Source organism: Brachyhypopomus gauderio, chromosome 8 (genome assembly GCF_052324685.1).
Source record: "Brachyhypopomus gauderio isolate BG-103 chromosome 8, BGAUD_0.2, whole genome shotgun sequence".
NCBI lineage: Eukaryota > Metazoa > Chordata > Actinopteri > Gymnotiformes > Hypopomidae > Brachyhypopomus > Brachyhypopomus gauderio.
In genome coordinates this window covers 14,817,694-14,940,074 of record NC_135218.1, presented here as the reverse complement: position 1 = coordinate 14,940,074, position 122,381 = coordinate 14,817,694, and the positions used below count along the sequence as shown (strand labels likewise).

The 122,381-nt window shown below is 41.6% G+C and overlaps 4 protein-coding genes across 4 annotated transcripts; 1 reads left to right on the top strand and 3 right to left on the bottom strand.

Annotated features, from left to right (window-relative positions):
• Positions 1–4,674: 4,674 nt before the first annotated feature.
• c6h1orf226 (chromosome 6 C1orf226 homolog) lies at positions 4,675–14,461 on the bottom strand. Its single transcript, XM_077016045.1, has 3 exons — positions 14,336–14,461; positions 8,776–9,161; positions 4,675–7,501 (listed from the first exon to the last, which is right to left on the bottom strand). The coding sequence occupies exons 1-3, from the start codon at positions 14,459–14,461 to the stop codon at positions 6,880–6,882; spliced, it is 1,134 nt and encodes a 377-aa protein (XP_076872160.1). The 3' UTR covers positions 4,675–6,879.
• nos1apa (nitric oxide synthase 1 (neuronal) adaptor protein a) lies at positions 9,027–86,260 on the bottom strand. Its single transcript, XM_077014782.1, has 10 exons — positions 85,638–86,260; positions 85,252–85,323; positions 65,338–65,430; positions 63,806–63,864; positions 47,496–47,604; positions 41,506–41,647; positions 40,644–40,801; positions 23,673–23,834; positions 18,177–18,342; positions 9,027–16,678 (listed from the first exon to the last, which is right to left on the bottom strand). The coding sequence occupies exons 1-10, from the start codon at positions 85,740–85,742 to the stop codon at positions 16,227–16,229; spliced, it is 1,518 nt and encodes a 505-aa protein (XP_076870897.1). The 5' UTR covers positions 85,743–86,260; the 3' UTR covers positions 9,027–16,226.
• Positions 86,261–95,570: 9,310 nt separating this feature from the next.
• rgs4 (regulator of G protein signaling 4) lies at positions 95,571–98,505 on the top strand. The gene is given in 6 exon segments (XM_077014781.1): positions 95,571–95,691; positions 96,044–96,089; positions 96,092–96,150; positions 96,445–96,506; positions 97,218–97,381; positions 97,478–98,505. Coding segments are annotated over 6 exon segments (621 nt in total). The 5' UTR covers positions 95,571–95,647; the 3' UTR covers positions 97,724–98,505.
• A 13,407-nt stretch (positions 98,506–111,912) lies between these two features.
• On the bottom strand, positions 111,913–119,587 carry rgs5a (regulator of G protein signaling 5a). The gene is made up of 5 exons (XM_077014779.1): positions 119,456–119,587; positions 117,979–118,092; positions 116,955–117,016; positions 114,558–114,724; positions 111,913–114,018 (listed from the first exon to the last, which is right to left on the bottom strand). The coding sequence occupies exons 1-5, from the start codon at positions 119,497–119,499 to the stop codon at positions 113,857–113,859; spliced, it is 549 nt and encodes a 182-aa protein (XP_076870894.1). The 5' UTR covers positions 119,500–119,587; the 3' UTR covers positions 111,913–113,856.
• Between the last annotated feature and the right edge of the window lie 2,794 nt (positions 119,588–122,381).

The following is a 122,381-nucleotide window of genomic DNA, read 5'->3' as shown; positions in this document are numbered from 1 at the left end:
GTTGGCGGTGACTGCTCATTAAACTGTCCTTCAGTGGCATTTTATCTGCCTTCTTATCTGTTGAAGCATGGTCTTTTCTTTGGTCAGCATTCTGACTGCATCTGATATAATCTCTTGTGTATCGGTTTTTATCACTCTGTGCCTGCCCTTTCCAGCACATTCAATGATCTTTTCCTCTGGTTTCTGGTGAGTAAGCATCTTAAATAACACACGAGACCAATGTGATACATGACAAACAAGACTTACATCTCAAGGAGTATCATTCATTTCCTTCTCTCTTTCGAAGGTCAATTCAAGCACTCAAATGTCTGCTATTTATGTTTAGCTACAGATAACATGTCTGTCTATTTTTACATGTTGCATGTTCTACCCCTGGGTCTTATTCCGGATCCTACATGTAATCTCCAGCTCTATTGAGACCACAGGGCATTCATAACATCTCCATGGGTCTGTTCAGTGTGTCTGATAGATGCTTTCATATTTTAACCTCCAGACGTTTTCTACAGAGAAGAGCTGGAAAGTAAATATGTGAGCTATCTGAATATTTACCAAGTCTGTAGTGTCTGGCACTCTGCTTTGTAATGCTACTCCACATTGCTTCATTCCACTACAGTGTGATCCTAGATTACCAATGAAGAGAAGATGTGGTAGAGCACAACCCCATCTGAAAAAAGACCCAATATGACCCAATATGACCGTGCATTAACATTCTGCTGCAGTTGACAAAACTGAAGGAGAGGGAAAACTTCTAAATTTTAGAAGCTCTAGATTTCTAGAAATTCTAGATAGTTCTAGATTTTATAGATTGATTGTATAGGCATATGTTCAGCCTCTATGTCGTTACTGCTCATCACACATCCACTGGTGTCTAAAGGTCAGCTGGAGAGTTGTTTACCAGGTACTACCAATCATAGCTTCACTCAAAACTGCCGGTTGGTGCTGGAACAGTGTTAGGGATGTCTCTCTACTACTGAATGGACCTGGGGGTATGTGTTAATTCAAATCAAATCAAATATATTTGTATAGCGCTTTTCACAACACACGTTGTCACAAAGCGCTTTACAGGATTTACAAGGTTAACGATACTAATCCCTAATGAGCAAGCCAATGGCGACAGTGGCAAGGAAAAACTCCCTAGATGGTGGGGAATAGGAAGAAACCTTGGGAGGACCAAGTCTCAAAAGGGAACCCATCCTCCATTGGGCGGCCCGTTAACACACAAATTACACAAAAACAAATTATACAGACGAATACACAAGTTACAAACAAATCACACAATCAGGCTAAGTATAAGGTAACTAGAATGAAAGTTCTGGGTGTTGATATTGTCAATGTAAATGTCTTGTGATGAACGCCAGGTTTTCATTCTGTGTCGGAGCGATGACACTGGTATTGTAGGCTCCAACTGCAGTGTTACTCCCCAGGTGACCCTCGGAGAAGAAAGATATGTGATGTATTCACATATAAGATATGCAATTGTCCAACACGTCTCCTTTCTCCTCAAGCAGAGGCAAAAAATGCTCTTCTCAGCCTATGAGCCAGAACTTTCGGCATATTTTACTGATTTGCTCCAGTTAACCCAATGTCCCTCAGGAGTCAAACAGCTGGTGTACCAACAAAGCCATGGCATCCAAACTCCTTGCATTCAGTGAGAAGATCTGAGTACTTCAGCCACTTCTTCTCTATGCAGATTCTGCTACCTCCTCTCCTGGGACAGTTTTGGTGCCACTGGGCAACATCACTGTCAGGGTGGAGACCTGGGTGGAGAGAACTACCCTTGGTCAGACTCCACTTGGTAGTGTCTTCTTTAGAAGATCAATGTCTTGCAGCCTGACATGACATGCTGGATATGCATTTGGGCTGCAGAGGGGGCAGGACTGTTCCTGGACAAACCATTGGTCAGAGTTCAGCAGGCAGGTGATTGTGTTGTATGTTGCTCTAAAGAAAGCTGAGGGATCGTCCACAGGTCCGCCATGCTAATGTTACTGCCAGTCCCGTTCATATGTGGGATCTTATTGTGCTTGTCCTCACTGCGTGAGACACCACCAGCTCCTTCCTCCTTCTTATTGGCCTTGGACCAGAACCAGAACCAGTGACCTAGTGCTGCAGTCTCTTAATTGTCTGCTCAACGTCTTCATGGGCTTTTGACTGGTCACTGGTGTGGAGCTGTATGTTTGTATTCCTTACTGCTTGGTCAGTGAAATACCTCAACTTGCAGCTGCCAGCTCAAATGGCAGCGTTTTGTGCTTTTATTTGAAAGAAATTCAGGGATTTGATTCAGAAATGAATTAGAGGACTGTATAAGCAGATGCTGATACCGTCAAAGGTTTTTAAATGACAGAATTATATATGAAATTACTCTAATTGGTTTTGAAAGAGAACTTACATTCTTAGGCAGTAGAAAATGAAATGGCACGGCTGCTTCTGAGTCTCAAATCTTCATTATTAAAGAGATGAAAATGATATTTATGACACAATTTCTATGTTTCATACGGAAAACAATGATTAGATATGACTAAACATTCAAGACAACTCCTGAAATGTGAGCCTGATGGACCTGCTTTTCACATTTACAAAAACTTCATACTCAGAACAGGTTATTAAAGTGGTGAAGGCCATAGCCCCTTTAAAGGCATTTCTTTCCTGAAGAGTTTCTGTATAATGAAGTGTAGAGTGCTTTCACTTACACCACATTTCCCAGGAGTACTGCGAATCCATCACAAGTTATGTGGATAATACCCAAGAGTCAGGGTTTGTAAAGTTTCACTAGTTTCCCTACAGAACTAATATGGAAACATAATGTCATATATGTTACGCTCAAGCCTACAACGTGTACCCATAAACTGCTATGAACAAGACTTTAAAAGCAGCAGATTCACTCTTGCAGAGGAGTTCTTGAGGTTGATTAATACTTGAGATGGATAAAGTGAACTATGAACAGTAGCAACTCACTTTAGGCTAGAAGTTTCTTTTAAGTTCTTTTTAATCTCAGACAGAAGCGTCACATCCTTCTCCACATGTTGCATAGAGCACATGCCTCCATACAGGCTTAGTAAAAAATACTCAAATGCTCACTTAAGTTTCATATAAATTATGATCCTTGCACTGTTGTGCAAAATGTGATTTTGAGTATAGAATTGTTTACTCAGTATGAATGATAACTGGCAGTGATAGAAGAATGAACGCATTGTTAACAGGAAGGATAACAGTAAAGTACATGAAAAGTTTTTAATAGGAACATCATAGATATTTCATGCAGGCCTTGGAGAGATATACAAGGGCACAGCTGAATTCCGACAATGTAATCCTCATCCTGGGCAAAGGACCTCAGCTCTAGGTATCTCCCATCTCCACTGATCTCATATATTCAGACACAGAGATGACAGAAAAGTCCTCTTTTTGTACAACTAGTTGCTATATCCAATACCTTGGATATATTTTAGAGCAAACATTAATCAGAAACAGTATCAAAATATATGCGGGGCATACCAGTGATACAGACTTAGCCAATATATATTTTCAAGTGGAATATAAACAAGTATATTATACCTGTAGAACAATATTAAGAAATGCAATAAAAGGTCAGAAACAAGAAAAGGAAGCCCATTTTCAAACTAGGATATGCCATGTATCTGTACAGAGTCAGTACTTTCAATACCAATAAAACCAAACCAAATCGGAATCTTCATCGCATACACCAGAGGGCATTTCTTGCAGTGTTTCTTCTTTTGATTACTACAGGCCACAATACCAGATTGATGGAGATAATCCCCACCTCTCTCAGCTTGAATATGCAGGAGGAAAGACTCCCTCATAAATCTACTCAGACTAAACAGGAAGTCTAGCTGGCACTGACTAATGGGATGCAGGCTGGCAGGGCTGCGCGTGAGGGAAAGACAGTAGAATACAGGATGCACCTAAAATAGGCAGGCAGACTGCCACTTACTGGAGAAAACAGAGCATGAAGACAATTTCCCTAGTTTCATTAACCAAGTGTGTGTTTATTTATTCTCCAAAACAAGATTTAATGCTGTTGTTAGATGCACAGGTAAAATTTGAGCTGTTTTCTTTTTTTTTTAAAGGCTGTTATCTGAAACTATCAATAATGACCTTTTCTACATGCTTTAGAAGCCACTCACTATTGATTACTGTTGATTTCCTTTATTTTGTGCTTTTGTTATTCAGACTAAAGTTTCATTAAACTACATGAAAATGTTTCATTTTAAGCCTCTCTCCTGTGAAAGATCTAGCATACATGCAATTGTTCTACCCCTGCATTACACAAGTACATAAACATGGCTTCACCTGCCACTCAATTCTGTGTCCATGCATTTCTTCTTGGCATTTTATTTGTAGGCTGAGTCATACTGTGACTATGTGGCATTTTCACATCAAGCCCAAATCAAATCAACTTGGATACCTCTACAAGGTAATTTAGCAATTGCTTTAAAGAAAAAACTTGTTTTTAAAAAAGGCTTTATGTTATATGACAGCACTGAAGAGAGATGTAGTACACCCAGATATAGTAAACACTGCCAGTCTTTTTAGATAGTGAAATCAAGCGCTGTCTGCTGTGGACATCATTATTCCACCAATGTCAGTTTCAGATCACACAGAGGTATCTAAACCATTTCAGTTTCTGAAGCAGATGTAAGAAAATTACACCATGAATACACAGAAGCTTAATTTAGAGGGGGAATAAACCTTTAATATAAAAACAACCACTTGTGTGCATAAAATATTCTAGTGCACTTAATAATCCTTCATTACTATAAATCTTTTCTTCCTTCATTTCCCGAACATTGTTGAAGTGATCAGACCACAGAGAACCGGCATGTTTACAAGCGGCCAATTTTGCTAAATAAAAATAAATGACAAAAATTCATTTTTACAAACATCTTCAAGAATTAATCACAACTCACTAAAACGTCATCTTTAAAACAGTATAATAAAGTTAACAGAGCACAAGACAAGTCTTGGTTTTCCTTTGGGGTGATTTTCCCAAATACATATATACATAGCACTTTTAAAGGGATCATAAAATACTCCATAAAATAAAACATTTTTACTTCACATTTCATGACCCAGTACAATTTGTATTGAGTGGTCAGCATTAATACAACTGGCTACACAATGACCGTTGTGCTTCTCTACACTGTATCTGTTCTTTTACTGTTAACACATTCTCATGGACAGAACTCTGCGACAAGTACGTTTATACTGTAGCTGTAATTTCTACATCAGTAAAACAATGAAATGTAAGGCATGTGATGAGATGTTATATTACAATAAGATAAATAGCACTCATTATTTTGATGTACTATCTGAACTGAAGAATACATCATTTACCTTGAACAATGAACTTAACTGACACTTCTGTGCATCCACTTTATACTTGTTGCAATTGCACAAGTCCTCTTTATTGTAAAATTACCCATGTAAACATTTTTTGTGTAGTGTATATTACACAATGCATGCACACTACATATAGTAGTGTGTATACATGCATACATGTAGAAGAGTGTGAAAATCGCCATGTAGTCCACAATGTAAAAAAAAAAACAAACAAAAAAATGGTCCGTTCTGCTGGATCTCGAAACACATTCTTATCTTTCCACTGACAGAAGCCTCATTATTCCCATTCTGCAAACGTGCCATCTCTTTGACGATTATCGCCATGACAAATTCAGAGCTACTAAGCATTCCTATAAGCTTTTGGATGCAAATCCTGTTGAGTTGCCAGACCTGGTCTGAGGTTTTCGGTTTGGAGTGCAGCCCGCCTCTGTGCGTCCTTCGGTCCTACTTTACATGTCCTCTCTGGTGACCAGGCCCGCTGCAGCCTAGGCCATGCTTCAGTAACACTCTAATACCTGCTATTTGACTCGCGAATAAGAAAAGTGGAAGATCAGATGGGCCAAATGACCCTTCCACACGGCCGCAGGCATGCCCAACGTACGCGGTGCCGCCACGAGGAGTCATCGGTATGCTGATCAGGCTCCACGTGTCTTTTAGAGGAGTGAATACCTTAACAGAGGCTCTTCTATTCTTCAGGAATCCAGCTCCTATAGTCCCTGCCTGTGCTCTCAGTCACTGAGCATGTTGCGAGTGAACCGCTCGTGCACATCTCCCTGTCAGACGTGTGTCCCGCACGACTACAATCACCGTCGAAAAGCAAAACACAAAGCACCGCCATCATGCTTTTAACCCATTCTAATGTTTGACCATGTCCAGCTGTCTTGCGCTTACAAAGGGAATCGGGACTTTCACAGAAGGCTGAGTTAGTAGCTTTGGTGGCTACTAGTTGAAAGAATTTAGAGTGGAGCAAGACGGTAATTATATAAAAAGCCATCTGCAGCATATCAAATGCACTCACTTTGGTTTCTACTCATGAGCATCTGGTTTAAAACTAAGTACAAAATACATAAAAATACTCTCTGAAAAGGCTAAAAGTATTGACAAATTATATACTGACAGTAAATTATATCAAATCTAAATTAGTTATTTTTCTTAAAAAACATTAGAGCTATAAAATTGTCAGAATATATCTGTGGTGATAATTAGCACAATGTAATCCATAAACTCTGGTTCAGTGAAAGACTGTGAAGACAAATCCAGTTTGTGTATGGCATACAGATTTTTTGTTTTTCTTTTGTTTTTTTTTTTTTGTTTTTTTTTTTTTTTTTTTTTTAACAGCGTTTGTAGAAGAGCTTACAGAAGCTTCAGCCCCAGTCATATAATTTCATGGAGTGGAGAAGAAGAACTCTCCAGAAGAACCCCTTCACTATTACACCTGGAATGGGAACTAGGTTGTTTGGGAATGATTTACTGAAACTGTCCTCAGACATGTCCTGACACTGTCTTCAAGCATGTTAAGAGGAGCTACTCAAACGATAGCAAGTCTGGATGGGGTTCCTCATTCTCCACGCTGGACATTCTCGTGGAGGTCTTGAAGTCCACAGAGCCGTTCTCAAGAAGATCACCTTCACTCACGCTGATGCGACAGCTCCCTTTCCCCGGACACGGCGTAGAAGCCATCCTGGCCTCACAGTCTGCCAGTTTCTGCTTCAGGTCCAGGTTATCCTTGTGGATGAGGTCTGGAACTGAGAGTTGCAGCTGTGACTGGTCTTCACCCACAGCTTCAGATTCTTCCAGTCCATCTGTGGTCTGCACAGGATCCATGTTAGTTGGCTGATGTTTTACTGTCCATCTGTTCTCCTTCCTTAGCTGGGTTTCTAGAGTACTGTCCGTTCCTGATGCTGTCACTGACTCCAGATTAGGCTCTTCAGGGCAGGCTTTGGGGTGCTCCTGGACCTTTCCTGTCGATACGAGATGGATCTTATCTGGGGAGGAGAGCAACGAGGAGTCAGACATCTCGGGGGAGGCCACCACTGGGTCAGAGGAGATCATCATATCCTGAGTGGTCTTCAGAGCCCGAGGAAGACGTTTCTTGTTGGTGGGAGGGGGTGGGTCCAGGCGAGGGAAGGGGTCCAAGGAAGTATGACTGAGAAAGAGAAGAAAATATGCTTGAGACATAGCGAAAATGAGTAGTGAATTGAGGATAGAAGAGGAAATGCTGAAGACAGAAGGTAAAACACTGAGGTCCACCCAGCCTTATACAGCGGGGCTGCATAACCATCATGCATAAATAACCTGTCCATCTGACCGAACTTTTACTACACTTGTGATTCTGTACAATCTGAAGAGGCACCACTCCAAAAAGCTTGTCTTTCTTATATGAGGCCAGATGAATCCTGAAATGGATCAGATTTGATTAAATCAGGAATGCAATATCACACTGCATTTCATTTCCGCCTTTTTGCAGTGTGAGGAGGCCGGTGCGGTGAGCTGTAAATGAGAATGCCCTGCTTCTGGGGGGGGGGTCTATATTCCTGGTTAAAGGGGAAAAGGTTTGCCTCAACCTGTGCATAAACCAATATGCTTAGTAATGAGGGATAAGACGCTGAAATTACAGGCAGGACTAGAATATCAAAGTAAAATTAGCACTTATGGTGATGAATATAATAATGGCCTTGTCAGAAACACTTAGATTAATGTAAATGCAGCACATTATACATGTGGGGGTTGCAGTCATAGCCTGTGGACATGCATTCTGCTTATGGTGATAAAGCAGACTGCTGTTTGCATGGTCAATTGATCATATGTAATGGGGATGGAGAGACACATGCAGCAACAAACTGGAAATCTATGGTCATACAGGATCTCATCATTTGTTGAGAAAGGGTTTATTTCAAGTAATTAAAATGTCCAGGCACTATATAACTCTCCATGCAAACTAAGAGCACATAAAAGTGAGTAATGTGCTCATTAGACTGCACACATAAATGGTTGTTTGGCAACTAGTTAAGTTAGTATTATGAAAGTTTGCAAGTCAGACAAAGCACCCCCACATGATCCCTTGAGGAGTGTTTATAATGTTGGCAGAGAGCTTCTCTGGGATATTATGCATGGCTGCCTGAAGCTTTCTGTGGGTGATGCTACCCCCCCATCTCCAAAGCAGAGCTCCAAGCACCAACACGAGGGCATCCTGACACAGCAGCGGTGTCCAACACTAACACGAGGAGACCCAAGTCAAGCAGTTACACTCGAGCATACATGCTGAGCTTTCTGCTAACGGCTTTCTACCAACTTTTATTTGGCGGAAGCATTTCAGGCTGCGGTTATAATGAAACGGCTAGAACGATCCTCAATGTCAGTGTTCAGATCACACATGTACACCGCGTGGTCCGCGCGTGTCCCGCGCGCGTCCCGCCGTACCTGCTGCCAGCCGTGCTGCATCCCATGTCCGCCAGGCTGGACCACATCAGGTCCACGTTCTTGTTGACCTCGGTGACCCCGATGTCTCCCAGGCTGCTGGGGTCCCTGCGACGCAGCAGGTCCGTCACCTTGGCTCCGACAGCTTTGCCCAGGTTCTTGAGGTGCTGGCTGCTGCCGCCACTCTTCTGGCCTGCGGGGCTGGGGGAGTCCGGGCCTCCGGACGGGCCGCCCCCACCGGCACGGCGGGCCGAGCCAGAACCCCTCCTGGAGCCCTGCCGCAGCTGCTCAGCAGCACTGGAGTTCTCAAACAGGCTTTGGTCGACTGCAGACAGGAGAAGCAGAGCACAGATAAATTCTTTGAGCACGCTTTTGTGAGCGGTGCTATTCTACAAACACAATGGATTTGTAAGACCTAGCACGCTGTTAAAGGTTCCCAATATTTTTAAACGTTTGGGAGGTGAGAAGACATTTATAGAGGATTTCAAGGGTCATTACTTAGAAGGCCCATGACAACGATAGCAAACACTGCAGCAGAGGAATTTACACTATGATATTCATACAAATGCAATATGAGAGTGAACCACACTACAATGGCAAGACAGCATAAAAGCACACACACATGCATTAATGTTCACAACAAAGTCCACCCACAAAGTCATGGCAACAATAATAAACACGTATGAGCAGGATGCGTCTTACCTCAGAACATTATTTCTCGGAAAGCATTTGGTGAGACATACAGGACATGTCTTAATAATCACACAAATGCACACACTTTAAAACACATCAACATTTTTACCTGCACAGGTACAACACCCACGCAGACACTTTACCCGTATACAGCTCTGTTGTTCAAAATGTGAAACGGTTACGATTCAAAGGCCTGCCTCTAGTGCGCCTCACACAGCCACAGAACGGAGGCTCAATGCAGAAGAAAAAATGTGTCATAGCAAAAGGACTGTGAGATTCTGACAAAAAGACCCGCCATTCCAGCTCCACTACACTTCTCCATGTTAGAAGTCGGCCAGGAACCAGACAGCGTGTATTCATGCGGCTCTAATGCACAGAGGTTGTCCGACGCAGCTGTAATTCTCAGGTTCTTATCCTGAGCTACTTTAACTGTTTGCTGCATGATGTGGGCCAGGATAGAGAAAGCATTCTGATTAGTTTACCCAGTTCCTCATTGAGAACAAGTTCCTGCAAACATGTGTGATGCTATTTTGTTAAGGATACTCTAGACTGCAGGAGGCTCTGTACCAAACCATGTCAGGCTATGCAAATATTTGTCAGAAGACTCACAGAAATGCTATAAAAATATTTGAATGGGCAGACCAGGCAAATATAAAAGAGAAACATTTGCATGATGAAGAGCTCCGCACAGCCCTTTCGTACAAACTCCTGCGCTTTTTATGCAAACAGAAAAGAAATAAAATTACTTTGCTATTTACCAAAAACCAAAAGAACATCCACAAAACAAAAACATTTAAGATGAACAGACAACCGTCTTACATAAAAACAATCAAGGCAGCTTGGGATTGGTGTGAGCTTTCTTTTTTTTTCTTCATTTTTTTAATTACATTTTAGCCATCACTTACAAATTATAAGGTAAAGCAAACATAAGAACATCCCAAAACCCGAATTAAACCCTGAAAGTGCTGTACTTCTGTTTACACAGTATTGCTACTAACCAGTTTCTTGTCTTCTGAAGTTGATTCCTCAGGCTCTGCCAAAGCTGCATCTCATATGCACTCATGTTCAGAGCCCATGCAAAGCTGGGTTACTGCCTCGCTCCCTTCTGCAGAGTGTTTCAAGTGTAAACACTTTCCCTTGCTCAGAGTCGTGACCTCAGGAAGCATGCCTCTGATGGCCGAACCACACTGCTGGTTGGCTTTGTAAACTGGTTCAGATGGAGCCTGGCACTTTTCATCTATTGTTTGCGCGGTTCTGTGGGATTTAACGAAGTTAAAGAGCTGTCGTTCTTCTAACCTTTTAATACTTACAAAGAATAGAGGGAGAGGGCTGTGTGAAGACCCGTGGATGGGCTGGGGGAGAGACGGAGAGATGGAGAGAGAGGAAGAGAGGAGCAGTAGGTGTGTGGGGGAGAGCTCTTTTTTGGAAGGATTAAGCACCTTAGGATTGAGAGAGTGAGTACGTGTGACAGAGACAAAGGTAGTGAAGGACAGCAGAGAACCGCCTTGTCTGGCCGGCAGGAACTCCTCTCCCCCAGAGCCTGGTGGGCAGCAGTCTGATCCTGCCACTCTTGGCGGTGTTTCTACTGCAGGCTCCGGCCCAGTAGTCAGGGCCACCGGCTGGCAAGACTTCCTCTGGGCTTATTTACAAGCCCCCGGCTTCTCCTGATCTCTCCTCGTGGGGTGCGACCTCTGGAACAAACTGCAGCTGGACAGTGTAAGCAGGAGTCCCACGGGGGCCACTGCTTATGACAGATGATTGGCTGGTCAAGGGACGGAGCAATACAGGATGATTAGAAAGTAAATCTCAAAGCATATGGGCAGCATCTGGGCAGGAATGCCGCTTCAGCCAATAGGTGACGGCCCTGTCATGATGGTCTCACGGTGCCATTTGCTTGATATTGTTAAGGCTATGTATTTATTAATAATTGCAGTCTGTATTGTTGCATTTTGAAAGTTTGATTTTAAGATTATTGCCAAGCTTTACAAGGTCACAAAGAAACAGAGAATCAAAAGCAGAAAAGTGTAGCAAGAAAATAAGGTTTTATTGAGCCAAAGTAAAATCAGTGACCAGTTAGACACGAGTGCGTTTTCCACCCCTATAGACATTGGCTACAATGGCTGCAGTATAACTAAGCACAATGGAAAAGTTAGGACATGAAACACACTCCCCCAGGACACCTGGGTTGCCACAGTGACCCACAGCTGGGGGGTAAGCACTGCAGGACGCCCCGTTAGCATTCGTCCCTGGTCAGGTCACACTCAGACAACCTGGCCAGTCATCCCCATTACACCAAGCCATCAGTCTGCAGCTCTGCTCTCACACAGCCTCCGAGTTCAATAGTGACCTAATGTTTTTAGATCCTCTTTGGCCAACCCATATTAGACAATGTATGCAAACAAGATGGCCAGGGTTATTACACTGACTAATCTCTGAAAGCTTTCAATGTGAATTTACAGTGACCCTCTTAACCTGTAGGTAAAGAGCACTTCGATTTCCAATAAGGAAAAAAAAAAAAAAAAAAAAAAAAAAAAAAAAAAAAAAAGAAGAAGATATATCTAGAACCAATTAGGCTTAAATGAATAACAAACCCAAACAGTATTATTAATTTTTGTCACTATTAGGTTGTAAAGTGATGCTTATTTTATGCAAGGGCCTTGATCAATATACCACAGTGGTTGTGGGAATTCACACACACACACACACACACACACACACACACACACACACACACACACACACACACACACACACACACACACACACACACACACACACACACACAGACACCACTCCCAGGGGGAAAACAACAGGAATGCTTCTCACCACGGTGACTGGCCTAATGGATACCCAGGCTGGGCAGAGCTGGGTCAAACATCAATATTTCACTAGGAGTCTCGTCGTGCATATGAATCTTTAACTTGCATGTCCTCTGGGTGGGGGGTGGGGTGGGCGGGGCACTAAAATTGTGTTATGACATTTAGCGAAATACAGCTAGGTCTAGGCCAGATGGGGTCACAAGGTCATCGTGGGTACTCCATCATGAGCTTATAATGAGATTATGAAGACAGTGACTCTGCCCCATCAGGCCTTTGGCCCACCTCTGCCCCTCCCCACCCCTGAAGAGCTATCTGGAAAATAAACTCCTTCTGCTCAGACGTCTTTGTGATTATAGACATCTGTAACGTCACCCAACAGGACCACGAACTCACACCACTGAAGAGATGTACTTTGGTTGAACACGGATACAGCAGGATGCAGGACACGACGGATGAGGAAGTGCACCAGGACAAAGACATGCCTGGTTGAGAGAGGTCAGAACCCCCAGAGGAGTGGGAGAACTCCCAGAGGACACCGCCTCGCTAGACGTGCCTGAACACCTCCGCTTTCTTCTAACATCAAATCAATAATTCATTACATGATTCGCCCCATTGATGTCAGTGAATTCTGGCTTATGCAACATGACATTGTGCACATTTCCTTCAGGTGGACTGAGACTGAGATTCTGTTTGCAATTGACTGTCTGGTACATTCTAGAAAAGAAAAATGGAGCAGAAACCAATAAAGTAACTGTTTTGTTAGAAAGGCTTTCGTCTCATTTGAGAAAATATATGTAGATCATGCAGCATGACAGCTTGTGTAACAACTTGAAACATCTTTACATTACTCAAAACAAACACTTTAAACTTTAAAGCAGACACAAGCTTCTAGGTAGACACAGCCTTTTCAAGTGCCTGACCCTGAAGTGGCTTCATTCTTTAGACCTGGGAGGGAGGTGTGTGGTTACCAGTCTCTATGCAGAGGCAGCAACCTCTTGCCCCAGAGAAAAGGAAACTGGGCTTAAACAAGCCCAGCAGCTTGCCTCAGTGAAAAAGTGTGTGGGTGAAACAGTGATTCTTCAATGTGACTGCGAAGCTAAAAGTGAAAACCCTCTGGACGTTCTGACGATGCTTTTCTGCAGACACATCTCTAACGTGCCATTTTGGTCTGGAGCACAAAATTACCAAGATAGAAACTAATGAGACAAGGCCCATAAAAAAATCCACCTCCCTTTAATAATTTTCTAACCTATTTACTGTATCTTTGAAAAGGCCCTTTGTAACCCAGGCAACATAAATGTCTTACAGTTCTTGCCCCGGCAACTTTCCAAACCATGTCTTACACAGTAATGCCATCAAAAAACCTGGAAACGACAAGAAATGAAGACATGATAGACCGTCCTCTCACTGCTGTGTCAGGCTGACTCTGCCATGTCTCCTGCTTTCTCTGTTTGATTAGCTATCAAGCAGTGGAGCCCATTATCCAACAACAACGGCACACTTCTCATTTTCCTCTATTGGAGCAAGAAGGTAACTAATTTAGGGCTTCACAATTTATTGTAAATTACCTGAAATCATAATTGTTGGCACAAAAGGACATAATTAATGTGTGCCATTTGCTTGTATGCATGCTGCATCACAATGAAGGATTCTTATTCACAGAGAACAAGACATATCAGGAGACCAAATGAATCACAGGAATGCTGACTGGATGCACAGACTAACCACAGTCGCTCGGCATAATGATGTGTGCAGGTCATATCTGCATTTCTGCAGTGTGCACAGTGCTGTACTGTAATGTCACAATCACAGTTAATAATCACCAGTACTATATCACTCAAAAGTAATGATCGCCTTTCAGTTACTATATGCACAAAGCCCTGCTAGTGTTCTAAAACTATGTGTAAATAACTGGGAAGATGTACCATATGAGGTCGGGCTGTAGCAAAAAACAGGCAAAAAGTACCTCCAAAAAGTAACAGATGGCAGAGGCATCCTTGACAATTAACTCGAAGTCCAATGAAGATGCACAGCTGACCACCTCTGCTCACCTTGACCACTGGCAGGTTCATGACCACATTAATACACACCACTTCATCCCCGGCACCAGAAACAGAAGCCAAGCTCGAACGCTCATCTCCATGGGAAACACCAGAGATATCCAGCTCATCCAGCATTTAATGCAGCATCAATCTGAGTGAGATTATCGATTATACAGGCTTGCACTTCGCACAAGTCTTATTTACAGAGCTTATCGAGCGCACGCAGAATGCCAGCCATGTCCAGACAAGGTATATAAACTTTCTTTGTTAACTTCAGAGTAAAACGAACTTCAGAGCATGAACTGGAACCAGTTCATCATTCTCTTACCCACAAAAAGCACATCTTTAATTGGCTTCATCTGATTCTCAGTGATTTTTATTGTATCAAAAGACATAAATAAATAACCAAAACTTCAACCCAAAGTGTTTCTCCTGCAATCAAGAGTGATGATACTTTTCATCACTGCCAGCAAGCCCTGATGTGCTGGGTCAGAGCTGCAGCTGCCTTGGTGGGGTCCCGTACTGTGCAGTCTGGCAGGACATCAGCGCTTGGTCCCGCACCCTAACACACACCCGGTCACCATGACGATGAGGGCACAGCAAAGCTCACAGGTATTAGGCTTTTTACTCATCATAAATTATTAACTACATTACTTATTAACTATGCGAGTTTATTGAAACGTTGGACACCTGACTGGACAAAAGCAATGAATTTTCACTTTCTAGCCAAACACATAGATTGTTGGAAACTCTAAATGCATTTCTCCACTGCATTTTTCACTCCAGCAGGAATGTTTTTTTTTTGTTGTGATCAGCCATAATATAATCCTATAAAATAGTTTTGTGTGACCTCGAACAGCGAGGAGGAATCCACTCTGTGCTGGCCCAAAGTGAGGTATTAAATGAGGAAGAAGGCATCATTCTTATGGACTCTGAACATCAGGAGTGCTGTTTCTAGTGCTGCACCCTTGACACAGTGTGAATCGAGGCTGATTTGCCATTCATTATTCCTCTGTTCATCAGCCGGCCTGGGCTTGCACACACCATCTCTGTGTGAGCACACAGGAAAAAGGACGCCACGTATCTCAGACGTTACTCAGATCATCAGAGAGGCCGACATCCCACACTTATGCTGTTTTCAGTAAAAGGTCTGGTTGGAAAAAAAAGTGGGGATAAATACACCAAATGCTGTGAAATGTCAAAAATATATATTTTTGCTCAGGACCTCTGAAAGTTATCATAATAACATAACAGGACAAATAGCAATGGAGCCTGACATTTCTCAGATGGCCGGCTAATTGGATTCCTTTATCCAAAGAGTTTAGATGCCTTGCTACTCTCAAGGCTTAATTAGCTGAACATGTTTCTGTTCTCCAGCAAAGACCTTCTCACCCTTGATTTTCCACGTGGTTGCATTCCAGATGTTATATTGACCCAAATTCCACAGGAGGTGGAGAGAACTACATTATCAATGCATTATTCTGTGCAGTACCAAAACCACAGCATTTGCAAAACTAACATCACAGCCTTTAGATAAGCATATATAAAATGTCTTGTACAATTTCTTGTACAATGTTTTGGTCCATGTACAATTATCTCTGCAAAAATAACTATACCTAATAACTACTTCTTACAGACTGCAAGGATCAGACAGTAGCAAGCAGATTCTAAATTAATGCACTTTTACCTCGTTCAGAAACTCACCACGTTTAATGTTCACTGTAAAGTCAGCACTACCGGTGAACTGTGTGGTGAAATGACACTTGGTTGTGCACCAAGACCCCACGAAAGGATTAAAACACCTGCCTCAGAGAACCAGCAGTACAGGCAGGGCGTTAAAGTGTTTTCAGTCTTACAACACGGACGAATGTCTGGCGCAGCTAGCTTCACTGGCGGGCTGCTACACGGCGATCTCGTCCTCCAGGCAGTCGGAGGGAGCGTGGCGGTTGAGGACGTTGAGGAGACGCAGCGTGCTGTCCTCCTGCAGCCCCCAGCTGTCACGCTCCTCGCTCTCATCCGTGGTGGACTCGTACTCAGACGCGATGCCCGACTCGTGGAACCTAAGCAGCTCCAGGCTGCCGAGGAGCTCGTCCCGCGACAAGGGAGACTCCCCCTGTGAGGAGGGCTCAGGGCTCCTCTCCTGCTGGGGGGGGCCCGGGAGAAAGCGGAAACACTCAAACTTGGCCAAGGCTCGGCCCCTACCTAAAGGGCTGCCCAGGGGCGGGGAGAGCGGCGCGATGTTGGCCAGCGGGGGAAGGGCGGCGTCTTCGGGCCGTGGCGTGCTGGGGTCGCAGACGATGGGGGGCACGTTGGCACGGAAAGTGATCTCCAGCAGACTGTCCTGGGATCCCACTGCAGAGATGGAGGAGGAACCTTTATGAGCATGAGCAGCACACACGCACACATGCACACACACACGCACGCATGCATGCACACACACACACACACACAGCACCCGTAGAATGCAGAGCAGACCAGTCCTGCTGTACAAACCCAACACCCAACAATCATAAATCTTCAGTACTTTTAAAACAAACGACTAGCACTTTGTATAGTGATTTATCATGAGGTTTGATGGATATGCAGAAGAGAAACTGAAGGATGTTAAAAAGCAAAAGACCTAAAAGGAAAGATCAGTTTTAGAAAGCAGGCCAAATGCCTCGGAACACTTAATTTTCCTTTAATTCATTTCAAAGGTTTCTGATTAGAATATTATATATATATATATATATATATATATATATATATATATATATATATATATATATATATATATATATATATATATATATATATATATATATATATATATATATATATATCACCCACAAACACAAACGGTCTAATTTGAGTGAAATGTCCTTAGCTAGACTGGGCACTGCCGAAAACTGGGTCAACGACTGTAAGACACCTTCTCTTCTCCTCCATTTTACTGCCTAAAGCTACAATAAATTCTTCCATGAACAGAGTGGACGATTATGGAGGTGCTTCAGTGCCTTCCATTAACGCACACTTTAATGGACTAATGTGTGTCTGCATTAGGGCAGCAGGACCAGCACACTGGAAGTCCCAGATTGCCCACGTGTCATCACGCGTTGGCTGGGGTGAAGGATGTGACCTCACAGCGGGTGGAGGCTAGCCTACGCCAAGTCTTTGCTGTGCCATACTGATATGGAGCCTGATGGATTGCAATGGAGGGAAAACGTGGAGAGGAGTCAGATCTAAGAGACATAACAGGTTTGCTATAGAGAAAAGCTTATTTTTTGTGGAGAAGGGGCAGGAGGTTTAGAGATAAGGGGGATAGCATACAAAGCTATGGTATTAGGATGGACAGAAGAGATGAAGACTGAAGCCGAAAGAGATATATGAATGAAAAGGCGTTCCTCACAGGTTCCTAAAGAAGTTAAGGATTATTTACCACTGTCACAGACTACCCCTTTAATCTCCGACACCATATTAGAGAATCTTAAAGTTATGACTGACTGAAAAGCTCCTCTGATTTGACTGAAAACCAGTTCATTCGGTATAATGACGCATTCCCTTTCAAGACACTTCAAGAGATCAGAGGACTGACACCACCAGGCATATTGAGGCATGACGCATATTAGTGCAAGTGTAGATGTTATAATTAAAGTGATTAAAAATATTATTTGTTTATTCATTTACTTCATCATGTCAACTCCCCATTTATTTGAGAATGTTTATGTTTATCCCTCTCATGTTATGCACTGTACTCTGTTATGCATGTTCACTAGATTATATTCCTCCTGCCGTACAGCCAGGCAGAGGAGGACACGGTGCAGATATGGAGCTGCAGTGGTGAGGGCGGAGGGCAGAGGAACACACTCACTGGAGCCGTGGCCAGCCAGCTTCACCTCCAGCTCCTGGACCTGCTTGACCAGGACGGAGATGTGCTGTAGGAGGTCCCTGTTCTGCAGGAGCAGCTGGTGCACGCGGGCCTGCGCCTCGATCCTGGCGGCGGCCTCTGCTGACAGCTGGTCCTTCAACAGGTGAACCTGCGGGAACACAGAGAGAGGGCTTGGACTGAAACGCTCCCGTGTTGTGGAGCGAGACTGGGGAGAGAGCGGTGTCTCTATATCTGCAGGACATGCGATGCACAACTTCCTACAATTCGCTGAACAAGCACCATCTTACTGCTGGTGCTTATTCGTTCCAAAAAAAAAAAAAAAAAAAAAAGCTTGGGTTAAGCAAGGCTGCCTAAAGCATTAATATCTTTTAATATTTCATACGGCATCTTCTTGATGCCGTATGAAATGCAGAGTAACGCTGCATCATGAAAGCAATTATATGTCACATTTCACAATTCAGAAAATTAACATTCAGTATCATGAGTGATTGAAGTCTCACACACGAGGTCACACACAGACAAATGCACATATAAACATTTAAGGAACTCAAGACTCTTGATGCAAAATGTCTGAAGAACTAGGGCATAAACTCATGTTATGCTCATTTAAAGAATATCCTATAACAGTTCTCCCACTAAGGAAAGAAGTATAAGAATGCCAAAGCATGCAGCAGTGTCTACCTGTACATCTTAAGCATCAGACTGCAACGACACTGACATGGTCAGGAGGAGTGGACTGTTTATTCCAATAGTGGGAGGTACCACACTTCCTTATATAAAAAAGGGACTTCACTTGTTTATTGATGTCATTCTTCAATCTGAAAAGGTTCTAATCTGCTCACTCCCACGTCGTGAGAAGGTAGCTAGTTCTCCCCCCACTCACACCGGTGATGTCATGGCACTGTTGTGTTAACAAACGAGGCAGAAGCACTAGTACTGGATGAAGGACAAATGGTGTGGGATATCAGGACAAAATGGCAGAAGCACACTTGGTAAAAAGCACAGTGGTAAAATGTTTCCACTATATAAACACCTCAGTATGCCCCTGTGATTTAGTCATGTAGTCATGAGTAGTAAACGTCTGTATATAGGGGTGATATGCACAATGTGAATAAGATAGTAAGGTCAGGCACCTCTACGATGAAAGCATGTTGTTGTATTAATGCAAACCAGCCTACAACGTTCAGGTTGTGTTTGGACACTTAAAAGTTCCTGGTTTGCTTATACATAAGCTCACAAATCCACTGGATATGAGAGACTTGTTTCTCCTGTTCACCAAACAAACATATAAGGTGCTGTTTGTTTATGAACTGAAGTGTAATACAGATTTATCATTTATCACCATGGCAGCTAAAACAAGCGTCTTGGCGATGCAGCATAGTTGTGGATTCATTTCATGTAACAAGCTCTGGTGCAATGCTACCTCTGGCACTGCCAACAGGCCCACCCACCCAAACATCAATCCTGTTGGGTTAGACAGTGACAATATCACACACACTGGCGTGGACATGCATCGCCTTTATCAGTCAAATCATAAGACAGCAAGCATGAAGAATGAAAGACTATCTGGCATCAACGCGTCGCTGGGTGAAACGTACTCCTGGTTTCCTGAAAGTCCACAATGGCGAGCACTTAGCTCGCTGTCCTGACTTGATTATGCAGCTGTGTCCTTCAGGCAACCTAAGATGCGAGATGCTGATAGCCAGGAGAATCCATTTCCTGTTATGATTTTCCCCAAGCACCATGAGACTGTCAGAGGGCTCTTAAAGGGGCATGTCCAGCTTATCCTATGCCATGTGGACCCCAAGTGATAGGTGACCCAGCACAGAGAGTATGCAAGAACTGCACCATGCAGTTTTAAGAACTTCACAGTCCTCCTCATCCAATGTCAGCTGCCAAGGACAGAGCAGGAAGACATGAACAGGAACAGAGCCAAACAGGAAAGGAAAAAAAAAACCCCAAAACAAAACAACTAACAACAAACATTACCAGACTATAAACACAGTCAGCCTAGTACAGGTTCAGCAGCTGAAGAGGTGTGTGTGTGTGCATGTGAATGTGTGCGTGTGTTTGTGAGCAACAGCAAGAGCCAGAGAGTCTACACAGCCCAATGATGGATGCTTTTCTGTAAAGGCGACATGAAAATCTACACGCGACACATATTTCATTTTATTTCCTTCAAATCTCCCACTTGGAAAAGCGCGTACAAAATTATAACTCCGCTACTGCCCATTTCAAAACTCCCCTCAGATTTAATGTCAACCGAATTTGTCTTAAAAGTAAGAGCAATTCTTAAACACCTCACTGACACACTGACTAATCATAATTACACAGTGTCGGTGCAAAGTACAAAGATGAAAGTCTTTAGAGCAAGCTAATGTTCTTTTCATTCCAAACCCCCATGTACTCAGGGACGGTAATTAAAAGTGACAAGTAATTAGACCCGCTTTCATAAATTCACTTTCTTTGTCACAAAGGTAATAATTTAGCCCAGTTTTTTCCCAGTTAGCAATAGCAATAATTCAACCGAACTGTGGCCTCAGAGTTAAGAGACCTGCATGTTTTCAGGCTGTGTCTGAGCTGAGTCAGGATCTCAGATTGCCTGGAGGATGGTGATAACTGCTCACTTCAGCCTATATGACCCAGCAGATGCCCTCGATTCCCTAGAGCGTCAGGCAGGTAGTGATCAGGGAGAGGAACTCCCGGCCCTCCTCCACCTGCTGAACCCCGGCAATTGTATCCTCGATCAGACGCAGCTCTCTGACACTAGCAGCCCTGCTTGCTTCCACCTTTATCTACCCAAGTTCATTTCCGTTCTTCACGCAGCGCTAATATGGATAATGAAAGCAAGTCTGGGAACATGCAGCGCATCAGATTCATTAGAGGCAGATGGACAGCAGACTGTGAGCTATTCTCTGAAGACAGAGAATGCCCTGTGCTCTACACAAAAGACTGATCATTTAGCTACTAATATTTTACATTTTACAGCTTCAAAAATTCTTCTTCTCAGTATTTTTACCAAGATGCATGAATCTTTTACTATTTCCAAAGAATTTGTTGCAAAACAAACTGCATATCAACTGAGGCTTTACTTGATTATGTATGATGGCTTAATTTTTAATGATGACATGGCATCTTAATTGACATCTTCATTTTCCAGTTATTTGGGTTATCCTGTGAACTGCAGGCTCCGTTTAAGAAGCTGCAAATGTGATCTTCGTTGAAGAAATATTCACTCCTTCCCTGCAACGGGGACGTCATCAAACAGGTGCTCCCGCTCGGCCAGCGACTTTAATAGAGAGCTCTCCACGCTCCCCCTTCCCAGTCGGCCGTGCGGTATGCAGCGGTCGGGGTTCGGTCTGGGTGGAAGCAGTGGGCCAATGGCCCTGATCGGGTCTCCTCTAACTGTGTGCTCACAGGCTCTGAGCAGCAGGACCAGAAGATGTGCACAACGCACCAACATGGCCAGAAACGAGTCTGGTTTCGCTACTTAACGGAATCAACTCAAAAGATACAAACTCTCTGTTGTAAACTAGTGCAAACAAGAGTACTCTGATGTGGTCAAGGGTTAACCCAGTGCTGAAACACACGCCCTTATAAACAGCAGTGATTCCAATATATGATGTTGTTTTAATGAAGGACAATATTTAGCTAAGTAGTTTGTTTAACCTTTAGAAGGTCTAATTACAAACCGCTCTTATGTGCTCAGGGCAGAGGCCCAAAGCCCCTGTGCTGATAAAACATAAATAAATGAACGGAGCTCATGCAGGAACGTGATTAACACGATGCCGGCCCGAGTCGTCCAAACGAGTAGGACTGAGTGGGAGAGTGATTCAAGCGTCCGAGTCTCTGTCGGTGTTCAACAGGGGTCCTCTCACTGTTCTCCACCAGGCGTAAGGGTCACAGCTAAACAAAATTTGTGAAATTAATTCATAATCTGTGACTGATGCCTTCATGCTGCCTGGCAACACAATTCAAGGTTGCTGGCGTTCTTTGGCAACATGGTTGGCATACAGCCAGGCTTGTTTTCAACATCTTTGGGGATCTCCATGCTGACAGAGGGTTGTGGCAAATGAGCTGTGTTTGAACATCCAGAAACACTGGGGCTTGCTTGTATCAATACAAGGGGAAAAAAAACCCTGCACTCTTTGGCAGACCAAGTCCTTGTTAAGAGCTCCCCTGCCCTGAGTGCCTGCCTTCTCCTGAACGGACATTAGCATCCTGCTTCACCTTCCTGAGTGCTTGAGTCATGTCAGACTGAGCTCTCCACAGGCCCCGAGAGGCCAGACCGTTGTGCCAGCCGGCTGTCTGTGGAGCTTAAACGCCGGGGGCCGTATGTGTTGTGAGGTTTTCCAGCTGTTCACGCCCCCGTGCAGCGTGGGATCGGTTCTTCTAACTCGGTTGCAATGGAGGAAGTGCAGTATGAGGTCAAGGCAACTGATGGAGAGAGTGAGTCAGGGGGAGTGGGGGGAGAGAGAGAGAGAGAGAGAGAGAGAGAGAGAGAGAGAGAGAGAGAGAGAGAGAGAGAGAGAGAGAGAGAGAGAGAGAGAGAGAGAGAGAGAGAGAGAGAGCGCAAGCGTGTGTCTGTGTTTGTCTGTGACCTTGAGGGTCAGTGGCTGGAGGAACAAAGAGCAGTGCTGTGAGCAGTGCTGGCTTTGCTGAGAATGTCTGCAGATAAGGGTGCAAGTCCAAAATCTGTGAAACTGAAACTTAAAAACATTCCCCATACTTTTAAACTCAATCCTTTAAAACATATACCCCCATCTTTAAAGCAAGTAATGTGGACTTCAGTGAAACACCTCACTGAAGAAGTACACTCCAGTCAGCTTTATACATGGAGGACAAATCTGAATTGAGATGGCTGTGACATTAAGTAATGGCAGACAGTGTAAACTGAAACTAAACATCTGCCGACTCAGGATTAGCACCTCGTTCACCCCCCCCCCCCCCCCCCCTTTCATAATGTCTGTTCTTCTCCCCCCCTTCATAATGTCTGTTCATTGGTGTTAATGCTCACTGAGCATTTCGTTGACCCAGAACACTAACAATTTACATAATGCAGAATGTGCAAGAGTTAAAAACAACTGACTGGAGTTTTTTGCTCTATTCTTTGCCTGAGATGAGCTGCAGTGATGAGCCGTGCAGATATGATGGTCACGCCTGCTCCTGCCTCAGCAATGCAAACCCCACGCAAAGCACATTCACAGCACTCAATCACTTCTTGTTTGTCAAATTAACAGAAGTAATATTGATCGATATCATTGTTCAATATCATTCTTCTTTAAAAGTATCCTATTGTCTGCACTGCATAATGTAAATCACAGTGCTGGATTAGAGCATACCTCCTGGATTACTTAAGACACGTGCCACCTTGCCAGTCCAGAGACCAGGTTTCGTGAGCTGCTTTAACAAATCTTATGGTGGGCAGGCCCCACCCCCTGTCACCTGGGCCAGAGGTCAGGCCCCGCCCCCTCTCACCTGGGCGACGGCCACTTGGGTCTGCTGCTGCTGTTGGGTGAGCTGCTGTTGGAGGAGCTGGAGCTGATGGTGCACGGAGAGGGGCGCGCCGGCCGGGAGCTCGCCCCCTGATGGGAGCAGCATCTTCGGGGAGGCAAGCAGGATGGAGGCATCCTCAGGGACCTGTAGAGGAAAGGTGGTGGTGGTGGAGGAAGGGGCAGAGCACAGAGAGAGAGAGGGAGAGGGAGAGAGAGAGAGAGAGGTGAGCTTGGTTCACACTGTTTATTGTAGACTCCTGTGACAAGTGAGAACTATTAGGCATGAGGGGATAGTTGTCTGGAAGAAATCTGAGGATGGATGAGGGAAATCTGTCTTCTTCACAACAAGGTTTGCTGGGTAGTGTACCAAAACAAATAGCTATGACCAGCAGGGTAGGGCCTGCTCTCTGACGGAGAGGCAATTCCACATGGCGCCATTGTTGGTAACCTGGTTGTGAAGACTGATGCCTCTCTGACCTTTATGACATAAATTAATACAACGCGCAAGACTGTCTAAATCACTTGAAAAATATCTCCAAGACATCAGTCAGTAATGGTAATGATGAAAAATTAAACCGTGCCTTCAGCATTGCCAATACAGCCTGTATTTTGGCTCATGGGCATATAAGAGTGATTGCACTGTGAGGCCTTGTGTGATGGTGCTGGTGTGTCCTGCCTGAGAGACCATTTTGTGCACCTTTCTGCTCACTCACAACAGGCCTTTCAAGTCACCTTTATGAACCAAGGACAAATCTGCACACTTTTGAGCTTTTCTTCTTTTGCCTCTTGCTTGTGAAAAACTCAGTCGTGCTTACTGAAACCTTGAAACCCACTGCATCCTTGAAGACCGTGAAGACGTATTTTCAACACTTGACAAACTTTTATGCTTCTCCCTCTCTTTCATTGACTTTATAATAACTTTATAATGCAAAGTGCTATATATTGACATAAATAAGATGTATAATATCCCATTGGACGTCAACATACACACCGACAAAATGGTAATAGCTAACCAACCGGACATAGTAGTGATGTACAGCAGAGGAGGGCTATGGTGATATAGCAATCCCAAATGATAGCAACATCAGGAACAATATACACAAAAACTAGAAATACCAAGGGCTGATGGAAGAGCTAGAAAAGATGTGGAAGGTGAAGGCAACAGTGGCTCAAGTAAGATCCCAGAAATTACGTTGGATATCTCCACCCAGAAGAGTGCAGGCATGGGAACAGACAAGATACTGTGCAGGACCCTCAAGCTCCTAGGCCTCTGGTAGAGGAACCCAGCGTGAAGGAAAAAGAGAGACAGCCCAGAGAAGGGCAAGTGTGGAATTCTTTATATATATATAAAACAGAAACCAAGATCTTCAGCCAAAGGTTTCTCATAGAAAATGCAGGGTTTTGATGCCAGTGTCTGCTAATCGCAGGGGGCCTGCGTACAGCGGCGAGGCGATCATCTGCCCAGCCAACAGGCTGCTCATTTCTGCGGGCGACCTATCCTGCTGTGCGGCGGTCATTAGTGGCCTCAGCGGCTGCCTCCGGTTCGGCCCGCGCCCTCCGGGGTCCAATCAGGACCTCAGAAAGCTCTCGTTCAAAATGACGTCTTTTCTGTCAAACGCTGCGTCCTCATCAATGCTCCTAAATGTACAACACTGTTAGCAACCGAATGCTAGGCCGGTTGGAGCTGGCGCTTTAATTAGAGCAGGGCCTCCAGTTTTCCGAGGCCTGCTGTGGTAGTGCTGGCGGCTGATGCTGGGGCTGGATCAGAGACTCCTGCTCTCCAACATGCCTTACTTGTTTATTTTCTCCCAAAGGGCTGAGATGCAGACATAGGAACGGCAGCAGTCAGATCCTGAACTCCCGCGCGTTGGAAGTGAGCATGTGTGCATGAGAGACGGCACAAACTGTACCAGGCAGCATCCAGACTGCTCCATTTTGAAAACACAGAAAACACCCCTATTGGAAAAATCCAGACAACACCAAAGGCATCAAGGTGAAGATTTACTAACAAGTGATTTTATTCAGTTCAAAATTTATGTTTTTTTTTTTTTTTTTTTTGAGTTTTTCATGAAACAGATTTTTTCCTTCAGAGAGCTTTGGTAATTCCACTTTTACAACCCGCGCTAGAGAATTACAACAGACTTGGTGCAGACACTCAGAAGGCTCCTAGATTCTGAACACCATCATGCTCTGCTAAACCACTTATGCAGTGAATTCAATTAGAGAGAAGTGCCTGCTACACGCGACAGATTGCCCTGCGTTTCAAGGTGTGAAGGCTCGCACGTGCAAATATGCTACAAATATGTTGCATATACACGTGCACGCACGCGCACACCCCTGCTCTAACGATCTCCCACCAGAATGTCGCTAAAAGTCTGGGTTCTGCAGGCTCAGACACCAATGCTCGTCTTGCCGTCAGGATTAGCACCCGTGAGACAGCAGCGGAAGATGCCCACGCCGCTGGACGAGCATGCTGATGACACTGCGTCTGTGTTGGGGTGCGGTACGCGACAGCTGTTTATTTGGGCAGAATGCTGCATTGTAAACACCACCTGCTCCCTGCGATGTCTGAGCCAGAGGTTGTGTCATTGCTGCATACCCATGGTCAGAGCCTCTGCAAATAGGGTCAGAAACAGCAAACTATGAAAACGACCTGCAATGAAACACTGCCTGGTCAGAAGCAGCTCACCTGCGAGATACAGGCCGCACGGGCACGCTACGTCACCTTGAACAGGCTTCATTCATAAATTTAAATCCATCTGAACTTTTCAGGCTAATGGCTTTACGGCCCGAGTAGTCCCAGTCTCCACGCCTCATCTCAAGCCTAATGAAAAACATCCATTACTGCATTAGGTGTTTGGCAACCCGATGCACGGATTTGTCGACTTCACATGTGGTTATTTTTCATCTTAATAAATTGACCTCTTGTTTTTCGTGATACTTTGCTTGATGGCTTGATAGAGGCGCAGGGCGAAGGCTATAAGCACGGCTGTCTACCCTCCTGAGGGGGAGACGGCACTCGCATGTCCGTCCGTGTGCTGCTACCACGAATCATTTGTTACGTTGTAGCTACTGGTATGAGGACTCGGGCTATTCAGTAGCCTGCAGAGAGAGAGAGAGAGAGTGATAGATGACCAGGCAGAAGCAGAGTGATAGGGAGAGGAAAAGAAAGCAGGAATCAGAGAGGAGAGAGAGTGAGTGAGAGAGAGATCACCAAAACATCTGTGCAGAGGCATAAAGCAGACAGAAGAGAGGATCGTCACCCAGACTGGAAGACAACAAGATGCATGTCCAAGACTGAGTGATTCCAAGAGACTGAGAGGGCTCCTCTCAGAGGACACGAGAGTAGCTGTACACACGGCCCGCAGAAGCCTCAAGCTGTGCCAAACTGAGCTTCGCAGAATACATACTTGAGTTGGTCGACCGTTTTCACTACACATGCTCTGTCGTCCAACGGGTCAGAGCACAAGTTTACTGGCAGGAGGATGCCCTGTGTGGCCGTGTGTGGTTCATCACAGGTTGTACTGAGCCAACTGGTGAATTCATTTAGTACCAATAGTTCAGACCTCCAGCATTCATCTCCAGTGTCACTCTAATGTTGATGTGGCTCAATGGCCAGTGGCACGCATGTAGTCCAGCACTATCAGGAGTGCTCAAGGGATAATGAGACACAGCCTGCCCACACTTGACTTCCTTTTTGTGGGAGCCGCATCTTTCGCTAAGTCATGCATTAAACAGAAGCTTCCACTCAGACTTCCACTTTCACCGCCTACCTTCCTTCAGGACAAGAGCTCTTATGCAGCCGTAATGTCTGTAAGCCATTTCTGATTTCTGGTAGAAAATTGGAAACAGTTGAAGAAAAAAAAGACAAATACAAAGAATCACAGCTGGATAAAAAATTTTTTGAAGGGAGGAGTAATAAAACACCACTGGAAACAATGTAAAAAAAATAAAATAAATAAATAAATAAATTGCCCTCAACACTTTCAAGCATAAGTGCTTTTAGATTAGGTTTCTGGAGGGACCACAGTTTATACTTTGCACTGCATTTAGCTATTTAAGTGGACCGAATAACCAAATGAGCAAGATAGAAAGAGTGCAAATATTTAAAAGCAAATGCCAAGGCCCAGTCTGCTCAACAGGTGCAGGCATTATGGTTTCATTTTACAAAAACTGCTTTCATTCTGACAGTTTACTTAGCATGTCCCTGCGGCAGAGAGAAGGGGTCAGGGGGTTAGATCTCTCACACTCCTCTAAAAACCTTCTCTCTTTGTTCAGACACCATGCTCGACCTCAGGCTGGTATGATTAGTTCTCATCCCTCAGGCTTGTACGAACCTTTAATTTCTTTTTGTCATTTGGTTTATATCCATTACATATTAGCCAAGGCCACAGTGTTAATGCAAATGTCTGGGTGACAGCAGGATGTATGATGTTTGTCTTGTGTGGTTGTAACGGTCTGTAGAAGGACAAAGCATCACATGACTTCTGTCTATGGACAGAAAGGACCCGGCCCTTATTGTCTGTTTGAATGGCAATATTGGTGCTTCCACTGAAGTGACTTAACGCTCTGACATTCTGTCCACTTGTGCCGACTTTATTCTTATGTTTCCCACATCATTACATTTATGAAAGCTAATTCAAGCAGTATTACAATGTTTAGAGGTTTTGGAAACTTTTTACTCTGGTTTGGCTCTGTAATACAAACAGGGAAGATCAATTTTTGGGAAGTGCACATTCATGCTCGGGTAACAAATAGCCGCACATGTCAATACTAATTAAGGACAACTGTATTTTTAATTTGATGTGAGTGGAATATTCAAAGCATAATACTGCGTTAGGACAGAGAAAAATAGAACTGCACCAGAAAGATCATCGTATAAGAAAATCTTTTTACCTTAAATTTCTCATACCTTCCCCCTACTTCATTCATCATAATTATTAGGGTTCACACACACATAGTGTGGGAACCCTATTGTAATTGTTAGCGTTTTTCTTATTATTATTATTATTATTATTCTTTTTCCCATTTTGCTGTCTATAAATCATTCTGCAGCCTAAACCGTAAGGCCTAGACACACCAAACTTGCCAAACTTGTTCTCTAGGTCAAAAGGACCACACTTACTTATAGGGACCCACATCGGCCTGATGGTGGCGCTATAGCACACTATGTGACTTTTTGGCCCATATCTCCCATACCATAAGTCATAGAAGCAAAATTCCACTTCCTATGCATTCCTTGGCTCAATTCAATAGGACATTTCATATACAACTATGAAGCTCCGCCTACTTAGATTTTTTGCTAATTTGCATAATATGCAAAACCTACTTTTGCCTACTACTCCTTGGTTTTTCGTCTGATCACCACAGTCTTGGTATCAAACTACTCAGAAGAATCTCATTATCAAAACCCATCGCCAACATTGTGACATTGCCATACAGCCTGGCTGTCACATGTCAATCAATAGCTCTGAGGCGTGGCCAAATTTACTTCAGCAGCTATATCTCAACAATGCTTTGACCAATCTTCATGAAAATTTATCAGTTGTTAGGACACATGACACAGAGGTCACAGGTCAAAGCTGGCCACGATTGTCCAATAGGGGGCGCTATAACATGGGAAAAACTGTTTCTCAGAAACGATTAGTCACATCAAGCCAAAACTTTACAGGCATCATCATTAGGTCAAGTGGTATCAAGACACACAATGATGACCTCATCACTCAAAAAACATGGCCGCCATAAGCCAATTAATTTTAATTTTAATAATTGGCCATTTGACAGACTTACCATAGGTATATACACATGAAACTGACATGGTATGTTCATGTACACACCCTCTAAGACATACTCATGTTAGAAGGGAATTGCACCACTAGGTGGCGCTATACTAGAAAATCCAGAATTTCTCCTACATATTTTCACTTATCAAGTAATGCTTGCACTCATATGATTGTATGCAGAATTCCTAGCAACTTTGTAATTACATGTGCTTTGCAAAAATGTACCACTTTTTCACTATTATCAAATATATATAACTTGCCATTTTCATACTAGTCCTAGCATTTTAACTCCATCACCTTAAATCACACCTTGTAATACTCAGCAGACTCTGAAATGCTAAGATTAGCGAAAAAATCCTAAGTTTTTGACAAATTAATATTTTTCATATGCATCACAATGCTACCATCATAACACATCAAATTCCCAGTTCAATAACTACGCCATAGTATGTCTGATTGTTATGGAAATTGAAATCCACATTCACATGACCATTGTGGTGCGATGTGCCAATTTTGAGCCAAATCCGTCCACAAACAGCTCTACAGTGAATATTTTCATTTTCCATACAAAGCAGTGGAGGGAGGCATACACAGCTGCTAAGCCACACACGCACGTGCCTTTCTCACACACTCTGCCCCCCCCTCCTCCACTCCCCTCACACTCCCCCATGCTTCCAACACTTTACAACCCATGGGCTCTACCTCCCCCCCTCTCTTTCACATGCACTTACAAAAACACAGGCCTCTGTAGCTTTCACACTGCCCTTGCCATACCTACCCATTTCTCTATGAGTAACCCAGATACAAACACACAAACTGACGTTTAGCTTCTGCTTTTGAAAACACACTCTCTCTCTCTCTCTCACACACACACACACACACACACACACACACACACACACACACACACACACACACACACACACCTACTTATAGGTTTAACATACACACTGCCCTAGCCATGTATACCTATTACTCTTTGACTAAAACACACACACACACACACACACACACACACACACACACTTCTACCTAAATGTATGTATAGTTTGTATGCATATTTATAGTATATGTATAGTATATGTCATTCATGCCAGCAATGTCAGTCGTATCAGTCATATCAGTCATGTCAGTCATATAAGTCAAATAATCAAATCATTACAGTCATGCCAGTTATGTCAGTCATATCAGTCATGTTAGTCCACATTCATACTTTGAATACACGGACAGTCATGTTAGGCATGCAAGGTGTGCAAGGAGTGAATTAACAAAGCATAGTCTCTGGCTCCCTCAATCTCTCTCTGTCGGTAATATACAGGCCCAATTATGTATAGACACATGCAGGCCTTCCTATATTGTTCACATAGATGCAGCCCTAGCCAGATGTGCTATTTCTGTGTCTCCTTTTCTGACACAAGCAGATGTCAGTCATGTCAGTCCAGTCATGTCAGACATAAGTCGTGTCAGTCATATCAGTCATGTCATGCCAGTCATGTCACTCATATCAGTCATGTAATTACAGTCATGCTAGTCATGTCACTCATTCCAGTCATGCCAGTTGTCAGTCATATCAGTCATGTTATTTTTGTTCATCATGCCAGTGAAGTCATTCCAGTCATATCAGTTATGTCAGTCATGCCAGTCATGTCAGTCATGTTATGGCAGGCTTTGCAGACTACGTTCATACTTTGAATACACGGACAGTCATGTTAGGCGTGCAAGGTGTGCAAGGAGTGAATTAACAAAGCATAGTCTCTGGCTCCCTGAATCTCTCTCTGTCGGTAATATACAGGCCCAATCATGTATAGACACATGCAGGCCTTCCTATATTGTTCACATAAATGCAGCCCTAGCCAGATGTGCTATTTCTGTGTCTCCCTTTCTGACACATGCAGATGTCATCACAAACTATCTGTAGAGTACACACTGGCCAAACCCAAACAGCTTCTTTTCACTTTTATTTTCCAATATCTTTCACACTGTAGGGCCTAGAAACAAAATACTACTTCTATTGTATTCCTTGGCTCAAGCCAAGATGTACTGCTTAAATCAAAAAACACACAAACACACATACACACAAAGCTACTCACAGCATGTGATTTACTTCTGATCTGAATCATTTTGCCAATTTTTTGGGCTTTTTTGCCTTTTTCGTGTGTGAACCCGCAATTGCCGCTTGCGGCTATATTTTCAAATTTGAATCTTATATTCAAACTCAAATATATTATAGCTAATGAGAACAGCTAAAATAGAGACAATCCAGTAGTGCAAACAGTACATTGTTCTTTGAGGACTGGCTGTACTGTACTACTGTTATATAGATCTGGACCCTAAGTTTGTGCCTAAGAAAGAAAAATACAGTAAAACTATTAAATACAGCAAATCCACTGAAACAGGCTGTATGAGCAATTTAACAACACATTTGTTCCTACATGTGGATCTTGCAGTAGGCTCACTGTTCAGTATACTTATTAATTAAAAGCAACAACACAGCCAAAGCCATTCTTAAACACTGAGCCATCAAACATTATTTAAATGGTTTAATTACTGATCCACATCCATTTTGGATGAACATTTTCATTATAAACAATAAACTCACATGACTACAAAAGTAACTCCAAACAGAAGTATATTTCATTTAGACTCAAAAACAAAAGGTTCCCGTACCCGTTCGGTACCACTGCAATTTATAGCACCATTAAGACAGCCAGAGAGGGTGATATAAACCCAGAGAGGGAGCCCTGGGAAATGGAGTACTATAGCTTGCTGTTATAAAAGACCCAATTAAACTTTCTTTTCACCAAGTCAACACAGTACATATATTATTCTCTACAGCCGATCTGCTTCGTGGATTCCTGAGAAGAGTCTTGTGTCCTTGAAGGGACCATACGGCAGACACTCACGGTCCCCTTCCACAGCTGTGCCATGAGACGCACTCACAGAGACACGCGGGCCTCACCAGACTCACCTAGGCATGCTCTCGCACTGGTTCTCACACCTGAGAAGAGCCGGCTGCCTTCTCCAACACCCTGGTGATTTAGATCGCTTTCTAGACATCCTTGGCCCTGTCAATCTGGACCATCCGTCTTTCTGCAAAGACTGCTGAGGTGGATGGGGGTGGTTGAAGGGCACGGTGAGAGATGGGTCACTCTGATGGACACTGCGGTGTCCTGTTGTGATTAAGGCACTATATGACCTGTCAGTTAACATCTACCGGGTCTTGCCACGCCCTGCGAATGAGGCGGGAGCCCAGTACATAGACACAGGCAGCTTCTTCCTCCCTGTCTGTCTGTTCAGCCGTGACTAGAGAGTAAAGGTAGAAAGGCAGCTGAGGAACTGAGGTGTGGTGTGTAGTTAAAGAGTGTGGTGGCTTTTAGACCAGCTCCCAGCAGCACTACAACAGGATAATGGCAATCTCCCTTTGCCAATAAGTCATATACAACAGGAGGTGAACACACAGGGCACTGTGAGCTGGGTTAGCATTTGAACAATACATACGGCAAGACAATGCATGTACAAAGCATTAGACACGCGTGTCGGAGTGAAAAAGATGGTCTCTTTGGGTTCATGTAAGGCAGCGTGGTTGTCCAACCCTGAAACTGATACCCTTCCAAGAAAGGATAAATGAAATTAAATATCTCAGTAATACAAAGGCACTTTTTTAGTTTTGTGTTGGAGGGCTACAAAAACCCCTTATTTGTTTTTAAAGAAGCAGTTGGTTTATGCTCACTTTTTGGTCCACTATATTTCTTTCCCAGAACACAGATCTATTATCTGACTGCATGGATGAAGGGCATTACACACTTTCTCTGGAAACCTTGTTTAGAAAGACTTTTATTCTGCCCCTGGCCCTCATTTGTTCTTCTACTGACCTCTTCTTTCTGCCATGCTGATGTTTAGTTGTATTTTGCATGTACGTTCTCTCTAATTCCAGGTGGCTTCGGTTTTAGATATGCATCACAGCAGTAGCCACAGTGTATTAAATCAGTCATCATGACTGAAAATGACATAGTACAAGTTGAAAGGCCACAGATTTGAAATCATAGCCAAATGATTTGTGATTAGTGTCTGCACCAGCATAAAACATATCAGTAAGATAATTACACAGAGTAAAGCCAATTTAAGTAATTGATTAGCCTACAGCTCACCTATATTTAAATTCCAATTATGTCAATGTTTTCAGTGAAAAACATTTTTTTTTAACAAGTGTTTATCCAAGTCACGTCTGCAGATTCATTAATCATCTCCATAAATATGCAGAATCTTTCTCCCCTCCTTTTCAGTGTCTTGATATGGAGAACTAACTTGTGCAAAACCAAAGCAGGGAAGGATCCACTGGATTTGGATAAACCTAAGTACTGCCCATGCCTCTCGAAAGCTTTGATATTAAGCAGCTTAACCAACCCTCAAAAGATTAGAGGAGACCTGAAAAACCAGACTACAGCCTTCACTGAATTCACATTAAAGTTAAATGTCATTGAAGCACATTAGCATGGAGAAGGGTCTGTATCGGGCTATCATGCTCGGAATAATTGCCCATCCATTTGAAGGCGATTCATATCTGTGCTTTGGCGAAGGTGAAAACAAAAGGACTTTTTAAATTTTCTAAAAGATCCCTCGAACTTAAATGTCAAATGCCTTGTCAGACCCAGGGCTATTCACAGGGGCGAGAATGCCATAGTTATTGTAGCCAGAGTTGTACATCTTTTGGTGAGGTCCTATATTTAGATATCTAGACTCAGTGGACAAAGATGATTCAGTCTCTCTTGCAATGGAGACCTTATTGCAAAAAGATGAAAGACAGGACCATGCCCAAGAGTGGACGATGGAGGCGGTGTTCTTTTGCACCCACTGTCTGTCTCACTCCGAATGCTACAACGTCACAGCTTAAAGTGCAGTTCACACTGGTTCACAAACTTGCAATACATGGATGGACACCGGGGGGACTGTTAACTTTCCTGGACACTGTGACACTTCTCCCAAGTTCCACACTACTCATTTAGCCTCCCCATCAATATTGTGTCATGCAAAAAAACAAATATACTGACAAATATAAAAATAAACACACAACAAACCAAACAACAAGAAAACATCACCACAACTCTGGAACTGTGGACTCATTTGAGAGCTGATTCACGAGGATTTAAAAATAGACACAAGTGTGTTACTATTTTGATTAAGCCAATCTGACAGAGTAATGACAGACAAGAGTCATGGTAAAAAAATTCAGGGAGTAATGAAGAAGCAACACAACATGATTACTTAAACCAACAAAAGATTTAGGATATTCCTCAGATGCTTTGATAATCACAATTACACATGCACTCACCCACAGTCTTTAAAACCCGTCACTTCTGAGACCACTGCTGTGTTCTCTACAGGGATGATTTCGCTATTACCAAAAATAGTGCCTAAAACATGGCTGCACTTGAGCTGAATTGGGCCAAAATGCCACTGTGTGTTTGAATCATGGGCTGATTTTGTTTTGCACCACCACACACTGAATCTAGAGAGTCCAGACAGAACACATGCATCACCAAGCAAGCATTGCGCTCAGTACTGGGAACCACATCTAATGTACAGCTCATCAGAGGTCCGGCTGATGGTTAATAGAGGAGTCAAAGGAACTTCTTGACCTCAGGGGTCGGCATCCCGACAGGAACTTGGCAGCTGACTATGCAGATGTGGTCTGGAGAGGCCAGGACAGGACACAGACCCTGTATGCCCGGAGCTGGGGTAACCCCTCACTGGCGTGCTGGTCCTGGGCACCCTGTGTGGGGCGTGTGATGGTGCTGGCGTGTGAGGAAAGCTCTGCACTCTTGGTGCGTAGGCCCGAGCCAAACTCATACGTAATTCAGGACTTTCAGTGTGATTATCTCTGGCACTATTGCAGCCTTTCTTTGAATGCAGCAAATCAAATCATATTCATGGGAAATCTCATATATTCAATTATGCAATAAAGTAAACAGTGGAAAAAATATTAAAATAGCCAGGGATTCAGACTGACCCTTTCATGAAGTGTCTAAATTATGTTTTGACTATACAATTCAATGAAGTGAATCTCTTGGTAAAAACATCTGGAGGCTAAATAAGAAACACAATTTGTTATTTGGAGTTATTTCCTATTAACAAACACACAAAACAAAAAACACCACCACCAGGCTGGATCTTCTTAAGAAAAGTATCAAATCATCACATCAAATCACATCCTACCAAGAATATGACTTTCTCATGTGCTTGGAGAAAAAAAAAATAGTGCGAATATAGTCTAGTCTCCTTTGTACTGCGTTTGTACTGTGCTTGTACTATTTATACTGCAATGCTAAGCACTTGCATCATGCTGTAATATTATTGTTATTATTATCATCTTAATGCAGGGACTGCCCCACATGCGTAAGTGGGGCTTCAGTCATTCTGAGCTGATACTGAGTAATGATGCAGAACTGATCTGTGATCACTCTGCTGTGTGAGGTATGCCAAGCTATACAGTAAAGCTGTTTTGCATAGAATACATGAAAATATATGACTTCACATTAAGTAATTAAATGTGAACATCTTTATGAATTTGTGACACGGAACAGCAATCATACTTCTTGGCATACTTGTCAAACTCTGATGACTGTTTATGTCGAAAGTCTTCATCAAACCTATTGTGGTTAATGATGCGGGGGGGACAAGTGATTTGGACTGAACAGGGTTCAAGACTGCACAGGCAGAAAACACAGGCCTGTGATTGGCTGCGAGCAGATTGGATTAACTTAACTTGAATACATGAGCGGTATCCATTAGCCAAACCTGGTTGTTTCCTCCAGGTATCTAAGTGTGATGCTGGCTGGGATGTGTGAAGGATGCTCAGTATTGCCACAGCTGCAGCGGTAGACATTATCCCAACACCTGTTAAACCTATTACTGTCTGATAGCATGAGCGCTCTGGTGTCAGACAATGGCATCACTAAACAGCTATCATTTAAAAATGAATAACACATAAAATGCTATTTATACATCTGTACTGGAGCAAACACAAAAAGACTAACAGAAAACACTTCATCAGTGTGCAAACACATTCTGACTGTAGCCCAACATTTGTAATTACTGTTATATTGTTACCAGTTATGTTCCCAATATAGGACCACCTGTCTCTGCAGACAAAATCCACAACTGTTTTCAGTTTGATTCCTTTCTTTCAGTGTGCATGTTGGCACATCAAGAGCTACCTCAGTGATCAATTTCAGTCCAGCCATGAGAGATATGGACGAGGTTAATTTGTAATGCAAATTAGTCCATTTCCAAGTCCATTTTTATAGAACATCTTTATGACAAGTAATTAACTAATAATAACGTGTCTTCTTGATACAGATGTATAGTTATTTCTATCTGTAATGGCCAGTCAGTCTCTGCTAAATATATTATATATATTAACTTGGCTCCACAGAATACCATCAAACCACACACTAACAAACTACACTGTATTGCCAAAAGTATTCACCCATCCAAATTATCGGAATCAGGTGTTCTAATTACTTCCATGGCCACAGGTGTATAAAATTAAGCACCTAGGCATGCAGACTTTTTTTTTTTTTTTTTTTGCAAACATTTGTGAAAGAATGAGTCGCTCTCAGGAGCTCAGTGAATTCCAGCATGGAACTGTGATAGGATGCCACCTGTGCAACAAATCCAGGCGTGAAATTTCCTCGCTCCTAAATATTCCACTGTCAACTGTCAGCTGTATTATAAGAAAATGGAAGTGTTTGGGAACGACAGCAACTCAACCACGAAGTGGTAGACCACATAAACTGATGGATCGGGGTCAGCGGATGCTGAAGCGCATAGTGCAACAAGGTCGCCAACTTTCTGCAGAGACAATCACTACAGCCATAAAAACTTCACGTGGCCTTTATTTTAAATTTAAGGTAAAAAAAAAAAAAAAACAGTGCGCAGAGAGCTTCAAGGAATGGGTTTTCATGTTCAAGCAGCCTTCCCAAAAGAGTTGAAGCTGTTCTAGCTCCAAAAGGACCAACGTCATATTGAACCCTATGGATTAGGAATGAGATGTCACTTAAGCTCATATGTGAGTCAAGGAAGGTGAGCGAATACGTATGGCAATATGGACAAAGTAGAGACAATCAAGAAGGTGAGATCTTCCAAGTTCTTGACTAACACTGCCATTCCAGCACATACACAGCTGTTATATTTCAGCCTATCCCCATTTGAGAATGATAACACTATTCAGGTAAATAAGATCCTGCTGCATAATCAATACTGTAAGCATGAAAATCCAAAAGCAATTGTGGGCATATGTTGGAACTCACTCAGTAAAGAAAACGATTCAGTAATCTTACAGGTCTAAGAACTACAACTACAACTACAGTAGAACCCCGGAACTCAACCGCCTCAGTACTCAACATTTTGGAGTTTGACGCAAAATTTTGAGAAAATTTTGTCTCTGAGCCTGAACAAAACTTCGGAATCCAACCCAACTCATGACTTTTGTAAACAAAATAATACAGTTCGTGCTTCGGTCATATGCCGCTAGTTGGCGTTGTTGTTCAATAGGTTTTAAACCATTTTGAGGCTGTGCTCCAAGTTTTTGCTGTATTTTTGTTGTTTTTGTAATGTTTTTGACAAAAACTATTGGTCCCAAGAAAGATATAGCAGAAAAGCAAAAGAGGAAAACAGTAAAAACCACAATATAGTTCAAAAAGGCATCATAGAGAAGTATGAAAAAGGCATTTGTGTGACGGACTTAGCATTGGAATTCTTTGGATATGTTAGATTATTTTGTTAAAACATTAGCTTTATACAGTATTATAAATTAAACTAAAACTAAACTAACAAAACTAATTGTTGATCAGTTTTGTAGGGAAATAGGGACATTTATGGTAAAAAATTGATGGTCGAGAACCAATTACCGGTAATCGGTTTTCAGTTATTTCTTATGGGGAAATTTGATTCGGAAATCAACCGCATCAGTTGACGACACGAGTTCTGGAACGGATTACCGTCGACTTCCGGGGTTCTACTATACAATAATCTTACAGGTCTAAGAACCACAAATACTGCGCATTAGGTTGTCCATTCCTGGAATGACAAGACTTTAACCAGGAGGACCTTTAATAGAATGTACTAGGAAAGAAAAAAAAATGGATCGAGTAAATGGAACACAGTGAACTAGACAAGGTTAGTCATGAGTTTCATGGAATATTGGATGTTGTTGTTAGTCAAAAACTATTTTAGAAATGTAATTTCTAGGAATTTTATTTTAGTGGGTGCCTCACAGACTCCACATGACCGCATAGACATTACAGATATGATGCTCCTAGGTTGAGAAGAGAAGAGCAAGAGCAAGGCCTCACCAAATGGACAAAATTCACTTATCTTTTGTATACTTATACACTTACTGCTATATACTGCACTTATGATATGTCTACTAAAATGTATTAGTGTACAAGATTAAATACTGGCCTACATAATCTCAACCAAAATTATTCACAATCTCACATTCACATGACACAGCAAACCCACTAGAACATCTGAGATCGGTCAGGATGCTCATAGTATACAACAACAAAAAAGGGCTGGTTTGTTAAAGGGTACATTAAAGCCATCAATGATCTTCATACAGCCATACTGCAGCACTGTAACACACAATACGGTTGTCCGATTTTCTGAATAGCAGAAAAGCACTTTAACAGCTGCCAACATGATCCCTATCTCATAACCCCCTGCACTCTATTCCAGCACATCTAAGAAGCCTGTCCTGAAGAAAACCACATGATAATCTATCCTGACAGGCAATACACAAGAATCATGGATATTTAGTAGCATACACACAGCCTGACACAGACAGGCGCACAAACATATTTCTACATCAAAGTGTGGTTGGCCAACTCTCTAAAGCAGGCGTACTCAACTAAATTTGTCCGCGGTCCAATTTTGGCAGATACCTGTGACCTGAGGTCCGGGGGGGTTGTGGTGTTTTGTCCGAAACGATGTGTGGTAGAAACACCCCTCAAAACAGGGGAATGAACATTTACCTGACCAATTTTAATGTTGCTATGTGTTTCAGGTTTAAAAAGTGCTGGAATTTAGGTTAAAGTACTTTAAATGCTTGAAATTGTAACTACTTTGTTTCACAACAAATCTGTCTGACTGAATAGTTCTCTTGTATTAGGTTAACAAATACGAGCCTCTTGTAATTCCAGGACGAAACATGAGAACGTGAAGATTGGGCGTTTTTAAAATAAACAACCATTAAATAATGTGATAAAAAGCGAATTATTTCGAGTATATGTATAAATATTTAACTTAATTATGTTTAACATGCTGGGAAATATTGAAATGGACCTTGAAAGTGACGTACAAGTGCTTGAACTCCACCTTATAAAGGTGTATGAACCCTGAAAACGTGACTTTGTTCATTGCGCTGAAGCGCGGCGCGCGCGAAGTTACAAAATTCGAGAGGTGCACGACCTCGCGAACCGACAGCGCGTGAGGCACTCGCGCACACGCGGAGCGATTACGTTATTTTCGCCGCGCTGACCCTCGCGCGGCTCGCAAAGCGTCAACCAGGCTTGTAGCCCGGGGGGGTGGGGGGGTGGCGAACGTAAGTTGTTGAGCGGGGTGGCAAACGTACACTCGTGATGGAGTGTTTTTTCAATAGCCCTGAAATAAATGTTACGCTTTTGTTTTGGTCCGTATCTAATTAATCAGGAATGAGATTGGGTCCGGACAGGACTGCGTTCGGGTCCGGATCCGGACCGCGGTCCGCCAGTTGAGTACCCCTGCTCTAAAGTAAACGGGTTATATATATTTATTTGGGAACAATCTGAACATTGGATACACTCTTTCAGGAAATCCATCTTTGTTATTATGTTCTCCAAGTGCTGAAACCTTGCCTAAGATCAAACGGTGGTGCAGAAGGACGTCTCAACCAATCACGGTCATTAGAACTAAGCTGAGGGCAGTGCTCTCTGTCAGGCTAAACTAATGTGCATAACAGCAATGCACACTGGGTTTTAGATGGTCTTCAACACATCTGGGAGCTCATGTCTGTGAATATTGACACTCGTTACAGGTAAATTCCAACGTGTTTCAAATAATCAGTTAACTAATTCCTTCTTGACCTGCATGTCTGGGTTAGGGCATGCGGGCATGGTGCTTTGCTGACTTACCTGATCGTCCTTAGTGACGTCATCCTCCTTTTTGGCGGCATCCAGGTCTGTGACCCCGCGGCGGAATTCATCCGCTGTGCTGTCAGGCAGAGGCAACTCGTCCGCATCGATGTCAGTCTCCTCCGCCACCGTCTTCTCAGCCCCAGGCAGCTCGCGGTCTGCACACACAAACAGTCCATTAACTGCAAGGGGATTCAATGTTCTTGTGAGAGAGCATTAGATCTGCATGAGCAAGAGTGTCAGAAGAGCATTTGAGCTAGCCTGCTAGGGGTATAAAGGAAGGTGAGGATTATTTGTACCTGTTAATATAAAGGTCTAAGGTAACAGCGAAAGGAAATAGTAAAGCTCAGTGACAAGCTTCTGGAACTTTCAGGAGCACTGCGCCTGACCTGGACGAAGACCACGATGATTCTTCTCTAAAGTGGCTAGCCTGACACTGCCAGAGCTGATGCTATCAACAGCGTTTCCCCACCCACTCTTATGAAGGTGGTTGGAATCTTTGTTTTGGAGTGCTGGGGTGTGCCTCTGGATAAGTGGGTGAGGGAGTGAGCGTGAGATTGGTTCTGATCTGCATTTAAAACAACAGGGTCTCCTGAGGGAACGAGGAGCATGTAGGAGGAGAACTAGGATATAGCTGCCCCTTCAGCCACTGATCACAACAGGCACCATGTGATGATGGCTATTGGTGTGCCTGCATTTTACCAAGTGCCAAACTACCTGAGCAGGCCTTCCCAGATTTCCCCTATTGTTAAACATGTTCTCTGTCTTTATGGCAAAACTTAAAACAGCCTCTGGAGCCATTTTTCATTCGGGTGTTCATTTCTGGATGAGGTTTTCGAGCATTGCTCTAGAGGCGTCGTACCTTGAACTGTGGAGTCCACACTGGTCTTCTGGCTGTCGCCGTCCTCCTGACCATCAGCGTTCTGCTGGGTGTGCTGCAGACTCAGCTTGTGACACACCTCGAAGGCCTGGCCCACCGTCCGCACGATCCGCATGGCCTGGCTCTGCACACCACGACAGGACAGGTCAGCACGCAGGCGTGGCTGAGCACCCACGGTGAACATGTTAGTTAGCAATACGTTGGACACCACAGGCGCCGAGAGTTTGCAGACATGGGAGGGGTATGAATGTGTGCTTCACAGATCTGCTCTCTTCATTAAACTGCACTGGCTATGGAACTGTCGCTGATGTGACACCAGTGAAAACACTGATGCTGGTGCGATCAAACAGAGATTAGCTTTAGATAGCAGAGGGTAGTAGATATTTGGGTGTGCCTGTTTGAACCTTGGTTTAAAAAATATTTGTGTTTGAGTCACTGTCGAGTTACGTCACCAATCCTGTTTTGAGCAATAAATGAATAAAAGCAGTCAGCACACGGTTAACAGTCTTACCAACAGCAGATCCCACACCACACCCACTCTTAAACTATAAAGTGGAAATCTGATTGCAAACTGAATGCAGACATAATTTATATGTGTCGGGTGAAAAACAGAATATGGTCACATGGTAGATTAGAATGCAGATTAGCTCAGCTGCTGCAGAGCAGTGAAAGTATTCCATCCCTTTTTGCACCGAGGTGAGCGTAAGGCATGTGGGTTAAGCGGGATTTGAACAGTGGAAGTGTTGTGCACACTACAGAACAATGAGTATTCAGGCTAGGGCCTCTGCTTGTGCACCCAGGACCTCTGGGTCCCCCCCATCTAAGGGGAAATGCCTGTTTGGCCTGCATGATATGGACAAAACTTGTGATGAACAATCATAAGATAAAGAAATAAATTATTTCAAACACACTTTTATTGAGCAAATAGCACATGAATTCCCAACCAATTCAAAGACCATTCATTTACATTTACGACATTTGGCAGACGCACTTATCCAGAGCGACTTACATTTTATCTCATTTTTTTTATACAAGTGAGCAATTGAGGGTTAAGGGCCTTGCTCAGGGGCACCTTAGTCATGGCCTCAGGTCTGGGAATCGAGCCCACAACGCTCCAGTCACAAGACCAGTTCCCTAACCACCAGGCCATGACTCCCCAAATTCACTTAAATAAGACAAATTAACTATAAAAATTAAAGTTGAATTTCTCCTGTCCCCATTAAAATACTTTCAGTCTCAGTGTCATGAGCATAGAACATGCAGGAAAAAGGAGGAAGCAAACACGAATCTCCAGCTAAAAAAGTAAAAAAACTGGAAAAAAAAGAAACGAAGAGAAAGCCAATGTAACATTCAGAGAGTGACAACGGTCACAAAAACCAAATATGCAGAAAATAAACACACAAGCAAAAAACAAAATCTATATACAATACCATACATACCACGTACATTCATTTTTCTTATTCATTGTGCCTGCTGGGCATGAAGCATCTGAAGCAGAATTTCTTGATCATCACTATTGAAATGTGTGACCCCCAAAGAATACAAACAAAAAAGGAACAAGACAAGCAGCTGGTTGCAGACGCCACGCACACACTTTTAAGAAGCATGCATGCAAATAAATAAATAAAACCTTTATAACTGCACAATGAAATCTAAGAAAGGAACAATGCAGATGTGAATGTTTCCATTTGTGAATGCCAAAGTCAGGACAGTTATCAATTCAGAGCTACAGACAACTTACTGGAGGCTAATTTGAACAGGCAATGCGCAGTTAGTCAGATGAACACAGAGGACACTTCCCTGTAATGACCCAGGACGCCAGAGAAAGAGACCAGCCAATGGTTGCTTGCAGCTCTGAAAAGCAATTACACTCTTGATAGCCCTGCTTAAAATAATGGGGCATTTCTGCCTCAATTGTTTTCTAAAATGGCCCCGTTTCTTGTTAACAATCACTAGCTGCTGAAATCAGTCATTTGTTCACATGAGAAGAAGAGTGGGATGGCATACATCAGCCAGCCATCATCCTCTCACTATTAGCCTTCTGCACATCGTGATTAGAGGTGAGGTTACATCATTCTATCTGACAAGTCTGAACATCATCTTCCACTACCAAGTATACCCCCAAAATATCCATTGTATTGACAATGTAGAAAATCAATCTCTCCCTCCCTCCTTCCTTCCCTCCCTCCCTCAAGAATGGCTCCAGTAGATGTCCAAAAGAGTGCAGTCCTATACTGTGCAGGGTCTTCAAGCTCCCAGGTGGAGGTGGAGGACCCAAATTTGAAGGAAAAAGCCCAGAAGAGGTTGAGTGGGGAATTATATATACCACACCCACGCACTATTGTCTTATACCACACCCACATCACTATTGTCTTATACCACACCCACATCACTATTGTCTTATACCACACCCATGCACTATTGTCTTATACCACACCCACATCATTATTGTTCTATACCACACCCACATCACTATTGTCCAGCCCTTAGTATTTTTCATATTTCTTTTTATTGTCCCTGTTGCCATTGTTTGGGATTGCTACATCTATAACAAAGACCCTCTTCTACTCTTTGTCCATCACTACTAAGTAGGGTTGTCACGATACTAAGAATTACAACTTCGATACAATACTTTAAAAAATATTGAAATTCGATACCATTTTTGATACCAAAGTAATATACTATGCTCATTTCCGTTTTAAAGCCTTATTATTTTTTTTATAAACAAACAAATGAATATTGTATTTTGTTTCATAAATGTCAAATAAATAAAAGGTGTAGTCCCTACCACATTAAAACAGAAAAATAAATAATTGCACATTAATATAAATTAACATAAATAAGAGTAGTGCACTCTGGAATTCACATTTAGAAGTCCAAAAAGGCTAGTGCAAAGTGTATTTTAAGTATACTTTAAACAACTTTAACTTTAAATCTTTAAGTAAAACTTCAGTATTAGAGTAGAGGTCAGTATTCATAGATGATTGATCCGTTGTAGTATGATCACTCTTTTTTCCTCCCTGTATGCTGTCGCACTTACGGCTCTTAAACCAATATGACAAACATTTGCTAGGATACCATAATCGGACACAATCTTGTATGCTGTAGTAATACTAGAAATGGGAATAATCACCAACCTCTTGGAATTCTTTGTACAAATTTGCGTGCCTGAAGGACTCAGGTGTTTGGCCAGATTCGTTGTGTTAAGCTAGGTTTATACTTTCGGGAGTGACCGTAGTGTTGTAATATAAAGAAACACACCTCAAAAACAGGGGAAAGAACATTTACCTGACGAATTTTAATGTTGCTTTGTGTTCCAGGTTTGAAAAGTGCTGGAATTTAGGCTAAAGTACTTGAAAATGCTTGAAATTGTAACTTCATTTCACAACAAATAGCTATCTGACTGAACAGTTCTCTTGTATTATGTTAACAAATAAGAGCCTCTTGTAATTCCAGGGCGAAACACGAGAACGTGAAGACGTTAAGATTGGGCGTTTTGAAAATAAACCACCATTAAATAATGTGATTAAAAAGCGAATTATTTCGAGTATATGTATAAATATTTAATTTAATTAAGTTTAACGTGCTGGGAAATATTGAAATGGACCTTGAAAGTGACGTACAAGTCACTTGTGTTTCGCGATACTACTCTAGTATCGATATACCGTGCAACACTACTACCAAGTCCAGTTTAGCCAATACCATTTTGTCAGTTTGTATCTGGAAATCCCATAGGATTCTATGCTAGATTACCCTCAACTTTGGTGGAGTATTCCCATTTAACCATGGAATTTCCAGACTGTGCTTGGCACAGATATTTCTGTATACTATACTATACTATTCTGTACATGTCTGACTTATTCCGATATCCGGTTTAGTGTCCTCCATCCAACACGAGTGGAGTGGCACACCTCTTCCATGTAGAGGTTGTGGTTGCTCCATTGCATAGCCATATCCTTATTCACTCTAGGTGATGCTTTTACCGATGGTGTTCAGGCCTATTCAGAACAGCAGTGGGGACGGGCATTTCTGTGGCACTTGAGGGTGACTTGTACTACTGGCTTGAAGTTGGCATTTAGGGCAGTCTTCCATAGCTCCACAGAGTTTGATGAAGGTTTAGTATCCTGTTGTTGTTATAGAGCCTCAATAATTCCAGGATCCATGTGTGGGGCACTGAATCATAAGCTTTCACAAACAAGTGAGTATGTCTGGTTTCAAGTGACTGTTTTATCCACCAGTAACTAGAGCTTAGCTTGCCTGGTGTTCTTGGCAATGCCTGTAGGAGCCCTGCTCATGCCTAGCCATCTTAGCCACAACGATGCCTGATAGGAGCTTCCATGTTGTGCAGAGGCAAGTTATTGGCCAGTAGTTGGATAGAGCTGCCTCTTTATTGGTCAGTAGTTGGACAGAGCTGCCTTTTTATTGGTCAGTAGTTGGAAAGAACTGCCTCTTTCAGGGGGTCCTGCAGTATCAGGATGGTTCAGCCGTCGGTTAATGTATGTGAGAAACATAACACCCAATTAGAATAGGGAGTTACAAAGCCATACTTATAAAAAAAGAGTTTATAAGAGTTTCTTTTATCTGCCTGTCTCCATTTATGATAGTTCCAACTGATAAAACTGAACTTAAATATAAATTAAATTAAACCTCCTGTCTATTATGTTCCTTTCATATTACATATCAACTTTAATTCAGCTCTCATAATAAGGTAAATAAAAATTGTTATGTGATCACTACTTTTTGCATAAATATCCCCCGTATGTTAAAGTGACAGAGAGGGAAAAGACAAGGTTGAAGGATTAAACTGAGATAAAATATTTAGTCTATTGCGATACTGTTATAATCCATACATATAATCTGAATCAGGGCATAACATGGTGGATAAATTTCTAAAAAAAAAAAAAAAAAAAAAAAAAGACCCATACTGGAAAATCAAAATTTCCATGCCTCTGGCTAGTCTCTGGCTAACGAGCAATTTAGTAGCTGTACGCCCTGAACAACCGTTTTCCCCACCTGCCTGATCTAGTCTTTCCTCTTCAACTTCATTCAGGTCTGTCTCTATACAGCAGGATGACAGAATTAAATGCACGGGCCTCCCTACTGCTTCAAGAATTGTTCACTTTAATTGATTCCCCAGGATGTCACCTGCATTTAACATCTCTTGATAATAACAAGGCAATTACAGCATCTGAAGAAGCAGCGTCTTCCAGAAGAGTAGGCTCTCTGGGGGAGGGGCTCAGGGGGTGAGGACAGTAATTGCTCAACAGGTTACCAAGTGAACCAGAATGTGATTTTAGAGTTCATGCATTTGGCGGAAGCAAGCAGGTTTCTTTGGAATTGATTAATAATGGCATAAGGATGTCCCAGTGTTAGGGGCTGGCCTCTGCTTTCTAGGGCGCTGGATCACAAACTTGCTGTATTTCTTGCAGGTAGAAGTCAGCAGCCTCATCATCTGCATATTCGCTAGCACTCTGTGTTACTCCTCATGCTGGAACAGCCAGGGGGACCCGGGCTAACCCCACCCCCCCATTCCCAAAGGGTTTGAATGCTGAGCTCCAAGACGTTAAGAAGAAACTGAGAAGAAACTGAGAGGGAGCAGGTGTGCACTGGTCTGTTTGAGTGGCTGTTTTTTTGTGTGTGTGTGTGTGTGTGTGTGTGTGTGGGAGTGTGGAAGCATAAGGAAGAAGCTATGTACACACCTGAGCTGTGTGTGCTTTCCAAGGTTAATGAGTATACGTGTGTGCGCCGCTGAGTGGGGGGGTTCACAGGAGAATGAGGAAAATTGTTCTTGAGTGCGGTGATCATGTGCACATGTGTGTATGGATGTAGTGGTTAAATACAGGGCATCCAATCTCCACTGTCACCTTCATTCAGTGCCAAATGGAGTTTCAATGACAGGTTTCTGTCACCCTTAAGAAATCTTATAAGCATTCAATGAATAACCTGACAGATGCACTCTAAAGACGACATACCTTCTTCTTGGATTTGAAGACATTGCATCTGAATACATTGCTCTGTCCATCTCTGGCTATATAACTGAAGATTTTCAAATCTTGGGAATCATGCGATACATAGAATATCCTGTGAAAGACAAGAAATTGATTCATAACAGTATGTTAGTTGTGGAGCTAAAACAATACAGAAAAAAAATCCAATTAGTTTGGCAGTCTTGGTGCAAAGTCAAACAGTTCTAGAGAATACACTTGTGGGAGGTTCAGAATTTTTTTAATGTACTCCTTTTTTTATCAAGCCCTAGAGTATTTTAAATGCAATAGCTAACCTTTTATGTGTCATCTAAAATAATAAAAAAAAGACATGACATTGGGGCAAAGTATCTGCTTTGATTGGAGCTGCTGGCTCTACTAAGACTAAATAAGTCACATTAACGTCTGACTCAGATATAAGTGTATTTACAGTAAATCATGTGGTGCTCCTCTGCACAGCAGTAACCTAATAATAGTATATTAAAGGGAGGTCTTCTTAATTGGTCAAAACCATTTTCATCTTGAGACCAGATACTTTTATTTTCTCTTTAATCATGATTATACAATTTCCGATCGATTACCCATTGACCGGTCATGCACTTTGAAGCAAAGGACAGACAGGGCTTTGATCTAAATAACCAGTGGCTCTGAGTGTGATGGGCTCAAAAATCATGGGATGACACCACAGGGCGAGTTACAACACCATATGTCTACATCACCAGCATCAACCCTACAGAGAGCAGGTTCTAGCAGAACAGAAGGCCTGTAGCTTGTTCAGAGGAAACCTAAGGCAGACGTGGTGTTGGTCACTTGGAACATGGCTGGTTTTGTAATTCAGTAAAGCCCGACAGGATCAATTAACAGTTCAAATGTTCTCGATAGGCTTTGTGTCACAGGGGGAACAGGAAAGCTGGGGGAGTGTGTAAGGTGAGCTGCAATCGAAACTCGATGGCCTGGAACAGTGGCATTGGTACTGGCTATAAGGCTTAGACCCCAGCTTACAGCCCCATCCATGTCAGTCCAGATATGCTCCGATCTCAGCACCTCTGGCACCTCCTTCCTCCTGCCATGCCAGCCTTCCTTTAGGAGCAAGACAAATGGGCTCTAAAGGGAAATCCACTCTTAAACATTCTTTCACATAGCTGCATCTTTGGGATCTTTATTGGGAGCACTGATATGTCTGTGTGTGTGTGTGTGTGTGTGTGTGTGTGTGTGTGTGTGTGTGTGTGTGTGTGTGTGTGTGTGTGTGTGTGTGTGTGTGTGTGTGTGTGTGTGTGTTGTCCAGCACACAGAGTCATTCCATCAGCTTTTTACCTTGCTGAGCCATGGAACACTCTTTTGAGTTGCATACTGATACCAAATTCAGCCCATTAGCATGGAGGTTGAACACTCTGACCTTTCCAGTCCAAGCTGTAATGCACAGGAGATCACCCTCACAAAGCTCTCTACTTAAACACAGAGGCAGGTGACCTCTGCTCTGCCAACTTACCCTACCTTATTTGCAGATTCAGATTCGATTATTCTGCACAGTGCTCTACACTCGGATCAAAATCTGCTCTGCTCTGACTTGCATTCTACTCTGCACCAGGTAACTGAATTAACAACTTGTTGGTTAATCAGATTCTCCCTATTTACTGATGCCCCTTGGGACATGCATGCCATCAGTGATTTGAGAGTGAAACGCACGGTGTAAGAGAGCTCTTCTTGGCTTAAACTTAATCAAGACCTAAAGCAAAACAGGAGCTGCTGAGCTTGGCTACCACACTCACTATATGTTATACCATAACATGGGAGAGATGGTATACTACACTAAGAGGCATCATTTCAACAACTCTTCTGTTTTATACATGCATCAAATTCACAGTACACTTTAAATGGTAAGGTGGTATATCGTCATAAGGAGACCCACCTTACTATTGCATTAAGCTCTCAACATATTGATCCAGAGAAAATAAAAAAATCGATAGTCTCCTACTGAAAAAATATGATTGCAAGGTACAGTCAAGAGATGAGCACAGTCACGCACACAAACACCTTTTAATACTACGTGTTAAGCAGGGACTCACTATGAGCAGCGCACTTTAATAGAACCTTTGACATCCTTGCTTTAAATCTAAAAAACAGTCATGGCTCCTGTTAAGACCTATTTCTTTAGGCCTTTATGTATTTCTTTAGGTAGCATATACAAGTGGCAATCCTTGTAAATCTTTTTTGTGCACCAGTGCAAGTGCTGTAAAAGAGCCCAGTGTAACAATCCGGCGGGTCTGAAGCAGAAGTGGGACCTGAATTAATAAGTCTTCGTTTTATCTTCACTCGTAAAATGCGGTCTGTGAGTCTTGTTACTGGTGCTTAGCTTCAGCTGTACGTAACGGAGAAATGCCATCAAAGTCCTTAAGCAGGTGGTCCCCAGCAGGGGAAGCTGTATCTGTCCAACGGACAACACAACAAGGCATTGAAAATGTCATGGCATATCACTCCTGGAGGTCTTACAAGCCCCTGGTTCAGCTCCCTCAGTTAAGCCAATGCAAGTCTTTTGATCGTTTTACTGTAGTGCAAGACATCGATTCAATTACAGATGATACTATTGCCATTACAATGTGTACTGGTTTTTATGGATAAGACAACCTGATGAATGGCAGTGGCTTGTATTCATTAATGCTGTGATCAGATTACATGATAATTCCGTCTTCCATGCTAGTCACTATAGTCAGATTAAGCACTCAAAATACTATAAATTCTTGTTGCGTCTTGATTGGGAATCTGGTAACACTACACATTTATACTGAGCAATAATCATTTACGTCCTTCCACAAGCTGTCTGGGAGGAGAGTCCAGAAACTTGCTGCAGTTATGGCTCCACTGTGTGTGATGGTGGCTTGAAGAAGACAAACAAACAAACAAACAAACCCCAAAACACGATTGTGTACCTATTCTGGTGTGTCTCAGAGAGGAGAGTAAGGGCTCGACCTTTTATCTATTCATTTAACACTTTTCCTCCACTTTGCTGTTCCACCTGACAGCTGGAGCAGCAGCAAACTTCTTTCTCCTTGTGGACCAAACAGCATTCTGCCATCCTATTGGTCAGAATAAAGATGACGTGCCATAGGACTAGTCAGACCAGGAAAGTACTAAAAATTCAAAACTTTTCATTGGACGGTCACAGAATGTCCCAGATACCACACGGTTGCTCTTTCCTCTGATCATCACAAGATGGTCACCAAGATGAACACTGGATTTGTGTCAGCTAGGACAAAACAGTGTCAAATCCACTGTGGAGCAAATCCATTAATCCGTGTAGTCTGATTTCAGATTCAAATATTTTTCGTGATCAGCATGGTTGAACTGAGACACCAGGTCATAATGCTTACTTCAGATAAATGTTCCATCTCCACACTAGATTCATATGCAGGCCATAAGTATTTAGACAGTTCTTATGTTTAGCTCAGTGTGCTAGCTCTTCTAATAAAAAATGACAAGACGTTAATGTGCAGACTGTATGAATTACAACCCTTTTTAAAAAGTGCTTCCATTTAGAGAAAATGTCAGGACAAAAGAATAATATAAAAACACCACCAGCATAACCTCATAGGGTCCACTACAAGATATGGACAATTGATCAATTGGTAAGCTTCTGAAATAGAAAGGTCAGGTTACAGTTTGCTATCCAACACCCCAAAAGCCTGCAGACAAAGCCAATGTCCTAAAATGCCTGGAACACAGCCTCATGGTGGTAAACAATGATGATATATACCCGAATGAAAGAAAAGGAGAAACAGAGGAAAAAACAAGGTAAGTGCTCATAATTCAAAGCACACTGTCTAATCTATGAAACACTATGACGTGGGCACGTCTTCCTACTATCTGAACGGGCTTACTTGCCTTTGCTGATGTGACTGCAGACACCATCAGCCGATTGAATTCGGAAGAGAGTCTTAAAAGCACCTTTACGCCACGGTTTCATTACAGTGAAGCAAATTGCTTCCCTTGCCAATTGTTGGCTGCTAAAGAAGGCGTTATGCTAGTTCAGCTGCACAGAGAAAAGTGCAGAGTAGAATGATAACTCTGTGCCCTGGGGAATCAGGTGGATGGTCTAAGATTGATGCCCTTTGTAAATTAAAACATATCATTATCTTCTACTGAGTGAAGTGATTTTACTTTCATATACGGAGTTTGGTACGTGTCTTGACCACGGGCCCCCACATTGATCTATCTTATTGGCTGCTGCTCAGTGTGATTTGCTACTAATTTGCATAAAGGTCAGGAATTCTTAGCATTCTAGTACAATTGCCTACTTTGCTGTGGCTGCCACTCCAGGGGTCTGCATCTGTTTCCACATGCAATGAATCTGAGGTAGAGTCAAGAAAGAAAAGACTTCCTCTGTTGCAATCTGTGCAATAACTTCTCAGAGCCCAGCAAATCAAAACTGATGAGGTTGTACTCTACCTTGCAGGATGACCATGATGCCAAATATCATGGCCCTGATCATGACCACATTATTGGCCTGGCCAGAAATGACCACAGGAGACACTGATCACCTTGTATTTGTGTGCACAGGCAATAGATAAGGAAGGCAAATCTATATGACTGTGTAAGGTGCACTATGCATGGCAAACAAATTTCTCTCATGTAAATCCCTTACAAACACAAACTCAAATTTATTCTTTTCCACAGGGGTTGGGGGCTTTGTTATAAGCAATTTCGAGTGTGCATTTCCCACCAGGCAGTCTGTATAAAGAAATTCATTAACCCCCTCTGCATGCTAAAAATAAACAGTGCCCTGACATTTTGGTCACATCGTCCTCTGATGTCAGGAGATTGGATGGACATGTCCTCACACAGCAGAGAAACCCAAGGATACGAGGATGATTAATGCATACTGATTGGCTTGGCAGGAAAGAGTCTGAGGGTGGCCATGCCCAAATGGTCAGCATTACCAGAGGATTCCATGATGATATTTATGGGAATTATTAGCTGCTACGTTAAAGAAAATAAGGTATTATCAGCGCCAAAGTTTAAAGAGTTTAAATGTTGGTGCGCAAAATAAGTTCCAAACAGTGAACGATCAATCCATTTGCATCCCACACAGGGGTCAGATGATTACTTCTGTCTGCTGACCTGGGAAGATGTGTGTGCTTCACTCCGATAAGGAAGCCTGCCAAAAGTTATTTTTAATGATTTATTTTCCATTGACAAACATTAAATTCAAAAACGTTTATAAATATGCAATTACCAAGAGTCTGTTGTCAGTAGCTTAGAGAAGAAGGACATTTTCAGTTTGACTAAGGAAAGCTGATCAGTATACACAATATTCTAAAAGACACTTCTAACAATAATTTCCTCAACAAACTCCAGTATACTTAGAAATACTTCTGAAGAATCTCCAAAAGACATGCTCACGGTGAGATCTTGGTGTGCAAAACAACACTGAGCATACACCATAAATACAGAAGTAGGACACAACTCAAAGACAAATAATTCAGTGGCCCCTGAAGGCATTTCTCTGGTCCACCACGACATCATATGATATAAGGACTGCCACAAGAAGTATGATCCAGCTACTGACAAGACCAAAGGAATAAATGCTGCCATGAGTGCATATAGAAAGAAAATGTTTCTGTACCACATCAAAGAAAGGGATGAAAGGAATTAATGACAGGGCAAGAATGATGGCTGAATTATAAAGCAAGAGTTAATGAGAAGACAAGTGCAAACATAGATTTATATATCAGCGTTTTCTTAGTTGATCTAGGATATGTCTGCACATGTACTTCTGCTGACTGAACATTCTGATCATTAAGTGAAATACTGAAGGGTTAATGAGGTTAACAGTACACTAAAGCAAATAATGTTTCTTGCTTCCTCTCGATTTCCCCTGATCCTCTTTTTCTCATGAACAATGGCATATCACAGCCATTCGGTGTCCAACACTGTGCAATCATTTCTTCACAGCAGCAAGCAAACCTCATGCCTCAGCTGCAATTATCAAACCAATGGATTTCATGGCAAAATAACACAATAGCTGAGCTGATAAACTAGCCTCAGACCCAGAGTGGCCTTCAGTGCAAAACCAACGAACATTCACAAAATTACCACCAATTTCATCATAGAGGTCTAAATATTCCACAACGGCTACCATTGTAAAACGCCCATGTAAAACACCCTTGTGATAAGACAAATAAGCTTTTTTTGTTGTGTTTTTCTCATACTGTGTCCTAGCTTCTAATCAGAACACTTCTTCTCTTTTCTTTGGTGAGGGACTGGGGGCTGGTAGGAGGTTGTTATCAGTAGGGCAGTGACACAGACAGCGCGGCCCTAACCAGTCGGGCTTTTCATTGATGAAGTATAAACAGCCACGAGCCGTGAAAACAGCTGCCGGTCCCATGAGTTGGCAGGGCAACTACAGACGCCTATGATCACCAACAAAGCCACAAGAATGTAACTGTTAAAGCAGCGCAAGACGGGCTGCCTGCCGTCCGTGAGCCCGCGTCCCGCCACATGCCGCGTTTCCCACATGAATGCGTAATCAAAAGAGGCCCAAGAATGCGGATGAAGCCACGGGAATGTGCAGACTAAAACACCGCAACATGTGATGGGTTCGACTCGAGTCAAAAAACCACTCCTGCAGAGCACGGGACACGCGGGAGGAAAAAAACTAGACGATCTAGGGTTGTGGATGGAATCAGCACTGCATTCTATGTAGGAAGCCACACCACTCACCATCAGCCCCCCCCCAACATTATAACTTCAGAGCATCGCAAATTATGGAACCAAGGAGTGGAATAAACAGGGCGCCTTCCTTTCCACACATACTATTGCGCAGCGCAACATACCCACAAGCCATTAGTTCCACTTCATCACGCCAAGCTGTAAGGAGCAACTTGAACTGTAATCACCACTTCTGCCGCTTTCTTGATTGCCACTAATTCAATGTGTCCAGCATGAAATGACGGAGAGGCCTGGTTGCGGTGGGGAGTCTGTTATCTGGAGCTGGTTGTTGTGAGCTGGGCAGTGGGTCAGTAATGAAGAGTCTGCCGGTGCCTGGCCCACACTCCCCCTGACATGGCTAATGGGACAGCTGCCGGCGGCTGGGCTGAGACCAGCGGCAAGCACACTGCCTTCACGAGGGCGACACTGTACGAGCACTGTGTCCCCGGCAATGCAATCTACAGCATCCATGTCCTTATCAGTTAACAAAATGCACGTATCTGTAGGTCAGCGATAATTCATACAACAGAGAATTTTTGACCATGGCCCTCTCATTTAACAAACTGTGTATACAAACACTTGACTGTGAGTAAGCAAAATTTCTCACATTATATCAGACAGATGATATAATAGTGTGGAGATGGAACAGTCTCATTTATCTGAAGTGAGCATTATGACCTGGTGTCTCAGTTCAACCATGTTGATCACGGAAAATATTTGAATCTTTCGTATAACTTTGCCAAAGCACCACTGTTCCTCTCAGCCTAAGCTGCACCATTTCAAACTAGTTTTGTTATTTCAGAGTGACTAGTACGAGTTGACCATATGCCTCTACCCCTGTGTGGGGGACAGCTGGTGCCAAATTTATGTGACCTGCTTCCTGTGTCTCACTGCTACCTTTGCACTGTGGAGCAAGCCATTTGAGCAATTCCCATTATACAAAGAGTCTAAAAACAAATGTAACTTCTTGTGCTCTGCTCTTGAAAAGATGGACAAGGTTAAGATTTTTGAAATTGTACCCAGTAAATGCCATGCTAGACTGAAATGGTTGGACAAGAATGCCTGGCAAATGTCTGTGTACACTGAAGACAGGACCACAGATCTACACTGGACAAACCAGCCTCTGTTTTGACATTATCTCCTGTCCAGAGCAAGCCAACAGTACTTACAACCAGAGGTGTCAATTCCAAGTTCAGAAAGTCCTCACCAGGATTTTGCTCAAGCTTGCTAGATCTTCTAATTAGTGCAATCCAGGTAAAATTAGTGGAATCAACAGAATCCAGGAAGTCTGAGTAAAATCCTGGTGAGGACTTTTACTTTCTGAACCTGGAATTGACACCTCTGCTTACAACCTACTTCAGGATATGTTTCCCCAAAGGGTGGTATCTTGTCCTGGGAAGACAGAGTCGGAGAACATCCCCAGAGACCAGAGTCCAACGACAGCTCCATAGGACAGCACATCATGGTTAACTCACTAGACCAGTGGAAAGTCTTTATATGCAGCTTTCACATAATACAATTACAGAGTAACCACGTTTGGAGATTCCAAAGATTAAAAGATCAGATTACAAAGGCATCAAGGAGTAACATGCAAACCAAACACTTCAGAAATAGTATTTCAGTAGAAAATATCCTACGGGGAAACACAAATACAATCCCCCCCGCCTCAAAAAAATAAAAAACCTGTAGGAAATGCCCTTTTCTTTTCCATCTCTCTCTCTGTGTTAGAAATGGCAGAAATCAGTGTGAAACTTCAACACTTGCATTTGTTCCTTCACAGGATAAAATTTCATTGTGACATTGCTAACTAGTTTCATGCCAGTCACAGCACACAGCTACATGGCCTATTACAGCATGGGAAGTGAGAAGCAGGAGTGGAACATCTCAGCCCTCACTGAGGTTTCCCTCCCTCCTCCATGCACCCTTCTTCTGTGGGTGTTGAAGCCGCTTGCTGCAATTGCATGAAACAATCTGCACATGCGCGCATATCGTATACATTAAACTGAGCATTTGGGAAGATCCAACAGATAACTCTATAAAGAAGGAGGAATAATCAATGGAAGTGATTAAACGGAGTCAAGGGAGAGAGCTCAGTGACGCTTGCAGCCTGGAACCAAATCAAGTGCTTTAAGAACACAAGCCTATTACAGACTTTTTGTGGTACTGGAGTGTGGAAAACGTCCAGCGGCCTGTGTGATCCCTTTTTTGGAGAGGCATCAGAATTCGGAGCCAGAATGAGAAAAGCTCTCCCAAAGCTGAGCACACGGCTCCTTTCATCATCCCCATGCTTTTCCAGCACGGCTGCACATGCCTGCTCCGTGCACAAAGCCCATCGCAGTCCAGCCCAGGATGTGTCTGGAAGGACAGCACTACATCCCTCACGTGTATCGTGTCTTCGTGGACAGCATGTATACAAAATGAGACGCCGATGTTTATCCACCTCAACGGTATTAACGTGTTAGAGCTGTGTGCTTGGCAAAATGTCACTGGTTTACAGTTCACTGCCCTTGTAAGTTAAATAAGGAGGGCTGGGAAGAACACCGGGAGTTTTAAATATAAAGTGTAGGTAGAACCTATTTAAGATACGTGATGATACATCAGCTCGTCAGTGAGACAGTCATGCACAAACCTTATTCTCTATTAAAACCCAGACATGTTTTCTATCTAACCATTTAATATATAAAGGCCATCTCCTTAGCAACCTCATGTATTGGAGTACATTGTATAAATCGTTCACAGCATGGCTTTAGTGAATCCCTGACCTGGCAGCAACATGGCTGGCTCTCAGAAGCTTTGGCAAACGGGTCAGGGTACAAAGAATCCAAGCTTCAAGGAGCCAACAAACCATGTGAGGATGTGAGAAGGGGTTAACACTTGGAAACATCTACATCCGACATCTGTTATCAGGCCGTGTACAAAAATGTAGGTCTAAGATGTCACCGAGGCATATGAAGTCTGGAACAATCTGGGCTATAAAGTGCATATGTGTGTTAGAGAAGCTGAGGATAAAGACAAAGGGAAAGGACGGGCCAGAAGGAGGAACATAGTGTATGAGGAAACATGCCTTCAAGGTTACTTCACAGTGAAGAAATGCTTTCAGAATACTGCTTGAATGTCGCCGTGACATGCTACAACTGTGCACCTCTTACTGTAGGCATCAAAAAATGTTCAGCCATGAAGATAATCACTCTAATTACAGCATTTACCCAAAGATCAAAGTAGTCACCACCCATATCCTGACTCAAGACACCCTCAACCCTGTGAGCACTGGGTGAACACCACCCACACACAGATGGAATGGGTGAAACAGGGGATAAGTCACTGGACCATATCCTGATTAAGGGAACTGAGAGAAGTATTTCCTGGGCTTGATAACATGGTACTGAGGACAAAAAAAAAGTGTGATGGAGGTCACGGGCTACATCACTCAGTGCATGACATCCAGTTTCATTGCACCACAGGAAGAAATATGTACATTTAACTTGACACCAGTTCACCCAAACATGTTTTCAATGGGTAACAAAAAAACTTTGCACATCAGGTTACAATGTCAACATTTGACTTTTTGACAGACAGAAAGAAATATTTGAAATTCACGTATAATCTACAGTGTAAAACAGACTAACTGGGTCGAGTGGAGTACTCATTAAAAGAACAGAACACAGAGTCACAGGCAGTGGCTCTCTTCAAAACACAACATGGATTACAAGAGAGAAAGATTCATAAAATCGGTATTACAGAACTGTGTGTGATGGTATTTAGAAAGAGGACTGTGGAATTTTCCTTCCAGGTTTAAGCAAACAGCGGGTGCAGCTGAGGGCGGGGTGTGCTGGCCACCCCCGCGGGGGTGTGCTGACGGCCCCCGCGCAGGGAGGACTCGCACCGCCTGATGAACTCCACACAAGGCCCTGCTCTGCACAGTGGGAAGGCACTGAGCATAGGTCTGATTAAGTCTTTCATCTGGGGCCACGAGGGGCCACTTGTGTCCTGCTACTGCTACTTGTCAAAAGTCAAACAACTCTCTGAGGTTAATGATGTTTTAACTATGCTTCTGATTAAACTATGTTTCTGATTAAAAGACCAACAACATAGGAAAGTACATTAAAACATTACCAAAGCTTGTGTTTTTGGTGCTTCCTAATTAGACAGAATCCAAAACACACCTAGATGATCAATAAACTAATTAACACCTTTTTAAAGTTTATGCAGAGAATTGGAACATCAAGGTCAGACAGCATGGGGTCATCAAGACTGGCATGTGGAGGCAGCTAGCGTGAGCAGCACGGAGACAGGCAGAGCTGTTTTGATTTAGCACAACTCCCCAGAGTCATATGAAATGTTAAGGCATGCCATTACGCTGACAGCTGTCTATGCATGCTGTGTGTGTGTGTGTGTGTGTGTGTGTGTGTGTGTGTGTGTGTGTGTGTGTGTGTGTGTGTGTGTGGTCTGCTGTGTATACCTTACATGCGCAATTCCTGATTTCCTACCACAGATTAAGTAAAGCACACCTAACCCACGTTACAGTGTATGCATTCTCTCAGGAGGCACCACACAGCATGGGGTACACAGCCACTCAAGCTTAAAACTATCATTGATCACAACCTGCGGGCAGAAGAAAGCACACACCTGTAATTAATCATCGAGGGACTAGGGCCTTCCCTGCTGTCTGTGTGGAAATTTATTCCTCCTTTTGCAGTTGGAGAATTTCCACTGGAAAAACTGCAGAAGTCTTACGCGAGAGAACAAGGCACGAACCATGTGGTGATCAGGTGATCAGCCATGGTGTCCCGAGGTGGCCACAGGTACACACACACACACACACACACACACACACACACACACACACACACACACACACACACACACACACACACACACACACACACACACACACACACACACACACACACACACACACATACACACACACATACACACACACACACACACACACACACACACACAGTCAAGCAAGCAGGGAGGAGCCCAGAGATTTCCGGCAGAGCAGAGGCCAGTGCCGTGCGTGCATGTCGGGGGCAGGAAGTGAGGGTTGAGAGGTCATGGTTCCGCTCTGCAGTACCAGAGCGGTGGGTGGGCACCTCGGGGGACAGGCAGCAGCCTCGGGGTCTGCAGGAGCTGCCCCGTGATAAGAGAGGAGACCCTTACAGGCCAACCAGAGTTTATCGACTGGAACTCACTGAAACGAGACAGCTCAAAATATACAGTGTCCTGAAAAAAGATACTGGGACAGGTCCCAAATGTTTCACTTTTTCTTTACCCATTTTAAACTGAAAAGCAAATAAATTGATAAAAATGTACATTTACTGCCACAATAGAGGACTACTCACTATCTGCAGTAGATTTAGTGTTGCTGGGGGTGTGTGTGCTAGTAATGGATACTGAGTATTAATGGAACTTTTTTCATTAAAACACTAATGATGCATTGTTTGCTCTCCGCACATAAAATAAACAAACAAGCACACACACACACACACACACACACACACACATTTTTGCATGTGCACATATGATCACGCACACCCTTGAGCAAGGACAAGGAAGTGTGCTTTTCATATTCTAATAGGGACGTGAAGGTCACATGTTGCCAGGGAGATGAAATCCATGGGGCCATTTCTACTGCTGATGTTGCGTTTGGCTTCAGATTGTGATGCAGATGACCGTGGCAGAGAGACTATTAAAGGGTGGTAAATAAAATGAAGGCGGTGGAATGGTGAGCTTCTGTGTTACAATGAACCTCTCCACCAAATCTTGTGATGTAACTGACCAAAGAGTAAGAACGTACTTAGTTAAATCAGATGTCACTGTGGCATTTCATCTACTACAACTGCAGACAAGTAAACTGTTAAATTCATTTAGTATCTTCTTAGGCATATGTACACACCACACAATTTCCTGAGACTGATCACAAAAATCACATTTTTCATTCTTCTAGAGACTGAAGCATTTGATGGACTATGTTTAAATCGCAGACAATCGTGCGACATTTTGCAATCCACAGTCACACAATCCACAAGACCATTGCAGACTGTGGGCTGTGCTGTGAATGTCTTCAAATGGAAGTAGCTTGATGGCTACAAGCACGTACCAAACACTGCCCATGCCCAGTGGCTGCATGTACCAAACACTGCCCATGCCCAGTGGCTGCATGTACCAAACACTGCCCATGCCCAGTGGCTGCATGTACCCAACACTGCCCATGCCCAGTGGCTGCATGTACCCAACACTGCCCATGCCCAGTGGCTGCATGTACCCAACACTGCCCATGCCCAGTGGCTGCATGTACCCAACACTGCCCATGCCCAGTGGCTGCATGTACCCAACACTGCCCATGCCCAGTGGCTGCATGTACCCAACACTGCCCATGCCCAGTGGCTTTCCATATTCCGTTCTTCTGCAACCTCCAGAGAATGATCAGCATGTGCCTCTGCATAGCTTCATGTTTCTATCTCACTCACAGCTACTGCAATCCGCTACAGATTCCATTCTTTATCAGTGAAGTGTGCAGTGATGGTGGAGTGGCCGCCAACCCTGTCATAAGTAAACACCCAGGAAGTTTATATATATATACGCAGTGAAAATGAACCTCATACAAACACACGAACACAAACACAACTGTTCACTCCTCGTGTGCTACTTGCCATTTGGTAGGTAGACTGAAGCAGTCTGGTGGAGCAGAGATAAAGTAGTCACATTCCAGCTGGGCTCCCCAGCGTGTCCCCTCTGATGACCCAGACAAAAGGACACATCCCACCCTGGTCACGGGCTTTGCCCAGCCACACCAGCACGAGGCTGGGGCATCCGGGACCTCTGCCACGCTGCCAGTCACTCAGTCACTCACTCATGTGCGAGTTGTTAGGAGGACAGTCCCACGGGTCATGGAGATGTACATCAACACAAGCTCACGACCACAGCACTGCTCCACCATGTGGCCTGGTCAAGATGTGTGTATGTGTGTGTGTGTGTGTGAGTGAGAGAGTGTGAGTGTGAGAGAGAGAACAAGAACTAATGGCTGGCTAACACAGCCTTCTTTGCAACTGTGGTCACTCACCACCAGGCTCCATGGTGCTCAGTGAGAAAGGACAGATACAAATTTTGGCGTAATACTGCATAATGCATGTTAGATATTTAGATGGAATAATGGAATAAAGTGCATTATTTAACAACAGAGGCTGCCCATGCTAAAATGAGGACAGAGTTAATTGCCTTCTACTGTTTTTAATCATGCCAAAGAAACAAGACTACCATTAACACTCTGGGCATTTATTAAATTGTTCATTCTGTGATTAATGCACTGTCGTTTGTACATGGGAGGCAGCCGGGCTTTTGTTGATATAACCCATGGGTGTCTCATTTTGAGATTCTGATCTAAAGCAGAGCAAATCAGCCACAGTGCAGTATGTGTGAATTTAATAATAATCAACTTTAAGATGTTTTAGGCTTGTTTAGGCTTAATGAACATCTGGAATGGTGTATGGAGACCGGCTGCATTGTTACTGATTTTAATGACTAATATCTAGCTGATTTGAATGACTAATATCTAGCTGATTTGAATGTCACAGCAAAAACTATACAATCAAGTTCAGCATTTCCCTTCAGCGTGTTGCATGCCATCACTTCATTATGTTGAAAAATCTGATCTCAAAGGAAACCATTCAAATGAACATGACCAGCAGTTTAATTACTAGGTTAAGTGAACAATGTTGGAGCAGGAAGTCCAGGGCTGCTGCTGTGCGTTCACACAGAGCCCAGGAAGACAGGAAGGTCTGGCCCACTCCTGCCTCTCACAGCTCCACGGCTAGCCCAGTGGACAGCACGCACGCTCAACCACACGGCTGCAGACGCCGAGGGGTCAAGACTGTCCGCTCCACTCCCAGCTGCTACCATCACTGGAGCCTAGAGCTTTGGGGAGGTGGTTACTTCTCAGTTAGGGAAATTCAACTATCAGAGGATTGTGATGCCAGGGCCATGTCTTTCAGCTGTATGAATCTACTATTGAAGGTTATCTTGGTCCAGTCTGGCAAATTGCACTAGTCATCTGGTAGTGCAATTATGCGTCGTTTTATTACATGTGCATGCTGTTAACACTGCTCCAAACTAGTGCTGGATGGTATGACCAAAATTCTACATCATGGTATTTTTCAAAATTATATCGGTTTCACGGTATTTGGCGGTTTTTCCCCCCATGCACGGTGTTAACTGCATTGATTACGAAAAGAATTACTGCAGTAGAGTGGTTGAGTACCTTATTCCACTGTTGGAAAAATGTCTCCACCTAAGTATTACATGTAATACAGATTTGCATGGCACCACATGATCAGTTTTCAAATGGTAGCAATGAAGTAGTGAAAGTAAAAATGCAAAAACATTTATTTAAAAAAAATTTCAGACAGCATCAAAACTGTAGGTTTATACAACTTATGTGAACCAGCTACACGTAATATTATAAATTGCAGTTTGTTAATAACAAATAAGAGGTATTTAGACAAAGTAGACAGGGCTGTTTGTCATTGGTTGTATTGTACAGAAAAGTTCCAAATATCTTATGTTTAATTAACTAACATAATATTTAAACAAATAATAACAGTGGTCGAATACTGGGGAGATGGTACCATCTCTTTTAATGTGATAAAAAACGAATTATTTCGAATCATTTCAACAATATGTGTATTTGTATAAATATGTAACTTAATTAAGCTGAAGGTGCTGGAAAATATTGAAAATGGACCTTGAAAGAGCCGTACAAGTGCTTGAATTCCACCTTATAAAGGTGTATGAACCCTGCAAACATAACTTGCAAAACGTAGCACTGAAGAGCGGAACACACAAAGTTACAAAAATCTAGAGGTGCATGGAGCTACCGCGATTTTTGCCGTGCAGACCCTCGCGCCAGTCACGACACGCGTCAAGTATAAGCGAGCATTATGGGTGGTGCAGCAGATTGCTCTTGTTACCACCAACCGCGACAACTTTTGCTCGACAGCATTTGCAGTAAGTAACTGTTTGGTCCACGTCTGACCTTTAAAACCCTATGTACTTCCTGACAACAGACACGGCACCTTTCTTTGGCAAAAGTTCCTTTGGGGCATCATCTTTTACTTCAATGTTTGGTAGAATTTGTGGATCAGAAGGTCCCTCGTTTTCAGCAAGCTAGATTTGCGCTCTGTTGCATTTGTGCTTAGCGGCGCAGCAATAAAAAGTGCCCTTTGAGAAACAATGGCTGTGCTGTGTTCCGGACACGTGAAGGCTATTTAAACCGGTGTGGCCGGTATATGAAAAATTCTTATGATAACAAAAATAAACACCGATTTTCGGTATGAACCGGTATACCGCCCAGCACTACTCCAAACTAACATAACAGTCCGTTCACTTGTCTGTCTACCCGTTTGCACATCTGTCCATTCCTAATATTAAATCAGTTGGTCTCAATCTCAACAAGTGACGAGTTATATGGTTATATGGTGTGTGGTCTCGTCTCCTCCCCCTGGTTTCCATTGAGGAGAAGAGACTGATACTGAAAGCTGTGCATGATCACCACTAATCTGCAACTGTAATCCCAGCCATGGAGCTCTCACCTGTAAATGGGGTCCTGCATCACCATCATCTTACTCTCATCCCACGTCCATTCTTTTTTCTACAGGAAACACAAAGGGAGGCGTGAGACAGACTGGTGTGATCCTCAGATCTTCTCATAACATCACTGCAGGAGACTCAGGACAGGTGGCAGCTTCTGGATCACGTCTCTACTAATGCCCCTGGTCCGGGTGCACCTTTTTAATGGTAGATTAGTCTATTAGAAGTCAATGGGCAGCTCCATAAAAAAATCACTTGGTGTCAGGCTAGTAAAAAATGCAGCAAGTTAAATTCATAAGGGGCTCAACCTGGCACCCTGTTGCACACACAAAACACTCACTTTCTCTAATGAAAAGAGTTGTACTGCTTCAACTAAAATCTGCATTGCAATTACTCAGTAGCAGTGAGTAAGGCTCAGTTCACTGTTTCAACATCTGCATGAACACCTGCGATTTGTCAGAACATTCTGTACAAATGTACTGACCAGGCTGGTCAGTGTGCTCACTGAAACCACGCGAATGATGCAACATAGCACCTTTTAAATAAGAAGGTATTTTTGAACCTAGACGCTACAGGCCAGAGGCCAGTGGCTCAATGAATTATGCTTTGTGCTGTTCCGAGTCAGTTATCAGACAGGGAATGTTCTTAATGATTCAAAGCCTGCGTCAAGCCATCTTCTAAACCGTGGCCTTCAAGTGAGCTCTCTCTTTTCACCACCAACCACCACACTAGAGCTTAATATACAAACCCATACTATGATGGTAGCACTTGGAATTACTGACACAGGTCAGGAGTCGTAATTAAGCGCAAAAGAAAAAAAATGCTCACATCTTCCTGGCTTTTCACGGAGTGGAAATAGTTTACATCTTGCTGTTGTTTCACTTAGCATTAATTTGAAATATATATTTAAAATTATTCACAAAATGTAGCTTATGCTTTCAGAGACATTTTAATTAGGCTCTATTCCAGCCTCATTAGACAGAAAACCATAAAACCATGTTCAGTATCGCCAGGTCACTCATCTGTCAAATGCAGAAGGTAGCAAGTGAGACTACATCGCTCCATAGGCACACTTGAATGGTACTTTCTGGTAAGTTGAGCCTTTAAATGTGAAAATGTGTTGATTATGCTAACTTGTTTACAAATGGATAATGAAGAAAAATTTGGTTTGGATCTGATCGGTCCCATGGGTGACATCTTACCAACATGCTGTACGTGAGCGTGATTTTGACATTACAGTGACATTGGATGCTCAAACCCGCTTCACTGAATTACAGCTGATTGCTTATCATCCAACCAGCCCACGCCACACAGCTTAAATGCTGCAATTATTCTGCACTTGGGCATCCATTGAGAAGGAAAACACTATGATCACTCCGAACCATGTTATCTCCATGGAGGAGGCCAGTCATTCTCATGAACATTCACACAGGGAGGCTCATCATTATACCCTAAGAAACCACAGAGAAGGACCACTCATCAAACGATGGCCTCATGGAGCCAGGAAACCAGTGGTGAAAACAGAACACCTCACCTTTTTCTTTTTGCGGATGATGACTTTGACCCCATCCACAGAAACCATGATGTTAACCTTTTTCTTCTTGATATTCTTCACTTTAAATTCATACTGTACAAAAGGGAGAGAACAGCAAGAACAAACCGTGAAAATTAGCAATTACAAAAACAAGAACAAAGCAATTAGTTCCCCTCTTCCCCTGGGGGAAAAACATACTTATATTAATTAAGCTAACTTTAATCTGACACCAAGAGGAACCAACTTGTTTGCCTGTAATAATCAGCATAGCACTTTGTTGCTACAAGTGTTTATCCTGGCACTTACAAATATCAAGCTCTTTTCTCAAGGTGTAATTGACATTTAAGCAATTAAAATGCTAGGCAGGATGCTTCAGCTCTGAAAGTGCCAGATCTCATGGTTTTTGAGGTTGGAATTAATAAAAAGAGAGGCCCTGAAGGACAAATGACTCAGGTATGTTTACATCAGAATGCCCCTTCTCTATGGCTCTCTGACACCCTACAGTGTCATCAAAAGTTTGCATTTACAGAGCATGCAGCAGTGTCGTTTGGAGACCTCTGGATGTGTGTCATGCTAGAATTACAGGTTAGGCACAACATCTTTACAGGTGCAGTGATGAAAAATCTAAAGAAAAAAAGCACATCTAAACAAAAGTTAAATAGCATGTATATAAAATAGTGGTTTTTTGTGAGTGAGTGAGGTCTTCAGATCTGACTTTTAATTTTGCCCATTGAATTGGATTTTCTGCCAAACCTTTAATGTGCTTTGCTTAACTAATAATTTCAAAGCCTTAAAGTAAAAATAATGAATAGGAGATATGCTCTTTGTGCTGGCTGAAGTCTATAGAATAGAGAAAGCTAAAGAGGCTTTCAGCATCACCACTCTTTCTGCACATATTCTTTTTACAGATGAAGAAAATCATGAGTGATGATCTGAATTTCAGTTAGATGCGTTTGATTAGAATGTACCCAGCCCCTTTCACAAAAATAGAAAACCTAAAACAGACAAAAAAACCCTCAAGATCGAGCCTTAACAAATAATGAAACAAAGGTCACACATTCACACCACAAAGGGCAACAACAGGCAGCTCACACTCAGGTCGCGCCTGTGCTGTTGCATGGTGTGTTGAGATGCTAACATTAGTCAGGTAACAGCCCTCTCCCTTATCCATCACAGTGCTGCCTTAATCGCATTTCTTTCAGTCCACTTATTGCAGGTGCTGAACACGGTCACTGTTCCCAGCACGATGTATGGGCACAACATAGAAAAGGGGTCCCTTCTGTAGGCATGTCTCTCTCTCTCCCTCTCTCTCTCTCTCTCTCGCTCTCTCTCGCTCTCTCGTAAATACAATCATTTTCTAGATCACATAATCACATGATTATATCAAATCAAAGCAGCTAATGCATGCAAAGTCTTAATATCCAACAGATCATTTAAGTATGTATCAGTCTTGGAATCATTATCCATTGCAGACAAACTACAACTAACACAGTCAGCATAGCAAGCACAGGTCTCCAAGCATGCCTTAAAGTTACACACTGGGGTGATGGTTGCCCAGCCATGTCAACTGAGAACAAGAATGATGGCTCGTGACATGTGCAGAGGGCATCCTTAGCTAATACAAATCTAAGAATGACTCCTGTCTGTACGTATACCCACACACTGACTCGGAAGAAGTCTTTGACTTCGAGCGATGACATTATTCAAATATCCAAAAATAAAAATGTGATGAAAACTGGGAAGAGCAGAGACCCAGTTTCTCAAACCCAAACAAAGAGGTGCATTGAGCTCGCCTGGAATTCCACTCAGAGCTTAACGCACAAGGACACGGCGACCTCCCGACATCTGCCTGCCATTAGTTAAAAGGCTGGTGAAGCAGCGACCAGCAGGCGGCCGTCCACATCACACTGGAAAGTGTGGGAACCAACCGCAGAACACTAAAACACTGGTGATCCCCCGTCATAGCAACAATGACTTGTAACAGCGATTTACTGGTTCACCTTTAGCAATGTTACCCTGTCATTATTTCCCAGCACAAAACCATTAAACTACTATAAAAAACATACATTAGGCTACGTTACCTCAAACTCAATTAGAAATGCATCGATCCAATGTGTGTGTGTTTACACGTTTCGTGTTAACTGCGGCAAGCTAAAAAGCCTCTAATCAGATTCCTCATTCACCATTAAAATGTCACTTACTGTCCTCATTTCAACAGATTCAACCAAACAAGTTGCAGGAATTAATTACAAATTGCATTCCTGCACACCCAGCCACTGCTGCTGGCTGGTGCTGTCAGCTCAGAAGTTCTCCTGCAACGAAGAGAATCAGTGAAGCCCCAAGCCTGATGCCAATTTACAAACCCCGCTTAGGATGAGCCCAGAAGACACTCCACACATACCAACATGGTGCTGACGAACAGGGCGTCTCGAGTCACACTCCTCCACTCACACTGGAATACCATTCGCCTTATCTGCTACAATATGCCAAGATGGTCAAACCATTCATGCCTGTTATATAAATGCATTACACACACTGTCACAAAGGGCTTGGAGAAATCACACAGGGATAGATGAAAATAACAATTCCTACATATTTTAAGGCAACAGATGACATCTTGCTTATTTCTCTAGAGGTTTTTACTAAACCAAACAGTGTGCGAGTCCAAGGAATTAAGAGATGTCTAGGAGATTAAGGGTGCGATTGACATCAAAGCAGACAAGACGTCGGGCTATAAAGCATGAGGAGGAGGGGCTTGTCGAAGGTGGACCGGTGGTTGGTGAAGCCACTGCTTTTAGGGTCTCCTAATGCATTATGCCGCGAGATGCATTTGGAGGCGCCAAATAGCCAATGGCTACAGAGAGATCGCTATTGGCATCTGCAAGATTGATCGGTTTCCCAACAAACAAGTCTTTGTTGTTTCAAATATACTTGGTGTAAATGGCCACTGTCTGCCTGCTGCTTTAGGCTGCAGTATTAGCCAGCGCCCCCTGTAGGCCACGCAACTTTCAGGAGAATGGATATAAAAATGTTCTACCTTTCAAGCTACAATAAAGCAAAGGAAGTGGATCTCCCCAATGAAGAGGTCTGAGGCTTGAGCAAGGGCCGTATTAAAAGAAACGATGGGATGGGCTTTGAAGAGACGGAAGATTTGTTCTGTGTCCATGGCTACTAAGGGCACAATAGTGGATGGCGTTTCCATAGCGACCTATAGAGCTATCCCCAAGACATCCAGCAGAACAATAGGACTGGGGAGCAGTGCGCTGCAAATTGAGCTCATTTGATCGAATGAAATCCTCCACAAACTATATCTTACTATGGTTTAGGCAGGCACACAACTTCTAATCAGGTGCATGGAGGAGAACAGATACAAGTCATGTGCAAAACCATCTCAGAAATGAAAAGTAATGTCATGTTTGGACTGAGAATTCTTCACTTTCAAAAGTGGGTGTGACTGGGGAAAAAAAAATTTAAGTGCAAATTTGATCAATGAATTTCATTCATTGCCTCTCCTTGAACAACTGCATTCAATAACATAACAGGTTAGCCTAAACAAAATAAAAAATGAATATAGTCAGAATGGTGAAGGAAGACTGGCGGTTTTCCTCAGTAGGGTGAGAAATACTTCATCAAAATATAAACGGACTAAAGCCAGCAGCAGGTCTACAGCCCCATTATTGCAGCATGCGCTTGCCTATGGCCTAACCCTATGAAATAAGCATCTTATCACACAATCATTATCAAAGCTTAACTGACTTTGAAGTTTCTGGTAAAATATATATAGCACCCTTGATACCATCAACACACCTATACTGGTGAGATCAGAGACAAAACTGATTGAATTAAACATTATAAAAGAGATTGAAATAAAAACACATGAGATTATTTGAACACATCTAAACACATTCCTGCAACTTACAATGATGAGGCAGGCTCGTCATGGCTAACTTCATAGATGAGCTCCCTTATAATGTAATGGCATGAAAGTTTCATTTTCTGGTGGTGCAGGAAATATCGGTCAAGCGCATGAAAAGGTAACATGAGAGAGTGGACAAGACTCCCTTCTTGCTTTCCTACATTCTTATTTTTTGTTTCCAATGGTGTATGTTTTTGTGTGTGTGTGTGTGTGTGTGTCCTTATCCTCTGGTACATAAGGATGCAAAACAGGGTTTCGTATAAAAAAAGCTTCAGTTAAAGCACAAATAAGAAGTCCTTGCCATATGCTTACTTAACAAATACACCAAACATGGCATCATAGCCTTTTCTTAATCTTTTAAGACCCTTAATAGCCATTAATAATAAAACAATAAACACAAATTATTGATAATTAGCCATTACTAATGAGATAATACCCATGAATAATAATCTAATAATTATTTTGCTGAACAAAAGCCTTAACAAATGTTTTTACAGTATAACATTTATGAAAAACACAAAAATAAGGCTAAGAGCATTTTCAAGGCCAAGACATCAAACATTTTGTTTTAAGGAAACTCTATAAACTAGTGGTCATGAATGCCAAACCTCACCATCACAGGATATTTTCCTCTGTCCTTGCTTGCAATTCTGCACTACGTAAAATTTTATTTCCATGAAACATCCAGAAGGTCAAGTGTCACAAGATTTCTCAAGATTATGGACTCTTCAGGAGTTAAAAAGGAACACGATATTAAAAGGCCCTCTACTCCCGTGCCAAACCTCGAAGAGTTGTGGAAGGCGGTTTTTAGGGTCATGTCGGATTGCGGGAGACCTCGGAGATTCATGACGGCCACAGCAATCTCACACTCTGCACTGGCACAGGGAAAGAGCTTCGCTCTATTATCAGGGCTGTCCAAGGGCTCCAGGCTTTATTCCACGGAGGAGGCCGTGACACAGCAGCATCTTCCAGGCACCAGAGCCATTTCTCCATGTACACAGAGTAACTAGTCAAATCAAAACACCACCTGCATCATTCTGACAGTGAATGACAGCTAAGCTAATCACATCCATTGCTGCGAATCTCATTTCCGCAGCCGAGGTTCCGTCCTCAGTCAGAACAGTGGGATAAACAACATTCCATGGTCAGCGCAACAGAGTGTGTGCTAAGAGACAGGGCCTTGATATAAATCCACCACACACACACCTTCAGCCCTCAAATCACTGGCCCCACAACCAATAGTAATCTGTAGGAACAGTGCAAAAACACACACACACACACACACACACACACATATATATATATATATTTTACCCCTTTTCAATCTTTGGATGGTATTAGGTACTCATTACAGTCCATTTTATAAAAAAATTGAAAAATTGTGGTCCATTAAAAAAAATTGCCAACATCATGTCAAAATGTGTAAATCGAACCAGTACCATAAAAACCTCAAAAATTGCAAATACACAGAGTGGAAAGTGGCCTTTGTCCATCTCCTGCTTTTTGGTTGTGCAAAATTAATGCACTGACCTGGTTGCCTTTCCAGTGGGGCCAAAACTGTCTCCTGGAAACTGAGCCTACAGTACTTTTGCTTTAAAGGTCAAACCCATGAAGATATCACCAAACTCACCAAATGTGAATGCATTTTTCGAAAGGTTACTGCCAAAGGATGGGATTATAATAATTATAATATCAGGATACTAATAATTATAATACCCCCAAACCAGCATCAATGCCATTCTCATGAGAACAGAATCAGAGAGACGTTTGGTGGGCCTATATCCATTATTGGTAGATGGGTCTAGTCTAGTCATTGCTTTCTGTAGCTGTAATCAATTCACTACATTTTTGCCACAGACTATATTTTTGCATTAGAATGATCTTTTATTCAGACAGGAGCAACTATCTCCTACCATATACTTGACCATGAAAGCCATGAAACACACGGCAATATCGTTTTCCATCACTTTGGCTCCCAATAGTTCCTACAGTTGGCCTGGCAGCCAGGCGCAAGCATTGGGGAGCCATGAGTCCCTCTGAAAGGCAACAGCTGACGGACTCAAATGGCCTCACGCTGCCAGCCAGAGCTCTTCATCGTCCCCACCTCCTGCCTCACAAAGGCCCTGGCACCATTGGCGGGACGTCAGGGACGCGACGCTACCGAACCCACACAGCCCAAAACGGAGAGCTCTCTCAAGGACGTCGCGAAAGCGTAGTAGAGCAAAGTCGAGAGCAAGGGCTTGATGCCATTCCTGAAGCTCGCGGACGCTCCTGATACCGAGCCAAACCTCCCAGAGTAGAGACGTGGGCGGACATGCCTGTTCAACACCTGCTTTCACAAAGCATCACGCAATGGTATTTCTTCCTCTGGGTGACAGATTTGTGTACCATTAGGGACAAAAAGCAAAGGGTGTTTTTGAATGGAAAATATTTATTAAATAAATGCTATGAATTTCAGGACACAGTCCAAAGACAGATGTGTATTATTAAGTGCATGTAAAGAGTGCTTGTACAGTATGACTAAAGACATAGGCATATTAACCAATATTAAAATTATAAATGACATGTCTCAATGCTGCTTTAAAGGAGAACATGACTCAAGTAGATCTCATTAAATATCTGAAATATGTGTTTAATATTAAAGTCTCTAACAGATGTTAAAAATAAAACCTTACTGGTTTGCTGAGCTGTAAGCTCCTCTTTGAAGGCTGTCTGTCATTGCAGACAGAGCTAATCAAGAGTTACATTACTCAGAGCTCCTTAGCTCCTACTGTTATTGTACAGTGTTTCACTTGTTGTTACCATGGTTACTGAACACCCCCCCCCCCCCCCTTCCCTCATCTATAATCATCTAGACTTCGATTTCTATGAGCATTTATTTGCATATTAGCACGCAAGAAGAAGAGAACAGATGAATGATTTTGCGGGCCCCAATCAGGATTTTCTAACGCTCCACCACACACACGTATATCCATTTTGGTGCAGCAAAAGCAACAGCTGCTCACCGTCGATGTAGCATCCACAGTGTTGATTAAAACTGAACATCGTGATTTTCCTAGAAGCCTCGTTTTCTCACAATCTGTCAGTTCATAAGAGTGTGCTCTCTGTCTGCCACACCAGCTGCCGGCTATGCCACTGCTTTTAGGCCTGTTACTGTCATTCACCTAAACGCATAAAGAAAAGAGATTCATTTATTTATTGACTTAATTATTTATTGCAGATTTATTGCAATTATTTATTGCAAGTGAATAAAACACTTGGTCTGCGTCTTTGTGTTATCCACTTACAGGAGTTCTTTTACATGCTTCCACTTTTTTTCCCATAAGGCCGTGTTTCACATGGACCTGTCCAACACCCGTCTCTGAAACATGTCCAGAGTCCTGCTGGATCTCGTCTGCAGTCCAGTGAGAGTACATTTCAAAAGACAGGTGTGGATACATGCTTGAATGCAACCAGATCACATCAAGCTGTCCTGCTCCTAAACTGGGCCAGTAGACAAATTTTCTTGATCAAAGTACAGTGAGGTCTGTTTGCATGTTACCTAACTCTACAAAATATGTCGACGCATATAATTATTATATTTCATTATCATATGTATGATGTATTTTCATGCATAATCAGGTAAAAAAATGTGATTATCATATATATATATGTTTCCTAACTACAAAAACTGTACGACAATTTAAGATTCATCATTTCTGCACATTTATTAGAGGGAAAATGTATGACTTCACTTTAGCAAGGTTTCTCCATGCAGAGAAAGAAAAACAGGAATCTGACTGACCAAACATGCAGACTTTTGACTATCATTCTAAAGAAAGTAAGTCTCACCTAAGAAAGTACCACAATAAATTACCCAGGGTGAATACAGTACATAGGGGCAGCTAAATTAGGAATATCCGCTGGTAGTAAGACTATCTACCCTGATAGCTAACTCTGTAGCCAACTCCACAAATAATAGACTTTGATCGTATAATCTCCTTTGATCTTATTCTCATCACTTAACCTTCATACTAATATGTTGATGCTACACAACAAAGGAGACGTTTAATGGTGTGAGTGGACCCAATTAAAAGATATAATTAGGTTGCATTGTATTCCACTGTTCCTTACATTAGAAAATCCAATTACAATTGAAACACCTTAAGCTAGTCTGCTGTATTTTTCACTAAACAATACTGCACTTTTGATTAAACTACATTAGGAGGTGATTGAAAAAGGAATGGTTCATTATATTAACTGCAACTATTTTTTTCTAGAGGCAACTTAAAAGTCCAGGCCATGATACTTCTACATACAGCATCTATAACATTCAGGAGGTGTACAATACCTCACCCAATATAATATTTGCCGATGAGCACAATTTAAAATATATTGTTATGGTGCATTCTTAACCTCCTGCCAGTGCTAACTGCTTCATGTCCCAAGAGTTGCATGTGTACTGAGACACTGTAGTTAGTCTTTAGAACTGGAAACACTTCTGAGACTCAGTGGAGGCTAGCAGACAGCTTAAGGACGAGCCCACTAGCACTGTACATGTGTAAACAGAGACTGAATAAGAACAAACAACGCTGCAGTACAGACCAGGACTTCCAAGTGCAAAAGCCCACAAAAGCACTTTTGGTTCTGCCTATATAAGAAAGTGTCAAAGTTGATGCAGTACAGTGCTGCAATTTTTCCCAGCAAAGAGAAGTTTGGAGATTTTAGAGCTCTTCCAGCAGTCTGGCTGCATTCAGCTAGGAAACAAATATTGTCTTAGAACAGAGTGTGGTTAAATTCTAATTTTAATGTTTATGATGTGTTTACAGCTTGCCTATTTACTGGCTACTTTTCATAGTCTGACTGTTTCATTTAATTAATCAGCATTGGCAGAAATCCTGATTCTAAAGCAGCAGTAAAGTCTGGTCAAATGCTATGGAAAGCCACCCTAACACTGTGCAACTACAGTGTTATGGTTGTTGTATGCCACACCATGTCCCACTGTGCTCAGCTGAAATCTTGATTAAATTCTATGACTGACTGACTGACAAAGTCAGACGATACAGTAAAGTGTTTCTGTCAACCCACAATGCTAGAAAATTAGGATATTCTGTTATCCATATGCGACTTATTTTTGCCAAAAGCAAACATCAAAAGGGCATTTTCTCTGCTGCCACAACTGCACAAAGCATTCTTCATCTGAGCCCCACAAACTACTTTTGATATACTGCTATTGCTTTGAAGATAGCACGTGGGCTATGCAGAATTCCAGGCCACTACAAGTAGTTTTTACATGTGCATTGTAGCTGCAGTAATACTGGGAGATTTTTGAGTGAAATTTCCGTCACTGAAGATAATGGTCTTTGGTTGCGGAGACGTTCAATTGATTGCCATGGAGCGTGACACATTACACATTCAAAGATTTTAACTCCTGACCAAAGAAATCTTCCACAATTTGCAATTGGTGTGTGACGGCATAATTGTCAAGATAATTACACAGTGTATACCTGGCTTTCAAAAACCACATCAACACAGCATCTGTTTACCTGCAGGTTAAAGTTATAATCTTAAAGTTACATTTTGATTTAAGACTTGCTTGAATTACTAGTGTCAGATAAGATTATGCTCTTTAAAATCAGAATGGGCAACAGAATGAGTTTCTGCACGAGTCATGCCGTAGTATATGGCATACCTTTGCGGTAAATAGCAAAACCTCACTGAAAGCAGCACTAAAATGTGTGAGCTACCATATTTGAATAAAGGAGGACCTACATTTGTAGCTAAATGCTATAGCCCTTCTCTCCCACCTCAACGGGGATAGATCAGATAAGTGCAGTGGTGTTCCACTGGAGAGCCGACACCGAAACAGCATTTCAGAGCTTATCACAGCAAGCTGTAGCAGCTGCTTATCCCAGTGCTCAGAATGCTCTAGCAGACACTCAGCAGAGTGAATGCCATCATAAACCTGCACTTCCACCATGTTGGTTTCTTTTGTCCGACTACAACAAACTATACATGCCAAATACTAAAAATGTAGGAGTTTGACAGCAATTTCAATGAAAGCACATTTCTGAAAGCACAGGCGTACGCACGCTTTTACATTCATCTATATATATTTTTAAATCTGCAATATGTGATGCTTGCAGCATGCAGTACAGGCGAAACCATTGTTGCTTTGTTTGATTAGATGAAGTCACTGAGTTCTTCATCCCTTTCCTTCCTTCCTGGCTGGCCTTATGGCTTAACCCACTGTGCAGATAACCACCCTCCTGTGTTGGCCTAGCACATATGTGCACACACCTTCCTCTTAGCTGGCTTTCGATCATCTCATTGTTCTCCTACTTCCTCTCCTTGTCTAGGTTTCCTGCACCAGCCCATATTCACCAATCCCCAGAAGAGCATTTCACTAACAGATGGTTTGGGGGTTGGGCAACACATGGATGGGGATGGAGTTATACTTTCATTCCCCCAGTTAGTGTTAGATCTGTGAACATGTGCCAATGCAATTAACTTATCAGAATAAGCAGGGCAGAGCTTGAGAGTCAGATCCTCTGGAATGATGATGAGATTATCGTTCAACGCTAATTAAAGAGATCAGACAGCAATCTCCTCTCAGATCACTAATGTACCAACACACCAAAATACACTCAAACTCTATAGTGGATCTTAAAATTCAAAACAGGAAAATATTAAAACCATAAAACAATTTCAGGAACAGATGTCCTTTTGTGCTGGTGTGGTTGTTGTTACTGTGAATATAATATATGGTGTAGAGTCCCCAGAGTTCTGCCTAATGTCAAGATTCAGAACAAGCAGCCAGATTTATTAGGTATTTTGAGACTGATATATGAACTCGATAGCATGCACAGATGAAAAATACAGTGACGTGAAGAAGCTTAGAGATAACAGCAAATGTAAAACTATAAAAAGTCCATTAATGAACAACCCGGCCATATCAGTCCCTCTGACAGTAAAATGGCTTGAAGTTGAGTTCAAGCCCATTTTCTACCATTGCAAGAAAAACAACTCCTCAAATTGTGCAAGAGAATCTATAGGGTAATTAAATTATTCATATGCGAATTTTAATTTGAAAGATCCAAATCAGCCTGGGAAGAGCACCTGCCCTCATATGCAAATAAAACTTTTCCCAAAGCACATGAATTCACAGTGCACTCAGGCTTTAGGTTTTGGTTTTAAAACTTCGTTAAAAATGAAATGGAAACTAAACTTTCAGCTCCAAAGTTGGCCATTGTGTGTGTGTACATCTGATACAGCAGCACAGACACTGAGCACTACAGTCAGCTCCCTGGTGCCCATGCAGCTTTTTAATCAACTGTTAACGGTCTCCACGACGCAGACAGGGGCTCACAGAAGGAACATGGCAACAGTTTCCTGGGAATAAGCTCTGAGGCTGCGAGTCACACACTGCCTGCTAGCCCCTAACTCTGCATGTCGGGGCCCCACCTACCACACAATCTCCAGTCTTCTTAACCATTACAAATTAAAAGTGCCACTGTCTCCTCCCCCTCCAGGAGACAGCAGGAGAACACGAATCACGGCTGTCAGGCAGAAGCAATGGTGGATGATTGATGGCCTGGCAGGATGTATGAGCTGGGCGAGGAACTTAAAGCTTCCCCCTTTCTTGCCCAGAGCTTCGTGAAGAATACTGAGGTAGTGAGGGCACTTCCAGGAAGGGCTAATCCCTGCTTCTCTTTAAGTATGACTAAATATTGTTAAAGGGTTTGTCTGCTCTGCAGGATTTACAGTGGGCTATGGGTGACCTCTGAGAATTCACTGGCTAAGGGAATGCCTGCATTTCCATAGACTAGTGGCTTAAGTATCACCGCTGTCCTATTGCATTGTGGCACCATGAAGCAGCGGTAAGCAATTTCTCCATAATCCCCAATCCCATATTTGTTTCATCCAATTCAAGCAGATCACAGGTCAGGAGAGGGCTAATGGTTGCATTAGGCCCCTTTCCTGAAGAAACGTTATGCTTGTGCTCTCCCAGGGACTTGTGTTTGACAAGGGTGCTTGATTTAAAGCGACAAATTACTTCATCGTTCACTTCGACAATAGCAACAGGCAGCTCTGTTTTCAGGGAGCCACGGTACACAATGGCAACATAATGCATAGTGACCAGGCTCTTTTCAAAACAAGCCAACTTCCTTAGGAGAAGAACTGCTGTAAGCATATTCAAAGCATTAAACACATTACTTGGTCAAGAAAAATTATGTAGAAATACACGAGAAAGAATGACACAACTAATATTCCCTTACTTATGCTATGTGTAGTTTGGCTTGTGAAATACTGAAGTGAAATGTCTCAGAATCACTTAAAGTTGTATAGACATTTTAATGATTTGAATGTTTTACTTAAGCAAGACCAGAGATGTAAGTAGTAGGGATGCAAATGATTAATCGACTTTCGATTAATTGTCGATCAAGAGGTTAGTCGATCAAAATGTATTAATCACGATTAATCGTTTTAGCGTGCTACTGTAGTAACTTGAACAGAGCGTAAGAACGAGAAGTGAACACGTGTCGCGAAAGACCAGAGTGGCAAACAAAATGAAGCGGGCGAAAAGACGTGCGGTGTGGGACCATTTTGAAGCGGGTTCGGGAAACAAGACAGAAACTGCGTAATCCAGAAAATCCCGATGAGGGAAACTTTATTTTCCACGCAACTCAAACAATAGCACCGTTCTCTCTCCGCTCCCCCAGTGTCACTTAAAGGACCAAGTGCCTGTCTGTTAGGGAATTCGCTGCGAGGAGTAGTAGTCGCTACAATTTCAACATTGTTAATTTAGGCAAAGAAGTCAAATATTCTCTGTGTAATGCGGTATTGAAGTATAACAGTTCCACTAGCTCACTCAATTATCATTTGAACACCGTGCAGCTGTCCTGCATATCACCACTGCACCTGGTCAACCTAAAATCACAGCTACACTGGGAAGGCGAGCGTTTTCGAAGCTCGCTACGAATAAAGAAGAGTGAGCTAAAAACAAAGCTAGCTACTGCTACTGCTGTAGCCCTTACAACAGATTGTTGGACGGCTCTAACAACAGAAAGTTACATTACTGTGACGTGCCACTACACTGACGAGAACTGGCAGCTAAAATCTGCAGTGCCGATTACGACGAACATGTCGGATAGACACACCGCTGACAATTTAGCTGACAAGCTCAATGATGTTGTGGAGACTTGGGCACTCTCCGGTCGTGTTACAGCATGTGTTCACTACAAGGCTAGAAACATTGTCCAAGCATAGGCTCAATAATATTCTGTTTGGCTCTCTATTTAATTTCTTCTTTTTTTTGTCTAATGTCTAATGTTTCAAATGCAAGAACGGAGCCAGTCCTTAATTTATTCCTTTTTAAATGAAAGAATGTATTTTGTTATACCATAAAAATTTCCTAATGCATAATTACTTGAGCAATATATCATATAATACAATATAATTATCATAATATAATATATACTTTTTGAACAAAGTGAACCATTTAGCTGATATTTTTAAAGGCCCTATTGAAACACTGAAATTCAGGTGAAAAACGCCACTTATTGATTAATCGAAAGTCGATCGATAAGATCAATCAACTAACGATTAATGAATTAATCGATAATTTGCATCCCTAGTAAGTAGCCACAGGGATAGTTTGCCCACCACTGTGGTACTTCTTTTAAAACAGACAGACACCATAGACAGGTCCATTCTCCCCAAAGCACTGTTGTGTAATGTAGCATTAACCATTAGTGAGACAGGTTGTTTAAAAATGATAGCTACTTTACCACCTATAATCATTATCAATCATGTTAGTCATCTTTTTGAAACTTACTGCAGATTAATGTCAGTGTGACCGCAAAGGAGAAAAATATCATGAGTCCTTTTTTTCAGGCAGAATCAGTGATGGCTAAATTCACAGGTCGTCAACCCAATGTTTGGGGATTGTATGTCAGATGCTATTTGCAGCCAATCCAAAGCTGTTGGCTCGCACGTTGTATACACCGAGCAGCCAATCAGCGCCCGAGCCTGCTGACTTGCATGGTGTTTGGATTGTGCTTTCCCCCACGAGCTGGTGTCAGAATCCTAAAAGCTGCCATAAACATGATGAGTCGTCTAGTGAGAGCAGGCAGTCCCATTTCCAAGAGAACACTGATGCTACAGATCCCGCAGTGCCCAGGTTTATTTAAATGCTGACAAACTGCAGCCCTTCTGGCAAGGTTTTTATGTGCCTGTCACCATTTAATTAAGCTATTCCACGGCAGATATTGAAAGCATGCACACGGTCAAGTAATACTCTTATCCAGCATGGCTGATGTAACAAATTTTGAAAATAATATTCAATAATCTGTAAAATGGCATGTTCTGCTTACTCTCCCTAAACCAAGTGATATTTATTTAATGCATGTAATGCAAAAAAGACATGTAAACTTAAATAATGCAATTCCAGTTGACATTCTTTTTGTAAACATTTTTGCTGGGGGTAAAACATTTTGTCAGATTTGACTGGCTGTGAAATAAAACCTTGAAGAAGTATTAATGTGTCTCACAGCCTGAAATAAAAATAAGACAATGGCAAACGCAATAATATACTGCTGATGCTCCGTACTGCATTGTTAAAAGAGCAATGCCAACACCCTAATGGTTCATCCCATCCTGTAAACAGAGTTTGATCCAAGAGTGAAGTGTGAAGGCACAATATGACCCAGCTGGAGCCCTAAATCAAAGCACGACAGTTCTCACCACATTGCTATTGCTATTACTCTGAGTCACACTCACTACCACTAGACGAGCCTTCATTGGCCTTTACAGTTTGATGCATGTCTCTGTCCAAAACCAAAATATCACAGGCCACTAGAAGCAGGCCAGAGAGTTGTGAAATAAAGCGGTTAGATAGAATATCTTTTCTTTAGTATAAATTTATCTTTTCAATAGTATAAATGCCCAGAGTTGTACTGTTCTGTAAAATTATGTAATACATTTATTGAAATAACTTGTATTGTTGATTATGTAATGCTATTAGTCAATGCCTGATTCAAACATCCCACGATAAGACGTTTACACTCTTTTACTTATTAATATAGACCTGACAAATTTATTTATTTATTTTTTAATTAAGGAAAACGTGTTGGGAGTGCAAAGGGGGAAAAAACATTACCAAACAAATCAAAGTGCATCCTTAACAGTAGCAGTGATCCTGGGATACAAATGCGTAGGCCTAAAACATGACCATGCAACGCTTGCCTTCCAGTGAAGACCTTCAGCAACATTACCTGAGTATGAGAAGTGAAAACAGCATGAAAGCGAGCAGGTGTGATGAATTTTGAGAGAATAGCAAATTAGCACAGAGAGCTGTGGCCTTCAATACCACCCCTGAGCAAATAACAGCATTAATATAGAGTAGGACGGTAATTTAGCCCACATTCAGTCAGAGCCCCAGACTAAAAAAACTTGCATAGTAATATTCAGACACACATACTGCAGCTGATGCATTATGCATATGTCATTATGTGATTACGTGTGTGCCATATGATTCTTATGCCAATGGACTGTTACTAATACATTTATGGGACCATGGAGAGCCCTTGTGAGATGCAGTGCCGCTCAGGAGACTAACTGGGGCTACCCAAAGAGGGGACAGATGAACTGAACACTCTTCGAAAGAAAGCTTTGATGGAGAAGGCTGGAGAAGAACACTGTCTCCTTAATCAAGTGACTTGTGGTACTGTACAGACAATCTTGCTGGGCCACAGGGCACCGTTGTCATAAGTGATGGGTTATAACTCCATGTATGATAGTTATTTATTAAAATGGACTGTACCCTGATTTGTTACAGCAAATTTAAACTGACAAAGTATAAGTTAGTGAGAGATCATTTACTATGTGCAAGGTTTTGTTTTGTTACTATGGTGGAAGCAGCTAGACCAGGTATCACCAAATGGCGGACTGCGGTCCGGATCCGGACCCGAACGCCGTCCTGTCCGGACCCAATCACATTCCTGATTAACTGGATACGGACCCAAATGCCAAAAAAATTTTAACGGGAGACTCAACAACTTTCGTTCGCCACCGCGGACCCAAGGTCTGAGCTATCTGGACCGCGGAAAGATTTAATTGATTACCCCTGAGCTAGACTATCCCTTGGCTCTGTTATTTAGTTTCCAGTGAAGATTGAGAATATCCACCTGTGTGTGTACTGTGGGTGAATGTGTGTGTGTGTGTGTGTGTGTGTGTAATGGGGGTGGGTGGAGAGATTTAAAGAGAAAAGGAAGCAAATAGTGATACAGAAACAGTGAGAACACATGAAACATATGCCTTTCAAGTGATGTTAGCACACACACCAATTAAGCATCTCAATGGAAAAAAAAGTAATGAAAACGTCCTTAGAAAAAAAATCATATATATACACACACACACACACACACACACACACAAATATAATATTAGTTATAATTGGCACCTGTGCGTGCATATACAACTTTGTGCTTGCTTCCTTTATCATAACACTATTGGATAAGGTTCAAACAAACAACCCATTCCTACATACAAAATGACTACAGGTCCTTCTAAGTCCTTGGTCTTCATTGGAGGATTCTCTTCTTTAGTTCACGTCACAGGTTATCAATAAGGCTTAAGTTGGGGTAGAGGGATGCCCACTGAAAAAGCTCTTCCAGTAGTAAACGATTTTGGGTGAATTTAAAGGTATGATTTAGACCATTGATCCAAGACCCAGTCTGGCAGAAAAGAAAAAAATGCACAAAAAAGAGAGAGCAAAATCCTACTGGCAAAAGAGCAGATGCTGATCTAAAACTCTTTGGTGTTTCAGTCCATGATGCCATGAATCCTAACAAGGCTATCAAGCTTCTAGATGAAAACAACGCCCCAAGCTCACAGGATTTGGATCTTTTTCTGCACGAGATGGAATCTTTTTATGCCAACCTCCTAGTGCAGGGGTACTCAACTGGCGGACCGCTGTCCGGATCCGGACCCGAACGCAGTCCTGTCCGAACCCAATCTCATTCCTGATTAACTGGATATGGACCAAAAAAAAAACCCAGAGCATTTATTTCAGGGCAATTGAAAAAACACTCTGTCACGAGGGTTACGTTTGCCACCCCCGCTCAACAACTTACGTTCGCCACCCCCGCAACCCCCCCGCTCAACAACTTACGTTCGCCACCCCCGCCGCACCGGACCTCAGGTCACAGGTATCTGCCAAAATTGGACCGCGGACAAATTTAGTGGATTACAGAACCAAAATTTTACACTACACAGAAATAGTAACATTTTCTGATTAAACAGGCTGTGTAATTTAATGCGTAAAATTATACCGTCAAAATTTACGAGCAATGTCAATTTTCAAATGCTACAGGATATGTGTTTACCTTTGCACAACACTGAGGTAATTAGGTTATACATGAACCCCAGGGCATAGGAGAATATGGAGAGAGATGCAGTGTGAATTTATTAAAGGTTACTAGCAAGTTCTCAACCTTTCTGCTCCCAGTAAGGTGAAACTTGGTGGGAAAGACAGTCTGGTAGGAGCAATGGCCAGTAAGATGATCTTTATCAAACATAATCTTATTTGCCTCAACTAAAGGTCTGAAGTCAACAGTGAGGGCTCAACAAACAGACTGAACCATAGACTATATACAGAGCTTTTGGTATTGCTTAATACACACGTACTCATTGAAATAAAAGAAACAGCATATTCATAAAAGGGGAGCCAAACTGTGTGACTCAGTAATATGACTCAGTAAAATGTTCAAAATGCCTTTCACCCAGTTAAATGGCTATTTTCTTCATTCAGATCATCTAAGGGGGGGTGGAGTCCAATCCAAACGATGACATATCTATTTATGTTATTGTACAGGTTAAAGTCCAGCTCTCGTGTCCTTATGATTCTCTAAGCTCATTTGAAGTCAGATCTTACCACCCGAAGAGTGATGTGAGAACTCTCAAATCCTCCCTCAGACTGTGTACTTCTCAACTGGATTCAGCAGAGCGTCTCTACCACTAAAATGAATCTGTAATAGTTAATTTCAGAAAATGGAATTGCAAAGTGATCCTGGACGGCACTGCATGATAAGGGTAGACAGTTTCAGTGCCACACTTATGAAGCTCACAAAAAAAGATCAAAGGTGAAGACAATAAATGCTGTATTGGTATGAAGACAGTCCAACAACATCTATATTTTATAATTATATGGTCATTTCTAAATTATAAGATAATTGTTAAAGCCTCTGATTTATAAAAATAATACTTGATTTGACATGGTTAGGATTGAGCTCTTTTAACAGCTATTTTTGTTTAATAGAATAATTATTTTTGTTGGATCATATATTTTTCTTGATTATTTAAAAACACCCACTAGACACTCAGTTGGAATAACTAACACTAGAGAGGATGCTCACAGCATGCAATAAAAAAATATGGAAACTTGTTAAAAGGGTTTACTTCATAATGTAGCTGTCTGTTTTTATCACTACTGAAAAAGACAAGATCATAATGCCAGTGAAGAACATATGGTATAGGCCTCTTTCACTTACACCCTACACAGAGACATCCAGAGAGCCTCTAGATTAAAGTTCTGGAAAATAGGTCAACACCACAAACTGTTTTTAATTCACACACTTTATAGTAGAATCTTTTAGCAGCGTTTCAAAGTAAATATCCTGCTCACAAACTGAAGCACCAACTACAATTGGGCAATATTAATCCATGATTATGAGACAGATAGCATCTTATCCTAATCTGAATGAATACACTAGCAAAATCAATAATTTTTCAGCAAATATGTTTTTTAAAGCCTCTAGAAAATGTCTATAAGGAGATAACATCTGATTGTTAAACCCAGCCGGACCAACACCAAATGCTCCTATGTTTAACCTATACGTAGCATTCTGCACTCTAACCCGCGTGTGTTTCCAGAACATAAGGACCCCTCTTCATTGCAGTTAGATCTGCCTGTTACAATACCTACTCATTGCTCACCAGTGCAGTACTTGAGTTGCTTTTATACTTCCTCCACAACAGCTCTCCTTCGTGATTGAGGCACTGGCCAATTTACACAAAGCACTTTAATCTTTCAGCAATACAGCCCAAGTTGGACAACCCAAGGAGTCTGTCTGTGTGGAACACATCAGGAAACCGTCCTTCTGCACATGCATGTGTTGCAAGTGTCTGTCCCTTCTCAACAGCTGCCATATCACAGCAGGGGACTCTTAGCACATTGAAAAGGTTAATAGGATCATTTGTACCTAATGTGTGCGCTGGTGTGATGGAAACTGTGGCATTGCAAAAACAAAGCCTTTACACTGTCCCACCCTTGGCACTTCTCCACCTAACACCACCTTACTGTGTCATTGCCTTTAAAAGACATAACAGCTGACAGGTGCAAGGGAAAACCATAAATACAGGTAGACAGAGAAGGGGTATTTGCACTACAAACACAGCAAGCTGGATTGAATATAACATGTTTCTTCACACTAGAGAATCTGGAATAGCTTTATTTATTAATTAATGTGTTTATATAATGCATTTTAATTATCCAAGATGCCAAAATGCTTATAAGTAAGCATGGAACAGAAAAAAGAGCAAGTACTAAGATAAAGGGTTTTACAATATGTTGCAAAAAACAGTAAGCAGCCTACATCCAGCTGAAAATGTGAAACATAGGCTTCATGTGCACGATAATGACTGAAGTGGTTCAAAAGAACCATTCACCTTAGTGTATCTACATAGCGTGATATGTGCCACAAAACTCATTAAAAATGGAGAGAAAATGTATTCCCTAATCAAGGTTAACATAAGTTGGCCTACTGACAACTTTAAACTGTTTTGTCACGCTGCTGCGATTTACGATTTGGCTTTGTATCACCCATAGAGAGCATCACTGGCTTCATCTCATGTTGCCATGAATTAAAATAGTGCCCACTGTTGTGGAAACATTTGCCTGAATGGCAACACAGGCTACATAGCGGGAAACGGCTTTGGACCAACAGACCACAACTTACCCTTATTCTTCTCATAGCTGCAACTATTTCCACACGGCTGCTGGGTCTCGCCACATCCAGACTACCAATGTACTGACCGCAAAATGGAAAACAAACAAAACAAACCATAAGTTTGTATTGAACACATGTCCCTCAACATTGGGATCAACTCAATTCTGTTTGAAACATTTGGTGATCTCGTTCTTAAATGGACCAAAAAAAGTGGTCTGGAAACTTCGAATTCCCCGTTACTGTTAACAGGTTGATCACAGATGCACAACAGACTAATCATCTCAGCTATATTGTAGTTATAAAGTTAACACAGGTCAGCAGCATGCTCAACACTCACAATGGTCATTCCCGCCTCGGTAAACAGGCCTGTGTTGAACAAACATAAAGAAACGCACCTTTGCCTCGAAATTAATGCCATGCTGGAATGCTTCCTCGTTGTGTAAAGGAATCCGCAAATCGTGGCCATCGTCCACTAAATTGTACTTTGTTTTCACTGGCATGGCCGCGATCTCCAGTACGCCAACAAACAATGGGAATAAATATTGGTGATCTAGAAACTCAGCCTCAGTGGTCCATGTCGCTCCCCTCGCCCGAGGTCATCGTATCATGGTGCGAGCTTGTCAGTGTAACTTTGTCAAAAAACCTCTCCTTAAAGTCACTTGGTTTTGCCGTCTTCTGGGCTGTCGGTTTCTTCCCGTTAAAACCGAATACTTTACACTGACAAACCTGACTTTCCGTGCTTTGGTTCTTGGCTAACCTGGCGAGCTTAAACAAGAGAGGAGCGAATATCCTGCTTGCTGGGCTTGCCCGTGTGCACCAAGTTCACGCAAGCGCCATGACTGAAGCCGGGCTGAGACGGGGGAACTCCACCTGCTTTCACTGGAAAACAGCTTCATCACATTTTTGTAGGAGGAGAAAAACACCGCGCTTTTGTTTAACTATGGGCTCTGTTTAGGAAAGCTGCTAATGGCACCTAGCGGTGGGACACAGCACCACAACGTTTTAAACGAGACACTCGGTTTCTGTACCGTGTTTATGGACGTGGAAGACACTTATGGGGCTCGACACATTTAAAATGAAACATTTAGGCTACGTCGTCTTTCAGAGTTACAGGTTGATAAGATCACTCAAGAGGCCAATATGACTATTTGCAACATGTCATTGTTTTAGTACATGAAGATACTTCATGCGTTTTTCTCTGTAATTGGTTATATAGGTTCATGTTTTGGTGGTTAAAAAGTACTTGTGTGTGTGAAATTTGGTGTTCCCATGTCAACGTTTTCGTCTACTAAACCACGTTAGAGAACAATATACTTTTACTTCACTAAATCATAAAAATGACCATGCGTGTGAGAGATTTTGGAAACATGATTTCTGACAACAGTGTTACAGCCAGTAGGCCTATGTTGTCATCTGTAATTTCCATTACGCAGCGGAAAGTTTGTTTTGGCCTGTCATCCTAAAACTGCGACAGCTGGATAACAGATATTAAACAAAATGACTGAGAAACGCAGCATGCTATATTCATGGATGAAAACAAAGCTGTATCAACAGAGTTGCCCAACAACAGTTGCCCAACACCCCTATTTACTGTCCACAACCACAGACATAGTAAAATGCGAGTTGTTCACGCTTTTGAAAAATGGAGACAACTTAGATCCATAACGACGGATGCCAAGTTGGATAACTTCATTTCTTCTGAACAGGTAATCATTCATCTCAGTGGCGGTTTTAGGTGTATTGGGCAACATCTCGCCAGGGGGCAGCACATGACAGCCACACACGATGACTTTGGCACGATATCTTGATCTTCTGGGTCATTTACCTTTGTTTTAGCGTACGCCATGTGTTGCATTCAGTAGTACTTTCTCCATTTTGTTTGCTTTCCCGCCAGTGCCTTCAGGAGCCTCTGCGTTATAAACTTACTATTGTTCATTGTTGTTGAGTTTGTTTTTCGTTGAAAAAGTAGAAAAGTAGTTACCTTTACGTTAACGTTTTCCGCCCCTTTAAAACTATAGAGTATGTTATATGAGCAGAATGGAGCTCCTGGACCGTTGGTTTAGTACATTAAGCATTCCCCTTATAAATGGAAAGAAAAAAAGCTTAATGTAAAATTAGGCCTACTTTTCTTTTGGATCTCAAAGGTCAGCAGGGGTATTTAATATATACTGCCAGTTCAGCAGTAGAGAATAATTATGAATCAGTAATTTGGAGAAATTGGTTTTCGTATACCTTTAGTTTTGTACGAGACAGCTTGTGAAGTGACTAGTGCTGGCTAATGCTGATACTTACCTAGCTATCCTGCCTACAAAAACCAGTAGACACCAGTTTTAGATTGGTTTAATCCATATTTAGACTGCATGTAGTCACATTTCGGTAGTTACGCTGCTAACTTAAGCCTTTTAAGCATCAGAATATCCCTACAAACAAAAGTCTTGCTATATTACCACAACTGGTATACATGTAAATTAGGCCTTTTATATATTTTACAAAAGCAAATATTAGTAACTTTATAGAAACGTATTCCATCTTATTTTTATTTGGTCTTAAACAACATAACTTTTTTTTTACCCATAATAGGTTCTGTTGCATAAATTGTTGTAAGCCTACATTTGCTAGATTTGACTGCTTAAAAACAGTTTAAAATCTTTGTTGCATATACAAACTCTGTGAAGGAATCTATTGTCATAGGAATTTGATTACTTTAAATAACATTACATTTGTTCATTCAAGTGCTTGAGAATGTTTATTAATCCTTTATAATCATAGGCTATTTCATTCAAATGTTTGAAATAATTTTATTCAGATGGCTATTCAAAACAATCCACAGAGGACAGAAATGGTCATCGCAACATGTGAAATTCTGAGCACCATTATCAGGTTACTTTCTACTGTATTGTTATATTGTATTATTTGGTAATTGTAGTGAAATGTGTTCATTCTATTCATGAACAGATTTAGTATTCAGTGCTTATTGCCAATGTCTGTTGTGTTAATGCAAAACTGTAGTTTAACAATTAGACAAACTAGACTTCCCTTCAGGATCTAGCATAAATAAAAAACAAAAATATAGAAAACAAAAATGACTGATAAAGTTTCTCTAGGAAATGTTTGTTGTTGACTCAGTGCAAAGGCATTGAGGATTTGGGTTAGATTTGAATGATAAATAATGTCAAAAATCATTTGTGGAAAATGACTTATTTGCAAATACGAATAATGCATTGCCTTTAAAGACCACAAAGGGGCACTCATGTGTTGTGCAGTATGAACGAGATTGATAGGATGAATTCAGAGTTCAGGAGAATGATACAGTCACATTGTAAAGTGTAAACCACAGATTTTCTTCTCTGCCTATTGTGATAATGAACATAAAATCTGTAGGACATGTGAGAAATACACCTGAAGCAGTTAAGACTGATGCCGAAATTGCTTCTGTGTAGATCAGCAGGTAGCCTGAAAGCTTTTATATCCTATTCACATCACCAGTGTAGCTTTTTTAATCGACTCTATGTTCAGTCTGTATAGTAAAAAAAAGCAAAATGCAAACCAGTGTGATCATAATACACAAGAATGACTGTCGTTCCTTTACCAACCTTAACCCACATTGCTTTGATGAATTACAAAACCGTTCAGGTTAGTGATGACTTCAGAGAATTCCCTTTGTGTCTTGTTTATATAGGCCAAGGTCGCTGATCAGGTTTAGCATGTCTCAAAGTGCTATTCATTTATTTACCTTGAAGCCAGTTTTATAGTGAGAGGACAAGAATCCTTGGGCAGACCAGTGTGTTGAATAAAATAACTCCTCACTCCTGTAGCTATAGAAAACACAGAACTGGTGATAAATTGATGCTGAAGTGTACAATTCTGAAAGCTGTCACTTCCTGTGAACTATCCTTGTACCTGATCTCGGAAAGCCCCTACCTCTGTCTCGCTGGTAAAGAGCTCAACATGCTGTTATAGGCATGGGACATTGATTTTACTATAATGGACCTTTATGGCCACATTCTAATGAATTTTGAAACATTTGCGCACAGAGTTATGTAGCTTGTATCAAAATGTCCATTTAGACATGCATGACAAAAGTCAGCATTTTGAGGCTTCACCCTAAGGTGTCACTCAGTTTCTGACTTAAACAGAAGTTTTCATGAATATATACTAATGGCACCAATATTTAACATGACAATCACAAAAGATGTTCATTTGATCTGTAAATGCAGTGATACCTCAGCGGTACCTATTACCATGTGGTGATGTCATCCCAACATGCCGTGTCCATGTCTGTGAGCACATTCAAACTGTCATATATCGTGTTCCTTTGGCTTTTTTTCCCTTGACCTTTAGGGACTTTGCAGCTTGCCGTCATGTGAGTGGAGTGATGTAAGCTTGTGTTCCACCCTGACCCTCTCTCAGTATCCACCACTCTTTTTCCCACCCCAGTTCTCTCCCTTGGACCACGAGGCTGGAGTGTGATTGGTGGGCTACTGCTCCCTCAGGAGACCTCTAGTGTGGGTCATGTAGTGTTCCCTCAGGAGACCTCCAGTGTGGGTCGTGCAGTTTTCCCTGTGTCAGTTATTTCTGCCCCATCACGCAGTCATATACTAGTAATTTGAATATTCAGAAATATTCAGACCTTGCTTCACACTTTATTGTGTTCTGGATTTGATTTAGAATGGATGTAATTGCAATATTTACTCATTAAACTACACTTCTAACACACTTAATAATGGGATTTGAATTGATTTGATAAATATTGGAAGGATCACGGTTCACACCTAATTGTGGTTTCTTATCTGTGATCATGACAGAAAGATAACAAGCTATTCATTATATGGTTTATAGGGCACAGAAAGTATTCATAGTCTGATATTATAACTTCAGGATAAAGTCCTTCTAATTGCTGTTCTAAGCTATGATGAAGAAAAAGTGACAAATAAATGTACAGACCTAGTTTAATCAACAATACATAATGCTGACTATTATCTGCCTGGGGCTGACTGGACCAGAGTATCTACTAAATGAATTGAATGTTTGAGTACATTTGGGTGAATATACATGGGAAAGCAAGATTTTAAAGTTTTAACAAATTAATGTCCTTAATTTGCCTATTAAAACCACAAAACAAGGCTGTTTCTGAGTTTAAACATTTTTAGTTCTGTGAATCATCTTTGGTTCGCTGTAATGGAATGATTATACAGAGAGGTAATGGCCTCTAAACCTAAAACATATATATAAACACTATTAACTTGTGGAGCTTCTAATGCTGGAAATAAAGCTAACTTTATAACAGTATGATTAAACAGTTACATCTCCCCTAGGTTTTGCTACATTATCAGTCTTAAATCACCTTTATAGATGATAGAATGCCATTAAGTGAAGAATACATAAACCTGGCTTGTCCATGTCTGTTTATGTTAAGGAAACTAATTTGTATGACATTTTCCTGAAACCAACAATATAAGCTCACTCCATCTCTGGGTCCTTCGAAGATTTTTAATGACAGGGAAGGGGAAGATGGATAACTTGCAGGAGCAACACACACACACACACACACACACACACACACACACACACACACACACACACACACACACACACACTCCATAATACACCAGGTCAGAGATGAAAGAGGCAGTGGTCCTTTAAGCACCATCTGGTCAGATACAAATCTCTCCTGAACAGGAGAGCACGTAGCTACACACACGCATGCACACAAACGCCCGTTCACACGTAGATGCACACACAAACGCCCTTTCACACGTAGATGCACACACAAATGCCTTTTTTGTTGGACATTGTAGTCTCTTAATAACAGGGCTTAGTCACCTTCATTTAAATGTTTAAATGTCTACAGGACATCCGATTTAAAGCTCATTTAAAGATAGTTACTAATTAAGTGCTAATCAGTACAAACCCTGCTCTCAATTCAACACAATTTCATCTTTTTAAGAAATTAAGCAAATTGTTAGTCATAGCCTTTCATCATATGATGCCATGGTCTCTCTCTCAAATGGTAATAAAATCAAGATATATAAAAGTGTAGTCCTTTTCACTTTACAACACTGCTATCTTACTGTTTGAGTTGTGACATCAATTTGTCAGACATGGTGAACTTTGAACCAGAATATGCTATGGCATCTTTGGGGATTTTCAACTCTTCTGTTGTTCAGTGTTGTCCTACAATTGCTCTTAACTGTAAATATATTTTAAATATCTGAAAATAGCAATAAATATAGTATTTCTTGGAATTGATGCATTTGTACTAGGATCTATTTTCACAAAACAAGAGGGCTGTGTTTTGCCCTCATGAGAAAATGTACGTACTATCGTAGTGATTATTGGTACCTCACAGACACAGGCATCATGTTCACGTGATTTTGGTTTCAGTCAAAGGATAAGGATAAGAGTGTTAAGGATTTTGAGAAGTATAGACTTCATGTGAATGCGTGAGTGTCTGTGGGTCTGTACTTGAAATCTTTAATTTACATTTGAAACCACCAATACTTCACAAAGTATTATATGGAGTAAAGGGTGTAATACATATTAGAGCCTGTGGATCTGCTCACACAGAGTAAAACACTGGGGGAAAATCTATCAAATAAACTCACTCTGGAGCCTGAAAGATTGTTCACCCAGCTGCCCTTTAGACAGGTGTGAGGCAATCATTGAACATTACGGCCCTGACAACCCCTGATTAATGAAGCCTTCTCTCCGACAGACTGATTGAGTGCTGACCATGGTTGTTCTCACTTTTGGAGGCAGAGAGGCTCTCTGTGGTGATAAGCCTCTATATTACACCTGTTTCTTGCTCAAACTGGGCTGTGTACAGAGTATCTCCCTCACTGAAAGGCGACACTGACAGACAGGCATGACCAGCACAAAAGACGTGATTTGGAACACTACTGACATCCATATAGGAAAAAGAACGAGGGACTCTTTATTTAACTTTATGTAACCCCGAAACACAGGTGATTGTAATCAGTACTCTAACTCTGTTATCTCCATCAGTTATCTTTACACCACGTCTCTCCAAGGTCCGCTGGTTTATGACTTCCTTTCTAAAACCAACACGTTCACCATGTCCGTCGTCTCATTCAGGGGCAGATTTATAATAGATATATCCCTGTCTTGCAGTGCAGTCAGTTCAGCAAGTGTTACTGCTGACTCTGTCATCAGCTGCTATTATAATTAAAATCAGTGAACCCTATGGCACCAGTCCTCCTACCAACCCTTTCAGCTACAACAAATTCAGTATAGGCATTACTAGACTCGAGCTGTCAAGGCATCATGATCTGTTAGGTGAATCTGTAGACGTTAAACAATGCGGAGACGGGAAGGGTGAGCTCATCGGCCTCCTCCACACTGGGCTCTTTGATCACTGGATCTGCAGCAGTTTAACAGCAATAGGAAGGTGCATAAGACAACGCATTATGCCCCAGCTAATTCAGTTTCCATATGTCAACTGAGGCTTGGAAACTGTTCGAGGTAGAACTGAACTAATTCATTCTAAATTGCTTGCCTGTTCACAATACACTATATCTGGAAATCCACTTCATGAGGTGGTTCCTCTTTGTGTTGGGATCAGTGGTTACCCACAGTAAGAAAAACTGACCACATTTGAGCCTGATGCATGCCAAACATTAATAGGAGCTCTTTAGGAGAGTTAGTCATTAGTGTTGGATTCCTATGTGTACCAGCAATACCTTTCTTTCTCTAATCTGCCACCAGACAACAATTTTCAGAAATGGGGCCCATGATGGTGTACTGCACCGTGTTCTTCCTCTGTGTTCTGGGCTAACATCCAGCTTCTAAATGTCTGCATATGCTTACTGAACATGATTCAAAGGTATTAAGCTACATTTCCAGGATCAAAGTAAAGCACTGATTTTTTGGATGACAGTTGAAAGGAAATGTTAAAAGCATGGCTGATGGTCAGGGGTTCACAATGGCTAATTTCCATTATGTGAGCCCATAGAAATGAGCCTTTTTAAATAACTGCCTGAACTGTGGTGTAATTTATATTGCTTTAAGAAGGCAATATTATCCTATATTAATTGAATGATTTAGTGATTCTCTCTCTCTCTCTCTCTCTCTCTCTCTCTCTCTCTCTCCCTCACACACACACACACACACACACACACACACACACACACACACACACACACACACACACACACACACACACACACACCTGTCATATAAATGCAACACAAATAACTCAGCAGATATATCTATAAGTCCAATATTCATTTTTAATTTATCTTCAGTGTAGTCAAGCCTAGTTTCCAATGGTGTATGCATGTTTAATATCATGTGAATATTGTCAGTGGGAGTGCTAAACACTTCTTCTTCCTGTATTTATGATGCCTGTTATTATGAGTTGCTGGGCACCTCTCTTATAAGTGCATCCTGTTTCCTAAGCTTTGTGACAGTTTGTTTGGCTGACATTTTGCTTGGAGGCATCTTGTTCACTGCCATTCATCCTTAATAATAAAACACAAAGAATTGGGTCAACAGGACCTTCCTCCTCTGAACACCACATTGCACAGCTGAGATTCAAACCCAGCTAAGATTCAAACCCACTTTGCGCAAACTTTACGGATCTTATCAACCCAACATGAGGCGTGGCAGTATATAAGGTTCTCTTGGAGAGCATACATGGTCTGAGTCACATCTCACATCAGGTGATAAGGTGATAAGGTGGTGGATGAGGAGCATCACATGAGCTGGCTTATCACCTCCTCCTATTGACTCCCACTCTTGTGCAGCTATCAGCACAGGCAGAACTGCAGTGACTGGCGTGTAAAACTACATAACTATGTTTGATTGGCCTTAGCTCTTTAGAAGCCGGTTGTGTATTCGGTGGTGGGACTGAAAAAATCAAGGCAAGGCTTTGTTGGACTATACCAGTATTGTGACTGTCACTTTATATCATAACAAAGTAGCATTTAATATGCATAATTATGACACTACAGTGCAGTAAACATGTTTGGTAATCTATTTACAGCAGGTGGTTATAGTTGGATTCAATACACACAATCATTCATAGAATATTGTTTTTTAGATGAGGACTTTTTGTAATTATAGGATATGATACAATAAATGCCAGATTGCATATTGTGTCTTGAGAAAGAAATAGGCCTTGTTAATAATTACACACAAATGTATGCTTTTCATTTTTTTGTTAGCCTGGTGTCATAATAATTTATTTGCTCCGAAAAGAGTACAACGTGTTCTCAATTAAAGCTGAGATCATTGTGTATGGGTACCAGAACTCCACCCCCAGGTCACATTAGGACTGTGGGCTTCTCTCGGGGCCCACATGCTTAGCGTTTCATTTTTCAACAGCACCATTTCCTACACAGGCATAGGAGACGTGTGAGTCACTAAGTAGGTTAATTCCCTGAAAACTGTTTTATTTATGTTCAGTGACTGGAGCACTCTCCTGACGTAATGGAGTCTCTCTAACAGTGACATCTTCTACAGGTAGCACTGCCTAAAGTAGATTTTTCACCTTGGCACAGTTAATCTTTGCTCAAGGCCAGAGGCTAGGGGTAACGCTAAGGCCATCAATTACCTTCTTTCAGAAACTGTCTATTCTCTCCTAATGTGTCCATTAGATGTCTTGTCACATACTAGTTTTCAGAGGTCACTGAGGAAAGAAAATAATGAATTGACTGTGGAAAAATAGAATATTGGCCAGTTAAACAAATATTCTGTGTGAAACCTTACATACAGAACATATTTTTTTCACTTCAGAAATGCATAAACTCTCAGGCTAATACAAAGGTAAAGAACTAAATGATGAAACTTATGTTAGGAGTAATTACTGAAAACATGGCCATGCAGACCACAGTGTTATATTTATACCCATGGACATTCCTTCTTTTCCTTCGAACTTTATAACACAGCAGCATGGAGAGTACGTTTGTATTTATGTTTTATTTTGAATTTATTCAGAGTAAACTATGAATGTGAACATTTTGATGCATTCAAAATTATATTTTTTATTGGATATATTTTAATTCATAAATCAATTCATGCACAGTTTCAGAATAATTAAACTTATCATAATTTTAACTAAACCATAAAAAAAATTTAACCTAATAATTATTAATAGTTAATTCAAGTGCAAATCTTTTAAACAGAGGTCATCATCTGTTCTAAGATAAATCATCATTCCTTTGATTCTAAAAGTGCATAAATGTAAAGAACGTTCTGCCATGCACCAGTCTGTAAACATATTCAGTGCCTTTTCTGTGATTGGCTAGGACAGCAGTAGTCAGAGCTGCTGCAGTATAAAACAAGAGTCAGAGGAGGAGACTGTGCTCTAAGACTGTCAGGATCCTTTCACTGACTACTCAAACACTTCTTCCTTTGACTTGGATTAGTCCTACTTAACGTCACCATGTGTAAGGGGCTTGCAGCCCTACCTGCGACGTGCTTGAAAAGGTATGGATTACCTTAATCTATTGTTTATATTGTGTGTGTGTGTGTGTGTGTGTGTGTGTGTGTGTGTGTGTGTGTGTGTGTATATATATATATATATATATATATATATATATATATATATATATATATATATATATATATATATATATATATATAAATTAACATTTATTTTAATCGTATCTGAAGGAACTGTGTGTTATTTAGAAAAGAGGACTATATCAAGCATGTGAATTTAGGATAATTAAATAGACGATTAGATCATGTGACTGCTCAGAATATTTTCTCATGAACTGAAAGTGAGCTTCTCTGTTTCCTCATGGCAAATTTCATTTTACACACATTTCTCGTACAGTGCAAAAGACATCAAGCATAAGATTGGGTTCCTGCTCCAGAAGCCTGTGAACCTGCACAGGAGCACAAGCTTGCTAAGGAAAAGGAGACAATCACTGCTGTGAAGAGGTGAGCGGGGGGAGAAAGAATGATCAGAGGAGCTTCTTCCAAGATTTCAGTGTCTTTCTTGGCCTTATAAATAAGATGTTGTAACTCATGAGAACACATTCAAGAAGATTAGACGTACCAGTGGAAAGTGATTTAGAAGTTAATTGGATTTACAAGTGGCACAATTCAAAATAATAAGTAAATTAATCTGTGTGGAGTTCAATTTATAATAAAAATCTTTAAATAAGCAGACATTCAAGTTTCAGCGTTGTACTATATAATTTTAATGTCTGTATTTTTTTTATTAATTTGTAGCTGTGCTCGAGTTGATACTGAGAAATGGAAAACATCATTTCACAACTTGATTAAAAATGAGGGTAAGTATGCAGTTAATTTAGCTTAATAAATTACATCATAAAATAAAATGAAGTTGATCAAATACAAGTTTCAAAGCCATTTTCTGCCAAAAGGGGATGTTACATCGATTGGGGAGGTGGGGTTGTGGGGGGGGGGGGTATGTGGAGGGGGGTGGGGTGGACAAGTCTTGGTTAATGTGGACCTCAGCTTCACTGTCACGGTGCCCTTGACACATGGTGCACTCCGGCTTTAAGGCAGAGCGGGATTCATTCCCTGCCTCGGACAGCCTTGCGGTTGTTTTCTCATGCCTCTGGACGTGTGCTACGTGTCTACAGCCTGCCCTGGCTGGCCCCAGGAAGAGTCGACATGTTCTGTTTTGTTGGACCCTGAGGGGTCAGCCAGCAGAGACACAGAACTGAGGAACTGCGGCTGTCTGAGAATGTCCTCAGACTCTGGGCACTGACCTCAGAGGATAAAACGTCCTCTGACCCCCGGCCTCCTCTTATTTCCCCAAAGGACTAAATTAGATCGCTGGAGGCAAAGTCCGTTCCTATTACGCAATAGTTATGCAATAGTTAAAAACTTGGACTAGGGTTAATGGGATGGCCTGAGATACATTCATGTGGGAGTGATGCATTCATTTTTACTTGGAACCTAAAAAAAACAAAGTACAGTTAGATTGAAATTTGTGTCTGTCAACAAACTGATGTAATTGCTTTTTCTTCCTCCAGTTGGACGGGCGGCATTTACTGCCTTTCTGAAGTCTGAGTTCAGTCAGGAAAATATTGAGTTCTGGGAGGCTTGTGAAGACTTCAAGAGAATGTCCACCGAAAACATGGAAGCAAAAGCCAAAGAGATCTTTGAGCAATACGTTGATGTTGACTCCCCAAAGCAGGTGAGTCAGCACGCTCTGCTCTGGTTTACAACGATTAACACTAAATCAAAAGTTTATTTTTAAGCTTGTGCTGAAAATTGTGCTGAAACCTCTTAGGTCAATTTGGAATCTGCAACAAGAGAAGAAACCAGAAGGAATTTGGAAAAGTGTGACATCGGCTGCTTTGATGAGGCACAGAGTAAGATTTTCATGCTCATGGAGAAGGACTCGTACAGGCGCTTTCTGAAGTCCCAGCTGTTTTTAGACCTGTCGCAGCCACCAAGAGACGCAAAGCCCTGCGGCTTGGAGAGGAAGGGAACCCTTACTGAGTTCGGTCAGTGCCTCCTGTCACACTGCGCCTAGCCTACACGTCTTCAGATGAACACTCATGACCAGCACAGCACCATCTTACACAGTGGAACCATTTCACTCCTAAAAGAAGAAGAATACAAGTTAAGCCAGAGCAAGTGATGCAGAAACAACGGGTCAGAATGTTCACCACGCTGATCATTTTCAAAGATACGCTTTGTGGCTTTAATTATTTCCCCAAGAATACGAATTATTAATTAATGCCAATGCAGTGGTTGAGAATTCACTTTCTATACAGTACTGAATTGGTGGGTAACCCAGGTAATTTTATAAACCATAGAAAATTACAGACTGAAATAATCAACATTCAAGATGAATATATCAAATAATGGTTACAATTAAATGACTGTTACAGACTGGTGAAAATGGTATGTGTAGCATAACTGTTTTACATGTTTTACACTTTACATGTGTGTGAGTCACGGCGCAAGCTGTAAGACTATGGTGTACAATAAAGCAGTACTGTCTGAAGATAGTAACTATCAGCAAACCATACACAAACACACATATATTCTATGTGTTAATAGTTATTTTCAGTGTTGTGAGTTACCAGTGTTAGTACCTTTGTTGTTACTTGCAAATTTCACAATATAAATGAATGTGGTCCATGTAAGTGTGGCTTAAACACTGGAACATTAATGACAAATGAAAGGGATAAGCTGTATTTACAAAATGTGATGTTGGTTTGTTCCGGTGTTGTGAAATTCAAATAATTACTATATCCTTCTCTTATAAAGTCATTTTCATATTCATATTAGAATAAATGGCTAAACGATGTTTACATGTTTGTTTACTGATATTACATTTGTTTACTGTGTGGCATATATTTATTGTAATATTTATTAATAAAAGAAATTAATTTAAAACATTCCCCAATGTGTTTGTCTTTGAGATTAAATGAGGACAGTGAGCAGTTTTAGCAATGTGCAGAATGATTAAAACAATGTTTTGTACAAGGAATTGGGTACCTCTTACACAAGGTTACTAGACTTTTATAATCAAGTACAACTAAAATTCCAATCTGTTAACAGATTTACTACATATGGAAGATGCCCTTGTCCAGAATAACTTACAGAGGTGCTTTGTAGCCTCCATCAAATGCACATGCTCATGTTCCCATCTCATAAGCAGTGCCATACTGAACTGCAATGGCAGTTTAAAATGATCAAAAACTCCTTTAATGTTATCAAAACTGCTTTGATGAAGTCACATTTTAGTTAGGTAGAATAAAACATTTTAAGTTGCTTAGAACCGAAAACTGATTTTGACCTTTTTCACATCATACAGATGTTATTTAATGTTCCTCACACTGCAGACTTGTAGCCTTTTTGATGACGTTTTTTGATAAACTGCCAAAAATGTCTGCGGATTTCACTCTGCGGATTCTTACGTTTTCTCTGACAGTTTAGCTGTGTACATGTGTAGCGCCCCCTAGTTAGTAAGTGCCAAACTACGCCACCCCTTAATTAGTGCTTTTTTACTTAGAGTAAGGGGAACTCTAAAGAAAGTAGACAAACGTCGGTGATGCAAAAATACAGTCTTTATTGAAGACAATAGACTCTGTCAGTTTAATTTAAATAAAACAAAAACAATCTAAGAGGTGTTGACACTACCTGTTTGTGGTTTGGAGACTGAGTAAAGACAGCCAATTGACAATACCACTCGTGAATAATCTCTAAAATTCAGCCACACACTGCAAATGTTTCCAAATCACACTCTAAAGTGAACACAGCACCCGATATGGCTGCCTCTATCTCAGTCTCAACATAGCCACATCTAAATAGTACTGGATCAGAATACTCAAGAGACTCAAGTTAAAAAAGGTACATCGACCAATAACTAGACACACAGGTAGTCACACAAGAGTAAGGGTTTTTAAAACAACGGGTCACTTAAATACCCCTGAGCAGCATATCATTAAAAGACCACTTTATGATTTGCTATGGTAGGATCTTTTAGATAAAAGAACACAAAATAAAACAAAACGGTAGAAAACAGCAACTGACACCCACTGAAGCTGTGGCCCTTCATATACACAAAACAGAAAGAAACATTACATTCAGTCGATAAAACATTGACTACGTTCAACATTATGAATATGATTTAAAAAGACGAAACATACCACATTCATCAGGGTTGACCAACTTCACTCATGGACAGGATAGCAGCTTGTCACAGAACACTGGATATACAGAGTGTAATTAAAAAACCATATGAAACCTCTGGTTTAGGCATACTAAACATTTTCAGGTGTTTATAAAGCTTTAGAGAATGCACGGCGGCTAATTGTACCTGGTAACTGATCATTCGTAAGTCAGTAGAAGACAGAATGGATGTGGCGTGTCACCAACAGACTAAAATAAACAAAGGAGCTTTACTCCGTATGTCTGAAAGGGTGCGACTAAAGCTCGAGCATGATTACCAAACTCGCATACCTTGTACTCTGTACACACACCGGCTGTTGCTACCTCTATGACCTGCGGCCACTCCACCTGAACACGCCTATCCTCGCGTCCCCACACTAATTAAAACCAAACCATGTTTAGTTGCTTCATCAGTCATCTTGTGCAAAAGTATAATATGCAACTTAATCCTACCTTCGGACTCGCTGTTACAGACACGCTTCTTCTAGACGCCGCCACCTGCATGCGCTTTAGCCACCACGCTATCCTCTAGGACCCCACAGGTGTCCCTATATATGCCTACCTGTAAATGGCTCACCCAATGCAGGTGCTACTCTACTCTAGGACGTCATCCTTCATGTGCGCACCAAAACAAAGAAAGCGTCGCCTTGGCTATGCTGGCTACAATCACCCCCTCCAAATGCATCGGCGACCCGACGATGGCACTCCAAAATGTTAACCCATCATTCTTCTTGTTCAGGCAGCTCTTCATACCTCTCAGTTATAACTGCCCGAGGGAGTCGGTGGGGGTTAGAGTGTTGACCGGCGTTCAGTCTTGTCGAACGGCGTAAGAGCATTGGCTCTTGTGAGGGTCCCTCTTCTTCAGGGGTAACGGGGTCATGTGGTCCAGGTCTCTCCTGGAGTTCTTCCACTAACAGTATAACATCCCCATCTTCATCTTCCTCCAGAACTGGGGAGTGGGGCCCACTTTCCTCACCTGTCATGGGGACAGTATCTTCTATATCTTCTGTGCCCTGTTCTTCATTCAGTGCAGCTCGTAGCTCAGACCGGTGCACCTGTCGGATTGGCCCCTCTTCATCAACCGGAGCCACAGAGTAAACCACCCCCGTTCCCACTGGACTTCTAACCACTCTGTACACACAGGGGTTCCAATGATCTTGGATCTTGTTTCGTCCTGCTGGGTGATTCCTCAGATAAACCAGCTGCCCTTCCTTGAACCCAGAGTCGTTTATTTGGTCGTTATGGTTTCGATTACGCCTGAGGGCCTGTTCCTCTGTCCTCTGCCTTACATGTTCATGGACAAGCCGTAGACTCTGCTGATGTGTCTGAATCCATTCATCCAACGTTCCCAAGTTTTGCGTGGGTTCTTCCAACCCCAACAGGAAATCTACTGGTAGCCTGGGGTGACAACCAAACATGAGAAAATAGGGGGTTCGACCCGTGGTCTGATGAGGAGTAGTATTATATGCAAATGTCAGTTGGGGCAAGTGCCGTGGCCAATACCTCTTTTGGTCAACAGGGAGTGTCCTAAGCAGGTCATGTAAAGTGCGATTGAAACGTTCACATTGTCCGTTTCCTTGGGGATGATAAGGGGTGGTTCTGCTCTTCTGCACTCCATAAATCTTGCATAACTGCTGTATCAAAGTGCTTTCGAAATTCCGGCCTTGGTCGGAATGTATACGGGCTGGAGGACCGAACCGATGAAACCAATGTTGTACCAGCATCTGGGCTACTGTACTTGCCTGTTGATCTCTAGTGGGAACAGCCTGGGTGTATTTTGTAAAGATGTCGGTCAAGACCAGGACGTTTTGCCTACCATCCGATGCCGGTTCCAAGACTGTAAAGTCCAAGGCCAGGATCTCATTTGGCCGTGATGCTTGCAGCGTACCCCAATAGGGTCGAACTTTAGGCTGAACTGCCTTCCCCAGCACACATCTTTGGCATCGACTGCACCACTGCTCTACATCCTGAGCCATATTAGGCCAAAAGCACCTGCTCCGCAACAACTGTAGAGTTCGCTCTGTCCCTTGGTGCCCATGATCATTGTGGACACTATGTAAGACCTCTTCTTGTAGACACTGAGGAACAAGCAGCTGGAAATACTCTGGTCCCCCACCTGGGGGATGGACTGTTCGATATAGTACGCCCTCTCGCTCAACCAGTCGCTCTTGCTGGCGAACGAGGGCTCTACTGGCACTGGACAAAGTTCCACGTTCTGTTGCTGTTGGAGGTCGTCTTTCATCATAGAACCTCCATACCGGTTCAATAACTGGATCAGCCTTCTGCAGTAGGCCCAGATCGTGAGATGAGCGTCCAGGGAATGCAACGACTTCACCACACAGGGCCCCAGAACCACTGGGCTGCTCGTTCCAAGAGGCTAGCACCACTTGTGGAGGCATGCTTGTTCCAACTGCAAAGCGCTCCACGTACTGTCGGGACAAAGCATCGGCATTTTGATTGCTCTTCCCTGGACGATACTTGATAGTAAAGTTAAATGATGCCAATTGAGAAGCCCAGCGCTGCTCCACGGCCCCCAACTTGGCAGTCTGCAAGTGACTCAAAGGGTTATTGTCAGAAAAAATGGTGAAGTGATTGCACAGCAGGTACTCTCTGAACTTCTCTGTCACAGCCCACTTGACGGCCAGCAATTCCAGCTTCATAGAACTGTAGTTATTCATGTTTCTCTCGGTGGGCCTCAGCCCTCTACTGGCAAAGGCAATTGGACGCACTTTCCCGTTCTGTTCCTGTGATAGCACCGCCCCAAGGCCTCCATGGCTAGCATCCACTTCCAAAATAAATGGTTTCTTAAAATCAGCATATGCCAGAACTGGGGCAGAAGTAAGTTTCTCTTTTAATAACTGGAAGGCCTGCTCGCAGTCTTCACCCCAAGCTGTAGCTAGAGAGATTTTGGGAGTCTTTCCTTTTCGTCTGGGTCCACTAAGCTTCCCAACAAGATGGTGCAAGGGGGCTGCAAGTTTAGAAAAGTCTTCTACAAAACGTCTGTAATAACTAGCGAAGCCCAGGAACGAACGAAGTTCAGCGAGATGTAGTGGCCGTTTCCATTCTTTGACCACCTCAATTTTAGCAGGGTCGGTCGCCACCCCCCTCAGCAGAGACAACATGGCCCAAGTACTTCACCTGATGTTGGAAAAAGTTACACTTGGACAGTTTCACTTTCAATTTCTGTTTCTGTAGCCGAGCGAACACTTCTTCCAGCCTTTCCAAATGTTGTTCCACGGTAGCAGAGAAGACCACGACGTCATCAAGATAAAGAAGTACAGACTGATATCGACAGTCCCCAAACATGCGTTCCATGAGACGTTGGAACGTGCCAGGGGCATTGCATAACCCAAAAGGCATTCGATTAAATTCAAATAAACCAAAGGGAGTGCAGAAAGCCGTCTTAAATTTATCCTTTTCCGCTACTGGGACTTGGTTATACCCACTGGCCAAATCGAGTGTAGAGAACCATTTTGCTCCTGACAAGGCATCTAGGGATTCCTCTATCCTAGGAAGTGGGTATGAATCACGACGGGTCTTCGAATTCAACTGCCTATAGTCTACACAAAGTCTGAGGGTCCCGTCTTTCTTGGTCACCAACACGATAGGGGAAGAGTAAGGGCTACTGCTTTCTCTGATGACCTGGTTATCTAGCAACTGTTGGATATGAGCTTTTACTGTTTCATATTGAGAAGGAATGATACGACGATAAGGCTGGCGCACAGGAGCATCATCTAGCAAGGGAATCTCATGAGTAATAAGGGATGTACAGCCCAAGTCCCCCTCCCCTTTGGAAAATATACTGCCATATTTGGAAAAAAGAGCAGTAGCCTGGGCAGCCTGTTGTTCAGTAAGCCCCTCAAGATCCAACACAAGCTGGTCAGAAGAATTATTGGACGAGGTGACGTCGTGCGTGGATATAAAAACTGAACACTCTTCCCAAGAAGACTCTACAGAGACCTTTGACTCACTTCCCATTATCGTGGCTGAAACCGCTTGCACCGTGCCGACCACATGACGAGGAGGGAGCCACACATCGGAGCTACTGACATTTACTATGGGCACATACAGCAAACCCTTTCTTGCAGAGACCAGAGTAGGGGATAAAAGCAAACCTTCAGGAAGGGGTCCGTCTTCACAGCCCAATGGCTCCAACAAGAGCTCCACTGAGTCTACCTGAGGGCACGTAGCGGGGACCATGGTCATCGTACCAGCCTCAATACGAACAGGAAGTCGGCCATGAATGCGAACCTTGAAGGGTTTAGCAGCGTTCAAAACAGCCTCTACCTTCTCACAGTGGCGTAGTGCATGCCGAACCGCCGGGACCGCCGACTGCACTGGGGGGGAGGAAAAGAGTTGAGGACCATGCTGTCCGAACAGGGTTCTGTAACAATCACCCAGCACATTCATACCCAAAATGCCTGGCGTTTCTGCTTTACGACCCTGAAGCACAACATCCGTAGGATCCTTAACTATTAAAATCCCTCTACCCAAAATGCACTGTCCCAGGACTACCACGTCAAGCTCGAGATAGCCTATATAAGGAATGTCTAACCCATTCGCTGCTTTGAGGCCCAACCATTTACAGTCTCTCGTTTGCAAATGTGTAAAGTGCTTAGCAAAAAAACTCTCTGTGATGGTGGTCACCATTGACCCGGTATCAATTAGACATGGGACTGTTACCCCCCCCATATGCACACCTAATACGGGACAATTTCCAACTAGTTGACTGTACAAAGGGCGGTTAACATTAGAGCCAGGACTTCCCAATCCCAGCGTGTGGCTCTGCACACTGGGGAGTCCTAGTTTTCCGACTGGTTGACCGAGTTGCTACGGGATACAGTGAGATCCTGACTATTGGTAGCTGAAGGAAGAGGAGCAGATCGACAATAGCGAGCGATGTGACCTGGCTCGCCACACCTAAGGCAAATCGGTTGGCCATCTGATGTACGTCTAAAACGACCATTCCTATGGGAAGGACCTGGGGCATTACCACTAGGTTGACAGAAGCGTTTAACTAACATATCAAGCTGAGCTTGCTGTCTCAATACCATCTCCTTTAACTCTGCCAATTCGGAGGTTTGAGCGATAGTAGCCTCACATTGTGGCGCAAAACGCACTTCGTGACTACGTGGCAGAGCACGCTGACCCCGATCACGACCTGGCTGACCCTCCTCCAACCACCTAATAGCCTCCCGCCTTACATCTAAAATAGACAGATCCTCGTCGTCCCGTACCAATCTTTTGAGCTCCCTACGTAAAGTATGATCTCTAACGTTCTCACAAAACTGATCCCTTAACACATCCCCGGAATTAAAAATAGCATCACCCTTACTCTGCTTCACTCTGTCCATGAGTTCCATTAGCGCATGAGAGAATTCGAACAATGACTCGTTCTCCCGTTGTTTGCGATCAAAAAAACGCTGCTGCCAATGCACATAGGATTTAGTACACCCATACATTTCCTTTAAAATGCGAATAATTTCATCGGGGTTTTCTCGGCTTGCTACCGGTCGATACTTTATTTCATTACGGGCCTCGCCCTCTAAATGATCATATAAAAACATAGCTTTATCTAAAACAGACATATGTCTGGATCTAATACAACTTTGTGCCTCCTCAGTCCACTCCTCTACCGAAAGGGCTCCTGCAGCTGTCGAACCAGAGAACTTTGGGCACTTTCTTTCTTTAGGCAAATAAAAAGCATGTTCCCGCCGTACGGGTGGGATTTCGTCTCCAACATTTCCCCCAGTACCTCCATTCTGCACCCCAGAAAGTCTCGCATTTGCAGTTTGGAGCTGTTCCACTTGCTCCCGCAGTCTCTGCAGCTCTCCCTCCATGACGACTCCTTGCTGACACAAGTTGGAATGCCAGCTGCTGTTTTCTACCACAACAAATCACTAATACTGCTCGAATCTACTTACACTTTATTAAATTAAACTGACAGGTCAAAAGCGCTAACTGATGTTCGATCCTGCCGACTGCGCCAGATTGTAGCGCCCCCTAGTTAGTAAGTGCCAAACTACGCCACCCCTTAATTAGTGCTTTTTTACTTAGAGTAAGGGGAACTCTAAAGAAAGTAGACAAACGTCGGTGATGCAAAAATACAGTCTTTATTGAAGACAATAGACTCTGTCAGTTTAATTTAAATAAAACAAAAACAATCTAAGAGGTGTTGACACTACCTGTTTGTGGTTTGGAGACTGAGTAAAGACAGCCAATTGACAATACCACTCGTGAATAATCTCTAAAATTCAGCCACACACTGCAAATGTTTCCAAATCACACTCTAAAGTGAACACAGCACCCGATATGGCTGCCTCTATCTCAGTCTCAACATAGCCACATCTAAATAGTACTGGATCAGAATACTCAAGAGACTCAAGTTAAAAAAGGTACATCGACCAATAACTAGACACACAGGTAGTCACACAAGAGTAAGGGTTTTTAAAACAACGGGTCACTTAAATACCCCTGAGCAGCATATCATTAAAAGACCACTTTATGATTTGCTATGGTAGGATCTTTTAGATAAAAGAACACAAAATAAAACAAAACGGTAGAAAACAGCAACTGACACCCACTGAAGCTGTGGCCCTTCATATACACAAAACAGAAAGAAACATTACATTCAGTCGATAAAACATTGACTACGTTCAACATTATGAATATGATTTAAAAAGACGAAACATACCACATTCATCAGGGTTGACCAACTTCACTCATGGACAGGATAGCAGCTTGTCACAGAACACTGGATATACAGAGTGTAATTAAAAAACCATATGAAACCTCTGGTTTAGGCATACTAAACATTTTCAGGTGTTTATAAAGCTTTAGAGAATGCACGGCGGCTAATTGTACCTGGTAACTGATCATTCGTAAGTCAGTAGAAGACAGAATGGATGTGGCGTGTCACCAACAGACTAAAATAAACAAAGGAGCTTTACTCCGTATGTCTGAAAGGGTGCGACTAAAGCTCGAGCATGATTACCAAACTCGCATACCTTGTACTCTGTACACACACCGGCTGTTGCTACCTCTATGACCTGCGGCCACTCCACCTGAACACGCCTATCCTCGCGTCCCCACACTAATTAAAACCAAACCATGTTTAGTTGCTTCATCAGTCATCTTGTGCAAAAGTATAATATGCAACTTAATCCTACCTTCGGACTCGCTGTTACAGACACGCTTCTTCTAGACGCCGCCACCTGCATGCGCTTTAGCCACCACGCTATCCTCTAGGACCCCACAGGTGTCCCTATATATGCCTACCTGTAAATGGCTCACCCAATGCAGGTGCTACTCTACTCTAGGACGTCATCCTTCATGTGCGCACCAAAACAAAGAAAGCGTCGCCTTGGCTATGCTGGCTACACATGTTTGGAACATGTTTTTTATTGGTTTTACGAAGAGAGCTGGCCTAGAGAGGTTCTTGAAGTTAAATGAAGGGACGCAAGCATATCTAGCCACATTTTAGTATAGCTAACGTTTGACAACACTGTGACAACAGTGGCTCTCCTTGATGTTTCTGACATTGTTGTGCACCATCATTTCTGCTCAGTGAGAATCGACTTCCATCAGTGAACAGCACTGAGGCCACTGGTCTCTCGTCCAGTATAAATGCTCCCTGGCCCATGCGAGACAATGATGTCTGTGTCTGGTGGTGTGGTCAGGTACCCTTGCAGGTCGTCTAGCACGCAGACCACTCTGATGTAAACAGTTTCAAATGGTCTGACATGACACTTAGGTGCCTCTCACCTTCCTTAAATGTGCCTGGAATTGTGTAGCATTCATCATCCGGTTCCGCAGGGCACTGTTCACAATGAAGTGGCCATCAGTGTGGGATGTGGCCAAAGGACTCCCACTTTAAAACCTTTCTTCGACTCTTCCAGTCTCTCTGTATCTCTGTTGCAACCTGTTGATGACACTCTAAGCTCAGTGGCCACTTCTGTTTGAGAATATTCTGTGTGAAGCCTCACAATAGCAAAGTTGATCAATTGGTAGGTGTTATCTTGGTCTCATGATGTCAAAATGTAAACAGCATGATGAGGAGGACTGTTTAAATACCAATTCTAATTGAACCAGGAAATGTATTGGTCGATTCATGGATCAAACACCTATTATGAATTTTGCCATTAAGATCCTTGTTAGAGCACACGAAGGTATGTAAAAAGTTCTGAACCACTGAACAGTTGGACATGTGCATTCAAACGTTTATATAAAAGTTATTTTAAAAAAGCAAATCTTTGTGTAAAATATTTTTCTTCTGTGAAGCTATGATCATATACAGTATGTTTTCAGTGGGTTGCAGCTTTGAAAGGGCATTTATACAGTTTTTGTAGGCCTATATGTAATGTATACATAAATTCTATCATCAATCCTATAATGTATACATAACCCTTTCATGTTATAATGCCTGGTGGGTGGCAAAGAGATCGAAAAACACAGTGTAGATAAACACATACGCTAAAGAGAGAGAGAGAGAGAGAGAGAGAGAGAGAGAGAGAGAGAGAGAGAGAGAGAGAGAGAGAGAGAGAGAGAGAGAGAGAGAGAGAGAATGAATTAGATTTAAATAGAGAAAATTCTGGGAATGCCTAAGTCTAAGATTATGCTTCCTTCTAATTTAGAGGCAGAGACAAAAAAGGCATGTTGTTGTGCACCAGGTGATTCGTTGGTGTTCAAGCTTGTTTTGCTGACACTGAACAGATGACGTCTGCTCGGAATGAGACTTCGGGTGTTTACAGTGTAAAACCTAACAAGTTTACATTACACATTTTCCTGTATTGTTTTTTTTTGTAAAGTGTTTTAGAAAGTGCAGCACTCATAATAAACAAATTGCAAAATAACAGGAGAACATTGTTTTTGTTTTTTTACAATTCTTAATAACATTTTTTTCATAATGGTGGTTACTAGAATTTAAAGATGCATTCATGGACGAAAAGAAGATATCTTGCTAATTGTTTTTAACATGTCATTACATGTCAAAATGTACTTTTTAAATCAATATTCAATAAATAATGAAATTAATGAGACAGCGGGTCCCGTTGTTGTTCAGTATGTTCATAGTGTGATTATTAGTTAATAGGCCACCAAATGACCACAGTGCAATCTCACAAATATAAAACTAAAGAGAGGTTAAATTCATTCTTCCTTGGAGATCCGCACCAAAGGTGTTACTGTTAGTTGACACTGTGTACCAGCTTCAAAGGAAGCAAGATAGCTTGAACAGTAAAGTGGCTGAATAAATAAGGGTCTGGCAGAACAGAGAGTCTGGGTATATTTCCTGAATGGTTTATCTCTGTCTGTTCCCCATTCTCTGTTCCCTCTTGTGGCTGGATGTTGCTAGAAGACTGCAGGCTACTCATTATGGGCTGACACAAGACTTGATGTAATTATACGCTGCCCTGTGGTAGCAGGACGGAGCTTCTTGATCATTAGAGTGGGGAGCTTTTGAATGTCAGCCTGTGACACACACCTACACACACACACACACACACACACACACACACACACACACACACACACACACACACACACACACACACAGACAAACATTGCGCAGATAGATCAAACCTCAAATGTCAATATATTTAATTTAGTATAACAGTGTTTTTGGTGTGTACAGAATTATACACTTTTTCCTAATTATTTACTGAAAACATGTCATGTCACTACCTACACCAAGGTAGTGATCTGAGACAAGTGAAAGGATATTTTTGATCCAATGACATCTTATTTTTAAAGCATTTCCATTGTGATGTCTTTGTGTTCAGTAGTTTTGTGTTTAGAAGGTAGATGTGCTGAGAGCTAGTGTCTCCATGTCACTGTTTGACAATCACCACAGTTTTTCACCACATCCCATTTTAATCCTAAACCAACATGGCATACACTGTCTTGTAGCATAGTCTGGTTTAATCAGTGTATGTAAGCATGTGTATATAGATGTCTTTCATTAGATGTGTATGTATGTGTGTGTGTGTGTGTGTGTGTGTGTGTGTGTGTGTATGTGTGTGTGTATGACATGAAGAACATGAAGCAGATAGATGCTTAAACTTGTCTCTGTTAACGAGAATTGAGCATAATCTCTTTTTTGTGTGTATCAAGCTAAATGCAGCTTTAAGATCTGGCTATTTGTTTAAATGAGGCAGGCTTTTTTTGGGGTTTATCTACCTTCGCATCTGGGCTTTGTGGATTCACTGCCTGGCTTCTGGTTCTGCTTTTGTGAGGTCTGAACACATTTGTTTCCATTTGTAAGGTCTCATAATGGCTTGGCCGAGCACTGTTGTGCACAAGCTATAAGGGCAATGGTTCACAGTGTGACACTGACACACACACACACACACACACACACACACACACACACACACACACACACACACACACACACACACACACACACACACACACACACACTTAATCACTCACACCAGTGCTGAAGAAGATCTCAGATACAATCCACTACTAAGTGTCTGACACCTTTTTCTTTCTTCTTTTTCTCCTACTTTTCATTGGAAATCAATTTTTCTGCTTGTTGATTGATGGTTTCTGAGAGTTGAGGGAGGTTCAAATGTTTTAAAAACAAGTGCTTTGATTGCTTGGACCATAAAACACTTGACATGCACATCTTGCTTCAGGCATGGAAAACCAGGTTCATGATCAACACCTTTTATGAAAGGGAAAAAGTTACCGTAACAACCTGAGTATGTGTGTCCGTTATTGCCATATTGGGCTTGGGTCTGGTGCTCTTGTACCAGAGACAAGTGAACACTGCAATCAGTGTGTTGTCCTGTCACTTCTACATCAGTGTTACCGTAGTTCAAAGAATAAGACAAACGAACATCTTCAGTATCTAAGCTGACAGTATCTAAGCAATGCAATGTGTATAACATGTTTCTCTAAGCATTTCCTGGTGTCCCAGTTAGATGAAAATAAATAATCTCATTGAGTTCTTTATGCAAAAGAAGCCTAAATATGAAATGTGTATGTTTTAATACTTTGAAGTCGGTGGAGACCTACATCAACATTTTAAATATTCACAAGGCTCAATGTTTAGACCTTTGTTGTACATGTACCTAAATTTAGGAGTAAGTGCTGTAATGAATGTGAGCATGTTCAACTCACACGGTGTTTGTGATGGCAATATCCCCATCTGCTTCATCTCACTTCTCTCTTACTCTTTCACTCTCTCACTCTGTCTACCTCTACCATTCCCATGTCCTTCCTGCTGTCATAGTTCCTCTTTGTTCAGTAAACACCTGGTTAGTGTGGGAAACTGAAACGTCTGTCAAAGAGAAGCCTGTGACTCAGGAAGCAGGTTATTTGTTATTGACTGAGATCACCCTTTTCAAATCAGGCACCAACAAGTGTCTTTTCAGAATAGGCTGAAACGTTTTCGACAAATTCTTGTTTAAGCTGTAAACTGATGTGAAACCTTTTACATCTGAAAATCCTGTTTGCAAAGCAAACTTTATACCTGGCAATTAAATTTTGTGCCACACTGAACCTCAGGGGTGGAGATCTGGATGGTACACAGCAGTATTTTCTGTGCTTGGATTAACAGCAATAATCTTCAGACACAATTGGTGCTGATTGGCTCTGCAGAGCCGCTCACAGACTTGCTCACCTACTCAGAGTAGCTTCAGAAGAGCTTTATGGTTCCTGAGATAGGTAAGACCTGGCAATAACCAGACGGCTTGCCAGATGCAGGTGAGATGAACATGGTCTGTAATGTAAACATTAGCTGTATCTCTGCATTATATGCCATAAATGTCAGGAAATGTAGGTACTAAACTATTGTAAATATCTGGTAATGTATAACCCCTCGATGACCCCAAATGGCATATGGTGTAACAACAAAATCAGAAATTCTAGGAAAAATAAATTAAAAATTTTTAAACACTTGCAATGTGAAAGAATTCTATAGAATATATATATATATATATATATATATATATATATATATATATATATATATATATATATATATATTTTTTTTTTTTTTTTTTTTTTTTCTTCTAACAAAGACAAAATAAATCATGGTAAAGTCATTTAATCATATGAACAGTGTTGTGCAATTCAGAACATTCTGAAAATGGTAGTATTGAAAAACAATGCGAGTTCCATATCCCAGTATGGGATTAAACCCTCAGCATTACTCCAGCATATCACTTCACCTACGCCCAGTCACACATGCACTGGAAAAAGAAACTGACAAAGGAACAAGCTATTGTCTTGATAATTCTAATCTTATGTATTCTCAATCAAGCAGTCTTGAATAACTTAAGGTCAAGTAGTTATAGATTATTTACATATGAAAAAATAAATACATCTTCAGAACTTTAATGTAATTAAGCATTTTATGTAATTGGCTACAATTGTACATGCACATATATTTTGTGAGATTTGCTATAAATGACAAGTACTCTGTAAGTCCTTAGCAACAGGTTTGGGGTAATTCATTATCTTTTTTGTAAACTAGCCTGTTTGAGACATTGACATTTTTTTACAATCTTTTCAGTTCTTTAAAATGTAATTTCTTAACAGTGAATGTTTCTTTATTAAGGTAATAACTGATTGAAATAACCATGTTGTGCTACTTCTGGCCTGCAGTTTTCTAATATTTGAAGTTTGTGGGATCATGTTAAGGACTTATGGAAGTACGTATCAGTCCATATAATGTATGTATGTTTTAAATCAACAAGAAAAGGTGAATAAAGAATAGGAAAATACAATGATTTAAATACAAATTAGTCTGCAAACACACTTTAAGATAGGAAAGGATTTTGTGACTGTAGACTATATATGGGTTACTGCTTTTGACTAGTAGGTAACATATCTCAAGTTTACTTGAAAATAGCTGATCATTAAAAAAAAATCATATAACATTTTTAAGAAATATAAAGGCATGCTTGAAAACACTGGTATAAATGCCATAAAAGCTGTATAACCACATAGCAAATATATTCTTTTCTTATTTCTATGAACTCTGGTGGCAAAAATGTTTTTTTTGACAAGAATAGTTTGGTGAAGCTCACCTTGGGGTCTTGAGGACATTATGCTTTGCTAAAATCCACACACACACTGTTAGAGTATGTTTGCTTTGTACCTTTCTTGGGAAAGGTCCTGTTTTCTCTGCTTTATAGAGATCCCCTACTACTTGACATCCCATCTTAGCAACTTACAGTTTGGCTGCTGCGTCGCAACCAGCCTCTTCTCTGGCTTTTCCCAGGGACTTGGTGCATTTAAACATGTCACTTGCTTTCTCTTACTGTGACTGATGGTGGGCTTTTCTAGATTAAGTGTGTATTTCCCCCCTTCCCATTTACTATACTGCTGTTAGCGTTAATGCGGACATTTCCAAGAAAAAGCCCTCGCCGTTCTCTCTCACCCCACCCCGTACCGCTTTCTGCAGAAGAAGAACACGGTGCACAGACACTTCTAATTGTGCCTTGGAGGTCACATTGCCCTCTTCAAAAACATGAGCAAGTCATCTAATTTCCAAGAAAAGCCATGAACTGCAAGTGGGGATCAGTCTGACTAAGGTTTTCCATTTTATTCGGTCCATAGGGAGGATAAAGGAACACTATTCCAGTTAACAGGCTATGCATACCAAACTGCTAACAGTGCCTCTAAATGTTTACATTAAGATCTTGCACAATTTGAATGTTTACTGATGGAACAATGATTTTGGAGGCATAAAATTTGTAGTGCTGCTGGTTACTTTAAACATCAAGCAAACGTTTTTTAAAAGTTGTGAGTTAATATGGTATGCTTCAGGAAGACAATGTTTTTTTTTTTTCATTTATACAATCTCAATACTCTTACACTGATTTTTTTCAAAACAGGTCAAATCATGTTTTCAGGCAAGGCAGTAGCACAAGGAAGCCACTATACTGGGCGTGAAAGAAACTTGGTGCTGGGAGGTACATAGATTGTCATGGATTTGTTAGCATTGTGTCCTGCAGCTGGAGTGAATGTTTACTTGTTCAGGTCTTGGTACTGTTCAGATCTGAGGAATCGCCCAAAGGAGTCCTTCTCCATCAGGGTGTAGATCCGGCTCTGGGCCAGATCAAAGGCAGATGGAGAAAGGTCCACCAGGTTTCTCAGGGTCAGCTCCTTTGTGAAGTGATCTATGTTCACCTGAAAACATGGGAACTGAGGATTTATTTTATACCAGATTATGCATGATAACGACATATATTAAATAACTAGGTAAATCATTTTCATTCATTGATCATTGTTATGTCCGAGAAAAGGTCTCATTGGCTCTCCCTTTCTTCACCTCTTTCACTTTGAAGGGTTCTTACAATTCATTCAAGTCAAGCTTGTTAAATCTAGTTTGGCTCTCACAGGTGATTGGATAAATTGGTCAGCCGAACATGATTCTCACTTTCCCTGAGAACCACAGAAAACCAATAGAGCAGCTGCTGTAACAGTCTCCCTGTTGCAAGCAGAGGGCAAAATGAGAAGCTCTTGATCCTCAAAGTCCAATAGAAATATCATTAGTGCTAAAAGGCTATGTTCCCTTTCCCTTAAAGGCACTTCAGGTATTCCACCTCTGTTAGGTCCGTCGGGAGACAAATGAACGAGTGTCCTGAGTGTTGAGTGGGAATGTCCTGGGAGTAGCTCTTCCATTGTAACTGGGAATATAGAAAATCTGAAGGTTGAATAAAACAAACCTCTTTGGGTCCACCCGTTTGGATGAAGTCCTCATAAATCTTCCTGGCCTTGGTAGCCATTTTCAGTGGGGCTTTAGTCTTCTTGAAATCCTCACATGCCATCCAGAATTCAACGTTCTCCTCACTGAACTCAGACCTCAGGAAACTCCTGAATGTTGCCAGGCCATCTGTGTAATATGGAATGAAGAAGCAGCATTGCAAACAGAATTGAGTGAGGGAGGGAGTGACTGAGTGCATGAGGGAGTGAGTGAGTGTGCATGCATGTGTGCTTGTGCTGGTCAGTGGCTTCAGGCCTTGAGCTGGGCACTAATGATCCCTTTCCAAGCATTACTAATATGCACTACTAGCACAGCATGCAGCACGAGTACTTATGAAGCTCCCTCACATGACATGTCTGCTTTCAGATGGCACATTCCACCAAATGTAGCCCTATGTTCAATATAATAAGTAAAGAAATAATTGTTACGCATTGATCGGCTAGCTGTAATTGTCGACTACAATTACACCATTAGTCTAATGTTTGTATAGTACAGAAAATGGCCTGGCAGCATTACAAATACCAATTTTCACAAACAAATGCATTTCTTTCATTCATTTGGCTTCATAAACATTTATTTGAACTGTCTCCAGTGAGTCGTTATGTCATCGAGGTATTGTGCAGTAGAGATGTCCTTGCTGTTTTCTAAAGCCATACCTATTCAGATAGTGTTTATTTTGTTCCCATTATAATGGGATATAACTAAACAGTTATAACTTTGTTATATTATCCACTGATTGAATATTGAGAAATGTATATTATACAAATATTGCTTGAGTTGATTTCTGAACCAGAATTCACCATTGCAAAACATAGAACATTCTGACCTGACTCTGACTAGTTTGTTGCTGATGTACAAATACATGGCCTGCCATCAATACAAAAAATGTCAGTTCTCATACGCTTTTCTGGAAATTAAGGTTCCATAGGTGACAGTCTCATTTGAAATGACAAATCTTTCACATAGTACTAGCATAACACATTTCACTGTGCATTTGGTACTGCACACAATGCATTGGCATCACTGATTGTACACATTCAAGGCTCTATGAGTGTTTCTGCAGGACTGCAATATCATGGTATTTCATTCTGTAGTATAGGTTTCTGATAATTGAAATCTAATTTTTGTTCAAGAAAATCTAAATCCTGGAATAACGAAACATAAAACCTAATTTTTATTCCTTTCTGTTTTACTAATAATATGAAAAGTCAGATTTTCTGTGATTATTCCAGTATTGTATAAATTTCTGTCCAAGGCCATCAGCAGGGCATGTGCATGCATGCTTCTGCTGATCATGGCTTTTGCAAACTGGCATGCATTAACTAATATTATTTTGGCTAATGTAATTGGCTTCCAGTTTCTTATAGCTCAATTATTATATTTAATTACCATTTTAGTGTGCTGTATAGCCTTGTAGTCCTGGGTAGATTTCTTGTCTAAGGAAAACGTCTAATCAAATCCCCATATCACCCCATATCTTTAAGCCAAGACATTTTGTGTCACTGTAAAAAGGAATCTCATATGAAATTAAATATAGACAAGCTTAATTTAACAAATCTAATTTCCGGCAGAACAGTGTTTGGCTACCCTTTGCAGTGTCATTTTGGACAGGGTCATTTAAAAAGATCTCTCAGGAGATTTGAACATAACAGCTGGAATTAAACTGTTTATGTTGTTCAGCAGACAACAATCATAAGCTGTCTTATTTTGGGGTCTTTACTAAGGAATAAGCCTTCAAGGGCCATTATAAATTCTACTCTTAGATACTTTGAGAACAGTCTTTTGACATTTACAATGAACGATAAAGCTTAGAAACAGCATTTGCAATAAACTTTAAATCTCATATGAAATGTCAAATTTCTGACTAAACCATGCATAAATGTGTCTATGTCAGTGCTTTTGGTAAGTAGGTCTATTTCTTACAGGTGAACTCAAAATATCAAGAGAATAGTCCATGTACATAATTGCCTTTAAAGGTTAACCTATCTACTGGAAGCCCACTCTCATGCAGATGGAAGTCACTTATGCATATTACTCTGTGTTCACAAATGTCTGTAAGGTTTAGATCCTGCAGATGAAAACGTGGTATGTACTGCTGAGCTTCAGTAGATGGAGAAGGAGAGGTGTGTGTATGTTGTCGCCATTAACTGTTATCATACAACAAGCTTTTTTATAACCAAATGCTCCTGTGCCAAAAAAACGAAACATTTCGCTAAGGCACAGAGGGGTTAAAGAACAGTCTGAGCGTGCCCTCCACCCATGCTGATTCTGCCTTTGACCATTGATACAGGAAATAGGACAATGTTTGTTTCCATGTGAGGGACAGTAGGAGAACACAGAGATGGAAAAGTGCACTTACAACTGTTGTTGAGCATTCGGTCCAGAGACTCCCTCCACTGAGCCACTTCTTCAGGGCTTGGCCTGAACAATGCAAATCACATCTGTACATTTCAAACAGAGTACAAAGTAATAATAATAATAATAATAATAATAATAATAATAATAATAATAATAAAATAATATATGTATATCCAATCTATCAACACCAGACTGCTCTGGAATTAAAACACGTTCATTAAGGTTTTTTTTTGTTTGATGAGGTCATTATGACATAGGATCTATTTCAGTTTGGCCGGGAAAGGAGAATGACGCAAGTCAGTGAGTGTGGATGCCACAGAGGTAATTACCAAACAAGCTTTTCCCACCAAATTAAGCCCTTTAACTACTTGTAGTCTTCAAAATGTCTGCATAAATTATATTTTTCTTTTGAACCCAAGGCCTCCCTTACACCTAGGTTTCTTGCCCTTGTTCTCGAAAATGAAGTGTTTCGTAATTCCAGCTGTATTTCTTTTTTTGCCCTACGTTAATCTTGTTATTTTCCCGTACGTTCTGAAATGGATTACTGAATTACGAGTCAAATTACCCATTGTTTGTCTCATTTTGACCACAATTACAGAGACTAGAAAGAGCTATTTCTAAAAGAACAATGAAGTTAAGCGAAGCACTCCTTTAAAGATATCAAAAAGGCACTTCACAGATAACAACAGTTAGCATGTTTGCAACAGCCCTCAGTTGATACTGATTTATATAATTTCTCTCTCTCTCTTCTCTCTGTCTCTCTTTTATGGAATTATAGATCCTCTCAATATTTACAACAGACAAAATAAAAATTTTCATCAATAGTTTCAGCTTTATGTGTGCCAGTAAAGACTCACATCACATGTGCATATATATATATATATATATATATATATATATATATATATATATATATATATATATATATATATATATATATATATATATATATATATATATATGAAGGCATGTGGGTAGATGGAGAAGGAGAGAGATCAGGAGCCAACAGGAACGTCTGAACTTACTTCTGAAGCTTCTCTGGTTTCTTCTCAGGCTTCTCAGGGTAAGGAATTATGAGGTCAATAGCATTCTCTGGCTTCTGGAGCAGAGTTCCCAACTTGGTCTTTATCTCTTTAGCCCTAGAATATAAAAATCAGTCCGTTAATTTGTCACTGTTAAAGTTTGAATATGAAAAGTGTTGTTAGATGATAGTTTGCCATTCAAAATAATTAATGCTTAAAATGTAAAAAATCCACCCCAGTCAATGTATCTGTCAAGTAGTATATTATGAAATTCTGTAATCACAGCTCTGTCTTCATCCATAGCATTAATTTGACTGATGAAAAAAGGCCTTGATACATTTAAAAAATGAAATAAATTAAAAATGAACTAACACCACTTATCATTGCTGGATAGTGCTTTAGACAGTTACATACATATAACCATATACAAAAAAACCCCTGCCTTGCTCACAATTTATTCAACTAGAATGATGGTTTTGGTGATGTTGCACCTTGCTCTCCCATGACTGGTTGTAATGGGGTAGTACCTAAGCTGAGATGTAAAGGTTCCCAACTGCAGCTCTCTGACTCATTCCAGAGCAACATAGCCGAGACTAAACTTTCACCAATTGAATTCCACTTTGGCCAGTGTTTTAAGTTGGTTTATTTATGTGAATGCTTCTTTTGTTCTGCAAAATTAAAACCAGACTACGCATTATTAAAAACAGACCCTCTACCATGTTTTTTTTCTGGCTTGGAGAAAAAAGTATTTGTTGCCTTGATCATTGTAGCGTTATGTTTCATACACAGGAGACAGTTCATTAAGACTCCCATCAGATTCATGGTGTACTGTAACATTCACATTCCATCTTATATAGAGGAAGATTTAACTGCAGGCTTTAAGTAAAAATATTATTGGAATATTAACATATTAATAAGACTTAAGTATAAAAGTTATACAAGTTCGACAAATGGAGTGAAACTGTTGGAAATATATGGAAAAATATGTCACTAATCATAGGTTACTTTTAGACCTACAGGTAAGTGTTTATAAAGGCAAAATTGTGAAGGCATGTCACTTATATCGAGGACAATCTACATAGCTTTGATCATAGAAATGCTCCTTATTAGCTTTCTGCACAAGCACAACTATCAAGGCATTTGTTGAAGCCTTAAGCAAACCACCAAGGCATATAGAAACAGTTTGGAAACAGGGACAAACTAGGTGCGGAGGTGATCTCTCCTCTTGGTACTTATGGTGAAATAATTAAGCTAGTAGGATATACCAGTTCTATCAATAAAATTCAGGTAGTCAGAATGAAAATATTTTTGTAAAAGCAATGTCAAAAACAGACATTTTTTCCTCTTTTTTCACACTAAAGCACATGTTTAATACAGTTTTTTCATTTAATATACTAATATAGTTTAATATATTAAACTCCCCGTGAGCCAATTTCGAACCAAAATGAACAAAGCAAACAAAACTACACACTGTACATACCTTTCCAGACATGTCTGAGGCAGGGCAGCTAATCCCTTACACATTTTTTAGACGATTTAGTACTGGTACACAGAGCAGCTCCACCACCATGAGTTCCTATCTCCTCTTTCTTTTGAATTTGTCTCCCTGCTCTGCACTGTTATATGGAGAGAACCCATTGGCCCTGTGCCAAAATCCCAAGAGCCAATCAAGTGGAAGCTTACCAGTACCAAGAGGGCTGAATGTGTTCTGGAGATAGTCAGCAAGTGTAGAGATGGCTTAAACCTTTAACCCCCTGATAACTGCCCCAAGTAATGAGCTGTAAATATCGAAGACTTAAAAACTGTAAATGTGCTTGGAATATTCAGCACAATTTATTTTAAATCAAGGAATACACAATGAGGACTTCTGAAAAATTATATTGATCACACTGATCAATGTACATTGAAGTTAGCTTCATGAGTGCAGATTAAACCCATGCTGAAGTTATTTAGTCAGTGGCCTGTTATTCTTAGATAACGTTTTAGTCTGAGAGCTGTGGAAATAAATACAAACAGAAAATGAACCCTAAACATTTTTTATTACTTTTTTGTTTACTCTGCTATGTTTATGTCATAAGAAAAAATGTTTCATTAAAAAAAGAAAAATAAATAAACAGGCAACTTTTAAAGTCTAAGTTTTATAGCATAAACATTTGAACAAACATATACAATCTTTACACGTAACTGAGAAGGTGCAAGATTCTTTGAAATTCAGCTATGTCTTGTGCACCATTCAAACAGTCCAGGGGTCATGGTAATGTAAATGGAACCAGATGGCAGGACTGTGAGTGGCATTAATCATGCACAAGTTAAGCTATAGGCTCCGTTGGAACTCCTAAGGCACAATTACCTAAACGAAACAACACTGCACTGTTCTGCATCTCATGTGTATTTGTTTAAATGCTACATCTAAATATACATAACCATATTAATAGCATCAGTTTATCATTACATTAAAGACAGCAAATTATTGCAGTTCATTTCCGATGGCTATCACACTGAAAACAAACCATAGATAACAGAATAGCTTTCTCTGGGATGCTTGATATATAAAATATCCATGCAGTTATGGTCAGACAGAATGGCTAAGGACTATATTTAACCTGTAAGATTTTTGTATTTACACTCATTGAGTAACTCATCAAGCTCATGTAGTAGTGTTAACTGGATATGGCCTTTCTGACAGCTAAACTCCATTAGTCCATTACATGATACTTTTATTTGTCTCAGTTCAAACTGGATGTTAATTGCTTGTAGTGGTCATTAGCACTTGTGCCTTTATAGCTGAGCAGATCCAGCCAGCAATAAGACAAAGGCCAAACTCTTGATTAAGGAGCCTCCAGAGCAGATGGTAATCAAATGTGAAATAAGCAGTCTATATGCTTTAAAAGGTAATTTGATACTGTATACCACAATAAGATGGTGTTTTAGCACTGACACTTTAGGAAACTCCACCTTTACATTGTTTATGCTCGTTATTATTCTACTATGCTCTGTTTGTGCATGTGTGAAGTGCAAGTTTTTTGTTATAAGGTTCTACTATTCTAGGTTTAAAAGACAATAACGCTTGTGCCTTTTATAAACAAAACAAATGTAGCGTTTCTTTTGATCATTTTGAATGTTGCAGTAAAAGCTGATCAAAGCTTAATGTACTAACTTCATGAAAAATACAAGGAGTGAAGATCTAAAAGAGGAGTAATTATGTTAACAAGCACTGAATAAGACATTGGGATAAGGGGTCTAGAAGCAAGTAAATAAACACTTAACTGCAAACCTTCATCAGAATAGTACATTTCTTACACACACATTCACACACACACACACTAAAATCACACTGACTTCCTTGGCAAAATAACTAAATTTACTTCCTTGGCCAAGCTGAAGATATTTACCTTTGCTGCCTTTTCCAAATGCACAAATTGCTTTTGGGTGTGGAATGTTCTTACTGACAGAAATTGCTTTTGGCTGTGGTAAATAAAGTGTACACAGACATTTCAATTTGATGCTGAGATACTCATTTTTGTTCAGGATTAGACAACCATGTCTAAGGACTGCACCCTATCTTTGCTTTAAATCCCATCTCTGTGTGGCAGTTTCTTGAACACATCTAACAAACTATGGCTTTTTGTCTTAGTGATTAATGGGTTGAATTAATTGGGATGTGTTGTGTTTCACAGTTCTGGTCATGTAGAACCCCTGCACTATGTTTATTTGCCCTGATCTACCTCCTAATCTTATGTTGCACATGAATGGATGAATAATTAGCTGGTGAGTTGAATCTGGGGTGTAGGGAAAACACTGTGCATGATCCAGGCGAAACAGGACAAGAAAGCACTGGTGTAGTGCATAATACTGTTATCATGGCTTATCATGATGAATCAGGAACAACGTGTCTTGTAGCACCACCCATCTGTCACAATGCTTTGGCATTGTACATGAAAAAGCATTATGCAGCAAACACTAAAATTATAATTTTTTTTATACAAGTACAATTAGAATGGAATTTTAAAAGCCAAGAGATGAATTAAAGCACCAGGTTGTTGCTAGATTGCCACATGTCAGCAATTCATGTACAACTGGACAGTGTTTTTGAGCCAGCATCTGCAGTAATACAGCCTAAAGCAACAACAGTTGGCTAGCAAGTGTTTTGTTTGCTTTATTACCACAGTAGACAGCATTGGAGTTGCTATCAATGGATTCTGCTCTTTGAATGGGTGGGGGGTGGGGGGGGGGGTCCTTACATGAGAATGGACTTTGTTTAGTGTGGCTCCACTCAGCTGTGAAGTTTCAAAGATGGAGAGCACGCTGGAAACACGCTTTATCACTCTGAAGAAGTGAACAGACAAAGGCTGTTCCTTTCACAAACATTTCAGCCACTGTTCCTATTACCCCAGTGTCTGTTAACC

Excerpts from the sequence above, each read along its gene's own strand:
- nos1apa (XM_077014782.1), bottom strand. The coding sequence starts at position 85,742 with ATGCCAGTGAAAACAAAGTACAATTTAGTGGACGATGGCCACGATTTG. Across the intron at positions 40,802-41,505 it reads TGTGGACTCCACAGTTCAAG|ACCGCGAGCTGCCTGGGGCT; the intron begins GTACGACGCCTC and ends TTGTGTGTGCAG. Across the intron at positions 23,835-40,643 it reads ACGTCACTAAGGACGATCAG|GTCCCTGAGGATGCCTCCAT; the intron begins GTAAGTCAGCAA and ends TTTCCTCTACAG.
- c6h1orf226 (XM_077016045.1), bottom strand. The coding sequence starts at position 14,461 with ATGCTGGATGAGCTGGATATCTCTGGTGTTTCCCATGGAGATGAGCGT. Across the intron at positions 9,162-14,335 it reads TGAACCTGCCAGTGGTCAAG|AATAGCACCGCTCACAAAAG; the intron begins GTGAGCAGAGGT and ends TTGTGTTTGTAG. Across the intron at positions 7,502-8,775 it reads TGCAGCACGGCTGGCAGCAG|TCATACTTCCTTGGACCCCT; the intron begins GTACGGCGGGAC and ends TCTCTTTCTCAG.
- rgs5a (XM_077014779.1), bottom strand. The coding sequence starts at position 119,499 with ATGTGTAAGGGATTAGCTGCCCTGCCTCAGACATGTCTGGAAAG. Across the intron at positions 118,093-119,455 it reads CCTCAGACATGTCTGGAAAG|GGCTAAAGAGATAAAGACCA; the intron begins GTATGTACAGTG and ends TTTATATTCTAG. Across the intron at positions 114,725-116,954 it reads CCGAATGCTCAACAACAGTT|ATGGCCTGGCAACATTCAGG; the intron begins GTAAGTGCACTT and ends CATATTACACAG.